Source organism: Gossypium hirsutum, chromosome D03 (assembly GCF_007990345.1).
Source record: "Gossypium hirsutum isolate 1008001.06 chromosome D03, Gossypium_hirsutum_v2.1, whole genome shotgun sequence".
Lineage (NCBI taxonomy): Eukaryota > Viridiplantae > Streptophyta > Magnoliopsida > Malvales > Malvaceae > Gossypium > Gossypium hirsutum.
In genome coordinates, this window is record NC_053439.1 from 46,658,924 (window position 1) to 46,803,102 (window position 144,179).

Below are 144,179 nucleotides of genomic sequence, written 5' to 3' on the forward strand. Positions count from 1 at the left end.
TCATAAATGGCATAGCTCAAAATATTCATCAAAATAAAAAATTCAAGCATGGGTCGGATAGTACTCGAAGCAACGATCTCAAAAACATAAAAATTATCAAAAACCGAACAAAATTCATACCTTAATCAAGCTTTATAAGTGCCGAATTTTCCAAAGCTTTAAACCCTTATTTTCTCTCTTAGTTTCGGTAGAAAAAGATGAAGAACATGTTTTAAATTTGTTATATTTAACATATATTAACCATAATAATTAATTTACTTAATTAACCTTTGTTAAAATATAATGTATAACACATATTATAAGGTCATTCTTGACCATTGCCATCCACTCACCTAATGGTGGGCTAATTGTTTCTTAAATCCTCCAAATTATAAAGACAACAACAAATAGACACTTTCATATTTAACCATTAAATTTTTATTTTACGCGATTTAATCTTTTTATTTAATCGAACACTCAAACAACAGAATTAAAACATGAAAATTTCACACAATCAAATGCACACAAAATAAACACACAAAATAATATTAAAATATTTTTTTGTCTCGGACTTGTGGTCCCGAAACCACTATGTCCGATTAGAGTCGAAATTGGGCTGTTACAAACAAATTCATATGAGAAACCATTGTGAACCCACTAACTATGCACACATCCACACATCAAACTACTGAATGAATTTAAAAGTTCCGCAACTGAAACATGTTAGATATAAATAAAGCATAATTTATTATGATATTCATACAAACATTAGTTGATCAGGTTAACAAAAATATAAATAAAGGACAATAAGTAGGAGAAAGCTCTTATATATGCACGACTCCTAAGCAATCTCCTCTCGCAATCATCTTCACTCGAAATAGAAAAGTTCCGATTAAACGAACATAAATAAAACTAAATAAAATCGAAGTAAAAAAATTTGTTTGTATAAGTCTAGCTAAGTCTAACGTCTAACTGTCAACATCAACCTCTAATGAAGTTATAAAAGTGTTTATATAGGCACAAATTAGGGCATACATTAGGGTAAAATATTTAATAAAATGTATTTTCAAAATCTGCTATTGTGGTTGCTGACATCATCTTTTAGTCACGCTTACATCACGACGTCACAACGCCAAGATCCCAACCTCGCGATGTCAACCCCATTTTCAGCCATTGATGCTTCGAAGTTCAGTGTCGTGATGTGACCGCCTCTCAACGTGCTAACGTTAAGAGTGTGTATACTACTAAAAAATCTAGGAAACTAGGCGATGTCCGCAAGTGTACGAGTCAAATTGTAATATAGTTTATTAGTACAACGAAGTATTGAGAGTACTCCGAGGGTCGTACCCAAGGGATTGCAGTTTGGAAAAAACTACTGTAACAGTCAGTTTTCAGTGAAATCGGAACAATAGTTTCGAGACCACAAATTCGAGTCCGAAAAGAAAATTTTGTTAATATTCTTTTATGGTTTGAATTATGATAGGAATATCGTATAAAAATTATGTTAAGAAAATTTTACTGATTACATGTTTAATTATAGAAAGGATCGAATTGCATAAAATGCAAAAGTTGAGTTCTAGTAGCTAAAAGGATTAAATAGCCATAGAATTCAAAATTTGATGTCCTTATATGGAAATTAGACCATTAAATGGAGTTAGTAGATATTTATTATGATACATCCATGGAAAATTAGAAAAAGAAAAGGACTAAATTGGAAATTTAATTAATTAAATATGGAAATAAGCTAATATCATCTTATTTCATCATCTTCCCCAAATTAAAGTACATGGAAACCCTAGCTAAGAGAAAGTGACTTCAAGCAAGTTATTTTGGCTCAATTAGATATGAATTTTTGTCCTGTTTTTAGTAATTTTTATATTCTCGAGATCGTAATAACCTAATCTATCTAGTTTGGAGATCAATTTGCAAAGTTATCAAAGTATAAAATTATTTCCATAGATGAGTATGCTGAAATTTTGAAATTCATGGTAGAAAATAAAAGGTTCTTCATAGATAAACAACTTTTGTAAAGTAAATTTTCATGAAATTGTGATTTTAGGAATTGAAAATATGTAAAATTCATGGAAAATTTTTGAATTTTTTGAAATACATGGACTGTAAATGTTATATGAAAATTTTGGTTAGGCTTGCAATAAGGATTAAATTGTATGAATTTTATTTTCCAAGCCTATGGACGAAATTAGAATTAATCAAAAATATAGGGGCAAAATGAAACTTTTGAATAAGATATAAATTGGATTGAAATGAGTATTAAATTGTATTAAATTGAGTTAATTTACTCGTATAGATCCGGAAAGACAAAATACGGAGCTAGATTATGGTAAAAAAAAGTAACAGATTAGTAGATTACAACTCACGAACATTGTTGAGGTAAGTTCATGTAACTTAATTGTGTATATTTATATTCTTATATTGAGTGTTGAATATGTAAATTGTGTAAATGTCATATATGTGTATGTAATTGATCTCATAACTGAAAATCCATAATAAATAAATAAGTCTCGTTTGGATAATGAGATTCGATGGATACAGGGTTCTGTTTCCCGAAATGGTAGTGTTTCTGCATATGTTGTGGATGTACTGTAGCTTGAAAGAGCGTCCCGTTACAAGTCCTCTGAAGCTTCCCGTTATAGTGTTCTTGCGATCTTCTCATTAAATGCTCTTCGGAGCATCCCGATCGGTTGTGACCCTACATGTGTTGCGGGCACACCGCAGCTCTTATGAGCGTCCCATTATATAACTCTTCATGAGCTTCTCGATTAAAAACTCTTTGTGAGCTTCCCACTAGTACTCACTTGAACTTCTCGTTATATGGTTATCCGATGCTTCCCGTTAATTACTCTTCGGAGCTACCCGTTATAAGCTCTTTGTGAGCTTCACGTTATATTGCCCGAATAAGTTTCCTGTACAAGGCTCAATGAGCTTCCCGTTATAGTGCTTGAGAGAGAGATTTCTGTTTAAGTTCTCATAAAAGCACTTTCGGATATGAATTGACGGATTTATAGTATTGTACACTTTAGGTCTACTACCCAAGTATCCATTAAGATTTCAAATGATTCAACAGGTGAAATTCTGACATGAGAACATGTGAAATCAAAATGAAACTATTATATGTATATGTATGAAATACTTGGAAACCTAATACCTGATAAGCTCACCATTGTTCTTGTTATTCACATGAAATACATGACTAACATATTTGTTTAGGTTATATGTGTTAGGCTAAATACCAAATTGCTTTGAATGTATTATGCATGTTTATTATATAAGTAAATGAATGGTAAGTTAATTTCCCGTTATACAAATTTACTAAGTATTAAGTGCTTATTCTGTCTTATTTCTTCTGTTTTATAGTACTCGGAGGCTCGTAAAGGTTGGATGCTAGTCGACGCTACATCACACTATCCCCTGAACTTTTCGGTATATATATAAATAGTAAACTAATTTTGGTAATAATGGCATGTATAGGTTAAATTTTACCATTGATGGCAATGTAATGTTGGTTGAAATTAGCCATTGGAATGACTATTAAATGGTATGTTTTGATATGTAAATAGTCTTAATATACTTGATGTATGTTTGAAATGGTCAAATGATGGTAAGCACATGGATGAATGAATTAAGATAGCATATTTGGTAAAATATGCATATATGTAAATTTGATCAATTTGGTAAGATTGAGTATATGAATACATGTGATGCAAATATCATGTATATGACTTGGTTTTGGCTTGGTTTAAATGGCTTGTATTAGATTGGGAATGTGTTTAAGTGTTAATGTAGGTGGAAGACAAGATTGGGTGAGAAATAAGGCTTAGAAATGATCTTATTTTGTCCAAACGGCTAGAGACGCAGGCGTGTGTCTCAGCCGTGTGTGACACATGGCCTAGTACATGAGCGTGTGACATGGTCGTGTGTCCCCTGCATCTTAAAATTTCAAACAGAATGCTCAGAGTTGATCACACGGCCTGGCACAAGGGCGTGTGGCTTGGTCGTGTGACTCATGCATTGAATTGCAAGTCAGAGAGTTACACGGGCTGGGGACACGACCATGTATTGTACTTCAAACACCATACGACCTGAGACATGGGTGTGTCACTTGGCCGTGTGACTTGGCCACACGGGCGTGTGTCCCTTGTACCTTAGAAAAATTTTGAGATTTTGCAAAAAATTCTCTATGTTTTCGATTTAGTCCCAACTTGTTTCTAATGTATGTTTTGGGCCTCGAGTGCTCATATAAGGGACGATATCATAAATTTATGACTAATTGCTGATATGAATGTGAAGTAATATGAAATATTTGAGTCTAATCGGTAAACCTTGGTAATGCTTCTAAACCCTGTTCTGGGGACGAATACGGGTTAGGGGTGTTACAACTACTATTAAGCCAATTACTGGAAATAATTACTAATCTACTTGAGTTACAAATTAGTAGTGTTAATTTGAAAGCAAGATGATAATAATAAACTAATTAAATTTAACTAAACCTATATCTACTCTTAGGTTAATGTATCAACTTTTCCTATTCCTTGTTTCAACTACACGAGCTCCTTCAGCCTAAATCCAATTGCTCTACGTAATTAACTATTGATGTAGGGCTCTATTCAACCAGCTAGTCATGAACCTAGTTGGGTCTCTTAGCATTCAACTAACCTAATAAGTCGATAAAAACTACCTATCTCTCGATGTCACATCCCAGACCAAATTGGGGTAAGGTTTTCATGGATAGGCAATACCGATTTCAAGTTCATTCACACCTATATGACTTCCTAAAGTCGTCAAGCCTAGGTTTTAGGTTATTCCTTTCCCAACCAACTGATCTACTAAGAAACTCTACATTCCAATCAATTAATTAGGTTAATATAATTGAAACATGTGAAATATGTATAAAGCATAAATTGGTTCTAATATTTATACAAGCATTCAATTAACAATGTTAAATAAAGAGATATAAAGAATAGAATAAAGGAAAGAGATGCTCATGGATTTCATCAATCTAAAAGTGCAGCTCCAACCCGCTTACGATCATCTAACATTGGAAAAAGATCTTCCGGTTACATGAACATAAAATAAACTAAGTAAAAACTAAGAACGAAATAAAAACCTAAGAATAATTTATGTCTCCCTAAAATTGTGTGTTTAATCTGATTACAATGGCCTATAGGCTAAAGTCGAAATATTAAAGTGCCTAAACTATCATTGAAGTATTTAAAGTTCAATTAGGAAAAATACTCTTAATTTTCCTAAAAAATGCAGTTGTCATGTGTAGGGATTTTCGGGCCGTGCAGAAGCCATGTTGCAATATAAGTTGGTGTCGTGACACAGCAGGGGGCGTGCTGTGACACAGCAGGCAGTTTTGCTCCAGGACTTGTTTTTGCTTTTGTCTTCAGTGTTGCAATATCGATGTCTTGGTAGTGTGACATAGGTAGCAGTTTTGGCCCAAATATGCATCTGTAGCTCCCGATTTGTCCTAAAAGACCATGTAACTTTTTTTAAGTATCTAAAGTATAATAAAAATGATTGAAAAGCATAAATTACGACTTCAAGCATGAAAACATAAATATATACTAAGATGTTTTGATTCAACTATCAAATAAGCTAAAGTTATGTGTAAAAAGAGATGTAAATAATAGTGTAATTCGTGACAGATCAAACTCCACCACAATTAACTTGTTGCTTGTCCTTAGGCAACCAAAACACTATATGGGAAAAAGAGAAGAAAAAATTAATAAAAAAATGACTTGATTTCTTTCTTTAAACAAGCTAGAGTTAGTGAATATGAATGCAAATAAGAATCTAGATCATGGCAGATCACCACTCCCACGCTTAACTTTTTGCTTGTCCTAAGCAAACCAAGTCTAGACACATAACATTCAATAAGAAGACATTCCTTAGATTTTATGACTACTACGAACATGATTGTCAAATATTAAAGGTATAACGATTCTTATCACACATGCAACTTAATCTTCATAGTTTGATGCCTGAAAACTTTTAAAGTAAATTAAGATTATTTTACAAAGTTACATTACTAACAACTTAGAAGTAATTCTCATTACCAAATGTTTAACAATATCACTATTAACATAAATCAAATAGATATGTAGCAGACACAATCATGTGAATAAAAAAAATATTCATTAAGTAGAATTGTTAGCAATTCCGGAAGATTATGCACAAAGAACGTTTAGTCACATTGGTCTTCTAGGCTTGTAACATAGGTTGGTGGCGTGTCGCGACGCAGCAGGTAGTTTCGCTCCAAGACTTATTTTTGCTTCTGTCTTTGGTGTTGCGACATCAGTGTCTTGGTGTCGCAACATAGGTAGCAGTTTCGACCCGAATATGCATCTTTTGCTCCCGATTTGTCCTACAAGACCATGTAACTTTATTTAAGTATCTAAAGTATAATAAAAACAACTGAAAAATATAAATTATGACTTCAAGCATGAAAACATAAATATATACTAAGATGCTTTGATTTAACTATTAAACAAGCTAAGGTTATGTGTAAAAATGAATGTAAATAATAGTGTAACTCGTGGTAAATCACGACGTCGAATGTTGATGTCATGACACAACCATTGTTCCTTGCATACTTAAGCCCAAATTGATACCCTACATACTCAAATAACCAATTAGTCATGCCCGAGGCCCGAGTTAGCCTTACAAGTCGTCAAAGCACTAAAAACTGCATAAAAACACTTATTTTACAATAAAATAAATCTAAGCTAATAAAATTAAAAATGCGATACATAAAAATAAAACGACTAAAAAAACAAACTTGTTAAGCACCAAAAAGATTTTAATTTGCCACAATAAATTGTGACAAATTACATATCTAACGTATATTAGTAATCGAGTTAGTATCATAAATCAACAGAATACCATTTAAAAATAACTAAAAACTTATTACTTCTATAAAATATCAAATCTTAATATAATTGAACAGAAGTGACTATCATCTTTGGAGTTTTAACCCAATTATTTTAACTAAATCCTTATGTAATTTTCATTTAATGTCTCATAAATATATTTGCACATATTTTTTTATCATAAATATTGTGTCATAATATAGTTTAATATTTAATTAATTGTGAGTGTCATTTCAGCTTCTAACCACAGCAAGCACAAGGGGGCACGTGTGAAGTACAAAGTGCATGGTACGGATGGGTCCACAGTGGAAGTTAGGGACACGCGCGGGAATGGTGGTGGGTGCAAAGCCCAAGGGGCCAGATAGAAACGTGAAAACAAAAATTACTATTTCCAGATGGAAGGTGATTGCGCTCAGGAGGCGGTAATGGGTGCGGAGACAAAGGTAACATGCGAGGGAGGCACTTTGGATATAGAAATTTGGGCAACGGCCGACGTGGTGTATAAACACTGGTGACACGCGCGGCGTCTTTCCCTTTACTCTCCTGTGCTTTTCATTCTTGATTTTCCTATCTTCTTTTAATATATGCATAAATAATATCTCTTTCTTTTCAAAACTATAATAAAATCCTTTTGCCGTCTGTCTGCCCATGCAATTTAAAATTTATTTCTTAAATCTTCTCTAATTTATAAAAAATTAAATTATTTTTAATGCTTTAATTTGAATATGAAAAATGAAATATAACTGAAGAAAATACTATAAAACGAGATTATGCTCTTCCCTATACTTTAAAAAATTAAATTAAATGAAATATAACTTGATTGATATCGGTACTATTATCAGTGTAGGAGGGCATGAATTTAAATACGCTGAAATGTATTATCCTCCTATTTAAGACTGGATAATTCTAAACATTGTATCAAGAAAAGTAAATATGGTAAAAAATATAATAAAACTAATATATAAAACAAATTAAATGTACCAAAATCACATCATACAAATCATTATTAGAGTTGGCAAACAGATGGGCTCGGGTGAGTATATTTCAGACTTGAATTTTTTCGAACTAGGTTGGAGCTGACGGATTCAAATAATTTTAAATTTTATAAGTTATAAATATTTTAATTTTGAATGTAATAATTCATTTTATTTTTATACAATGGCAACACAATTCGAATTTACTTTATAAAAAGCATAAATTATATATATAATAAAGTTATTTTTTATAATATAATTAAAGTGCTTATTATAGGTAAATTTTATTGTTTTGTGATATTATATGAATTAGTGAAAATATTTTTTTTATTGTTTGTTATTATATTATACTGACAATTGAATAACTTGTTAATAGAATTTGATGTATATTAAGGTAATAATTAAAATTCATGTACCCAAAATAATATTTGATATATTTTAATGTATAAGTTTATATACGAATAATAAATTAAAGATAGTAATATATTAATAGAATTTTAAAAATAAATACATAATTTTTTTATTTTTAATAAGATTATATTAAGGTTGTTTGAATTTGACCGGATCAATTGGTCGGACCGGTTAGATAGGGAATTGACTAGAGTACTAGTTTGGAGAAGGGCATTAAACCGATAGACTCAAAAATCGGTATGGACGGATTGAACTAGGTAAAAAAGATCGATTTTACCATATTTTTAATAATTTATTTAATCGAACCAAGTAAACTGATTAGAACGACAAATCGATAAACTGATTGATCAACCACCGATCCGATTACAAAAATCTCGAATTATATCATCAAATTTATTAATTATTTAAATTAATAATTTTCAATGCATCAAATAAATATAAACTTTGCATTGATTTCCATTAAATTATGAAACCAGTTTAATATCTTTACCTAGTTTTAATAATTTGAATATACTTTAGTTTTGAATAATTAACTAGATTTATTTTATAATATAAAATAATATTATGAATTAAAACTTTATGTTATTTATATAAATAAATTTTAGTCCAAAGTTTACCCCTATAAAAATTTAACTTTTTATTTATATTATATGATAATAGACTAATTCAAGGATTAATTTCACTGTTAAAATAAACATGTTTATAATTAATTAATATCCTTTAAAAGCACTCCAAAATTTTAAAATAAAAAAGAATTTAATTAGATTTGAAATAAATAAATTTAAAATCAAAAGTTATAAATTCATTTTAAAATTATAGAAGATAAACCAAAAATGATAAATTTAAAATTTTGATGAATTCGCATGATTGTTTGATACTTATCCCACTTCATTGCTCATAGCTTCACCATGTCACCGTTTGAGATGGATTTCAATTTTGAGATAGAATGCGTCAATTTTGAAGTGGTACTTTAATTTTCTCGCCGTCATATTGAAAATCCCAACGCCTTTTTGGAAACACATTTTATCATTAAACCACTTGCACGCCTTTTGATTTCATATTTCAGCTTTGGTCTTTTCATGCATATGTGATTTATAAAATGGGTTCATATATTTTACAGCACAAAAGTCTAGTAAAATCATTTAGTATTTTTTTTCATTTTTTCATTATTATTTAATATGTTTTAATTTTAAAATTATACTGTGTAATTTTACTTATATTTTATTATATCGTATCGTATAAATATCTAAAATTAATAAATTTACAATTTAAGTTGAGTTGAAAATTAAAATTTTATACATGTGGGTAATACAAAGTTTCAAAACTTAATTGGAAAAAAATTCAAATCATTGATTTTCTGAACATCAGAATTATATTCTTTTTACAATTTTTATGGGTTAACTTTGGATCAGAATTTTTACGCTTTCATCACTTTTTTAAATTAATTAATGATGTTAGAGTTGTGACCTAAATTTTTGTTAAAATAAAATATAGTCCTCGGCTTTCATCATCGTGGATCCCCATGTCAAATATTATACTGCAACAGAATTTCTCAATACCATAAAATTGTTGCATCATCAAAAGATCAACACGTGTGATTTTATCTCAACCAACTCAATGAGATGTCATCAGCACATTTCTTAACAACCTTTGTCAATGATTTGTTGACACGTATCATGGTTTCTCTCTACTATCTTCATGTATAAATCTATTACTGTTTGTAATGTTTGTGAGATGGAAAATGCACAAAAGAATCATATTATTAGTCATCATCTTTATTCTTATTATGTCATTCTAATTTTCTAACTTGGTATCTGAGCAGGTTTTCAATGCCTTCCTCTCCTCAGTCTGACCCACCATCGTTGGTGGTGGATGACGGTTCTTTCTCAACCTCTACTGATTCTTCTTTCGGCAGTAAGATGTTCTCCTCTAAGAAACTTACTCTCATTTTGGATGATACAAATTTTCTGCTTTGGAAACAACAGATTCTTCTTGCTATCAAATCTTTCAAACTCCAGCGGTATCTTGATGGTTCGATTGAGCCACCGCCTCGGGTTGTTATGGATTCATCTGGGAGTGTCAAGATCAACCATGCCTTTGAAGTGTATTAGCAGCAGGACAGCGCTCTTGCCTCTTGGCTGCTTTCTTCTGTTGGCCCCACTGTTCTTCCTCATCTAATTGGTCTTGATTCCGCCTCCCAAATCTGGAGTGCTCTCACAACTCCATTTGGAAGCAAAACTACATCACGGCTCATGTATTACCGTCGGTTATTACACTCTAAAAAAAGGGATCTAGCAATGAAGGACTACCTTATGAAATCAAAATTATTTGCCAGCAACTTGCAAGTTGTGGGGAGGCTATAAGTGAACCTGAACAAGTCACAACCATTCTCAATGGACTTCCCTCTGAATTTGACTTTATTATCACTATTATTTCTGCCACTCCCACACCGACCACAGTTTATGTTGTTTCTACAATGCTACTTGATGCCGAATCCCGTCAACAATCTATGGTAACTGAACTTCCTCCATTAGCTAATATTGTTGAGTCTAATACTGCTTTTACTGCCTCTTCGCCATCTGCTTTTCCAAGTTACAGACCGTCGTCTGGTGGAGGTTCTCGAGGTAGAGGGAAGGGTCGATCGTCATCTCGTCTTCAATGTCAACTTTGTGGTAAAATTGGCCACACTGTTGACCGATGTTACCATAGGTTTGATCCGTCCTTTAAAGGAAATACTTCTCGACCATTTCCATCACCACCATCTGTCGTATCAATGCCCACTTCATTGCCGGTTCAAGCTATGTACAGCATGTGTGCCCCTCCATTTCTTTTGGGTGGTAATGCTTCATATTGGGCTACTCCTGGTCTTTATCATACAACTGCCTTGATGCACACAGGATTAATTGGGTCCACCATGACACCTAGTCCAAATACACATTTGAATACGGGACTTCCTCCACAAACTGGTCAGAATCCATTTGTTTCATCTTGGCCTACTGGCGCTAATACCTTAGGACCAAGTGCTACTACTATTTTTGGGACTTCAAATGCTTCCACAGGATCAGTCTCTCAAACTCCTCAAACGCATATTGCAACTCCAGCTATCCTAGATGATAATGCTTGGTACCCTGACTCTAGTGCCACTCATCACTTGACCAGTTCCGAGACTTCTTTAACCTCTAGTGTTCCTTACCTCGGTTCAGGTAAAGTGTTTGTTAGTAATGGAAATTCTTTACCTATAGCTCATGTTGGTCAGTCATCACTCTTGTCTTCTATTCGTCCACTTTATATGAACTCTCTCCTTTATGTCCCCGGAATAACAAAAAATTTGTTATCAGTGTCAAAGTTTACAAGGGACAATAATGTTATTTTTGAATTTCATCCTAATTATTGTCTTGTTCGTGATTTAAAGACAAGTGATGTGTTTCTTCAAGGTTCTATTCACAATGGGCTGTATCGATTGCCATCTACACCGTCATTCGCTCTTTCATCTGAATTTTTTTCTCGCTGTTGCACTGCGGAGGCTCGTACTCCTTTGGACTTGTGGCATCAACGTTTGGGTCATCCATATAGCTCAATACTAAAGAAAGCTTTAAAGGATTGTAATGTTTCCATTCATGGCAATAAAGAACTTAGTAACTGTGTTGCGTGTCATCTTAGAAAAGAACATAATTTACCATTTTCTCTGTCTCATACGGTGTATAATTCTCCCCTTGAGCTTGTTGTTACGGATGTATGGGGGCCAGCTCCAATGATTTCAAATGGGTATCGTTATTATGTTGCCTTTACGGATGCTTATACTCGGTACACTTGGGTTTATTTTCTTAAAAATAAATCAGATGTCTTGGCTGCCTTTATGAGTTTTCATAGTCAGGCTGAAAGGCTTCTTGGTTGTCAGTTGAAAACCCTTCAATCTGATAATGGAAGAGAATTTAAGGCACTTAATTCTAGGGGTGTGCAAAATTCGGGTAAAACCGAAAAAATTCGGTTAACCGACCGAATTCGGTTAATCGGTCGGTTAACCGAATTTTTTCGGTCGGGGGTCGGTTAATTATTTTTTAATTTTTCAGTTAACGGTTAATTCGGTTCGAAACCGGTCGGTTAACCGAATTTTTTCGGTTAACCGAAAAAATTAATAAATAAAATTATAATATATAAATAAGCCCACTATTCATCTAAACCCAATCTAAACCCAAGTATTTAACCCAACCCAATTACCCAATCATAAAATTAAATTACAAATAATTTAATAAATAAAAATAAAATTTTAAAACTAAGACTAAAACTAAAGTCTAAAAGTCTAAAAATAATTTAATTATGTAGTGATTCAATTTGGTTAATTCGGTTAATTCGGGTAATTCGGTTAATTCGGTTAACTCGGGTAATTCGGGTAATTCGGTTAATTCGGTTAATTTGGTTAATTTTTAACCAAAAATAAAAAAAAAACATATAATTTTCGGTTAATTCGGTTAACCGACCGAATTAACCGAAAAAATTTCTGTTCGGTTAATTTTTTTGAAAACAATTTCGGTTCGGTTAACGATTAAAGATTTTAAAAGGTCGGTTAATTCGGTTAATGTTATTTCGGGTCGGTTAACTGGTCGATTAACCTAATGAACACCCCTACTTAATTCTTATAATCAGCAGCATGGCATTCTTCATCGGTTCTCTTGCTCTCATACATCGACTCAGAATGGATTGGTTGAACGCAAGCATAGACACATTGTTGACACTGGTTTGCTCTACTTGCTCATGCCTTTATGCCTCTATCGTATTGGTACGATGCCTTCAGTAGTGCTGTATTTTTTATTAATCGGTTGCCATCTACACCTCTCGGTAATATTTCACCTTATGAAAAACTATTTGTTCGAAAACCTGATTATACTTTTCTTCGTGTTTTTGGTTGTCTCTGTTTTCCAAACCTTAGACCATATAACTCCCATAAATTAGACTTTCGATCGACCTCCTGTACATTTCTTGGATACTTTCCCATTCACAAAGGCTATAAATGCTTAACCCCTGATGGTAAAACAATCATATCACGCAATGTAACCTTTTTAGAAAATGAATTTCCCTTTAAAAAAAATCTGCCACCTCTGTCAACTATATATTACTCTACACCCATGTTCCCTTTACCACCACCTACTATTAATCCCTTTCCCAATACCCCTTTACAACCCCCACACGTTATTCACCTTTCATTATCTCCTACACACAACCCTTCATCCCACATACATTCTCCTATCTCTACGGGTCACACCACAACACCACCTACCAATCTTCATACTCTTATGGACCCCATCACAACACCACCCACCAATCTTCCCACTCCTATAGATCCCACCACAACACTATCCACCAATTTAACGTCTCCTTTATGCCCCTTATCTTCACCTACACCATCTGCACCTATCACTAATCGCAAGTCTTGCTCATCTTTATTACCCTAACCCAGTATTAATCAACATCCCATGCTAACTCGTAGTAAAGCAAGTATCTTCAAATAAAAAACATACCTTACGGAGGCAATCAATTCTTCCATTGATATCCCTACTGACATACATATTGCCACGAGGTTTCCACACTGGCAGGCAGCAGTTCATGATGAGTTAAGTGCTTTGATGGCAAATGAGACCTGGACTTTATGTGTTCTACCACCTAACAGGCGAGCAGTGGGTTGTAAATGGTTATTTAAAACCAAAAAAAAGTCAGATAGCTCTATTGATCGGTATAAGGCTCAATTGGTGGCAAAAGGTTTCTCACAACAAATTGGATCGGATTTTGTCGAAACCTTTAGTCCAGTTGTTCGCCCGACTACCATTCGTACTGTTTTAACTTTAGCAGTGATGAATAATTGGCCCTTAAGACAAATAGATGTAAATAATGCTTTTCTTAAGGGTTTCCTTGATAAAGAGATTTATATAACTCAACCACCAGGTTTTGAAATTTTTGATGACAATGGTACTCAACTCGTTTGCAAATTAAAGAATGCCATATATGGGTTACGTCAAGCTCCTAGAGTATGGTTCAATACTCTTTGTAGTTTTCTTATTGGTAAACTTGGTTTTCAGCCCTCCAAGACTGATTCATCCTTGTTTGTTCGGCTCTCTTCTTGTTCAAAACTATATCTTATGGCCTATGTTGATGACATCGTTATTACGAGAAGTTCTCCTAGTAAAATTTCTAATGTTGTGCAACAGTTGCATGCTTAGTTCTTCTTAAAGGATCTTGGTAATCTCAATTTCTTTCTTGGCATCGAAGTTACTCGTAATTCTTCGGGTCTTGTCCTAACACAACACAAGTTCATCATTGATTTACTATCTACAGCTGGACTTCTTGGTGCTTCTCCTGCTCCAGCACCTATGGTTGAAAGTCCCTTGCTATCTTCCACTGATGGGTCACCATTTTCCGATGGACACCTTTACCGAAGTATTGTTGGCTCACTTCAGTATATCTGCCTCACTCGTCTTGATCTTTGTTATTGTGTCAACAAACTTAGCCAATATATGAACAATCCATTGGATACATATTGGAAAGCTGTAAAACGTGTTTTTCGATATCTCATTGGCACTCTTCATCATGGTCTATGTATCACATCGGTGACCCTGTTTTGGTTGCCTTTTCTGATGCCGATTGGGCTTCTTCGATTGAAGATAGACGTTCTACATTGGGTTTTTGCATTTTCTTTGGGTCAACCCCCGTGGCATGGTCTGCAAAGAAGCAATCAGTTGTATCTCGATCATCTTCTGAAGCAGAGTACTGTAGTCTTGCTAATTGTGTGTCTGAACTTATTGGCTTGCAACATCTTCTTGAAGAACTTGGAGTAAAGACTTCTCATACACCCATTGTTTGGTGTGATAACTCAACTGCGGTTTCAGTTACTGCTAATACTACACATCAAGCTAGAATGAAGCACGTAGATATTGATCTACACTTTGTTCGTGAAAAAGTTCTTGCTGGTCAATTAAGCGTAAATTATGTTCCCTCAGTAGATCAACTAGCTGATATCTTTACAAAGCCAATACCACCTCGCAATTTTTCTCATTTTAGCAATAGACTATGTCTTGTTGACTCCACAAAGTTTGCAACATAGAAAAGAAGAAGACGGGAGAATGTCAAATATTATACTGCAACAGAATTTCTCAATACCATGAAATTGCTGCATCATCAAAAGATCAACACGTGTGATTTTATCTCAACCAACTCAATGAGCTGTCATCAGTACATTTCTTAACAACCTTTGTCAATGATTTGTTGACACATATCATGGTTTCTCTCTACTATCTTCATGTATAAATCCATTACTGTTTGTAATGTTTGTGAGATGGAAAATGCACAAAAGAATCATATTATCAGTCATCATCTTTATTCTTATTATGTCATTCTAATTTTCTAACTCCCCAATAAGTAAGATGCTGGATTGGGGTTGGCCCCCGCGATACGGTATAGGCTGCACAAGAAGAATCCGTATAGAAGTTTACTTCCTCTGTTTGATATTGATTTGAATAAGTTGTTTCAATCTTACTGCATTACTTCTATTAGATGTTGATTAGAATAAAGTTTTCTAAACCTATAAATTCATGCAGTCTATACCCCTTATAATCATTCAAACTTGACATAGTAAATTTTCTTCTCCTTTTCTCGTGGTTTTTCCCCGAAAGGGTTTCCACGTAAAATCTGTGTGTTATATTTTTCTTTCTTTTCTTTGCGATACATTGCTATTATCGACATTCTATTTTAACAAATGAAAACGTATTCTTAATTAAATTTAAATTTATAAAATATTTTTTGTTGAATTATCTCAATATAGGTTATGATCATATATGTTTTTTTGATACAATACCTAGAATTATCCATAACTCTTCTCCAACTCATAAAGAGGAGGATAACTCAAACATGTCTTCCTGTATTAACAACAATACTCATACATTACTCGACAAATTTATAAAATATTTTTAAAAAGTCATATCTATGTAAATCATAACAAAATCAATTTATAAATTTATATTACATATTTAATAGATGGAGGCATCAAAATATAAAAAGCATCCCTCAAGTCGTATCGAACTTTTTGTCATATCAAACAAAAGATGGTAAAGTTATACATAGAAAACTAAAAAAGGGTGGTGTTAGGGAGAGATCCACTCAAAGATGGCATTCACCCAATGATTGATATATTTGAACAGCGATCCCATGGCTACACGTACAGGTTTGAGAAAAAAGGTGTGGGTTTTAGGCGCATGGAGCGCTACTGCAAAAAGAAAATTTTGGTATCATCTTCTTCATGCAACTTTCCCAAAGCAGCAAGCTAAGGTTAACCATCCACTTGTTGCCATTTCGACACTTACATAATAACCCCTGTTCCTTTCTTTTATTAAACACCGCCAATCATTAAAAAATGCCTATTTGTCGATATTAATTTATTATTTCTTTCGTGGCCAAAGTTGGGTAAAAGTGGTCGCTTAATTTGATTTTGCCTAAAATAGCAAAATTAAAGAGAGAAATGAGGAAGATGGGGTGGGGCCCACAAACTTCCTTTTTAAGTTGCCTGACAAAGTACGGAGATTACACGTAGTGAGCTAAGATGACGACACGTGTGAGGCCCAAGTCCCGTCTGCTTCCGCACCCTCGGCCTTAGCTTTGGGCCAAGCTCTGAAGACGCCCGCTGACGGAGTTTCAGGTTGTTTTTATTTTTTTTGTGGATTTCAATAAATCCACGTGGCTTCTTTAATCGAGTATTATCACATTTATATTGTTATAATTTCTTTCAAACTAAATAATGATAGTTGAGTCTCAACTCTACTGGTATGAATATTATTATTAATGTAGAAATATGTGAGTTTGAATGCGGTAAAGCGCATGATCCCTATATTTATAGTTTAAGGCATAGTTTAAGAATATTTCTCAAAAGTTTCTTTAGGAAAAAAAACTCTCAGCAGAAACTAAAATTTTCAATTTGTGTAAAAGATACTTTTGGGCCAATTTTTTTATTTTAGAGAAGCATTTTCTCTTTTAAAAAAAGTAACTTGTTTAGATATAATAATTTATCAATATAATACAAAAACATATAAGGATCTATCAATTATGCTCATAGAGTTTTTAGGGGGGGGCCCGACCAACATCTGCGATGCCGCCCTTGCTTTTGCTTTATTCTCTGTCCAATATATATTGTATTGATTAAATTCTACATTACAATTGATCCAGCATATATTTTTACCTATAACTTTTAGTTCTTATACTTATAATTGTATTGTTTTTATATTAGTCAAAACTTGCATTGATAAGCTTAAGAAAAACTCTTCAAGTGAGGTGAAAGTTTAATTGCTAAGCCTAAATATTGACCAAAAGTAGAGTAAACATACTTAGTTTAAAGTTTAATTAATACTATAGGATAATCAAGGTAGTTAATTTTTTTTTCTTTATTCTTCTTTTTCTTCTGTTTTCCCTCCTTCTCCATCTCTTTAATATGGTTTTTATATGTTTTTCATTTGTTAAAATTAAAGGGGAAGAAGAAAAGGAAAATAAAGAAATAAAAAAATTTAAATTGTTCAAAAAAATAAAACTATAGGGACTAGTTTAACAAATGGAAAACATAGAAAAACTAAGTTAAAAAAGATGGAGAAGGGAGGAAAACAACGGAAGAAGAAAAAATGGAAAATAAAGAAAAAAAAAGAAAGTTAAAAGAACATAAAAGAAAAAAATTAATTTGCTCAAAACGAAGAAATATTGGGACCAATTGTATAAATTAACTAAAAATATTTTTTTGAAATGATGATTTTGTTAGAAAAACGGGTTTGGAAAACGCAGCGGAAAGTAAATTTCGGGAAAAACCAAAATTTTAAAATTTTTTCCCAAAATAAGATCTTGGTTATGATATCTAAAATAATAAACATTTAATTAAAATTGTACTTTTTTTATTCGTCTAGGATGAACACTTCGACCGAGTAGTTTTCTCCGCTATCCTCAAGCTCATGTCTGTCGAGTGTGGGCTCGCTTTAAATTAGAAAAATTTTCACAAAAAATACCAGTGGGGTTGCAATTTTCTAAACTTTTGGGTCAAGTTATAAATAACAAAAATATCTCTATAAATTTTCTGGAATAACCTCTTCAAAGAATTTCTCTCTACACCTTTCTCTTGAATTCAAGTGTGTGTAAACAATGACCCAATGCTCTTTTTATATAAGGAGAGTTTAGAGAGTTCAACTATTATTAATCTTAATCACATTAATATTAAATTAATATAAATATTAGATTAAATTTAATATTAACTCTTATTAAAAAAATAGAATGTTTATCTACAAGATAAACACTAAATTTAATTTAATATTAAGATAATCACTTTAATATTAAATTAATAAAATACTATTAAGATAAGTATTAAATTTAATTTAATATTAAACTATTAAAATAATATTATTTTTATAATAATTAATTTAAAATCAAATTCTCTGGTAGAGTCTCAATAGGAGTGTAACTCTTCCACTACTCAACCATCGATGACCAACCGCCGCCGGCCACCGGGACATCGCTGTCGTAGCCATGGGCACCGCCGTGTTCGGTGATGCAGGTGCGACACCTTTACGGCACCTCGAGCCGGTTTGGCTGCTATCGATTTAGTCCAGGTCAACGACGACCCGACCGGTCCGGTCTAGCCACCGATTGGACTATCGACCTGGTTTTAAATATTGGGTCTAGTTCAACCAATTTCTGGGTCTTGGTCTATTTTAGTCTCCCAGGCCCAATTTACGATCTCAAATCCAATTTTCAAGTTCAATTACCCATTGGGCCAATTGTTTGACTTGAAAATTAATTAAAAAAGTATCATATTAATTTTAATTGATTTGATTAATTTAATTTTACTTGATCAAAATTAATCTTTCCAAAAATCACTTAGACTTTCCTATTTAATTTTTTAAGAAATTTTTTTAATCAAATTCTTTAGTTGAACAATTCTCACAACCACCTAATTTAATTCCACATCAAATAAATCGACTCAATTAAATTATTCCCAAAGGCGTAGAATTTTCTTCTAATTCAAATGCAGTCCGATCGAGCTTTTGTCAAGCTAGCGGAAGGACCAATCAGACATATACAATTGGGCTCTAGTGATTGCAATTATGTCTAGAAGCATCGTTTCGATAATTCGCAATTACTTAATCATGGAGTCAGTTCACAAGAAGTACCATAATTGAAAACTCCTTATTGTATACTCTTTACGAAAGCAATTCATCCAACTGTTTTGTCCAATGACCTCGTAATGTGTGCATTACCCTCATATGATATCATTGATTCTTTTGAGTTAAATCCGTTCACTCAATAAAATCATATTTTCTCTTATTATCAACATTGTGTCTTCTTAATGATTAATATGATCACTATCAACAAATGATTGTGATAAATTACTCGTTCGAAAACAAGCAACCTGTAGCCACGTTCCATATTTATCAATCCACACAATGCCAATGAGAGAATATCATTAACTCTTTAATTGAGCTATGAATACCACAGTTGCTAGTAAAGTCATACCATACACAAGTCATATACCCAACATACCGGCTATGGGCTCGATCATCTTTAGAGCATAAACCTCCACTTATATCAAAGCACATGAGTTGCATACGCATGGTCAGTGGCTAACTCAAGATTTAGGTAAATCACACTATGAACGTCACAAGTGAATTAATTCACAAACGGATTCAGAATTAATTCATCTTGGGTCCAGTCAAATGTATCATTCTACCATTGAATACATCTATGTCTCTACTCATGAAGTCAACTGCTCTGATAGCCAAGACTAGCCATCTCCCCAATTGGAATTGTAGACAACATAATAATCCTTCTCAGTATTTGAATCAAATGTTCATTTTAATTCTTTTACGGGATTACGGACTCATTTAGATTATCTACTGAAGTAAGTTATTTTTCTCGCAATGTAAATGTTCTTTACAATGTCACTTATCTTCAATTTGAACTTTAGACAATCAATAGGATAATATTTGCTTGTCACAATTTCGCTATGCATGCAAAATATAAAAGATATAAATACAAAAGACATAATAGTGAAATGTGAAATTAACTTTATTTATTTATTCATCATTCAAATAAATAGAAAATAGTTACATGTTTACTACAATATGGACACATTTCTCAATAGATTTAACGTGCCACGTCAGCTTACCATTATACCATTAACGACAATTAACGTCTCAGTGACTAAAATATTACAACACGTTAACTTGACTAAAACGTAACATTTCAAACATAAATAACTAAAATGTAATATGAAGTAAACAAAAGTAACTATTTTAATAATTTACCTTTATATAGAATACTGACTAATAAACATTAAAAATAAAAATTCATCATTCAACCGTTTCAAAATATTCAAAGAAAAAAAAAGTAAAATTATTCACAATAAAACCATACTCATGCTAAATATATAAGATGAAATTTCCATAAAAAAACATACACTTGAAGCTTTGTTTCTTTTATTATTTATTAAATTTTAAATTTTAAATTTTAAAATTTAAATTTTAAATTTTCAAGTATAAAGTTAAGAAGTTTAACAATGAAAGTTAATGTTTTTATTATTTATTATTAGAAATGGTAAAAATTTAGTAATTCTATATATTTTTTAATATTATTCATGTACTAACCAGTGCATAATATTTCAGCTAGTACGATCAAAATTGGATTGAACGAGACGGTACAAGCGACACATGCCAAAATTTTCACTTGTGCGAAACAAAGAATTGGTTATTTTAGTCTTCTATTGGAATGGAATGCATTGACCAATAGGTCAAAACTGGTGCGGAACCTACTACATTGAAGATAATTTTCTTGTCCAATGTTAGTTAGAAGACTATGGCTTTATTCACAATTTGTCATTGAATTATACGCGTTTTCTCTTTGATACTTATTCTTTTTTTTCTACATTGGTACCTTAACTACCATTTTCATCTCATTTTACCCCAAAACTTACTTGAGTCCAATAAGAATATTATTCTTATTGGAAACTTTTTATTGTTGGGGTAAATTGGGACAAAATCGATAATTCAGGTGTCAAAGTGGAAAAAAATTAGATACCAAAGTGAAAAGACGAATATGGTTAAATAGTTTGTAGATATTCAATTTTGGCTACTAACATTTTATCTCTTCCTCGAGATAAATAATATTATATTTCAAGAAATTATGCTACCAAGCGTGGAGCAACTATATCGTCATTTCACTTAATATTTCTTTCGGAGCAACAACTCTTGTTTAGAATAATTTTTGTTTAGAACAATTGTTGTTCAAGAATAGTTATGTCCAGAACAGGGCTTTAGTTAGAACAACTTTCATCCAGTGTAGTTGTTACTTGAGAACAGCTTCTGTTGAGAACAACTCTTGTTTAGAATAATGACATTTCAAGAATAACCATGTTTAGAACAACCATTGTTTGGAACAGCTTGTATTTAGAACAATTGTGTTTTTCTGGAAGAGTCATTATTCAGAACAAGCTTTACCAAGAAAGAAATCATCGCATAACAACCCTTGTTTGGAACAACCTCTACATTGAAAACAACTATGTTAAGAATAATTCATGCTTGGAACAAGTCAAAATAATCATTATTCAGAAATAACTCTAATTCAAGAAACAACTATTATTTTGCGTTTCAAAAGATGTTCCATGAAAAATATTTCACATGGTACTGCTTCACCAAAGTAGAAGTGGAAGTAATACTCTTGGGATGTTCCGGAGAGCTTGGCTTGGTGGATCAGATATGGAAGTAGTTAAGAGTTTTCCTCTTAACCTTTTCTTATAACGTTGAGTGCTTCTCTTTTGTTCCAAAAACATATTGAACTCTTGTTCACTACTTATCATCAGCATCACTAACAAAATCCTTTTATAACAAAAAAAAAAGAACCATTAATGCCTTTGTAACTGAAAAATACCAGTTATTATTATCATGAATCGCTAGCTTTGTAACTCCTATTCTTGAAACGCTATAAATATGAGCTTTCCACAACTAGTGAAAGAACTTTTGACACTTCGAAATTTTTAACTCTCAAAGCTCTTTTTAAAATTCTCTTAACTTATTTCTTTGTTTAGCCTTATCGTTAGTCACATCTTCTTTTCTCCACCTTATCAACCACCACCTATCGTTGTCGTTGTGCTTAGTGTTATCGAATATAGTCCAATCTTCACATCCTATTTATTTGTTTGCAACGCTTCCTCTCTCCTCAGAGGAAGATAAATTTTACAATAAATTTTATGCATAAAGATGGGTGTAGATTATTACATGATTTTTAAGTTGAAAAAGGCTTGTAGGAAACTTTTTCGTTTTTATTTTTAGCTGTTAATTATTTGTTAGATTTCATAGAGAAATTTGGGTTCCTCTATTGAGAATGCTATTAGTATAATCATTAATGAAGTTTATAAAAAAAAAATCATAAATTTACTGAGTTTTGGGAGTTCCGAGTTTTTGGTTTATCAAAATCACAATTTTACATATAAGTTTATCAAGATTTAATTATATCTGTTTAAATATAATAATTATATTTAATTATATGCATTTGAGAATCAAATTGATAGAATTTGTAAATGTAGATGGTTAAATTTATTGAATTATTTAAAATTAAGATAAAATTGATAGAATGTATAAGTATTGAGGACTAAATGAATTATTATACTAGTTAGAAAAATGCCATATATTACTTTGGTTAACCATTTAACAAAGAGTGACCAAAATATAAACGATCTAAAATATAAATGACCAAAATAAAAATAATCTAAAATGTTTTTATTTAAAATTTAATAACTAAATTGAAAATTTTTATGGTTGGTAGCCAAAATAGAAACACGCTAATTGACTAAATCTATACTTTACCCTGAATCTCAAAATAAAACATCTATTTTTTGTTGTTTTGATTTGTATAGAGTAATAATTAAAGTTTTTATTAAATGGGTAACACGAATTCAATCTATATAATTTTAATCTCTACCTCTAATATTGTAAAAAAAAAAAACCTTTCCCTTTCTCGTCCACATAAAAAAATTATAAATTCATAGTAACAAATTTAACCTAACTAAAAAAAATAATAGAAACTCAAAGAATAAACAGAAGTGGAGGGCCAGATGATTAATGACCAGGAAAATACAGTATAAGGTAGGAAAGATCTACCTAGGAAAAAAAAATAAAGAACCAAAATAAAAATGAAAGACCTTCAAGCAAGGTGTTCCCAAAAACATGGTGACGCCTGTCATCAATCAAGCCCCCCCACCCCTTCCCCTTTCAATGCTATATATATCCCTCCATTCATCCCATTCTTCAAAGTAATTTACCCCTCTGTTCCCCATTTCTCTCTTTGAATCCTCCTTACAGTACTTGAATTGTCACCATGCAACTCCTTTTCTCCTCATTGCCACTACCACCCCACACTTTTCTACCAACTTTCACAGCTTTCTATGGTTGTCACCTTCCCTTTCTCATTACACCAATTGTTTTGTTTTATTTGATGGTGGTTTTGGTGGTGGTGATGCTGCTGCTGTTGTTGTCAGTTCATCAATGGCGGCACCCCAAGGACAAACCCCTGCCACCTGGTTCCATGGGTTGGCCTTATATTGGTGAAACTCTCAAGCTTTACAAAGAGAATCCCAATTCTTTCTTTGCCAACCGCCGAAAAAGGTGTACAAGTTGTACCTAAAAAGGTCAAAGCTAATGATGTAATATTACAAATTGTAACTAAATTTAGGTTGTTGCTTTTTTTTTTTTGATTGTTTAGGTATGGAGATATATTCAAAAGCCACATATTAGGATGCCCCTGTGTGATGATTTCAAGCCCTGATGCAGCTAAGATTGTCTTGGTCACAAAGGCTCATCTTTTCAAACCAACTTATCCACCAAGCAAGGAGAAGATGATAGGGCCTGAGGCCATATTCTTCCATCAAGGTCCTTACCATTCAAGGCTGAAGAAGCTGGTCCAGGCCTCTTTTTTACCCTCTGCAATTCGAGGTTCAGTTTCTGAGATTGAGCAGATTGTTCTTAAATTCCTACCAGCTTGGGACAACACCACTCTTAACACCTTGCAAGAAATGAAGAGAGTATGTGTCAGTTTTTGTTAACCATTTTTACCCTTTACTGCACACACATCAATAACCTTAAACAAGGTTTCTTTCATTTGTGTTTTGTTTTTAGTATGCTTTTGATGTGGCAATGATTTCTGCCTTTGGCCATAAACAAGACAAGGAAATCAACGGAATCAAGCAGCTCTATCAATGCCTGGAAAAGGGTTACAATTCCATGCCTTTAGATCTTCCAGGAACTCCTTTCAATAAAGCAATGAAGGTACATACATATACACATACATATATAGACACACTTAGACCCTTTTGTTTGAGTGAATAATGGGTTCATATTGTTTCACTTTTGAAAAGGCTAGGAAGCTGTTGAATGAGACCCTGAGAAGATTGATAAAAGAAAGAAGAGAAAATGAGAAACAAGGTGGTGGAGGAGGGTTGCTGGGTGTTCTATTGGGTGACAAAAACCAAAAGGTTGATCAACTCAGTGATTCCCAGATTGCAGATAATGTAATTGGTGTAATCTTTGCTGCTCATGATACCACTGCAAGTGTCCTAACATGGCTGTTAAAATACTTGCATGACAATGGAAATTTACTAGAAGCTGTCACTGTAAGTAAACTATTTTTGATGATCATCATCTTTGAATGAAAATCAATCAAATCTTTTTCAGTCTCATTTATAAATCATATGTTTGCAGAGAGAACAAGAAGGTGTTCGACGAGAAATAATCGAAGCAAATCGCAGGCTTATGTGGGATGATACAAGGCACATGCCATTGACTACCAGGGTACATTAAATCATACCAACTTTATTCTTCATATGTTGGTAATCACAGTGGCATATAAGCATATTAATTGAAGTGTGTTGCAGGTGATTCAAGAGACACTAAGAACAGCAAGTATTCTGTCATTCACCTTCAGGGAAGCAGTGGAAGATGTTGAGTTTGAAGGCTATTACATCCCCAAAGGTTGGAAGGTTCTTCCTCTCTTTAGAACCATTCATCATTGCGCGGATTTCTTCCCTAAACCCGAGAAATTTGACCCTTCGAGATTCGAGGTGAGGCTTTGTAATCGATTCGAATTATAGGACATGGAATAAGCTAAATCTTTTATTGTTTTAGATTAGATTCGACCCCATTTTACACATCTAAGCAGATTTACTTCATTTCTTTTTGTCATTGGGAATATGTGAATCATATATATGTTTTGTTTTGGTACCATTGGCATTATTTAATAGTATAAATGGAGTCCCCGACCAAGTGGTGGGTCAGGCACTATCCAGTTTTAGCAGAAATATAAGGTTATCAATGGTTCATCTCATGCTGCTGTCTTTTTCATTTGTTTACTGTGAATCTTCCCTCTAATCTAAACCATCAATCAAATCTTGCAAAGTATCACACCACGTGACTTGATTTTGTAGATAGTAACACTGCAGTTTTAGTCTCGTTGACGTGCCTCTGCGCCTACGGGTCTAAGGGATACATCAACAAATTCGATATTTGATCTTATCGTTTGCGTGGCGATGTTATTGCAGGTACCGCCGAAACCCAACACGTTTATGCCCTTTGGGAATGGAGTACACTCTTGTCCAGGCAGTGAACTGGCCAAGCTTGAGATTTTGGTGCTCCTCCACCATCTCACCACAAAATACAGGTAAACTTGTATTTTAGTTGCCCAATTGCAGAACATAATGATTATTTAGTTTTTGAAAACGTAAGAAGAACATAAAGCCACGTTGATTGGTACAAAACAAGATTATGTTTTTAAAGTGGTTTTGTCTGCTCATTGTTGACTAATTGGTGTATGAAAAACAAAAAGTGGTCCTCTTGGAGTATTGTTCCTTGGGCTGTGGAAGTGGTCCTAATTAGTACCAACACTATTAAACTTCAAATTTTCAGGTTTATCTTTAGAGATGGTAGATTTCTAAGCCAATATTTAATTTAGTTTCTTTTAGTCATATTAAAAAAAAAAACTTGAAATATGTCAGTATTTTGAGTGAAAGGCAAGTTTGAAGTTGAAGAAACGTAGACATAAATTTTGCAGTTTAAATATCGGTGTTGACCTGCCATTTTCATTGGGATTTTTGGGGTTGAATGTTTGGATGCAGGTGGCAAGTTGTGGGAGATGAGGATGGAATCCAGTATGGTCCCTTTCCAGTGCCCAAAAAGGGCTTACCTGTAAAGGTCACCCCAAGAAATATATAGGCATCATGAGCACAACAATACACCATTTCTGGATTTGGACTCAAATGAAGATTTAACTTTTTTTGGGGGGCTAAAAAGCCTATTGAGTTTTTCTTTATTCTCATTTTGGTTGTTAAATTTGTCGTTGGGAATCTTTTGTAATTGTTCAAAAGCTTTCTTGAGGAGTAGGGTTTTTTTTTTTTTGGTCCTTGGTTTGTTCAAGGTAAAGTAAATCTGTTGTATAAAAACAAAAAGTAAAAAAATAAAAGGAAATGTACTTGCTTCAATGTATTTGAAAGCAATTTCTTTTTATGAAAAGCATTAAATTAGATAATTAAATTTAAAATTAATTAATTTAGGTTAATAAACTCAAATTAACTAATTAAAATAAATTTGCAAAAAAATTCACACCCAATGAAATTCAAACATGGAATATCAAATTTCATTCGTTCTTAAGGATCAAATTCAAACATGTCAGGGTGGGTGTTCCACATGCTCCAATTCTGCCTTATCAGCTTGGAAGATATTTTCATCACAAACTGCATTGAACTAACTATGAACTTTAGCAAGTTACTTGCTTCATCTCCAACATCCCATGTTCCTCATATTGATTTCCTTTCAACAATGAATCATTAGTGAAAACATTACACCAAATTTTGTCCCAACCAAAAGGCACTTGGTTGATACCCTCACTCAGTACCATTGAGACTGATATTGTTATACCACGATATTATTACAACCAACTGTCAAGTCCTATTAATCTTTAACTCAGTACAATGGTACAATGTGAGATCGCCTTGCAAGCAGTTCTCGATTGAACTGAATTAAGTATCAAAGAGTGTTTTGGAACATAAGGTGTAGCGCTCATAGCTTATCTTCGTCTTGCAGGGACCCAATATAATCCAAATCTACCTCCAAACCCAATCCATTACCAAATATATGTTGTGTGTTTTGCTGATTAGTGTTCCATCCTTACAAGGTGTTTGATATGGTAGCCTTCTCTCAATAGCTGGTTTAAGCATTCATTTTGGTTTTCATCTCATATACAGGAAGAATGATTAAAGCAGCTTAAAGAGGGCCAGGATAGAGTCCACCGCAATCAACGCAAATAGCAACAAATACGAGGCAGACCGGACAACCCACTAGCTGAGCATAGCTTGAGGACATGTCCCTCCAATGTAATACCAATAGAGCAATTGCAGATTGGTACTCATTTCAAATCAAACCCCACAAATAATGGAACCAATTTTAATCCATCTGCGGATTTGGCTGCTATGCAAGCAGAGCATTAAACTCGAACAACATTTTGAACCACCATTAATGGTTAAGATATAAAGACAGAGGCAGAAGAATACCCTAAAAATTGCTTGTTCGGTCAAGCCCTTCCAATGTTCTAGCAGATCTTACTCATCATGTGGAGTTCAATATGCATGTACATACCATACAGAAAAATATGACATCTATGTATAAGAACGTATAAGAATCACATAAATATCTCAACAATCATGGATTTTGCTCTTTCACTTAAATCAGAATGGTACCGCAGAAACTGGATTTTCATATGTAAAATGTGGTGAACGCATGCAAGCTTTGACAGACATAAGAATCCAAAAGGGTCCTATTATTATTGACTTCAAGTGCATGAAAGGGCACAAAAGAAAGTGAGTTGTGGCTTCACCATTTGTGGAAGAAAGAAGCTCTGAGTACCTTTAAAGCAAAAATTATTGCAGCAATCTTGTGTTTGGCTGTGCATATGGAGAAATATATGCTGCATAACATGGATAAGCTAATGTATTTCACATCTTAATGAGTTGGCCCGCATGCTAGAATAAGGTGGCTTGTACAATCTCTTGAGTTTTTTTCCCTGTCTAGAAATCGAGTCCCATAGTGTTTGTCCAAAGGCCTCATCAATCATGGGAATGTTGCTCACCAGTCATTAATATAGAGGGGTCTAAGCAAGTAGGCTCACACTGCAATTATATGCTGGGTTCTGTTTAACAAGAGGCAAACACATCTCACATGAATGCAAAATGGCTTTGTTTGGTTAATAAGGATAGATTTTTTTTCACCCTTTTCTTTACCCTATATGAATCAATGTGTGTATTTCTATGGAAGATAAAGATGGGAGTTCTTTTGACTTCAAACATGATCTGAGAACAACATTCTTATAAGGAAATAAGTGTAAACCAACAGCCAGCTAGTCAACAATCATGGAAAGGAGGCATCAATGTCTATCGTCAAACATTAACGGATAAAATTTGTTTAGAATTCCATTATGGTTAGAATGAACCTTTTTCCCCATTGTAATAAACTGGAAAGTAAGAAAGGGATCTAAATTGATGATATGTGGGAATGAGTGTAAGCCTAGCACTTACATAGAGTGACATCCTAGATGTAGGGAACTAAAACTACACATTTCTAGAAACTGTAGTGCAACATTCAGGAAACTACATTTCTATACAGACATACAGCCATTTATCATAACTCATTATAAATAATTTTCTGGACCTTTACTGCCATAACTCATTAGCAGCGCCTTTACCTCACAAGAATGCCATCACTGTTATTTTGATCTTTTCTAGTGTTTCCAGTTGCCACTTGTCCATGCCTACATCTTTATTTTGGTTGTGTTCAATGCTCAAAATTGTGGTAGCTCAGGAAAGAAAGATCCTATCAGCCAATACTTCAGCACTTTACAAATTAAAGCACTTTTCAAACTTGTTAACTATATATTCCATGTTCTTGTAATTTTAAAGCTGCAAAAGTTAGTTCATCCAGTTCCATGAATAATGAACAAAAGTTTTAGATATCCTTCGATGATAATTCTCTAGTCTTAAATATGAACAACTCCATCAAATATGGGCATGGCTCCAATCTCTACATCAAAAGGATCTAGCCAAAACCCAAATCCTTGTTTATGGATACACCTATGTGGTGATGGCTTTCCTTCTTAGGCACCAAGCTAGACATCACTATATTTGTTTAAAACTTGGAAAAAGATATAAAATGAAAGTCATGAGGCCCAATGCGGTTTGTCTAGAATGAATACAAATCAGAGAGCTCGCAACCTTGGGAAAAGACACGAGCATTTGTCAGTAATGATGATAGTCCATATGTATATTTCAATAAACAAAGAGATCTTCAACCTATATGAAAATCAACGAGGCAGAGTAAAAATTTAAGTAGAAGCACTGCCTAGCACTTCCTCAATGCCAAAGCTCAAATGGTCTAAACAATTTCATTACATTGCATAATTAACAATTGCATACATGTTTGCAACTAGTACACAAAAGGTAAGAATTTGTACCTAACTTTACTTGCATACTCTGGATAACTCTCCCCGAATGTCTCTACCATTAAAACCTCCTCCAATTTCGCTTTTTGATCATAATATATTGAACAAACTACTACAACAAATATCAAGCTAAGAGGTACTCTAAGTGCAATACAATAAGTTGCAAACAAAAGCATCGTAGATGCATATATTGGATGCCAAATCCATCTATAAGGCCCAAATCGTACAACGACAGTTGGCACCACAACCTTCTCTGAATACTTTGCAAGATACACTGTTGAACTATATTGAATCAACAGGGTTGCCACAATCAATATCCAAACTCCAACATTGCTCCAACTGCCCGGGATACGATGCAACTCCAGTGCTTCAAATACAGCAAACCAATGGCCAACCATAACCTCAACACAGCATAAAAGGCGATACCATTTTGGTGGGTTAACACCCCATTTAGGATCATGTGGATGAGCATAATAATCTCCATAGAGTCGTTTTCTTACACTAACATTGAAGAAAGAGAAATAATGGTATACAAAGAAGAAGACAAAGGGCCAACCTTCGAGATAGCCACTGAAATAAACAGGGGGCACAAGAGTTAGCCAAGTGAACACTGAAAGTAACAACAAGAAGTTGCTCAGTAATGCCTACTTCACCAATCGAATGCTTGTGGAAACAATATAAACCATAAAAAGCTAAAATACATTAAAAAAAGGGTTGAAAACCAAATTCACAGTCCATTTAGTAGCTGCAATTGCAATGGAGAGTATACGAGCCCATTTGACAATATTTAAAGGCGTCAAATCACAAAGGGTTGTTTTAAGTGAATCAAAGGAAAAGTTTTTGAAGGGTTTAAGTAAAGGTGTTAGAATTAAGTGACCCAAATCCTTATTTAAATACAATACATTGGTAAAATAAAATAAAAGTAAAATTCATATAGAACTACACTTCTTTTATTTTATTTTAGAATAATATTTTTTTAAACCTTATTAAGCTCCATATATTTGATATTGATTAGAATAAGGTGTTTTAATCTTACTACACTCCTATTAGACTATGGTTTTACAAGCCTATAAATAGACATAATCTACTCTTCTTGTAAAAATTCGAATTCGACATAGTGAACTATCTTCTCCTCTGCCCGTGGTTTTTTTCCCCAAAAAGGTTTCCACGTAAAATCTGTGTTCTTTATTTTTCTCTCTTTTTCTTTGCGATAAATTGTCATTACCGACATTCTATTTTTAACAAATTGGTACCAGAGCTTTCGGGTTGTTCATTTCAATCACGATAATGACGTATTTGAAGTAAAAATTCTGCTATTGGATCGTAACACCAGTTTCACGTTGTGACAGATAAAGATGCAGGTAGTTCTTGCACAGATGAACTTAGAGGAAGCCTTGCTAGGGGTAGATAAGATGCATTCAACATTGACGGAGGAAGAGAATAAGCGAAAAGATCGAAAGACGTTAACAGAGTTACATCTATATTTGTCTAACGAAATTTTGCAAGATGTGATGAAGGAAAAGACCGTCGCTAGATTATGGAAGAGGTTGGAACAAATATGTATGTCGAAAACTCTAACTAGAAGCTGCATATGAAGCAGCGTCTTTATGCTCATCGTTTGGAGGAAGGTGCGTCTGTGCACGAACACTTAACAGTGTTTAAATAAATTCTCTCAAACTTGGAGGCCATGGAGGTTCAGTATGATAAGGAAGATCTAGGGTTGATTCTACTTTGTTTGTTGACCCCGTCTTATTCAACCTTTAGAGATACGATTTTATATAGCCGTGAGTCTTCCACAGTTGATGAGGTTTATGATTATTTGACCTCGTATGATAAGATGAAACATCTTGAGGTTAAAACTGACTCTCAGGGAGAGGGTCTCATTGCTCGTGGAAGACAAGATCAGAATGCTAATGATGATCGTGAAAGGACACAGGAACAGAATCCTTACAGTAAACCTAAAGGTAGATCAAAGTCTTCAAACAGAGGTAAAACTTATAACTTCTGCAAGAAGAAAGGGCACATTAAATCTGAGTGATGTAGGCTACAGAACAATATCAAAAAGGAGGCTGTGAATCAAAATGGAAAACAACTAGAAAATTATGATAAAACTGATGTTGTAGAAGACTACAGCGATGGTGAACTTCTAGTCGCTTCTGTCAATAATTTTAAAGTGAGCGAGGAGTGGATCCTTGATTCGGGCTACACCTTCCACATGAGTCCTAATCGGGATTGATTTACAGCTTACGAAACAGTGTCTGAAGGTGTTATTTTGATGGGAAATAATGCTTAATGTAGAATTACAGGTGTTGGAACAATTAAAGTTAAGATGTTTGATGGAGTTATCAGAACACTTAGTGACGTACGACATGTTCCAAAATTGAAGAGAAATTTAATTTCGTTGAGTACTATTGATTCAAAAGGGTACAAATACACAGCTGAAAGTGGGGTTTTGAAAATTTTCAAATGTTCTCTCGTTGTGATGAAAGGGCAGAGAAAGACTGTAAAGTTATATATTTTGCAGGGTTCTACTATTATTGGTGATGCAGTTGTCGCATCCTCTTCTTTGTTAGATGATGATATTACTAAACTTTGGCATATGTGCTTAGGGTATATGAGTGAGAATGGCATGGTAGAATTGAGCAAAAGAGGACTTCTTAATGAGTAAGGAATTTACAAACTGAAGTTAGGTGACCACTGCGTTTTTGGGAAGCAAAAGAGAGTTCGATTCACCAGAGGAATCCATAACATGAAGGGAACGTTGGAGTATATTCATTTTGATCTGTAGGGTCCATCCAGAGTGCCTTCGAAAGGTGGAGCTAATTATATGCTAACTTTTATTGATGATTTTTCTAGAAAAGTTTGGGTGTTCTTCCTGAAGCAGAAAAGTAATGTGTTTTCCACATTTAAGTCTTAGAAAACTATGATTGAAAAATAGAAGAGAAAACAAATAAAATACCTCCGTACAGACAATGGCTTAGAGTTCTGTTCTGATGAGTTTAATAAACTGTGCAAGTTAGAAGGGATCGTGAGACATTTGACAGTTCGTCATACTCCACAACAAAACGGCGTTGCAAAACGAATTAACATAACGATCATAGAGAATATTCGATGTATGTTGTCAAATGCCAACTTACCAAATTCATTTTGGGCCGAAGTAGCCTCTATTGCATGTTTTTTTATCAATCAATTTCCATCCGTTGCCATTGAGAAAAAGACTCCACAAGAGGTATGGTTTGGTAATCTTGCTGACTATTCTGATTTAAAGATATTTGGGTGTCCTGCGTATGCTCATGTTGATAATAGAAAATTAGAACCGAAATCTATTAAAAATGTGTTTTTCTTGGTTATAAAGCTGGTATAAAAGGGTATAAATTATGGTGTCCTGAAAATAGAAAAATTGTGATTAGCAGAGATGTTTTTTATGAAACTGTTATGCTACCTAACTTATCTCTTAAAGACTCTTCCAATAAAGAAAATCAAAAGTAGGTAGAGCATCAGATTAATCCGGAATCTACAAGAGTCGACTCCTCAAGCCAATACAAAAATTCAAAATAGAGTTACTTTTTCACCACAATACTCTATCGCCAAAAACAGATCTAGAAGAGAAATTAAACCTCCAAAGAAGTATGTCGAGGCTGATCTAGTTGCTTATGCTTTAAATATGGCTGAAGATATAGATGCAAACCAAGAGCTATCTAATTATTCTGATGCAGTTAGCTGTGAAGACTCTAAAAAGTGGATATTTGCTATGCAAGAGGAGATGGAATCACTCCACAAAAACAAAACATGGGTTTTTGTGAAACTTCCTCAAGGTAAAAAGGTTGTTCGTTGTAAATGGGTGTTTAAAAAGAAAGAAAGGACTCTAGGAGTTGAAGAACTCAGATATAAAGCAAGGCTTGTTGCAATGGGTTATAGTTAAATTCCAGGAGTGGACTTCATAGATGTGTTCTCCCCAGTTGCGAAGCATAGTTCGATTCGAGCTTTGCTTGATATTGTGGCCATGCATAATTTGGAGCTTGAGCAGTTAGATGTAAAAACTGTATTTTTACATGGAGAACTTGAGGAGAATGTTTACATGCAACAACTAGAGGGTTTTACAGTCTCAGAAAAAAAGGACTATATTTGCTTGCTGAAAAAGTCCCTTTACGGTTTGAAACAGTCACCAAGGCAGTAGTACAAGAGGTTTGATTCATTTATGACTTCTCATGATTTTAAAAGAAGTAGCTTTGACAGTTGTGTTTACTTTAAGAAAAACAGTTATGGTTCTTTTGTGTATCTACTCCTTTATGTTGATGACATGTTGATAGTAGCAAAAGATAAATGAGAGATAAGAAAGGTCAAAGCCCAACTAAGTGAAGAATTCGAGATGAAAGATTTGGGACCAGCAAAGAAGATACTTGGTATGGAGATTCTTAAAGATAGAAAAGCAAGTAAATTGTATATAAGTCAGAAGGGGTACATTGAGAAAGTTCTTTGCAGATTCAATATGCAGAATGTTAAGCCTGTTAGTACTCCGTTAGCAACCCATTTCAGGCTTTCATCGGCTTTGTCTCCATAATCAAATGATGGGACTAAGTACATGTCACATGTTCCATACTCTAGTGCAGTGGGATCTCTCATATATGCTATGGTTAATTTGTTCACGTCCAGATTTATCATATGTAATCAGTGCAGTTAGCAGATACATGGTGAATCCCGATAAAAAACATTGGAAAGTAGTTCAGTGGATTTTAAGATACTTACGATGTACTATTGATGTTTGCTTACAGTTTGGAAAAACTAGAGATGGAGTCATTGGGTATGTTGATGTTGATTTTATTGGAGACCTTGATAGAAGAAGATCTCTCACAGGTTATGTATTTACAATTAGAGGTTGTGCTATCAGTTGGAAAGCCACTTTGCAAACTACAGTTGCTTTGTCTACCACTGAAGCTGAGTACATAGCGATTACTGAGGCTTGTAAAGAAGCCATTTGGTTGAAGGAACTCTTCATTAAACTCAATGAAGACCTTCAAATCAATACAGTATTTTGTGACAGTTAGAGTGTCACCTTTCTTACAAAAGATCAAATGTTTCATGAGAGAATAAAACACGTTGATGTTCGATATCATTTTGTTCATAATATTATTGCTCATAGTGATAATGTTGTAAGAAAAATTGGTACTCATGAAAATCCTACATAAATGATGACTAAGTCACTTCCTATAACCAAGTTTGAGCATTGCTTAGTCTTGGTTGGTTTTCATTGTTGAAGTTAAACCCTTAAGGGATTTTATGGAAGAGGTGGAGAACTTGTTCGTCGAGAGTTCGCGATGAAGAACTTGTTCATTGAGAATTCGTGTCAATGTGGAGATTGCTAGAATTAAGTGACCCGAATCCTTATTTAAATAAAATACATTGGTAAAATAAAATAAAAGTAAAATCCATATAGAACTACACTTCTTTTATTTTATTTTAGAATAAGGTTTTTAAAACCTTATTAAGCTCCATATATTTGATATTGATTAGAATAAAGTGTTTCAATCTTACTACACTCTTATTAGAATATGGTTTTACAAGACTATAAATAGACATAGTCTACTCCTCTTGTAAAAATTCGAATTCGACATAGTGAATTATCTTCTCCTCTGCCCGTGGCTTTTTTCCCGAAAAGGTTTCCACATAAAATCTGTGTGTTCTTTATTTTTCTCTCTCTTTTTCTTTGCGATAAATTTTCATTATCGACGTTTTATTTTTAACAAAAGGGTTATGAGAATCTGAGCTAGTAGTGGTGGAAAACAAGCATTTGAGAGGATACAAAAAGTGGGTTATTGTTTGCTCAAGTGGCGATGGTGAAAGACGAAAACCTGAAGGGTTTTTAACGTGTTTAAGGCTCTGCTGAGAATTAAAGCCCTTGCTTCAAAAATGTTAGTTGAAATGCCTGCAAGAATCTATTTGGTTGCCTTCCAATTCAAAGGCAAAAGGGACTGTATTAAAGTGAAGCAGCACCGATGCAGTTTCCTTGGATGGTTTTCAACAAGATTAAAAGGATATGGAGAAGCCAATTTTCTTTCAAGCTTCTACATAGCAGCCATTGACAAGTCACAGATTAAAAGCAACGATGGATCCTCGGCTCAATTTCATATCTCTTCACAATGGCCCAATTTACTTTCGAGGAAAAATCAAAGGCCTAATCTTTTATCAAATTGATTTAAACAATTGATAAATTATCATAACATTTACTAATATTTGAGTATTTAAAAGGTATAATAGCTTGAGTTTAATCCCAAGTGAATTACAACTTAAAATTATGATTTTTATCTCAAATTCTGTAAACTATGACAGATTTTAAACAAGGGTTTGAAGAGAAAGATAGGAAGAAGAGCAGGGAAACTCCAGAGGGTGGAAAGGACAATGAAAGATGACTTCATCAATAAGGTTAATGCTTTTTTTATACTGTTAGCTGAAGATGAGTGAATGTTAGAAAGCTGTTAACCAATGGGAAAAACAATCAATACATATTGATGTAGATTTGTGAACACTAACTACCATAAAAAGATAGCACATCAATATCTTTTTAACAATTCCTCAACTAAATACAAATCATCTTAAACTACCATTTTGTTCTTTTTTTTAATACTATGAAACAATTGCATATGATCAGATAGAGAAGATAATAGCAAAAATTAGCTTTCTCATGTGAAATTGTTCCCCTGCCTGGAAAAAAACAAAAAATTAGATGTTTTTGGGTTTATTTTTTTAGTCTCATATAAATTAGTCCTATTTTAATTTGTTAGAATTGTATTTTATTAAAGTAACCACATTAAGTTGAATAATTACTTTTGCTAATTTATTGTACATAAATCGTTGAATTGTTAATTTACACTAATTTATTACATAAAAATTTTGGAATTACTTTGTGTAATTAGATTAACTTTTTCAATTTTTGTAAAATAAAAACAACAACCATTAATCCAAAACATCAAATGTTTAAAAAACATCAGAAGAGATTTCGAAAGGTGAGTTTACTCATTCCACCAAAAAAATGAAATTAATTATACTAATAAATCATGATGTTACCAATCTTTTAGCATTAAAATAAATAATATGGATATCAAAGACTGCCCTCATAATTTTATTTATTTATGGCACAAAGTAGAGAATGTGTCAAAAAGTCTTTTCTTATTTTTTTTATTTTCTTTTATTGACCATAATGAGTAAACTTTAAATAATTTGGTCATTTCATATACCTTGCATCTTTTTCCAAAATAAAATTTAGAAAAAAAATAGTGAATCTGGTGATAAGGTCAGAAACTAACCTTTAGAATAGAAAAGGGATTGGGGGAGTTTTTTTTTTTCTGAATTACAAGAGGAGGGCAAAGTCTTAACAGTCACTGACTAGCACAACTCGAGTCCAGACCACACCCAGAACAGTGAACACCCTGACCATCAGGCCAACACATGAGATTCCTTCTATACTCAATTATGATATGGAATAATCAACTTCAACAGCTAATTAATGACCTATTAATTACAATTTTGTTAATGTTAGTTATTGTAGCAAAACGATGTGTTTTGGTTAAGTCTTTAATGAAAACAACAGGCATAAGGGAGGTTATATTAGCGCTTAAATGAGTTGTTTAGTGTAAACAATTGTAAGTGATATGGTGCATATTGGCTTATGTTAGGTTGTCCTCTTTGTTGCCGTTATTCACCTTTTTAATGGCCAATTCGTTGGAGGGAAAATAGTTAAGGAAATACACAATAATTTTTTCTTCTTCAACTTTCTCTCTTACTCTACTCTTTTCTCCATTCTTATCTTATTATTCTTCTTTTTGAAACTCTCATTCTCTCAAACTTTCGATCCTCATCAAAGGTATCAGAACTCGACGACCCTTATAGCCAATGATAGAGTAATGACCCGTTTACAGAAAGAGTTGGGGTTGCTGCAACATGAGTTGTCCCAGCTTGATAGCAAGTTCGATGCTAAGTTGGACACAAAATTGGACTCTTGCTTTAAGGAGTTCCACAATGAAATCAAAGGAGAAATTCGAGGAGAAATAAGATCTGAGATGTACTCATTTTTTGAGCAAAATTTTAGTCCGCCTTCAACTAATGTCCAGGAAATGGGTAAGGGAATTCTAGGAACACCTCCACTTGGATTTTCACCCAATGAAGGCTTCATTGTATCACCAGATGTAGATTTGGGACACTCGATCATTCACTTTTAAGCTAGTTTAGGGGATATCATGGGACAGACGTTCCAACTAACATGTCCTCGATGTGATGGAACAGACTTCCGAGGTTGGTGGTCTAAGCTCGAGCAGTTCTTTGAGGCTGAAAATGTGGAGGATCTAACTAAGGTCAGAATGGTGATGCTACATTTAGAAGGGAGAGCCCTTGATTGACATCATTTCTTTGCCCAATGACATGGTGGTCTCCAAAAACTTACTTGGAAGGTGTATGTTCGAGTCATACAAGAGAGGTTTGGATCTAGAAAATATTTGGATCCCATCACTGAGTTGGTGGCTCTTAAAAAAACAGATACAATAGATCAGTACCACGATCATTTTGTAAGCCTTTTGAACCAATTGCATTTACTAGAGAATTATGCCCTAAGCATTTTTGTGTATAATCTCAAACCATATATCGGTCAGTATTTGAGACTATTTAAGCTTACCACTCCCTTAGAAGGTTTTATTATTGCTCGACAAGTTGAAGACATTGTAGGTATTGTTTCCAAGAAAAGTACTTTTAAAGAAGGAAATTTTCACTACCCTAAACCCTTATTCCTATTGCTAAATAGCACTATCAAACAAGTCCTCATACTGATCTGGGAGGTCACTCTCCTACCATTACCATTACCATTACCAAAACTCCTGTGAAGGATCTTTCTCAAGTTGAAATGGAGGACAGAAGAAAGAAATGATTATGTTTCTTGTACACATCAAAGTACACACCAAGACATAAATGTGCCAAGTTTCAACTCTACCAGCTAGTGATTGAGGCATAGGTTGAGCTAGACACTGAACTTAAAAGCTATACTTCTGATGAGTTTTAGGACTGTCCTAAAAAGTTAGATCCTGCTAAAGGTGAAGTTGATTCAATAGCTCTAGTTTTATCACTACATGCTTTTAATGGATTGCAGGGTTACAATATAATGTATTTATCAGCTAAAATTGGTCATTGTGAAGCCATTATTCTGGTTGACTCGGGTAGTGCTCACAATTTTGTGGATTGCAAATTGATGAAGAAGTTACATCTACTAGTGGACCCATCATGTAGGCTCAAGGTGATGGTTGCTAATAGAGTGTAGTTAGCCACTAAGGGAGTGTGTGGTTTAGTGTTGTGGGAAGCCCAAGGGTGCTAATTTTATACTAATTTTATGGTGCTTCCAGTCAAGGGATGTGACCTAGTTCTTGGTATTCAATGGTTCCTTTCACTGGGATCAATTGTTTGGAATTTCTCTTTTCTTACCATGCAGTTTGAGTATTTAGGTAAATTATATACCTTAAAGGTCTTCTTCCCGGGGGTCTACACGTTTCCACTAGTGCACAATTGTCTTAGTGTTTCAGTGTGTTAGGGTAGGGTCTGAGTCTTTATATTTGTTCACCACTTCTGCCCAAACAATCTTGACATTACGTACTCAACCCTTGCATAGAGATATTAAGTTGCTTTTGACTAAATTTGAGGATGTGTTTCAACTTTCTATTGGACTTCTTCTTGTTAGATTGTAGGACCATTGGATGCCCCTCTAGGATAAGGCTCAGGTGGTCAAGGTTCAATTATATAGATACCCTACTATTCAAAAGAATAAAATAGAAAGACTCATCAAGGAAATGCTTGATGTTGGAATTGTAAGGGACAACAACAATTTATTTGCATCACCAATTGTCATGGTGAAAAAAAATGGTAGTTGAAGATTATGTTTAGACTATAGGTAGCTTACCCAACTGACTATCAAAGAAAAATTCCCTATTCCTGTGATTGAGAAGCTGTTGGATGAGTTGGGGCAAGCAGTCTACTTCTCCAAGCTAGATCTAATATTTGGTTACTACCATATTAGAATGTGGGAAGGTGATATCCATAAAACAACATTTAGAACTCATGAAGGGCACTATGAATTTTTGGTCATGCCTTTTGGCTTGACCAACGCACCTTCTAGTTTTCAATCTCTAATGAATAGCATTTTCAAACAGTTGGTCAAGAAGTCGGTGCTAGTTTTTTTTATGACATCTTAGTACATTCTATTGACTGGTAAAAACATTTGAAACACTTGAGGAAAGTTTTCACCATTCTCAAGCAGCATCAATTGTATGCTAAAAAAGGGAAATGTAGTTTTGGTACTACACATGTGGAACATTTGGGACATATTATATCGAACGGGTTTGTTTTCATAGACCCATCTAAAGTTGAAAAGGTCCTTTATTGGCTCACACCTACTTCAGTTAAGGAGTTGAGAGGGTTTTGGGGGCTCTCGTGTTATTATAGGAGGTTTATAAGGCAATACGGAGTTATTTCAAGCCTTTAATAACCTTGCTTAAGAAAGAAACACCTTGGAGCTGGTCTGACAATAAACATGAGGCTTTTAACCAACTTAAAACAGCAATTACCGAGGCACTAGTATTGGTCCTTCCTAACTTCAAAGAAGAATATTGTGTTGAAACTGATACCTATGGTCAAAGTGTAAGGGTAGTCTTACAACAGAAATCAAGACCTATTGTTTTCTTCAGTAAAGGGCTTGGGATCAAACATCAAACCTTGTCCATTTATGACAAAGAGATGTTAGTAGTGTTGTTAGCTACCAAAAAGTGGCACCCCTATTTAGTTGGCAGACACTTCCTTATCAAGATTGACTATAAGAGTCTGCGGTTTCTATCTAACAAACAAGCCATCACACTTTATCAGCAAAAATAGGTTGCAAAAATGCTTGGTTATGATTACACTATCACCTACCAAAAAATGAGGCCAAAACACAGTAGCTGATGCATTATCTTATAGAGGCCACTCACAGGAAATGCAACTTTTGCAGTGTGTTGAGAGCATTTTTTGGTCTGAGGTATGGGGACAAATCCTTAATTCCTATTTCATTGATCCTACCTTGCAGCAAATTTGTCTTGATCTTCAAAAAGACCCTTAGTTTCATTCGAAGTACTCATGGGATGGCAAAGTTTTAAGGAGAAAAGGAAAAGTGGTAGTTGGTCAGGATTTAGAACTGAGAATGAAACTTTTTGACTTATTCCACAGTGAAGTTGATGGGACACTCTGGGGTACATGTGACTAGGTACATAATCTCAGGCCTTTTGTATTGGAAGGAACTTTCTAAATATATGAAGAAATGGGTTAAAGAATGTGCTATCTATCAAAAGTGAAAATATGACAACTCAGCTTATCCAGACTTGTTACAACCTTTCCAAGTTCCTGATCGTGCCTGGGCAGCTGTGAGTTTAGATTTTGTGGAAGGGCTTCCATTATCAAAAGGGAAGGACACCATCCTTGTTATGGTTGACAAACTCACTAAGTATAATCACTTCTTAGCCTTATCACATCCATTTATTACACTTACTGTGGCTTAGTAGTATTTAGAGCACATCTACAAGTTGCATGGCATTCCAAAATGTATCATCTCTAATAGGGATAAGGTATTCATCAGCTCTTTTTGGTAGGCTATGTTTAAACATTTAGGAGTTAAGCTTCATTTGTCCACTGCTATAGTGGACAAGAACCTATGAAGCTTTATATGGACAAGAACCTCTTCATCTGTTGATTTATAGTGGATAGGAGTATCCAATAGAGGGATGTAACTTAAAGTATACTAAAGTTTCATTTAAAGAGATCTCAAAAGCGGATGAAACAAATGACTAATAAGAGGAGATCAGAGAGAGAATTTCAAGTGGGAGACCTAGTTTATTTGAAGCCCTACAGACAACACTCTATCAAGAAGAGAGGGAATCTGAAGCTAGCTCCTCGTTATTTTGGCCCTCACCATGTGGCAGCTAGGAGGGGGCATGTTGCCTACCCTTTGAAGTTACCAAATGATGCTCATACTCACCCGACCTTCCATGTTTCTCAACTCAAGAAATACATTGGGTCAGCTCCTAGTTCCACTACACTTCCTCCTATGGATTCAGATGGTGCTCTTATCAAAACACCAGTTAGAATACCTGATTGACGAATGAAAGAGGTAATCAAGCAGCTACAGAGGTGTTGGTTGAATGGGACAATACTTTCCCTAAAGATTCGACTTGGGAACATTTGACTGAGTTCTAGCAGCAGTATCCACTGTTCGATCTTTAAGGACAATGATCATGTTCGAGGGGGGAGTATTTGATATGGAATAATCAACTTCAACGGCTAATTAATGACCTATAAATCACAATTCTGTTAATGTTAGTTATTGTAGCAAAACGATGTATTTTGGTTAAGTCTTTAATGAAAATAGTGCGTATAAGGAGGGTTATATTAGTGCTTAAACGAGTTGTTTAATGTAAACAGTTGTGAGTGATACAGTACGTATTGGCTTATGCCAGGTTGTCCTCTTTGTTGTTGTTATTCACCTTTTTAATAGCCAACCTGTTAGAAGGGAGGCAGTTAAGGAAATACACATCAATTTCTTCTACTTTAACTTTCTCTCTTCCTTTGCTCCTCTCTATTCTTATTAATGGTCTCTAAACTAACTATAAATACAAAAAAGACAAGTGCACCTATTGAACAATAGCATAGCTATGGTGAGTAGGGAATATCATATCCACGAGGACTAAAAGTACTAGTAATTACTGTTTTTCTATTATTTAGCTGACAAATTAGAGTGATTGTATTTTAATCTAAAATTACTAAACTAATTTATCTAAGAACACAACAAAGAATGAATCAAGGAAATAATCGAATATTAACCAATGAGATAGACAATACCCAGGAAAAAATCCACTTAGGCTTCACCTATTATTATGAATCTGAGTTAGACGATTTATTTACTTGTGTCTTGATCCGTAGAAATCCCTAAATTATGTTAATATCTCTTTCGAGAGTAAGAACAACTGACTCTAGGTTGATTAATTGAAATCTCTTTCTAATTAAAACCCCCATCATTGCATTAACTCGATCTATGGATTCCCCTATTAGATTTAACTCTAATCTGGTAGATTTATGTCGTCCTATTTCTAGGATTGCATGCAACTCCACTCAACTATGCTAGATCTATTCTTAAATAGGGTATTTTGCTCCATTGAATTAAGCACATTACACATGAATTAATATCTAGGAAATATTAAAACAAGAAATAAGCATACATAATTGAGAACAAGAATAAAGTATTTATCGTGTAAAAACAAAAATTAAATAAAAAGATTCATCATAGGTTTCATCCTTCTTAGTTATCTAGGGAATTAGTTCATAATCCTGAACGAAAACATTTCAAAGTCAGAATAACCACAAGACATAAAGAAACTCAATAAAACTTCGAAAGAAATTAAAAGGAGATCTTCGATCTTGATGGAGATCCATTTCCGAGTTGATTCTGATGGTGTTTTTCGAGTGTTTTCTTCGATATTCTTTTCTTGCCCCATTATGTCTTCTTCTAATGGGTATTTATAGAGTTTAGAATGCTCAGAAATCTTAAAAATTAGGTTTTTCCTCGTATTTGGAAAGTAGGGTGCGAAATCGACACGGGCTATGTGCCAGCCTGTGTGGAAATGCCCAACCCATGTGGATATTGAAAATAGCTCTTTTTGTCCGATTTTGGCTCGTTTTTCGCTCATTTCGCTCTCAAATGCTCTCTAAGTATAGAAACATAAATTTAAAAGATTATGAGCATTAAATTCACTAATTTACATAATTAATCATCCAAAAATGCATTAAAAATAGAATTAAAATATATTACTTTTATAAAGTATGACTTATCTTCTTATTCTTCTTCTTTGAAACTCTCCTTCTCAAAAACTTTCAATGTCAAATTATTACTTAAAATTGGAACCTCCTTTTAAGCATAGATAATATTTTTATTCAAAATTCTATAACGAAGAAAAAAAAATGTGAGTTCATATTTGGATATTGATATTATTGTAAATTAATCTTATAATTTCAAAGCCAAACAAAAGCACGTGCAACGTAAATCACGCGTTATTATGGTTGGAAAGATATGTTTAGGTCTAATCATTCTTGTGGTCCCTCTACTATATTAAAATTTATAATTTAATTATTTTACTTTAATTCCACTTAGTTTAATCTCTATGCTTTTTTATAATGTATTTGTATGTCTAAATATATAAGACTGTTAGTTGTCGCGGTTTAAATTGATGGCTTGAAATTTTGGTTATGAAAATCTAATTAATTATATTTAATCAATAATAAATTTATATGTTAATCAAAAACTCAAGAATGTTTTAAGATAAATAATCCACATCATCACTTTAATAAAAATAAATGATGTTATCAGTTTAGATTAGTTGATAGCATCATAAAAGGTTGAGGATCAAACTATGTAAATTAAGATTGAGTTCGATTTAGTTGATTTATTTATTTTTCTAATTTTTTAAACTGTCTGTGATAATTTGATTTGGTTTGGTTCGATCTTCAAGTTTTCATACTAACTTTAGGTTTTAGATTTTCGAACTTTATTTTGACAAATAGTGTTTTTTGACTTTTGGATATTATATGATAAAGTTTTCAATTATTTTTTAAAACATAATTTTTTAAATCAATAAATAAAAAAATATTTTTTTATATTTTATTTTACTATTTTAAGTTTTTCCACTAGCTATTTTAAATATAAAACATTTAATTTTGCATCATAAAAAATTAAAATTAATTATAAATTAAATAAAAATAGAATTTAGTAACCTATGAAAACTAAAAACCGTCTGAAGAGAATTAAAATAAAGAGATTAAATTGAAATTTTTAACATAATAGAGGGACTAAAACTATAACATATATATATACCTCCTAATTTCTTTCAAAGGTGAGGGGTTATGAGCTTGGGAAACGGTTGTACCTAACCTAAAGCAAACTAAAGAATCTTAATTTGGAGGGGGGGGGGGGGAGGGGGCTCTTTCAACTGTCGTCGTCCTCAAAAAGTTGGTCATGGCAGGCTTGTTGGTCAAATTGATGTTGCCAGTCACTGCTCTCTCTTTTGTTTTCAGACCCTACGAAAACACCATTATTTACACCATTTTCCTATCCCTTTCCTTAACCATCGATGCTTCTATTTCCATGCCCCTATTCCCTATATAAACCCCCATCTTCACCCCTTTTCATATATCTTTCTCCTACAGCTTACCTTTACCCTTTTCATATATACATCTTTCAAGGCTTATTTACATTCCATTGTTCATATAGTTGCTCTCTTGCTGAAATAATGGAGAATGAAAACCAGTATCAGCATGTTGCAGCACCAAAATATGACTGTCTTCTCTTTGGTAAGTGTGTCTTCCTGCAGTATATCAGATCCTTTGGAATTCCCTTAAACCCAGTAACATTTCTGATTAATATATGTTTTATTTTCAGATGTGGATGATACCCTTTATCCTCTGAGTTCTGGTTTATCCAAAGCTTGCACCACCAACATCCAAGGTACTGCATATGTTCGCAAATTTTACATCCTTTTTTCACATATCATGTGTTCTTAACTTCTGCATTAATCTGTGCAGAATTTATGGTTGAAAAGCTTGGGATAGAAGGGGACAAAGTCTCGGAGATAAATCGTGTGTTATACAGAAACTATGGGACATCAATGGCTGGTCTCAGGGTAAATTCTTGACTATTCTTTTGGTTGATTATCGTGGTTCCAGAAAAGGGTGATGATTGAATATGAATTTTGTTGTGTTTTTCAATGATTATATTCAGGCTATTGGCTACAACTTTGATTATGATGAATACCACAGTTTTGTTCATGGGCGGCTACCTTATGAGAACCTGAAACCTGACTATGTCTTGAGGAATCTTTTGCTTAGCTTACCAATTCGCAAAGTTGTAAGTCTTTTCTATCTATAAACATGGTGTTCTTTTTTGGTTGGGCTAGAAATGGTATTTACAGATCACCCATCGAATCAAATCTTGGTGATCTTGGTGCTTGCTAAGGTGTTAATGAGTACCCTACTAAGCAACCCATGTTGGCTATCTATTACCTTTGAAACTTTCTTTGTGATATTTTATTACCATTGATTTTTTTTTGGCCACCACTTTTGAAACAGATATTCTCAAATGGGGATGAGGTCCATGTGGCTAAAGTTCTAAAGAAACTAGGGTTGGAGGGTTGCTTTGAAAGGGTTATAAGCTTTGATACCCTTAATTCTACCAATGGAAGCCATAGTTCAGATGATGAAGAGAGCTCCAAGTTGAGAGACACAAGTGCTGAAATCCTTGATGCTAACAGTGGCCCTTCCACGCCAATCATCTGCAAACCCTTCAAAAATGCATTTGAACAAGCCCTCAAGATAGCTAACATCAACCCTCAAAAAACAGTAAGTCTATCAAATCTCTTCTCCAAGCACTTTAATGGCAGCAGTTAACGGTATTATCTATTTGTACCTACTAATTACACTATAAAAATACGTATTCAAATTATGTCAAGTAAAAGGACCAAACCCCGAATTTCAACACAGTAGAGGGATTAAAACCATAATTAGGCCCTTATATATTGACCCTTTTGGCTTTAGTATTTTATTTGTTTTGACAAGTCTTTCTTGTTCACCGCAGCTTTTCTTTGACGATAGCATCCGTAACATACAATCTGGAAAAGAAATAGGGCTCCATACTGTGTTGGTACGAACTGGCAAATTTCAGAAAAAAGGATTTGTAATTTGTTGATTTTTTGCACAATTGGGTTTGATCCTTTCCTTTAAACCAATGTAGGTGGGCACTTCCCATAGAACAACTGGTGCAGACTATGCATTGGAGAGCATACACAACATCAGGGAAGCACTGCCAGAGCTGTGGGAATCAGATGCTAAGAAACCAGAAAGTGTGAAGCTTGCAATTCAGACATCAGTTATGGCTTAAGCTGATTTATAGATCACCCTAAACCCAGATTTTACAATTTCAGGATCCCGTCTAACATATTTGTGCTCTTTTGATCTGTATCTAAATCTTGCTCTCTCTTTTTTCATGTTCCAATGGGGAATTTGTATATTTTCAGTTTAATCATCTATCAATAATAATAATAATAATAAAAGAATATCATTGTTTCTTTTTATTATTATTAATTTTTAATAAAAGATCTGGCATGTTTTTATTACTTTTCCAAAGCAATTGAAAATAAACAGTCAAAATCAAAGAGTGCCTCTCTGGCATCCACACAAACAAAAACAAGAAAGAATCATCTTCATCCCTCACAACTCCCACGCATACTAGACAAACCCTTCATTTCTCACCATAGTTTCGATGATAAGCTCCGATTAGAAGCGGTTCAAAAAAAACGCTAGTTATCCTCTTCTGTTCTAGCACTCTTACCAATACCTCCAGGTCTGTTAGGTGGTTCTGCACAAATCCGGTTCTTCAGCCACCACAGCCCTTTGTATCACCGTTGGTCCCTCTTCCACCCACCTAACATCACGCTTTCGAATGAAGCCCTCCTTCGCCAGCAGGTGAGCCACCAGAATACCTCCTCTTTTAATATGTTAGAATTTGAAGCTCTCAAAACCCATTAAAATCTATTTAGCTTCCCAAATGTAATTACTAAACTCTGATCTGTCTATGAATGGCATTCTGAGCTTTGAAATAATTACCAATGAGTCACCTTCAACCTCAACTTTCCGAACACTCATCTCTTAGGGGAATCAAACGACCTGTACTGCTGTCATGGCTTCCGTCGCCTCCACAAACGCTATATTCCGGTTCCAACTACATGTCGCACCCATTATCAAGCCTTTGTTGTTTCTAGTAATTATGCTTGAACTTGATGCCTCCAAATCTTTGTAAAAAAACCCCATCGAAGTTCACTTTGACTCATGAATCAGATGGAGATTGCCACATCTCTGTTTCGGTAGTTCTGGGTTGAGTGTCCTCCAGTGCTTCCAATTCTCTAATATACCCCCACAACAAAGGTACATAGCTCACTAGTGGAATGTCTTTTGCCTTCGTGCAACAATTTATTTCTCGATAGCCATAATGCCCAAATTGCAATAATAATAAGTACCTGTTATTGGGTATTATTTGTAAACAGATGTTTAAGCCATTGAAGTAAAGATTCCCCTGTTTGACTTGGATTCCAATTGATACCCAACTGTTACCACACTTGTATGGCATAGGGACAGCCTCGACAAGCATGTTTTTGCCTATTGGATCTTAAGGCCCGACAACAACAGTTTGCTTTTTGGTTATTCTCTTTGAGGGTTTTGCCTTTTAAGGTTTGGGAAGAATCCTCAATAAGTATGTTATTTTCGAAGGTTGTTAAATTAGTGAATGTGAAAAAATCTTTAGTTTGTGGAAAATTAAGGTAGTGGACTAGATAATTTGAGTCGAACCATTATATGTTATTGTGTTCTTTGTCTCAATCTATTTTCTTGGCAACCACAAATTTTTAAATGGCCAATTCATTCTCTTCTTGACAATTTCGAGTTGATTAATCGAGCTAAAATAAACAAGGCTGATATATTATATGTTACATGAGTTTGGTTTCAATGTTTTTTTTAATTTGACACTTGAATTTTTTTTAGTTAAATACTTGAGTTTATTACAGGTTCGACTCATTTCATATTTGGGTCATTTTGAATATGTATCCTTTCAAGTTGTTTTTTAAGTCATTTTAAATTTAGATTAGATCAATGAGTTAATTCAATTTGGTAAAAACTCATTTCATATTTGGGTCATTTTGAATTTGTATCCTTTCAAGTTGTTTTTTAAGTCATTTTAAATTTAGATTAGATCAATGAGTTAATTCAATTTGGTAAAAAAAAGACCAGTTAAAAATTTTTAAAAAAGGAAGTTTTTGTTTTATTATTTTTTGAAGAAATTTGAAAAACTTTTATTAGGTTTTGGTTCATTTTGAACTTTTATTTCAGTAAATAAATTTTTCTACATTTTGGAATTTTAAAAAAATTTAAATTATTAAAACAAAATATAACCAGAATTATTATGTTGAAGTTATTAAAGTATGAACAAGAAAGTTCACTCATGGTCATCGAAGAACCTCCGCTCTATATTCGAGGTATGTCTAAGGTTTATGTTATGTGTTAATTGCAAAGTATGAGACTTGAATCTCGCTAGGGAAATAAGGTATTTATTAACAAGATTTATATGAACCTAGGCTTTCTATTCTCAATAATTAATTTTTGGGGCATGATTCTCAGAAGTTCATATTAATTGGTATCAAAGTCAACCATTATGCTTCTCAATTGCAATCGTGCGACTCGAGTGATAATGTCGACATTGCAATGTTCGCTCGGGGCTAGATTAAGCTAGCACAGAGCCAACTTGCATGGACATCAGGATCTAATTTTCTTGGTAGCAGATAAAAGGGTATAATCTTGCTGTTTCTTTAAGCTTGTCCTTTTTCTAAAAAAAATAATTGACTTCATATTTAAATTGAATTGATTAAGTTTTCAAATAGAGTAAAGAAGGGTGATCAAGTACGTGATGGTGGTGTTGATTTATGTGGCTAAACGAAACGCGTTCACTTGTTGAATTAAGGTGTCCCCATCACCGCATCTTCATTTCCCCCTTATTCAGACGCCATTGATTCAAAGTCTAAAGTCTTGTGTTTTCTCTTTTCCACCTTCACGTTCTTCTAGATTCTCTCATTTCTCTCCCTTCTCTACTCTATTCAATACCCTCTGTTAAACATCCCTCTCCCCCTTCGTTTCCTTCCTCTTTCTCTCCTTTTATCTTGGCTTTTCATTTATAACTTACCAAGTTTTTGCTTTTGTTTTTCTTCCAGTGTTTGATTACTTGGAATCTGGTAATGTTCCTTTCTTTTACATGTTTTCTTCTTCGTTTTCTGTTTGTTACTTAATGTCTAACTTGAAAGTTTTATTTTTCTGGGTTTATGTTTATATTTCATGTTTCAATGCATTTTCTCTTCACACAATAAACTGGAATCTCTCTGAATCTGGGTCTCTTTCAATTTTCATCACTGCAAAACCCTTTTCTTTTGGGGGTATTTCTAAGATTTTGTGAATCTCTCTGCTTTTTTGAACTGATAGAAGAATTTGATAACCCTTTTTTGAAGATAAAAAATGGAATATGAAGATCAGATCAACCAGGCCATGGACCCCAAATACGAATGTCTTTTATTTGGTAAATTTCTCATCTTTCCCCTTTAGGATTTTTTTCCTGATCGAGTTGGTGTGAACTATATTTAAAAAACTTACAGATCTAGATGACACTCTTTATCCTCTGACTTCTGGTATATCAAGTGAAGTTACCAAGAACATTCAAGGTATTGTCATGGTTTCATTGAAGGGACACCTAGTTTGGCAAAATTGTTAGCTTCCTCTTCAATTTCATAACCTTTTATTTATACCCTTTTTTCTAGAATATATGATTAAGAAGCTTGGAATCAAGGACAATGTTCCTGAATTATGTGTTTCACTGTATAAGCATTATGGCACAACAATGGCTGGTTTAAAGGTAAAGCCTATCATTACTTTCTTTTTAATATAAAAACTCCTTTAAGAAACCTTACAATTTTTTTTTCTTTACAGGCTATTGGTTATAACTTTGAGTATGATGATTTTCATAGGTACTGTTTTTCATCTTTGTGCTTTTGATGAAATTTGAGATTTAGTTTATGCATTTACAAGTTAAAAATGAAATCTTCTTACTTTTTTTCATTTAATAATTTAGTATGTTAGTATTTTCAGTCAAATTTTATTAACTCCTATTTGGTTCACTGGAATATAGAATTGTAATGGATTGCTATACTGTGAGAATAGAATACACCTGTAATAGTATTACATTGTTTGGTTGGTAAATAGGAATGGAATAAATTGAAAATGATGATTTTACCCTTGCATTAAACCCAAGATCCTAGATCCATGAGTTATTAATATCTATTCATAATTAATTATTATTTAATTATATTTAAATAAAATTATTAGTATTTATTTCTAAGTTTTCCACTATTTTTTTGTTTTATTTAATGATATTTCATGTTATTATTCAACGATGGTGCATGAGATTTATGCACTGACGGGTGCATCAAATATTATTCTTTTTTATATTATTAATAATATTTCAATAAACTTTTAAATACATTATATTTATCAATAAAATAAAAAATATTATGATAAAATATTTGTAAATTATTCAATATAATTTATTAAATATTTTTTATAAGTGTAATATAAGTTGTATAAAATATAATAATTTTTAATATGAAATTTATTTATTTAATAATTCTAAAATATTTTTAAATATACTTTTAAAAAATAATATATTAAACTATATAATTATTTCACAATAAAATTATATAATAATAAAAAATATTCCAAACTCAATATTTAAAAATAAAAAAAATTCAAGATATAACATATATAAAAATTATTATTTTATAATATTTTAATGTATACAATCTATTATTTAATATATAATAAAACAGACTATGTTGGTAAGAAAAATAATTTTGGGCTATTCAATAGCTATTACATGGGGGAGGCAATGAATTCCAATTCAGTGTTTTTGATGAATAGGACGGGAATGAAGATCAACTATTCAGAAGCTAAAATTAAAACAAACAACGAAATGAGTGTCCTCGGAATTAATCCGGACCCGCATTCTAATTCCATCGAAGCAAACATGGCATAAGTTCATAATGATTTGATTTTGAAGTTAATATGATAGTGTAAGACGATATAGTTTTGAATTAAGTACAAGATTTTAGATATGGAGCATACATATGGTTCTAATATATTTATTTACTTGACAGTTTCGTTCATGGGAGACTGCCCTATGCAATGCTAAAACCTGACCCTGTTTTAAGGAATCTCTTGCTTAGCATACCAATTCGGAAAATAGTAAGATTGTTCTTATTGTGAATATTGCTATTTATGCTCATTTAGAACCCTGTTCCTTTCTAATTATGTTCTGGTTTTGCATTCAGATTTTCACCAATGCAGATAAGAACCATGCTGCCAGGGTGCTCAACAGGTTGGGATTGGAGGACTGCTTCGAAGGGATTATATGTTTCGAGACTCTGAATCCCATAAACAAAGAAAACCCTTCAGCTGCTGATGATATCAAACCAGACACTGCCATTGTTGACATCAATGGATACTGCAGTGCTGTTCTTGATTCTGAGCTTAAGCTTCCAAGTACTCCTGTTGTCTGCAAACCATTTGAGAACGCATTCGAACAAGTTTTTAAGATCGCCAAAATCAACCCTCAGAAAACGGTAACTTAATCAATCCTTTTGTACTTCTAAAAAGCACAATATCCATTGAATCTGTCCAACTTCCAGATGATATCATATTTTTGTTATTGGTGGCTTTGCAGTTGTTTTTTGATGACAGCATCCGCAATCTACAAACTGGTAAAAAGATGGGCCTTCACGCTGTGTGGGTAAGTTACTAAGTATATATCGTGCTGATAATTTGTGTTTGGTTTTGCCTTTTATTAGTTCGAGAATGCTTGGCTCACTAGTTTCCTCCCATAATATGCATACATATACAGGTGGGAACTTCTCACTGGACCGACGGTGTGGATTATGCCTTAGAGAGCATCCACAATATCCGGGAAGCATTGCCTGAGCTCTGGGAAGCTGCAGATGAGAAGACCAAAAACATTCGGTATTCCGGCAAGATCTCCATTGAGACAACTGTTAGAGCTTAGCTCTTTTGAATTTTGTTTAAGCAAAGCTTTCTAGCCTGTTGACGTAAAGTATAGCTTCCGCAAGCAACAGTTTCATTACCAACATTTGAATTTTGTTTAAGCAAAGGAGAGACAGGCATTGCAGCCAGTTCGCCATCCAAGCGCCTTGCTGAACCGCTGAAAGGGACGAACTTGATTTTTCTTGGCAGCTCTTCTTCAACTGAAATGTGCACGGAGAGGTAATTTGTTGCATGGAATCATTTGTATATTCAAAAATCAAAGTTCAACCATGGCATTGGTTATTACCTTCAAGTGGCCTCTTGTTTGAGTGTAGAGAGGGAGCTGGCTTTTCAAATTCTTTATAATCAAGAGGAGGTGCAAAGTCCACTTCACAATCAGTTTCAATTACACTGACTGCAGGGGAAGGTTCGCTTCAACTATATCAATATAATACTTCTTATCGTTATAGGGGACCATGATAGTGTCACCGACGGTTAAGCAAGAGTAACTCCTCAGCGTAATTTCCAAGCTGCATGCAAACAAACACAAGAAAAAGAATTTAAGAAACAAATGCGGATCGTAGAATTTGATGTATTCCATAAGTCGGTGCCAATAAAATCACTAACATTGCTTTGGGGTTGGAGATGTCCAAAAAGTCCATAGTGTGTGGTTGCAGCTTCACATAGGTTGCCTTTGCTAAGCTAGCACTCTTCACCAGTACAATATCTCCCTCTTCAAGGAGCAAGTTCTCCATCATCTGAAAACAAAAAATGTAGGAAAAGCAAGCAGCACGAAATCAACAAAACACAGTCTTCGAATCACAGTATCGAAAGAATCAAAGAAAATTCAAAACCATACCCAGTGTGGTAAGTACATCAGGCCCTCATCTGCAACAAACTCTAGAACCCCGCAATGAGAAACTCGCCCCACAGGAGCATTTGTCAACTCGAATAGCAATGGGAAATCAACATGCAAAGATGCTGGATAACAATCGTTGTCGATATTAGGATTATACATTCATTAACAGAGATACAAAAGAAGGAAAAGTTGAGTTAAATACTTACCAAGGCGATCAAGAGCTGAGGGAGGCATAATAACTGGAAATAACAAGCAATCGTGATAGCTAGTCAATTGCCATGAAAACTAAACTTACAAACTGATCTTAGAGGCATATTATCATATAAATTGGTGAAGAAGATCAACAAACCTTTATCTCCTTTCTCTAGATGTGCCTGTAAAGGCTTAACAGAATTAGAATCAAAGTGGAGTTAAAAAAAGCTCATAGAACAATAAAGAACACTTCAGTTGCATATATAACACATTGTAGCCAAGAAAACTAAGTGTAACCCTCTAACCTTATTAATGAAAGAGACAGAGTAACATCGATAACATTGTTCAAATCTCTCATTGCCACGGTCCTGCAATAAACAAATAATATTAAGCAAACAAGAGAGAACAATTGCCCTAAGCTATATAGGCGGTGATCAAATAAGCTAAATCATCAATACCAGTCATAGAAACAATTTTACAAAAAGCTTATGATCAATCAAATAAACTGAAATTAAAATTAAAACGAGAAGGAAGAACTACAAAATCATTAAACGTACCATGTCTATGATCACAAAGTTTTGAACTAAAAAATCTGCTAAAAAGAAAAGAAGTCAATAAATCTAAAAGATAAGTGATAATAATGAAGCAATAAACAAAACCCAGTACCCAAAACAACTAACTGACATGAATGAATTAATATTTTAACATGCAACAACAATCCCATTAAAAACAACTTCTAGTACAAAGATAACAAAAAAAAAAAACCCAGTTTTCTTTATGACAAAAGAAAGAATATTGTGAACCGATAATTGAAAATAAAAGTGGAAACCTTTTGAGTTAAGCGAATTGCTAAGTTTTGGGGTATAGTGAAAGCTCTCTGCTTTTCTTGACAAGTACGGCACTTTATATAGGTTTATGAGAGTTGGGAAATCTTACAAGGTTTATTAATTAAAATCTTTAATGAAAATTTTGATTTCTACCGGTTGTATTAATGTGTTTCTCCTTACTTCGACCGGTTCAAATTATCCCAATAAATACATAAGAATATGATATTTTTATTTACTTTAATTATAAGTATTTTATGTTTAATTTCATTTATTAGATATTTATAAAATATCATTAAATTTAAAGTGATATATCAAAATAATCTCATACCAAATCAAAATAATCCATGAGTATTAATAAAGAAATTATACGTTCACCCTCTTTATTTTGAACCCCTAATTGGCTCATTTAGATTGGGTTAAAGACCTAAATTTAAATTCGTCGGCCAAAATAAGGACCTGTTGGATGCCCTAAATAAAGAAACACAACGAATCCAAATAAAATTGTGTTTCCCCCTAATTTCTTTTTGGTGTTAGTGTTTTCCCCTAATTAAGTGTTAAGAAATATAACCAGAAAATTGACTCAATTCAGTATTTTTAACAGTGTATTTTTCGGGAGGAAAGTTTCGTTGTTAAAATGGCGAAACGAGAGCTCTCGAGTACTTTGAGGGGCTTGAAGGTAAGCTTGCAGTACAAAAAATGTTCTTGCTTTCTTCCTTGAGTTTATACCGACTTGAGGTTTGAGCTGGTTTTCGCTTTAATTTTATATGGGTATTCATTATTTTGTTTATTTTCCTTTGAATTTATATTGAAAAAAAGTTTCTTGAGCTCCTTATATGGATTATGGCCTTATATTAATTTTGTTCATTTTAGTTTCCTTTATTTTGTTTTTTTTTTCAATTTGAAAAATAAACTGGGAACCGTAACTTATATGAATTTTGTTTCTATTTTATTTAATGCATTTAATAGTTCATGCAAAGGGCTGCTCAGAGAGAGGATAAAGTTAAGAAAGAAGAGGTTAAACCTGAAGAGAGTAGTGCTATTACTAGAAAATGGTACAATTTTCCAACTCTGTTTTTGAATGATCTTTTAATATATGAAGTGTATTTAGCAATTATTTTTCTTCAGTGCTTGTTAGATTTCAGTTATGGTAAGCTATGAACCTTTTGACATTATGCTGCTGCCTATTTTGTAACATGTACTTATATTATAAGGTTAGAGAGAAGTAACAGACCATATGCTTTTTGGTTTACTAGGAGTTGAATCATTGAAATAGAGCAATGGTGGTTTTGGTTTTTCTTTAGTTTTCAAATAGTAATTTAGAGGGCTAAGAGCATTTTGTCAATTGTTGCCTTCAGTATATTGGTCAAGCTTGATTGCCCTTAACCTGCAGAAAGCCGAATTGTTTACTTGTAGTATGAAAAATATAAGAGGGATACTTGATAGATAAATTTGCTAGGATGTAACTACTTGTGAGATCTAGTTATTTGCTTCAAATTTTTTCCATATTTCAAGTTGTTTAATTCCTGTTTGCATTTGCATGCATTCAGTGTGGTCATTATGGAAGGGGATCCCCATCCAGGAGCAGTTGTCGGACGGATGTCATTTCTTAGTTTCAATCCTTCTATTGATGTGAGTATAAACTATAAAGGTCAAGCGATTCTCTTTCTGTGATCTTGAGTTGCTTCTGCTCTCATAAGAAAGCCTTGTCTTCATAGAAACTAAATGAAGAAGCATCAAATGCGTGCCGGCCAAAGGCCTCTGGTGGAAGAACTTTATCTAGGTGGGTTTTTTTTTTTTAGTTGAGCAGATCTTGTTTTATTGTTCTGGTTTTGTCCTGAAAGCTTTTGAAAATTATTATGTAATTTGTGTTGGAACTACAAAATGGTATTAAGAAATGAAAGATTTTAATCGGAAAGATAAATTTTGAAAGGAAAATCCGATGTTTCGCAATACCAAGGGACATTGAATGTAAGAAATATGGGGATGTTGAGATGGGAATGCTATAAGACTTGCGTGCAACTTTGCTTCAGATTGTAGGGTAAGTTGAATTGAACACGTGTTTGCACAAGATGCATGTTTTTTATCTGACCTTTTGTCCTTGAATTGGGGGACAGTGAAAATGGATCTGTATCCGAAGCGGCTAACTGCTCGAAGGTCGGCACAGAATCCACAGATAGTGGAGACCTTAAGAGAAAACAATCTGAAATGGATTCTGAACCACATAAATCACGAAAAAGAGATCATGGAGTTCAATCGTCACCAAGCACTAGTAAAGCCTCCAAGAAGCAGTCAAAGCGTGAGAAGCTGGATTGAAATGTTCTCAGGCGACCAAAGTCTCCTAGGTGATCATAGTTGGGAAATGTTCTTCACCATTATCAGTCCGTTAACATAAGCTTTCAGGTTCCTGCAGTTGAATATGTAGCCTTATTATGAAATTATGGAAGCTCAGCCTTTATAACTTCCAATTTTTGTTCCTTTAAGTTAATTTTCTCTTTCTTTACCCCTATCCTCCGATGTGCATGTCAGCTCTTATGGATAGCTGAAGTAGTTGCCTGGAATGTAAATTTATTATGACAAACAACTTGAATGAACTTCCAGTTGCATTCTGCATGTGTTGAATTTGCTCTCTTGTGAATGCCTGTATACTTCTTCAGAACACTAAATGGTGAGTAAATGTGATTCTAGTAGAATTTGTCTTCAGTCTAATATGTGTTTTACATTGAAGTTTTTCAGTTTCCGTCTATTAAATTCTTTCTAACAGCTGAATAACTGCAATAGCGAGTATCCTATATCATCTCTCCATCCCTTTCTCTTGGCTGGGAGCTGGATATCAGACCGCTGTATCAAAGTATACTATTATTCTATACCTGCATCTGATAATGAACAATGTTATGAGAGAAATGATGAAGCTATTGTGAATCCAGGTTGCTGTTAGATATGCTAAGTGTTTCCTTGAAATGACTTTGCATTTGCAGCCCCAGGAACCTTTCGGTGTGTGCTTATATGAAACACTGCCTCTGGAGACGGCTTTCCATTTCCAGGAGACCAAGAAAAGCAAAGGGTTAGTCATTTACATGCTTATTCTGAATGCAATTGAATTCATTCGAAGTAGTATATTGGTAATGATGAGCTTCAACAATCAACACACATGAAATCTTTACTTCTAGGACTCTATATTTACATCAAATAGGATAGTGAGTCTCAGTCTACTGAATAATCTAAACTAATCTGCAATTTGCTCCCTATAGTTCCTCATGACCTTTAATTCTTCATAGGTTTCCAACATGAAAGGGCAAAAATAACTCTCCCCTTCCATCCCTGCAGCATCCAGCGGCCATCCACATCTATGATAAAATCCCTATGATAATTGGATTGGACCATATTTGTCACTTTCTTCACAAGCTCCTGATCCAATGGAATCTGCTTGAACCCTGCCCTCAGTGTCCTAGCCTGCCATTGCTTGTATGTCTCTGGCCTTTCAACCCTCTCGATTCCCTCACATGCAACAACATTCATTATGTCCCTCCCAAGTATTTCCCTCTCAAACATCATCCTTTGTGGATCATCCCGAGGCACATTTGCCTCAAATATATCAAAAATAGCTGAGAAATGGAAGAGTGCCTCCCGGAACCTTGTGACAAAGAAGGGAGCATTATAAGTCCCATTTGAAATCCCATGGATGAAAAACTCTGGGTTGATGCTTCTGATCAGTTTCAGAACAATGTCCCTCGCACTGGTTGGTGACAGTGTGTCATCGGGGAGGTTCTTTAGCCGATACATGCAGTTCACGATGACAACTTCATCTTTCTTGATCTTTAGTTCTTCCAGTTGGATGGTTTCCCATTTCTTTGCTATCACATTGTACTCAAATGGGACTTTGAATCTCTCACAATATCTTTTCAAGCGACGTCCGGTCTCTTCAACCCTTTCAGCTGGTCGGAATCCCGGTTGTGGGAACTCGATGCCGGTAATACGAAGCTTGGGAGGTCCACCAGCTCTTGCTGAGAGACGCTGTATGAGGCAAGGCCATTGAAAACCATAACAAATGCCAAAATCAACGATGTGGAGTGTGGTTGCCTTTTCTGCAACCTTCATTATCTTCTTATTCGCGTAGAAATGCATCATTTTCTTAAAAGGGCAAGCTAAAACAAGAACTCTGTAAGCTTTTAAGATATCAGCAGCTGACGTCCTATTGCTTACCAATGGTGAATACGATGGTGCCCCCATCCCAGCCAAACGTGTCGTAAGTGCATCTGCAAAGTAATGAGCAAATCTTTGGGTTCCGTCTCCAGTTGTAGAAGAGTTTTGACTTATTTGTTTCAACAGCTCATTTGCGGTCCTTTGGTCATTAATGGCGACAGCTTGTGCACATTGAGTGAGGAGACTCCACAGATCGACCACCTCACTTTTCTTGCCGTTCTTCCTGCGTGCTGTTCCACCTTTGGATGTCCCTTTCTGCGGCCAAACATGTTGCGAACTCTTATTAAGAGAACACCTTGGATCATCCTCGTTTTCACCTTTGCAAAGCAGTACATCATCAAACATATCTGTTTGCTCTGAATCTTCAAGGGAAACAGCAAATTGCTTGTTGCTCCTACCTTGTTCCAAGTCATCAACATCTCCTCGTTCATAATTTTTCCTTCCCTTTGACCCTAATAAGCTGCTGCCAGAAGGCTCTATTGATGGGGGGATCCCTCTTTGTAAATCTGGGAACAAAGAGGTCCTTTCAAGAGTATCAACAAGAGATGTTTGGATCAAAGAGGAGTTGAAATCACCTGGACTACCACCATTTTGATCTGTATATGCAGGGATGGGATCCGTTGAAAGTGGATATTCATGGCCAAGGACTTCATAGAATGATTTTTCAGCGGCTTGGAGAGCTAAGCAATCCTGCAACATACAGGTCTTTTCTTCCATGTCTTCTTCCATTAACATCTCATTTATGTACTTGAGCATCTCATTGGCAAAAGGGATGCTGTCAAGGGGATGTGCCTCTGAATTCGTTGTTGTCCCTGACTCAACAGGTGAGTCTGGACTCGGAACAACCTGTGGAGGACTATCTTTAATAAACCCATTATTATTACTGACGAAGTCGTGAATTGAATATACTGGTACTGCTCCATGATCGAGTTTGAACCCATACATGGAACTGGGAAAATCTTGGAAAAGGGTAGTATCCATGGAAACTTAATTGGCTGAGAAAGGGGTTATTGAAAGAGTGATAAAAATGAAGGAATTGAAGGACACCCAGAAATGATATATGAAACAAAGAAGAAAGGAAACCCAGAAGGTGGTGAAGAAGAGTAGTCAAAGGAGGTAAGCAGAAAACCTGGATTGTTCCATAGTTAGAAGAATCTGCCCTTCACTTTATAAAGGTCAAGCTTATTCAAGTGTTGCGCTGTCCTCATTGAAACTTCCCAGAAACTACAGTTAATGACAGAGCAGCCGCCACTACAACTCGCCCTTTTATTAACAGATTTTTAACTGGACCCGGAGTCTAGAAGTAAACTTTTTTAATTAAAACCTATTTTTGAGATTTGAGGTTCGAGCCTCGTTTGGTGTAAGCATATCTTGTTCAGATTTCACTTTGATTGTGTGCTTTTGTTGTTGTTGATTTTGATTATAATTATTTATACGAATATTATTTGTGATTATATTTGTACTTATATTGAAAATTTTACTTTTTGGATACAGGATAAGCTCATTCATATAAAAGACTAATTCTATGTTGCAATTAAAATTTTAATCTAATTTTTCACTTGTTTAATCAAATAATAAATTGATATGTTAGTCAGAATGCTAAAAAGAATCTTCACTTCAACAGTAGAAACCAAGGGTGTTGTCATAGAGATTAAAATGATGTATTAAATCCCAAATTTCAGAGACTAAAAACCTAGTTAAAAAGTTGCTTAACGCGCAAGACAATTTGACTTCAGCTTTCACCCAAGTGGGAACGCAAAGTTGTCCAGAACGTGGGGCTGACTGAATTTTATGGTGTCTCCTCCCCCCTTCATCTGAATGCCCCGACCCTACCATTTAACGTTGTCTTTTTGTGTTCTTTTTTTCGATTGAAAAATCTACGAAATTTACGTTTGCCCCACTTTGTGAATAAAACTCCCGTGAATTTCTCAACAATACCTGTTTGATTTTTCTGATATTTTTCTCGAGAAAATTATTTGTTTAATCATTCATTTGTTTACCTAGTACTTTTTGCTGACCAATCATCTGAAACCACTGGTTCCCTGTCTGTCTTTCTTGTTTGGAATCTTGGTTGGGATCCTTTACAATTTTATGTTTGAAAATGGGATTTTTCTTTTTTTCTTTTAGATCTTTTTAAATTTAGAGTTAAAAGTGAGATTCTTAAAATGGGTCAAAGTTTTTTAATGCTTTATTTATTTATTTACAAGATTTGAAATCGAAATTTTATTGAAGTCACTTTGATTGAATAGAGGTGGATAACAATATAATATTATGATGAACAAATAAAATTCATCCTATCAGGACTTTAACAACAGGGATCAATGATAACAATGAAGGCACAATGGCTGGTTTACAACTACACTACGCGCTTAGCATAATCACCCATAGTTTTCAATAGCGAATGGCGAAATAAGCATAGATTTTTGTTGCTCAAGTTGAATAGCTATCCCTTTTGTTTCATACTTAAAATTAGTCCCTTAAATTATGATTTGAATTCTGAATAACTCGGATTTGAATTTGATCCATCTTGATTGATAGAATCAAAATCAATTTGAGCTTGAAACAATTCAAAATCGAAATGAATCGAATTAGTAACCTCAAAATAATTCGAACTTAAAGTGACTAAAACTTAAAATGATTTAAACCTATAAAAGTTAGATCTTCAGATCTAATTTATTTAAACTCGAAATAAACTTAAATTTAAAATTAATTGAAGTGAAACTAAACCGAAAATTTTAAAACCCAAATTAATTCCAAAAAGGAACAATCATGTACATTGATAAGTTGAGTAAATGACTAAAGAATAATAGTGAGGGAGCTATTTTAGGATTCAACCGTGTTGGGTGTAGCTCATTAATCTGGTTTGAATCAAAGTTTAAAAATGAGAAAAGAAGAAAAATCAATTCCAAGGGTCAATGCAGTGAATCTGATCCACTTTTATTAAAGTTTGAAAAAGATCACAATTATTATAATTTATTAACCAACAAAACACTGATGTCTTTCAAATAATGGGCAATTTTTAATTTTTGTTTGTAGCCTCCAAGCATTTGACAATTTTTTTGGGGTCACAGCTAAATCGCTGAAAAGACCAACAAACAATCCTAAACCAATTATTATATTCAAATAAATCAAATTTAATCCAAATATAATAACCATGTAAATTATCTATTATGTAGGCCACATGCATCATCTAGACGTGCTCATCCTCTGTTCGGGCTGAGTTCGGATTGGATCGGATCCATGTAAAGTATTTAGATTAATTTTTTAAACTTAAGTTGAGTTCAATCTAAAAAATGAATTTACTTTTTTTTTCAAATTTGACTTAATTTAATAAAGGTAAGCTTAGGCACCTTATCTATTCATATTTGATTTTTTTTAAATTAATTTTTATTTAAAAATATTTTTTTAAAATATAACACACTAAATGCACTAAAAATGCTAAAATAAAAACATTAAAAATGCATTAAAAAGTATTTATATTAAAAAAACATTACCATAAGTATAATAAATGTTTTATTATATTAAAAACACAAATAAATATAATAAATATTTTATTGTGTTAAATAAAATTTTTAAAATTTTATATTTTGGGTTGGGTTATTTAGTTGGGTAATTCTTTTAGGTTTTAGGTAATGGGTTTAATTGTTATTGGGTTAGTGATTTAATATAAATATAAATATAAATATAAATAATTTAATATATATAATTAATATAATTTTTTATAAAATAATATATTTGGACTGAATTGGGCTTGAGCCAAAAAATCTTGCCTAAGGCCTGACCCATATAAAAAACAAGCCTTAAATTTTACCCAAGCCCATTTTTCGGGCCTCGTATTTTGTCCAAATCCTCTCATTTTTCGGGCGGGCCTTCGAACCTGACCAAGTAGCCCAACTCATAAGCAGTTTAATCTCATCCCACCTGAAGAGGAAGTTTCTCTTGCATTACTTTTCCTTATTATTATAATATAATCTATATTATTGTTTTAACATTTTACTAAGTTAATGTCACAAATTATCTAAGCACCAATTTGATTAAAGAAATTACGAAAATGTTCTTCTATAATTAAAATATGTTATTTCATTCGAGGGTACTTTAGTTTTTTTATTTTAAAAGTCAATAAAAAAGTTGGATGTCGTGAGATTTGAACTAATACCATTTGCATTGATAAAATTTTAGTTTTACCACTTAACCAAAATTTTATTTTAATTTCTTTTGTACATTTTAATTGATTGATTTAATGGGCAAAATCCTGATATGAAATAATCTGAACTTGAGACGAACTATTATGAAAATGCACTTGAAATACATGGATATGATTTGTATATGTTATATGAATTCATGATGTGGAAAGTATATGTATATGAAAATTTTGTTATTGTTGAGCCCATACATATTTCTTGCTATTTGAATGAAATATATGACTAACAAGAGTGATGAGGATATGTGTTAGGGCTTGTGACCAAATTGGTTGATTGTGTCTTGCATGTTTATCTTGAACATGAATGAATGGTAAGTTAATTACCATGTTATACGAACTTACTAAGCATTTCATGCTTACTCTGTTTTATTTTCCCCAGTCCTATAGTAATTTGGAAGCTCGTTGGATTGGAAGCTTGGCGGAGATCACTCACACTATCCATCAGCCCATTTCGATATATATGGTAAATCAATTATGGTTATAATGGCATATATAGGTTAATTGGTCAATATTGGCATTTATTTTGGTTATAATTAGCCATTGGTATGCCTTGTGATGAACATGTTTTGATTTATATAAAAGAATATGTCTTGTTTGATATGTGTTTGAAATGATTCATTTAAGCTAGTATATTTGATAAAATATGCATAAAGGTGAACTTGATATCTAGGTAAGTAAGAGTATAAGATTAACATGATAATAAATTATCATTTGATATGCCTAAAGGCACATTGGTTGAATGTTTGTATTACATTATGAATATGTAAAAAATGTTGGTGTAGGTGGAAGACAAATTGGGTGAGAAATGTGGCTTAGAAAATAGCCTATTTTCGTCCACACGGCCAGAGACGGTGTGACACACGACCTAGCACATGGACATGTGATTTGGCCATGTGTCCCCTACATCTTAAAAATTGAGAAACAAAATACTCAGAAATTGATCACACTGCTTAGCACACGGGCGTGTGACTTGGCTATGTGACCCAAGTCAGAGAGTTACACGGCCTGAGATACAGGCATGGCCCTTGGCAATGTGAACCACACGACCTAACCACAAGGGCGTGTGTCCCTTGCACCTAGGCAAATTTTTGATATTTTCTGAAAAATTTTCTGAGTACCTGGTTTAGTCCCGATTTGATTTTAATGTATATTTTGGGCCTCGATGGCTCATATAAGGGACATTATGATTGATTTCTGATATGAATACTATAAGACATGAATGTATATGTTTATTTGATCTGTAAATTTTGGTAATGCTCTGTAACCCTATTCTGACGACAGATATGGGTTAGGGGTGTTACAAGACACACGCATGTGTGAGCCACACAGGCTAGACAAATGCCCATGTGCACCCTACTTCCCAAATACGCAAAAAAATCTAAATTTTAGGGTTTCTGAGCATTTTAAAGTCTATAAATACCTATTAGAAGAGGACATAAGGGGGCAATCAAATAAAATCGAAGAAAACACTCGAAGAACACCATCAGAACCAACTCAAAAATGGATCTCTATTAAGATTGAAGATCTTCCTTTAATTTCTTTCGAAGTTTTATTGAGTTTCTTTATGTCTTGTGGTTATTCTGACTAATTGTCAGCTAAATAATAGAAAAACAGTAATTATTAATACTTTTAATCCTCGTGGATACGATATTCCCTACTCACCATAGCTATACTATTGTTCGATAGGTGCGCTTGCCTTTGTCGTATTTATAGTTAGTTTAGTGACCATCAAGTCGTGTCAGATGTCAGGCATGTAGCTGATTTAGAGAAGAATCTCATCCCTTTTTGGTCTTTAAGACTCGAATGGTTTGCAGAGTGTTTGAGGCAAAGTTGGTCGCAGAGGGTTACAATCAGGTGGAGAGAGTTGTTGTTTTCTCTCCTGTTTGGGTATACAATTTTAATTTAAAGATTAGGAGTCTTTTAGTTTCCAAGTTTGAGCACAATTTAGACTGGGTTCACATTCTGCAAAATTCGAGTTAGGCCCGTGATGGAGCATGAAAAATGAGGCATGATAAATACGAGTCAAGGTAGAGGTTTGTGGGGTTTGCCTTGAATTTATCGGGCATGTTGTAGACACTTTAGACGAGAATTGATTAGCAACCGAAAAATGGCCAAAATAGGCCTGACATCAAGACAATGAGGTCCCTTACGTCAGGACGACATGACGGTTTTTGGAAATGGATGTGGCGACGAGGAGAGTCGGCACGTCACGACGATTCATGATGTTATGTAGCCACATTTTGTATAGCTCAACAAGACTTCTTCTCCCAGTTGGACTCTGATTAGTTCAGGGTTATTTTAGTTGTTTTAGCCCTCAGTATTGAGCCATTTAAAGGGCCTTTGTAACACTGATTTAGACACGCCAATCAACAAAGGCTTTTCTTTAAGGGCAACAAGATGTAGTCGCATATGGAGTTTTGGTGAGAGTTTGAGATAATTTTGTGAAACCCCTATTGTGAGAGCGTTGGGTGTGAGCTTTGTATTTGGGGCTTGGGTTTTGTATTCTCATTGTGCTCTCGTTTTGTTTACTCCATTAATGTTAAGCAGATGCCTTCTTTGCCCGTGGTTTTTATCCTCTTCGGATGAGTTTTTCACGCAAAATTTGTGTTCTTTCTTCTACACTTTTTCTATTTCATTGTTTATACAGGTCGATCCCCAACATATATATTGATAAAATTGTTAATTAAGTTGGTGTCACAAGTAGAGGTGATCACGAGTCGGGCCGGGTTTGGGTCAGGCCCAGACAAAATTTTAGGCCCACTTTTTAGGCTCGGGCCCCGGCCCGACTCGAAATATGGGCCTAAAAAGTTGTCCAAACCTGGCCCGAAAGAAAATTGCTAAGCCCGAGCCTGGCGCGGCTCGACCCATATTAAATATATATATTTAATTTGTATAAAATATATATTTGATTAAAAATAAAAATATATATTTGATTAAAAATAATATATATTTAATATATAATTCGGGCTAGGCCAAAATAGTTTTACTTGAGGCCCAACCCATTTTCTAAATGAGTCTCGTTTTTTTCCCAAACCCATATAATAGAATTTCTAAGTATATAGTTTCCACACACATTAACGTATAATAGAATTTCTAATTCTATTTGGAATTGTCCATAAATCAATTCACTCGTCCAAGTTTAAAGATTCATTTGAAGTTCAAAAAAAATTGAGTAAAATATTAAGCTTGGAAAAAATATTAACAAAGTAAAAAAAAAATTCAATTATATATTTATTAAAAAAAAAATTCAATTATATATTTATTAACAATTAGATTAATTTTCTAATTTTTGTAAAGCCCCCAATTCTTTTATTTTATCCTCTTAAAATTTGTAATCATGATATTTGTCATTTTTAATACGTTTTTTTTATTCTATCAAAAAATTCAAATGGTTCTAAAAATTGTCCATTTTTATCAATTTGTTTGGTATTTAAAGAAAATTTAAGGGTAAACTATCTAGTGATCACCCAACTCTTAGGATGATTTTATTTTAGTCACTTAATTGTTAAATCTCTAACGACGGTTAACTGTACATGCCACATCATGTTTACACTTTCATTTTGGTAACCTGAAAAAATATCTTTTCTTTTTAAATATTGATTGGGGTAAAAAAGAATAAAGATTAAAGTGAAAGTTGTAGAAACTAAAATAATACATTTAAAAATAATGTCAAATTATATTTGTTTACCACATTGCCAAATTTTTAAATTTTTTTATTTTTCAATATTAAAATTTTAAATTTCAAAGCATCAAAATCAATTAAAATAAATTTTTTTAAAAAAATTATCCGTTGATAATGTTAACCGATTTGTTATTGTAATGTAACAGTTCGTTTTCAATGGTGTCGAAAATTGTGGTTTAGGGACCACAATTCTGATGTGTGAGTTCGTAAATATTATTTATTTAATATTTATGATGTCATTATCGTGTCATATTGAAATTTAGTCCGGTAATTTTGATGTTTAGTTAGTTAATTAAAGAAAAAGAACTAAATCGTAAAAACTGTAAAAATTAATCGCTATAAATTTTTAAGGGTTAATTGAGTATAGAAACATAATGAATGGATTTAAATGATAATTAAGTCATTCTTGAAGTTAGTGGTTGGCTATATGCTCAATTAATTAAGTTTTATGATTAAAAAATGTATATTAAAATAACGTTCATGTATTAATAATAAAACATAAAGAAACCAATATCATCTTTCCCATTTCTTTCTATTTCCAACCGAAAACTCCATTGTTGTTAGCTAAGGAAGCTTTGGCCTTGCATAAACTCATGCATGTAAGTCAATTTCACACTTATTTTGTATGAATTTTATGTTTTTGAAATTGTTGTAGCTTAATTTAGCTAGTCTAGAAACTATTTTGAAATATTGTCAAAGTTTTGAAAACTTTCCATTAATGTTCTTGAAGCTTTTTAGATGTTAATGCTTGAGTTTGAAGTTTGATGATGAAATAGGACAATTTTGTAAAGTGATTTTGAATAGGTTTTAAGTTTAGGGATTAAATCAAAGTATGTTAAATTTGTCATGGGTTTCTTGCGAAATTTCAATACTTGAGGGTTGTATAGGGATGGATATGAATTCAACATGTTAGCCTAGGGCTTAATTGTGAAAAATAAGCTTGTTTTGGTTTTAGGGATTAAATTGAACAAAATGCAAAAATTTAGAAAAATTGTGAAAATATTAATAGGAAGGGAAGCCTACAAGTTTGGCACTCGGTGTCCAGGCGTGTTTTGGAGGGATGTTAGCCTTCGGGCTAGGCACTCAATACTCAGACGTGTTCTTGGTTGGATTATCTCGATTAAGCATTCTAGCGTGTCTTGGATGGATAACCGCATATCTGTATCTGTTCATATTGGTTCATCGGGCTGAATAGTGATTTTTAATTGGTATAATGGCTTATATTGATGTGTGGTAATAATGCCTTGATGAATGAATTGTAAATGTGCTCAAACTTATCGATATTATATTATGACTTGGTATTGAATGAACTTGTATAGCTTGAATGATATATTACTTGCATAAAATGAACTCACCCATTGGAAATGGTTGTGTTGACAGGACTAAGTGCTTGTTCATTTTGTTAATTTTAAATTGTGACATTAAGGTATGTTATATTGTTTTTTTCGATATATGAACTTACTAAGCTCAATTAAGTTTTCTCTATTTGGTTTTCCTGTAGTGGAATTAAGCGATCGGATCACCTAAAAGATCACACTATCCAACTATCTTTTGATAGACTTTGAAAACATTATATTTTGGTTTTGTGGCATGTAGTAGGAGTATTTGGTATAGGTACTTAAGTGTTCATCAAAATATATATGTTGTGTTAGTACAAATTATATATTATACTTATGATATTGAATGTTTGTTGTTTAATTGCATATTTAAGATGAATTTGTGTATGGTAAATGTTGTTAATTGTCATAGCATCTTATAGCTCAGATCTGGCGATCGAACCGGGTATAGGGTGTTACATGTAATATCAAAATTAACTAAATTAATCTTTTCTAAATTTTAAAATTTTATTTTATGTTTTTAAATTACTATTAATAAAATCAACTCAATAAACCATATTTAATAATTGCCAACAAAACTAAAATTTCTTTTGATTATATAATCTCAAATCTTCCATAGTAATATAAAAGTAAAGAAAATCATTGCAGTTAAATAATTAATTGCTTGTTCTTCATTTCGGCAAAGATGTGATGAAAAAATTATGGATTTTGTTTGGTATAAAATTAATTAATTGCAAAAAAAAAAATTATTTGCTTTTAGCTTAGTATAAAAGACTCAAAATTATATAATCAAAAGAAATTTAGGTTTCGTAGGTAATTATTAAAGATAGTTATTTGAGTTGATTTTAATTTGGAAACATAAAATAAAATTTTAAAAATGTAGAAGGAGATTAAATTAATTAAGGTATTGTTTGATAAACTGAAAAATTAAGTGTCGAAAAAAAATAAGTGTTGAAAAATTAAATATTGAAAATTTAAGTATTGAATTTAAGTTATAAAATTGTTTGATATATTACTTAAAATTAATTATGGAATATAATTAGGTTGTTTGATAAATATATATTTTAAATTATAAAAATTATTCTATATTTTATCCTTAATTTTTAAATATTTTTCCTTATTCTAAAGAAAAATCAAATTTTAAACCTAAAGTTTTTATAAGAAACTATAATATAATATTAAATTAAACTAATTAATTAAAAACATTCTCCATTAAAAGTCAAGTATATGTTATCTATTTATTATTTAAACTGTTTTTGATAGAAAAAAAAATCTATTAGATAGTTTCATTTTAATAATCAAACATGTGTAAAAAAAATTAAATAATTAAAAATAATAATTTTCAGCTGATTTAATTTTTTTCAATGGTCAATCAAACAAGGCTTAATCTAATTAATTTTAATACTATAGTAACAAATCGGTTGATATTGATGATTTAATAAACTTTTCAATAATTTATTTAATTAATTTTGATGATTTGAAATTTAAAATTTCAATATTGAAAGAAAAAAATTATATATTTAGAATTCGGAAAGGGGGTAAATGAATACAAAATTTTAAAATATTAATTTAGTTTCTATTGCCTTTTTACTTTAATCATTAGTTTTTTTTACCCCGGCCAATACTTAAAAAATGATATTTTTTGGGTGACCATAATGAAAGTGTGAACATGATATGGCGTGGACAGTTAATCGCCGTTAAAGATTTAATTATTGGGTGACTAAAATAAAAACACCCTAGAGGTTGAGTGATGAAATTGTAAAAATTTCATTTTAGTTACCCAAAATAAAAATGCCCTAAAAGTTAAGTGAGCAACTAAATAGTTTACTCAAAATTCAGCCTCAGCTAATTAATTAATGCACTTTACGTGATACCAAGGAAAGCGCCATGTGATTTGATGTAAAATAATTCAAAAAAATTGAAAAGTAAGAATTCCTAAAAATAATTTTAAAAAAAAAGTAAATAACCTTTTTAAAATAAAAAAAAAATCCAACAAAATTCTCAAACTTTTTAAAAAATTATGATAATGAAATTGTTAAAAATTCATAAAATTATGTTTATGAAATTGATAGGATTGCATGAGTGGATAAATTTTGACCAAAAATGTTAATAATGTAAACAATTAGAGGAATATTTTAAATAGAAAATTAAGGTAAGAAGATTCAAATTTTGAAATTGAATTAGGTGCAAAATTCTAACATCATATTTTAGAAATATATATTTAGAAAGAATTTATATGTTAGATGATATATATTAGCCTCCCAAGAAAATGAAAAGGAAATCAGTGATCACATTATTGTTATTGTTTTGACGTACCATTCATCTCTCTCTCTATATATATATTAAGAAATGACTTTTTATGGTAGGCCATTATTTAATTTTTTGGGTAAATGATCTTTATATTTTGTTTTCTAAATAAAAAACATTATAATTTGATCATTATCGTTATAATACTTTATCATTTTGATTACTCAATTGTTAAATCCTTAACCACATTTGGAGATTGAATATGTTGAAGAAACAGAGCCAAAGCACATATATTACGTAATGTTCTTATCTCCCATACAAGCATCAACTGACAGATTCATTATGTGCTGTTTTTACTTACAACAAGCTCCTCTCAAGCACATAGAAGAATCATACAACAATGGTGAACTTGTAGATAAGGTTGCAAAAACTTGTCTTCAAAATTTCAATTTCATGGGCTAATATTTGGAACAAATGCAGTACACTGTACAACAAACATAAATATGTACAGACAAGATGCCGAGATGCCTCCCCATGGATGAAAATAAAGTCAGATCCTTACTTATGTCCTAGCCTACTGAAAAATAATAAACGAACTGACCCCTAACACACTGCATTAATCCTACTGCAATGTCTATCAACGCATGCGAGTATTACGTTTATTGTCTTTCCAGAAAGAATATCTTGGTCAGGTTCTCGGTTCTAGCTGAGATGAGATTCCAGGCAAGACTCCTATGCAGGTACCCAACAGGAGGAACCATAAAGAATCCTGCCCTTCCATCCCTGCAACATCCAGTGGTTGTCTTCATCGATTACGAAATCTTTGTGGTACCATGCCTTCAACTTATCAATAATTATCTTCATCAGTTCCTGGTCTAATGGAAGCGGCTTGAATCCTTCCCTTAATGTACGAATCTGCCATTGCTTGTATGTTTCCGGCCTCTGGACCCTTGCTGATCCCTCACATGCTATGACATTCATTGCTTCGCGACCATAAAACTCCCTCTCGAACATCAACCTTGCCGGTTCTTCACGAGGTAATGTGTTCTCGAATACATCAAATACTGCAGAGATATGGAACAGAACCTCTTTGAACCTTGTAACAAAGAAGGGAGCATTGTAAGCTCCATTAACTATGGAGTGAACGAAAATATCAGGTTTCATTTTCCTGATCAATTTTAACATAGCATTCCTCGGACAGTCCACATCGGCAGTCTCATCGAGTAGATTGTGAAACCGGAAAAGAGAATTCACGGCAAGCATCTCATTGCTATCTATCTTGATGTCCTCGATCTGGATGGTTTCCCAATGTTCGACTACTATAGGATTGTACTCGAACGGAACATTAAAACGCTCACAATACTTTGCCAAGCGACGACCTGTCTCCTCAATTCTTTCAGCCGGGCGGAAACCGCGTTGGGGAATCTCTATTCCAGTGATGCGTAGCTTAGGAGGCCCACCGGGTCTTGTTGAGAGATGTTGGATAAGAATGGGCCATTGGAAACCATATAGGATACCAAAATCTACAATATGAAGAACACTCGCTTTCTCAGCCATGTGGTAAATCGATTTGTTTGCAAACAGAATGGCTAGCTTCGTAAACGGACAAGAACAAAGGTAAGCTTTGTAAGCTTTCAAGATATCAGCAGCTGTTGTCATCTTGGAAGCCAGGGAAGCATAAAAAACGTGAATTAGGGCTCCGCTTCCATCCAAGCGAGCCTCAAGGCCATCTGCGAAGATATAGGCCAACCTCTGATTTGCATCACCATGAGGAGAAGAGTGCTCTTTAATCTGCTTTAGCAGTTCACTTGCAGTCCTACGATCATCAGCAGAAACAGCCTGTGCACAGAGAATCAGAAGAGTCCTCAAATCCACCACTTCTTTCTTCTTCCCCCGTCTTTTAGAACGATTTCTTCCAACAATGGACCCATCCAACTGTTCTTTATGCTGCGAGCTATCGGTTTCCCCATGCTGCACAGTTTGATCAATACCACACATAGTTTTCCCTTCAGTACAAAGTAACACCTTATCAAATACTTCAGATAAATCACTCTCTTCTGTATAAGTTGCCGATTGCTTGTTACTCCTCTCGTCTTCCAATTCCCAATCATCCCGTTCATGGTTTTTCCTACCCGTCAACCCATTGGACGAAATCTCCCTCTCGTCCTTCTCCACCTTGACTACAACTTTTGGAACGTCTACCTTTTTCCCCACAGCAAACGTGCTGCTCTCTAGGTCAACTACCAGCTCACCACTAGGGATGAACTTACTGGCTTCCTCAAACCCTCTCTGGAACTGCAACACAGATTCCTTATCACTGAAGATGTTCTTAACCAGAAGCTCGCTAACAGAAGATTCCATCAACCCATTACCAATGTTACTCAAGCTATTAACCGAGTCAACAGAAAACTGTGAACTGGACTGTTGCAAATCGGGCTGCAAAGAGTAAGGAGCTTGTAACAAGGAAGGATCGGGCCCTCCGCCTTCCCCGATACCACGAGGATCGATATGATCACTAGTCCCACTACGAGAGCTAATACTAGCATCTGAATGGCCATTAGTACCAAAAAGATTACTATCAGGACTCTCCACTTTGACTGGTTGGATGATATTGCTCACCAAGGCATCATATAATGATTTCTCAGTGTCTTCGAGAGCCAAATAATCATTAAACATATAGGGCTTATCCTCCATGTTCTCTTCCATAAGCATCTGGCTTATGTATTTGAGGACTGGATCTGTGGAGTCACTGTCACTTGGAGGTGAATAAGACTCCCCCAATGGACTCCACCCCGTGGAAGCTGAAAATGAGCTACCATCTGAACTTGCAGTAATGGATGGAACATTAATACCCGGGTCCGAGTCAGGTGGTATAATGGGAACTTTCATGTTCATAAAGTTAAGATCTGGGGAGGGGACATTGAACTCAAATCCATTGTGGACTCTATGATCTTCAACTTTGAAACAGTTCAGGTAATCAGAGATTTCAATGGAATTTGGATCCATGGTCATCTAAAAAAATCCCAATTCTACAACCCAAAAGAACAAAAAAACAAGTCAAACACTTACCATGCATCAAAGGAGAAAGCTTTATGGTGATCACTAGACTAATACCCTTTAAAGATTCAAACTTTCTGAGATTTAAAACAAATAAGATCACAAATTCACCAACAAATAACACAAAGAAAGGCCGCAATTCAACAAAAGTGGAGAAGTAGAACCAAGAAACAAAGTTAAACGTACCTTAAAGAGAGAGAGAGAGCCAGAGAAGAAGAGAAGACTTTCGAGATAGCCGCGGGGGATTGAAAGTTTTAAACTTTGGGTTTTAATCCGAAAACAAATAGGACCTTTCCTGGAAGAGACTGACACTCTAATATATATATATAGGAGGAGAACATGAAATGAGATACATTGGGACCCTGTTATTTCAGCGGCTATTGGTCGGTCAACATGATATCTGCAGCATCATATTTATTTACTTTTCTTTCTTTTTCCCTTTTTTGACACATTCATTGTATGTATTCCATATCTGGTTTAATCCTATCCAAGCAAACACTTGCTGTAAAATATTTGCTAGAAGTAACTTTCTCACGAAACAAACAGTATATTACAGTATATTGCTGTATTAACGAAGATTATATTAGTTTCAACCTCACATAGAAAATTTGCATGTAAACATAACTAACTTCAACATAAGCCCGTCCAAAGGGTATATTTTTTCCTTGCAGAATTTGACCGAAAAGAGTGCTGTGGTTTAGTTATACGAATTCTTCTCGAGTGCCTATCTATATTATTACCAATATGTACATATATACACATAAAGGATTGCGGGGCCCACTCCTACATATCTGAGGTTGAAGTTGAATAAACAAGTGAAAGGAGCAGCAGCAAGATGTCAAGCTTCAATGGGGCCAAAATCACACGCGTTGAGCTTTCTGTTAGCTCATATATGACAACATATGTATATATTATATTATATTTAGTTATTTACCATCACAAGAATTTATTTATTTCCTAGTCTAACAGCCACCACCAATTTCACCATGAGATTGCTTGGAAATCAAGGCTTTTCCTTTGTTTCCAATCACTCACTTTGGATTTTGCAATGGTTTTCAGAAAGTCAAAGCTTTATTTTCTAATTTTCTATATTCTGGTCTATTAAACTTGAAAAACAAGAATCTCCAACTAGGGAGATTAGACAAGAACTAAGCCAAGAAAAAAAAATGTTAGAGAGTGTTTTTTTTTTTCAATTGCATACAAACTAATTGTATTTTCTACATTATGCTACAAAAATAATCGCAATGGCAGTAATTGCATTTGCCAAACGATTTATCATTTATTTAGAAATGGTTATTTTGCAATAGCAGTTTGGTTGGTTTTGCTTATTATTTAGGAGGATTATTGAAATATAAGATTTATTATTGAGTATGTTATATTATCTTTTTAGTTCATTTATATAGAATGTAAGATTTTATTATTTAGTTGACAAAATATAAAATTATCTAAAAACACGTTTTACCTCTATTTTATTACCATACAAAAGTTGAAACTTATAGCATTTTATTTTAGAGTAAATTACCTCGTTAGTATAAGAGTCGTTCCTATTTTACTCACTCCATTTTTTTTGTTTTGTTAATTTGGTCACCCAAAACTAAAAATTGATCAATTTTTCACTCCACTGTTAAATGGTAATAGAATGTTGACTATGTAATTCCGCGTTAGTCACTCTAAAATTAGGGCAAATGCCCATTAGTCACTCTAGCTAGGGGTTGTTCCTATTTTGGACACCCTAAAACTATACGTGAGAATGCATCATTAATATTTTCGTTACCATTTAATGGTGGAGTGATCAATTTTTTTTGAGTGATCAAATTAACAAAAAAAAAATAGGATGACCGAAATAGGAATGACCACTATTTAGAGTGACTAACGGGATAGTTTACCCTTTATTTTACTAATAAATAAATGCATTTATATAGTAAATTAGTTTCATATTTATTTTCTCAAGTAAATAAATCGAAGCTTGGGAGGAGCAATAAGCACTTAAAGTCTCTTTTGATCAAAGTGACAGATGGTTATACCCCCATTCGCGTCAAGACACGTGGCAAGTTAGAAAGACACCCAAATGGTAAGTCTGCCACCAATGAATCGAGAGGTCACCTACGAATTTTCCCTTTCAGGATGACAATTCGGACAATGCATGCCATTCGTTGTCCAGGTCTTAGAGCCTTCATTGGGAACGTGAAGTTATTGGTTACCAAATATCATGTGGGCTCAACTGCTCCATACCATCAAGTTAGAAAAAAATGATGAAATATGTCCCATCACAAACGCCTTTATCCGATCGAAGACAATCACCCCACACGTTCAATAATGATGATTTAATGGCAAGTCCAATGTGTTAATATGACCTTACATGGAATCTCTACCTATAAATACCTCCAAGAACGGGGAAGAAAGGGTCAACTCTCCAAGATGCCAAGCCTACACTTTATTAACTCATATTTAGCCCTCAACCTTCATACTCTTCTTATTTTCACTTTTTATAACCTTCAGCTCACCGCCCCAACTGGGTGAACCAGCCACCATAGCAACCACCACTCTCTTCCATATTCTCTTCTTGTTGTATCAATAATTGGTGTTGTGAACTTGGAAAACATGGCTTCACAATCTCAAAGTGGTAACCCTACTAACCTGTAGCAGCTAATTTTCGGTAAAATCGAAACAGTGGTTTTGGGACCACAAATCTGATTCCGGAACGGAAATTCATTTTAATATTATTTTATGATCTACATTACGATAATAATGTTTTATGAAAATTTCGTAAAGAAATTCTACAAATTACATGTTTAATTTGATAAAGGACCAATTTGCACAAAGTGAAAAAGTTGAGTTTTAATAGCTAAAAGGATTAAATAGTTATAGAACTTTAAAGTGGAGGTCCTTATATGAAAAATAGACCATTAAAAATGCTTAGTGGTTAAGGATGATGATTCATCCATGAAAAATAAAATAAAGAAAAGGATGAAATTGGAAAGTGAAAAAAATAAAAGATGATAATTAATTAAATAATAAAAATATCATATTTTTCATCATCTTTCCCAAATTATTTCCATGGAAACCCTAGCTAAAAGAAAGTAGCTCAAGCAAGCTTACTTTGATCAATTAGGTATGTTTTCTTGTCTCGTTTCTAATGATTTTTATATTTCTGAGATCGTAATAGCTTAATTTAGCTACCTCAGGAATTACTTTGTAAAGATATAAAATTCATAGGGTTTTTCCATGGATGAGCATAGTTGAATTATGAAGTTTTATGGTAGAAAATGAAAGGTTATTGAAAGATAAACAACTTTTGCAAAGTGAATTTTGATGAAATTGAGATTTAGGGACTAAATTGTAAAGATGTGAAATCTATGGAAAAATTTTGAATTTTATGAAATAAATGGGCTGGAAATGTTACTTTTAAAATTTGACTAGGCTTGGAATAAGGATTAAATTGCATGAATTTTATTTTCCGAGCATAGAGACAAAATCGTCATTTATTAAAAGTTTAAGGGCAAAACGGTAATTTTTTCTAAGATATGAGTATGAATTGTATTAAATTGATGTTAAATTTACTCGTATAGATCTGGATAGACCAAATTTAGAGTTAGAACGAGGAAAAGAGAAAATGTCGGATTAGTAGATTTTATGTACACGAATATTTGTCGAGGTAAGTTCGTGTAACTAAATTGTGTATATTATATTCTTGAATTGAATGTGTTTATTTGAATTGTATAAATGTCATAAATATATGAAATGATCACCTATCCGACAATGCCCGAAAAATGTCAAGTCCCGTTTGAATAGATGAAAGTCGATGGATACAAGATTTCTCGTATTAGTTGTGATCCTACATTTGTTGTGGGCACACCTTAGCTCTTATGAGCATCTCGATTACAGACTCTTCGTGAGCTTCCTGTTAAATTGGCTCTTTGTGAGCTTCATGTTAAATTGGCTCTTTGTGAGCTTCCCGATAGTGTTCGCTTGAACTTCCCGATGTATGGCTATCCGGAGCTCCCGTTATATGGCTCTTCGTGAGCTTCTCGATATGGTTCTTTATGAACTTACTTATTATGGCTCTTATGAGCTTCTCTATTTATATATCTTGGATAAGCTTCCCGATAGGCTCTTTGTGAGCTTCATGTTATATGGCTCGAGAGAGGGTTTCCCGATTATGTGCTTTAATGAGCACTCCTGAATATAAATTGACGAAATTATAATTTGTACACTTCGAGTATACTACTTGTGTATCCATCGATGTTTTCAATGATTCAACGGGAAAAATCCTAACATGAGAAAATATGAACACGAAATGAATTATTATACGTATATGCCTGAAATACATGAAAATGATGATACATGATATATGAAAATACGAATGATGATATATGAACATGGTATTTGTTTGATGAATAGGTTCATCTATGATTATAGATTTGTACACCTCGAGTGTACTTCCCGTGTTTCCATCGATATTTTAATTGATTTAATGGGCAAAATCTTGATATGAAATTATTCTGAACTTGAGACGAATTATTATGAAATGTACTTGAAATACATGGATATGATTTGTATATGTTATATGAATTCATGATGTGGAAAGTATATGTACATAGAAATCTAATTATTGTTGAGCCCATACATGTTTCTTAATATTTATATGAAATATATGACTAACAAGGGTGATGAGGATATGTGTCAGGGCTCGTGATCAAATAGATTAAATGTGTCTTGCATGTTTATCTTGAATTTAAATGAGTGGTAAGTTAATTACCATGTTATACGAACTTACTAAGCATTTCACGCTTACTCTGTTTTATTTTCTCTTGTTCTATAGTAATTTGGAAGCTCGTTGGATTGGAAGCTTGGCGGAGATCACTTACACTATCCATTGGCTCATTTTGATATATATGGCAATTCAATTATGGTTATAATAACATGTATAGGTTAATTAGCCAATGTTGGCATGTAAATGTTTTGGTTATAACTAGCCATTGGAATGGCTTGTGATGAACATGTATTGATATGTAAAGGAGGCTATAACATGTTTGGTGTGTGCTTAAATGGTTGATTGATAGAAAGCATGTTGGCATATTGATGGTTAATTTTAGCATATTTGGTAAAATATGCATATAGGTGAATTTGATAAGCTAAGTAAGTTTGTATATTTGGTTACATGATGGTAAAGTGTCATCTGAGGTGCTAAGAGCACGTTGGTTGTATGTGATGATATGTCATGCATGAGACTCGATTTTGACTTGAATTAATTGTTTTAAAATGGTTTGTGAATATGTTAAAGTATTTGTGTAGGAGGAAGACAAAATGGGTGAGAAATGTGGCTTGGAAAATAGTCTATTTTGTCCACACGGGCAGAGACATGGGCGTGTGTCTCGGCCATATGTGACACATGGCCTAGCACATAGGCATGTGATCTGGCCGTGTGTCCCCTGCATCTTTAAAATGTCAAAACAAAATGCTCATAATTGATCACACGTCCTAGCACACTGGCATATGGATTGGCCGTGTGACCCCTGCACCCAAACACGGCCTAGCACATGGGCGTGTGGATTGGCAGTGTGCCCTAAGTCAGAGAATTACACGGTCCGAGGTTCACACGGCCTGACCATACAGGATGTGACCCCTGCACCTAAAAGAAAATTTTGAGATTTCGCGAAAAATTCTCTGAGTACCCGGTTTAGTCCCGACTTGTTTCTAATGCATGTTTTGGACCTCAAGGGTTCATATAAGGGACTTTATGTTTTATTTTCGACATGAATATTATATAAAATGAAATGTCTGTTTACTTGATCTGTATATTTCGGTAATGCTTCGTAACCTTGTTCCGATGACAGATACGGGTTAGGAGTGTTACATAACCAAACCAACCAGACCAACAACCCCGCCAACCAGATCAACTCCTCTACTCCACTCATCACCCCTATTTCACCTACCTGAAGAACTCCCATTGGTTTGAACTCTACCTAAACTCTTTCTCCTTTCACACCACAAGAACCTTTCTATAGTATGTATCATTCTCCCCACCCTAGAACAATTGATAAAAGCTCCGAAGGACCCTTTAGTTTCCAATCTTGTCACTCCTATTGCACCAACAGGAACCATTTCCTCAACTCCTCTAACTCCACCAGTTATCGCGGTGCCTCAACCGCAACCTGGTGTGTCCTTTCTTGGACTCTTGGACCAGATAACTTATTGTTTGCAAAGGGCCATAACTTGTCTCACAACCACGCTTGCTCCACCAATTGTGACCCTTACTTCCTTGGACTAGGGTTTTTACCAACACGTGTTAAGTCCTCAACCTCATGTCTCAAAAAATTAAGAAAAGTTGTGACATCTGAAAGAGCAATTTTCCTAGCAATAACGTCTCTTTAAAGAACATGAAGAAAAACAACACCTTCTCGATCAAAGGAACACTCAGAATGAGGAGCTTATTACTGAGCTGAGAGCTACACGAGAGGCTCCTAGGTGAGAAAACCTGGATTGTCAAAAAGATGAAGCTCAGCTCGTACTCTATGGAGAACGTGAGCATAATAATTTGAATGACCTCAATAGGAACAATGCTGACCTCCCAACGGTATCCCAACATTTCTAGGGCAACAACAACAACATTTCTGTAGAAGAATAGCTCAAAGTCTTCAGCACGAAGCTAATGCAGGAGCCAGGAAGTAAATAGAGCAAAAACAAATGAATATGTTTGGAATTACTCCAACGAATTGTTAGCTTCGAAGGTCCTCGATGATCATATCTTGGCATCCTTGAAGTTTCCAAAGTTCTTCTATTATGGATCAAGTACCATTTATCCCTATAAAATAATCATATGAACATACTAAGAGCATCCGATGAAGTTAAATGTAAAGCCTTCTCTATGACCTTCTTTCCAATAGCTCGACAGCGGTACCTATTGTTGCCTCGAGGCTCTGCTTACTCTTTCAAGCAATTAGTTGGAAAATTCATGAGTCATTTTTTGGCCAACAAAATGCTCCAATAGTCTCCAACTTATTTGATGACCATTAGTCAAGGGGTAGATGAGTCCCTTTGCGATTATGTCAAAAGATTTAGTGTCGCCACTATGATCATGAAGATAGTCACCGATTTAATTTACCATCAAGCATACATATACATAATTCAAATTCATACAAACCAAGTTATAATACCATATGAACTTACCTTGTCAAAATAGCAAACAAGTTCATCTGCAAGGACTAATCAACAATTTTGGCTTTTCCTCGATTACCTCTAGTTTGATCCAATTCTTAATCTATTCAATTATTCCATTCAATCCATCAATATTAAACATATATGCATTATACTATGACATGTATGAACCTATGAAATCTCAATTTTGATACCCCTAAAATCTTACATTTTATTCAATTTAGTATCTGAAACCGAAATAACTATAGCTTTCAATTTTGAGCCTCGATTTGAAAACCGATTTCAATTCCATCCCTTAGGGACCCTATATTATCTATTTATACCAAAATTTTATGTCAAATTTTCATTTTATTCACTTTAGTCCCTATGTACAAAACTATCAATTAAACATTACATTTTAGTCATTTTTCATAATCTAAGCTTAAAATCTATCAATTTAACACCAATTTCTTTAAGAAATCAATAATGGAAACTATAAAAAACTTTAACAATTTTGCAAATAGGTACATGGACTAGCTAAATCAAGCTCTCATGACCTCAAAAACATGAAAATTACATGAAAAGAACTAAGATTTACTTACTAATTTGTGATCGAATGCACACTAGCTTCCAAAGGTTTCTTTCTTTCAATTACATCAAAATCAAGAAGATGATATAATGGTTTTTCAAGCTTTCCTACTAACTTTAATATATATAGTGTAATTAGGACTTCATTAACCTTAGTTTATTAACTTAATTAATCACTAATCATCTTTTTAGTGCATAACCCATCATCATCCACTATCACATATTAGAACATGATTATTTCTTTATATGAACAAAGTCAATAAAAGAATTAACATTTATCAATTCAATTATTTAAACTCTATAATTTAGGTACAACAAGCACATCTTTCAAAAAACAACTACAATTTATTGTTAAATAATCATGTCTTTCATGTATCATATTAACTAGTTTTTTTTTTATCTTCTACCATGTACAGATTTAATTACATATATCAATTAAAATGTATTACATTTATTTATTAAAAATTTGTTGCAAAATTTATAAAATTTTAGAAATATTATGATTGAAAAAGTATAAAATAAAATAAAATAAAAGTTTAATTTTTAAAATCTTGATAGTTTATGTGGAGTTATGCTCGTATTTAGTTAAACTCTTGATAGTTTAAAATCTTGATACTTTTCTTCTCCTAGTTAAACTCTGTTTTTAGTTGATTGATTAGTGTCAGTTGTTTTAATATTATTTGACTTACGGATTTAACTTATAAATAGGCATTTTTCCACCCTAGAAATATAATATATTATACATTTAGGTATTAGCTTTTACAAGCTTTTAGAAAATTTTGTGTTTACGTTTTAAGGGTTCTGATTTTGGGTTTTGGGTTTAGTTCTATCTCCATCTTTTGTACTATTCATTATTGTCGTTTTAGTGAAATTATCTTTACCCGTGATTTTTTATCATATTCGAAGAGGTTTTTTCACGTAAAATATTTGTGTTCGTTACTTGACCAAGTTTTCCCCCTACAATTTACATTATGATAAATTTGGATCAATTTTTAATTTATTTTAAAAAAGTTTTGTAAGGTAAAGAATAAAATAAAATAAAATTGTTTGTAAACCATATGTAAGTTCACTATTTATAAGGTGAATAATGTGAAATTATTCAAAACAAGTTTAAAAAGTACTGAATATCCTTAAATTATTTTTATTCGAATTTCTCTTAATTTTTTTATTTTTAAATTATCAAATATGTGAAGTTATATTTGATATTACTTGCATATATTTGCAATTATTTCAAAAGTTTCAAAAAATTTAGTCTAATCCTGTCACTAAATAAAAAATAAAAAATTAATTTAATGCATTTAAAAATTATTTCATTACTTTTCACTAATTTCTAACATACAAAAAAATTAAGGTAATTTAAAGGGATTGTTATATATATATATATATTTGTTGTCATAATATGTATATAATATTCAAACATTTTGAGGTACAAAATATTGTTTTTATTTTTACACTAAACATTACACTTAATATGATCCATAAAAAATATTCATATATTAAATATATATATATCGTATGAATATAATCGCACTTGTCAAACATAGAAGTTTATCACATAAGTTTTTTTTTTGTTTAAATCATTAACTTAGTGTGTGTATATATTAGATTTATTTCAATATTTTTAACAAAAATAATTAAAAATTAAAATTCAATCCCTTAAATTACGTTTTAAAATATTATAATTAATAAAAATATGGATTCAAAATATTTACGTTTATGTTAATTATGAAAATATGAAATTATGATTTAAATTGTATATTTGATCATATGTAAATACTTACCTAGTATTTTAAAAAACTATTTTTATTTATATTTATAGAAAGTTGACTTAAATAATTTTTATTTGTATATTAAAGCACCAATATTTATGCCAATTTATATATATTTTTTCATTAATATGCCTTAAACTATGCCACCTAAGCCTACTTGTCAATTTTGAGTATACACTGTTGACAATATTTCATATTGATCATTTATTATGTTCAGCAAATTCTAAATTAAATACATTTAGCAAATTGGTAAAGGATTTCCATTACATGTGTCATCTTTTTACTATGACAAATGGCAAGAAGAGAACTATGCCAATATTTTTTGTGTCCTACCATTACTCTTATATATATATATTAGATTCCTTTATACCATTTAGTAAAAAGATCCCACTAAAACTTTGATTGTTCTAAGGCCTAGGGTTACATCACCACCTATTTGTGTGTGTACATATATATATATATTTCAATTAACTTAACCTAAAATGCTTGCTTTTTCTTCTTGATATTGGTAGGATCAACAATGAATCTGATGCTACCTTTTGTATACAACTTTAATCATCACCATAATGCTTTGATTCCCATTAAACCACATCAACCTATTTGTATGTGTACGATTGTATATTGCCTGAAAGAAAACCATGAACCCGTCCTCTTCACAGCTAGATCCTCTTTTTAACTTTCAAAAGAAACTTTCTTTGCATTAAAATATATGCCAATGACCCTTATTTCTGCCTCATACATTGAACACTATCCCCACTGCTTAAATTATTCATACCAGTTCCATTAATCCCATTCATTTTACTCGATTGCATTTGCTTATGTCTCACACCGAGAGACCAAATCCTCTCAGCTCTTCAACCATGTGTCTAGTTGATTCTACTTTGCTTATAGTTCAATTCTAGCAGAAATTGTGACATGAATTTTTTTTATTTAAAAAAAAAGAAGCTAGCAGGAACAGCCACTGCTACCATTTCTATGCTGTAAGAACCCTGGCCATGGATTATAAATAAATTATAGTACTGTATCATCTTCATCTTTGGAGTTATACTAACTACTTTAGGGTACAACAATAGGTCAAAGGCGCCAAAGAGCCCATGTACGTAGTCCTAAGAGCTCGATGTCACTTCCCGGCATAATGATGATGGCAGTAAGCTGTCTCTAAAGTGGACAGACCTCCATTAGTTGGCCCTCTGCTAGTAGTTATTATCTTATGCAGGTATCCAAGCAGAAGATGCATAGATGATTCGACCCTTCCATCCCTGCAACATCCACCGGCCATCCACGTCAACCATAAAATCACTGTGGTAGCGTGCCTTCACCCTCTCTTTCACTCTCTTCATAAGTTCAGGGTTTAACGGAAGCTGCACAAACCCAGCCCTCATGTTACGAACCTGCCACTGTTTATATGATTCAGGTCTCTCTACTCTTTCTGTGCCTTCACATGCTATGATATTCATAATTTCCCGCCCATAAAACTTCTGTTCAAGCATCGACCTCATGTTATCTTCATGAGAGACATTTGTCTCACACATATCAAACAGTGCAGAAAAATGAAAGAGTGCCTCCCGGAATCTTGTGACAAAAAAGGGGGCATTGTAGGATCCATTAACAACACTATGAACAAAAACATCTGGATTTATCTTCCGAATCAAGTTCAGAACAGTATCCCTCGGACTATTTAACACTACTGTCTCATCAAGTAGGTTCCTAAATCGACAGAGACAATTGACAGCAATAACTTCATCAGAATTAATCTTGAGGTCCTCAGTTCGGATAGTCTCCCATTTCTGAGCTATAGCATGGTACTCAAACGGAACATTGTAATGTTCACAATACTTTACCAATCGACGCCCTGTCTCCTGCACAGCTTCAGCAGGCCTGAAGCCAGGTTGGGGAAACTCTATTCCCGTAATGCGTAACTTTGGAGGACCACCAGGTCTGTTTGCGAGGCGGTGAATTAAAGCAGGCCAATGAAAACCATAAAAAATACCAAAGTCTATGATATGGAGCTTTGTTGCTTTCTCTGCTGCCTTCGAAATGTAGTTGTTTGCAAAAATAATAGGCACCTTCACGAATGGGCAGACTGAAATATAAACTTGGTAAGCTTTCAACATATCAGCGGCTGACGTTCTTTTAGCAATCAGAGAGGTATAAATTTGAGTTCCAGTGCCAGCTAAGCGTGCTTCAAGGGCATCAACAAAGTAATGAGCTAATCTCTGAGACCCGTCACCATAGGGTGAAGAATGCTGCCTAATCTGCTTTATCAGTTCCTTAGCAGTCACATTGTCATTGGAAGTGATAGCTTGCGCGCATAAGATCAGGAGAGTCCTCAAATCCACTACTTTCTTCTTACCCTGTTTCTTGCCACGCGCCTTCCCACTATTGGATCCATTTGTTTGCTCATTCGGCAGCAGCGTCTTGCTCGGTCCATTCGGCAAAGTCTCATCAGCAGTGGAAGAGGAAGACTGCCCTCTTCTCCCAGCACAAATCAACACCTTATCGAACATGTCTGATAGCTCGCTCTCGTCCCCCAAAACTGCCGACTGTTTGTTATTCCTCTCTTCTAAATCTTCATCTTCTCGCTCATGACTCTTCTTTCTGATCAAACGAGGTGGTGAGTACTCCTTCCTGTCACTCTCCACTTTAACTACCGTGTTTGAAGCCTTCTGCTTCAACTCTGAAGTCAATGCATTGCTCTTGAAACCGACATTCAGTTGATTACCTTTTGGTAGGAACTTACTAGCTTCTTCAAACCCCCTCTTGAAGTGCAAGGCCAATTCACTTTGACTAAAATAATTTGGAACCAAAAACTCACTCGCAGGAGATCCCATGAATCCATTCCCATTATTAGCACTACCATTTTGAGAATGAGATGAAAACCGTGAACCCGGATCCACAGTAGACTGGAAAACAAAGTTTTCAGGAATGCTTGTTTGTAACAAAGACGGTCTGTTGTTGTTTTCGCTAAAATCACCATTCCACTGAGACTCAATCGAATAGCTAGTACAGGAACTAGAACCACTATGAATGCTATGATCACTGGAAGTACCAAAAGAACAGTTATCCGGGCTCTCAACACTTGGATCGACACAAACAGGAGCTTGATCTCGAGGAGGATAGCTTTCACCAAGAACTTCATATAGAGACTTCTCTGCAGCTTGCAGAGCCAAGGAGTCATGGAACATGCAGGGCTTCTCTTCCATGTCCTCTTCCAAAAGCACCTGACTTATGTACTTAAGAACGGTGTCCGAGACATCAGTGTCATCGGTCGGAGAAAAAGTATCTCCGTCTTTACCCATGCTACCCATGCTCAAAATTGAAGCAAAGCTAGAATCACCCAAACCTAAAGAAGGTAAAAATGGGACACCTAGAGAGCTGAAATTTAAAGATTGGTCATTTGATCCAACCCCATCAGAAATTTCAAATTTTGGGTATACGTTTGGATTAGGCAAAAGATACCCATCATTAATCTTGAAACCATTAACTGTGTGAGGGAATCCAGTGAGATGAGAATCCATAATTACAGGCCAAACTTACAACCACAACAAAACAGGGTTTTCTCTCTAATTTCTATGAAGAACCCAGCCTTGGAAAAAAAAACCCATATAGAGAAACCTATCAAAATTTGGAGACTAACAATAAAAAATCAGATCTTTCCCCATAAACTAACACAAAGAAGCTTACAACAAGAAACCTTGTAAAAAAGAAAACAATAACCAACTAAAATTCCAACACAAAAGGAGAAAAAACTTAGTTCATACCAGAGTGAAAACAGAGAAGAAAAACCTCGGATCTAGAGAGGAGCTGCAATAAAGGAGGTAGCTTTTTATTTATTTATTGTTTTGAAGAAAGTGTCTTTATCTTGAAAGTTCCCCGGCATAAAAAGACAAAGCAACTTTTTTATTTGTAAGATAAATAAAATGCATTTATGTGAAAAATACTAGGACGCAAGTGGCAATGTCACCGCACGGTCCAGGCATGAAGCTGACATTGGTGGCCTCTTTTATTGGGAATTGGCTTGTAATTTGGTGTCATCCAATGGAGGTTGTTGCGACTGTTTACTCTCAGACCACGAGTCAACAAGGTGGGACAGCCGAGCTTTATGTGCGGAACACGGCTTGTGTCTTAAAACCAGTAATTCTTAGGAACTCAAACTTCAACAGTTAAACCATGTTCTGAGACAATCATTAAAAGTTACTGGAATTCCACCACTTTATATATGTACTTCAAACCTTTTCACCTTTTTTTTTCTTCTTTATTTTGATTCTTTTTACTTCAATACTTAAACTTGATATATTTTTTCTTATTTAACATTAAAGTTTTTTTTTAATTCCATACTTGTGCTTATTAAATTATATGATTCAACTTTGAATTCGATTTGAATTAATAATTCATTTTCGTTATTAATTAATATTATTATTTATATGATTAAATTGATATTACGATTGACTCAATTAATAAAAATATCAACAATCCAAACTTTATACAATTAATAAATATTATTAAAAGATATTTTTTATATTTTCACACTTTTATATAAAATTTATAACAAAATAATTTAAAATGAAAAATAGAACTTTAACCTAAAACCTTAAGCATGTTATGTATTAACTTTTTTCTTTTTACAACCAAAGTTTCATTTGTTATCGTTATTCTCATTTATTGCATGTTGTTTTTAAATACATGTATATGTTTAAATATGTAATATTTATATGTATATACGTGTGATAGAATTATTAACATATTATAAAGGGTAAATTACATCATAGGTCACTTTAATATAGTATTGTCCCTATTTTAGTCTCTCTAAAATTTTCTTTATCAATTTAGTCATTCTAATTAAGATAATTGTTCAAATTGGTCACTACTATTAAAAATCTCATTAAGCCGACGTAGAATATTAGCCAATTGAATAACACTTTTCTTTTACTTTTGACTAAAGCTTAGTGACCTCTCTGTAATTACTTTAAAATAGATTTTTTTTTCTCCTCTCTGTATCTAGAAATGAAGAAACCATAACTCCTCTATTTTCTCAACAATGGATCAATGGCAACTATCAACAATAATGGTGGCCGTGAAAGTTTTTCCTTCCTCATGGGTGCTTCTCATAATTGTGTTATTCTCATTGTAACTATTATATCTTCATGTCCATAAATGAGTTTAGAATCTATTCTACTTGGATCTTGCTCAACTATCAATCCAATCAATCACAATTTATATCTTCTAAGAGTCATCTACTTCGATACCCAAAATAATTTATTTTCCCAATTTGACTTGATAGACAACATATTAATCTTTTAATTGGTTCGCTCATTTTTTATTAGACTAAAGACATGTTTAGATTATCTACTAATATAATTTGTCTTTCTATATTAATATCTGTTCACATAATACCGCTTAGTATTAGTTAAACGTAATATGATCTCATATGCTATGAATAACCTAATGAGGGACCGATCAGTTGAGCTGTGCTTCTTCCAAAACCCGCCTCCTATGGTGGCAGCATTGATCGAGCAAGACAAGGACGGTGCCACTGCTGGTGGTTGTTAGTTAATCTGACTAAGTCTTATGTCCCGACTTCCACATTTATACAAAAGAAAAAAAAAAATTAAACCATTACAACATCTAATACAAATTTTGCATTTGCCTTTTAATTAAGGTATTGTGTTTTTCTTTTGTAATGTAAAATAATCTTTATCAAATTTAATTTTTTTAATTTTGATCATTTTACTTAATATATATTTTTAACACTTTACCTTTTTTTAACAAATTCATGTAGTGTTTCCATAATCCCTTTCGACCCTTAAATAAAAGAATAAATATGTTAGAGTATGTTCAAACCTATGTCCTCCTGTATTAGTAATAATGTCGATACCAACCGAACTAAAACTAAAATCAATATAGATTAATGTTTTTATACTCAAATCATTTACCTTAAAAAAATAATCTATACTAATCGAACTAGGACGGAAGAAAATTTTATAAATTAATGTTTTTATACTCAAATCATTTACCATCAAATCAAACCAAGCTTGGATGACAAAAATTTTCTTGTCTAATAACACTTTTGGAATTGCTTTAGTATTAACAAAATATTTTTTTAACTTTAAATACAACTTAGAATTAAAATTATATAAAATATATTTTATAAAATTTTCATAATAAATTTAATTTTACTTTAAATAATTTTTTATATTTGTTAAAAATACTTTTCTGACTTTTTATATTTGCTTCAATCCTTGCGACTGCTTTAAGATACTGAAAAAAAAAAAAGCAAACTAGTTTAAGATTATAATTAATTAGGATGTGTTTGACACTGATACTGAAGTGTTATAGCCGAAGCCTCGTCCTCTTTCTTTTTACTACTCGTAGATGTCTATATGACAAAGAGACCTTTCAAGACCTTGCATTTGTTGGCTAAAACGTGAATCATGTCTTCTGTTTTGTTAATTTGGCATGTTTTGTTGTTATGTTATACTAATTAATTTTAAGATTTATCAACTTTTATTACTTTTTTTATTGATTTTATTACTTGATAGAATTAGCAATGTAATTTAGCAAAGCTCTTATTCCATCAATAGCAATTTACAAAAGGGCCATCCATGCCTCTACATTGTAAGAGAAGAATCAGTGCTAGAGCACATAAAATATTACATATTTCTTGTCATAATTTTTTTTCCTTTTTTCTTTTAAATAATCACAAGAAAATACAAGAAAAATGATAAAATAATAATTAGACAAATCCTTCCCTAAAAACCCATCATCATCATCAACCAAAGTTTTTTTCACCACCATCACTTCTGCTACTAGCTCTTACTGTTGAGTTATAAAGGAGAAGGCAGCTCTCAGGCTGCTGTTGCTGCTTCAGTTGTTGCTTGGCTTGCTGCTGTGACCAGTAGGCATGCGCAGTTAGGACCCTGTCCAGGAGCTCCTGAGGCACCGGTTCTCCCCGCCTTTGCTGCGGCGATATTCTCGCTGTATGAACAAGTGTTTTCCACTTATCCTGCACGATTCCAAAATAGATACCATCACATTCATGCAATAATGCTGATAAAAGACCATACATTGCGTTTGTTTTCGTTCCAGCTGAAATATCAAAAGCAGCAGAAAGCTCTAACCAGTCGTATAACTAATACACGAATGTATTAAAGCTAAAACCTAAAGGGGGGAAAGTGCCATTGGGGTCACAGTTGGAAAAAGGATAAATGAATAAATCAGGAGAAAATACCTCATTGAAGAGTAGGATTCGAATGATTTGTTCTAGGGTAGTTATTTTACAGATAAAGCTACAAAAGTTGAAAGCTTGTAAAAGATTTTCTAATCATTTTACCTGTTGCACAAGCAACTATGTGCCTGAAACAGATTTAAACTATGTGCTCTGGTTGGTCCAAGACATAAAGTGGACCTTTTGAATTTTAAAACAAAGGGTTTAAGACAAAAAAAAAGGTTAGGAAACAGACAATAACATAATAAAAGGTTAGAAATACGAAATACAACGAAAGATGCAGTTTTATCAGCAGGTGTAGAGTTTTAACTTACCTTTAAATCTACGTAAGTTCGGTGCTTCGCGTTATCAAAAGCTCTTAATTTAACATCACGCCACCTGCAGATTAGTAAAGCCATTCAAACCACGACCATCACAGCATAAAGGGGATGTCACGTTATCAAAAAATAGGAATGGCAAAGATGAAAGATCCTTGTTGCTTCTTGAGTAAGGTTTGAAACATACCTTCCAGTTCCAAGTTTCTCAACAGCTTGAACCAGGGCTTCAACTTCAGCAACAGAGAAAGGTCGACGAATTCTACGTTGCACAACTTCAGATCGCTTTGATTTCCTATGAGCTGGAACCACATCTAGCGCCTCCACACTCATCGCTGGTACAGCTACCAGGGCTTTAGAATCCGTTGTGCTTTTGTCAAGTGACATGTCTGTAGGCGAGGGTGCAGAATCATGATCGCTTTCAACAAAGTTGCCCAAATTATGCATGTGAGGCTCATGTGAAGGATCATGTGTAACCCGAGTAACTAAACCAGGAGTTGCTGGATACCTGGCAACAAGGTATTACACTCATAAACTGAATCTACAGAATAACAATGTATCATTTAAGCGTTAACAAAATGGGACCATGGGAAACTATCACTACAACTTTATGAGACTAACAAGCTTCGTATCTCGAATCCATGCAGACTCATGAAAAAGAATGTAGTTTCCAACAAAAACTCAGCCTCTTCTTGAAGGCTGCATTTACGAGAACAATGTAGATCCTAGATGATCATCGTTCCGGTAATTGCTAGCACTTGCACCATTTTCATTTTCTCCAACAAAAGAAAAAAATGAGAAATGATAGAAACAATAAAAAAAGATCATATTTTAAACCATCAGATGTGTGTAGATAGATATCTGCCAAATTTGTAAAACTATTTTTGTTACCTAGCTAAAGGTAGAGGTGTGTCACAGGGAAACTTCAAGGGAGAACCTCCAGGACAGTGCGATGGAAAGGTTTGCGAAGGGTTCGGCTCCAGGCTAAAACCCAGTGCATCCATCTGGTTATCACGAGAAATTCCCGTTTGCAACAGAGTTTTATTGTCATCTCTAACCTTTTTTCCTTGAAGAAGTACACCAATGCGTAATCCACCTCCGAGTATCGCTGTCACTGCCTCCATAACAGTCCTCTACAAAAAAAAAACAATTTAACATCATTAGAAGGAACTCTAATAACCATGCATCTATATGAGACCAATCACTAGATTACATTTTACATGAGATACTATCAAAGTATTCATCATTGTCTGAAGCAAGATGTTATGCCTGGAAAAGACATAAATAAACATTCACACGGTGAAACAAATAGACCAGACAAAAATCTTCAAGATCCAAATGTAGCAAAATGTAGCAAGTGTAATTGGTAGTCAAATACCAACCTTTGAATACGATGAACAGCAACCAAACAATTTTACCAAAATGATCAGAATCATAGATCGTTAGTCATTACCTTCAATGAACCAATAGTTGCAGATTCTGGAATTTCAATAAACAATTCTGGCACCCTGAAAGATTTGATCCTAAACTTCACTGAGTAAAAGGAAAGATATTTTGATATAAGAACCTCTTTGAATGTCAATAAGTGAAAACAGTACATATGAATCACTCCATCAAAGGCTCTCATACCGTGAGAATCCCTAGAGTGGAATGATATGCGTTGGTCTGCTAGCGAAGGTGATTCTCCAGTGACTAAATAAAGATTTAGAAACAGTTAGCAAAGCTTCTGTTGTTTGCTAAAACACCAAGAAAGTAACGGTGAAAAAGTATGGAAATCACCTCCACGCATCTTTGGATATATGCCTGAAGCATTTCCATTGATGCTCTGCTCAGGTGAATTGGAAATACCCTCACTGCTGATTCCTCCATCTGAATTTGATACTGAGCTATAGTGTAAAAACTTCCTTTTTTTGAAAGGGTAGTTCCTTTCGGATCTTATGCGCTTGTAAGCACTCCTATCGCAGTAAGCAGATTTCAAATTCTCATCTGAAGGATATTACATAGTTGTCAATATCCCCATTCAACTGTGCCAAACAATTTACTCAAAGTTAAGATGATTTTAACTTTAAGAAGCCGCGTACCAGAATTGGATAGTGTCACATCATTCAATCTTGGAGCAACTTTCAAGTATTTAGAAGTCATTGTCTTCCTTATTCTTCGGTCTCCAATAAGTGGTGTTGGCCTAAATGGTTTCTTTATGGGGCCAAGGTAAGTACACCCTGAAGATTTTTCATCATCATCTCTACTAACTATCTTTAAATCATCTCGCTTACCAGGAAAAGAGCCAAGGTGATTATTGAACCCATATGAATGTGTCTTGCCACTACTATCTGAACTAACTAGAAGAGGAGGTTTACCATCCACAACTACCGGATCCTCTAAGGGGCATGTATCAGCCACTTCTCTAAAAGATAACTTATCAGTTCGATCCAGCTCCTCATGTATAGGCCCTTTATTTTCAAACTCTAGTTTAATACGACCACCAGAAGCCCGGCACAGAAAGGGACCAGTCTCTACCTTACAAGGCAAACTTCCCATTTCATTCTTGATTTTGCCATTCATTAACTTCAGAACACCAGATCTTTCTGAGCAATCAGAAGTTGTTACGACAGAGGTAAGTCCAAAATGGGTGTCATTTTTAAGGCTCGGTGATTTTCTAAAACTACAGCTTCTTAGGTCATTAGTTTGTGAGACAAGTTGAGAAATTATGAATTCCCTATCATTGCTGTATTGATCACATGTTTCTAGCTTCGATGACTGGTTTCCATCCCGCCTTTCTTCTTTAACAGTATTCTTTTCAACTTTAGACTGATCTTCAGCACTTGACGTATTACTAGAGACAGGAGTACTTTCTTTATCTAGCAATAACTTCCCAGCTACGGTGGCCAGTAAGTCGAAAGCACTTATTCGCTTGTCTTCAACTCTCTTTTTAAATGGAACCCTTTTCTACAAATAAGTTGACAACAATAATTTAAAAGAGATCAGTGCTTTTGCAACAGGAAATAAAGGTAAATATGAAATAGAATACCATCATAGTAATATATATATATTACCCTGGCTGATCTGGTTGCTCGTGGAGTAGCAGGCACCTGATAGCCATTGAATCCATAATCTAACCTCTTCTGCAACTCCATGCTTCAAAGATCATAAAATTAAGAACACATCACATGCAATTCACCAACACCCTTGAATCAGTTCCAAGAGACACAAGTATTTCATCTCAGCTCAGCTTAGACCCTAAAAGGAGATGAATAGGAGAGTTAATCCTAAATGAACATATACTTAATGTATAATCAATTATAAAGATTACTTTCATTTAAGGAATAAAATTCAAAGAACATAAAATTTCATTCTCAAAACAAAAGGCAATCCTTTAACCAATAAAAAGTAATTACAAGATGGGAACATGTATATGCCAAAAGCCACTACATTTGGATCCACAACAAGTCATCAAAATTAAATCTAAACCACAAGCTATGCTTATGATTTTCAAGCTTTCACTGGTTATCTTCAAATTTTACATAGAAATTCAGGCCTCCAACTCCATTCATTCACCCCCCCCCAAAAAAAAATTGAAAAAGAAAATAAAAACAATATAGAGACTTTGTTACAATTGTGAGTAAAATCAGAAGCAAAGGGCTTTGTCCTAGAATTATAACTATAAAAAAAAATCCACATGATCTAATGAGAAATGAATAATCCATTAAAATGGGCTTTCTATGAAACTTTAACATTCAAGGAATGATGTGACATTTTAAAAAAAAAAGTTTTCTTTTTTTTGAATTCTCAGTTCAAAACATCAAATTTTTACAAATTCAAAAGAAAGAACTGGAGAAGAAATCAAAGAGGTAATCAGCAAATTAAACTAAAAAAAGAACCCTTAAACCACAAGAAAAACCTTGACAAAAAGATCCCCAATCCCAAATAACCAATTCAGGCGTCTATATGAGTAATTCAACATAATTTAGATTTGTTTTTCTTCTTATATGAAGATCTAAAACCCTGAAAAAAGATTCATCTTGAAAAAACCCAAAAATGAAAATTTTAGAAATAACTGATAAATAAGAAAGAATATGAGATCATCTCTTCGGCTTTTCCAACAAATTGCCTCCAAAATCCCAGATCGAATACGTTATAACCCACAGAAAAAAGAATTCAACGTTAAAAGGTGACAAATTTTAAGAATTTTCCAAAGAAAAATAAAAAGAGAGAGGGAGAAAAAAGTACATGCATTTGATTGCATAGAAACTACAAAAGATTAAAAAGAATATAACGTCGGTGCCATTGATCAACTTCCTCCTCAAATTAGAAATTACCACTCAAATCGGATATTTCCTTCCACTTTCTAACCATTTCTCGGCAACCAAACACACACACGCCAAAGAAAACCCGTGAAAAAGATCAAAACCTTGGGCGAATTCGCAAAAGAAAATGAACAAAAGCTCGTTTTTCTCACCTCTTAAACAATGAAATGTTGGATCAATATACGAAATTCTCAGCCAAACATAAGATCACATAAAGAAAATAACAGATTCGAAAAAGTTGTCTTCATAGCAGAAAAAAATAAAACAATACTTTCTTTTATCCCATTATCTTCCCGACAAAACAAAAAGGAAAATCCTAATGTGCTTTCCAAACAAAACCCATTTGAGATTTTCTCACACAAACACAATTCTAAATTTCATTTTTTAAAAATTTTTCTTGTCCAAAAAAATTATAAATCTCTTTTTTTAATTCTCTCTCAGATAGCCGAAAACCCTCTGAAAACCACCCAACTTTTTGCTTAAACCCCAGCGCCTTATAACATTGACCTTGTTTACCGGACGTATTGGTAGTTACCATAAACTTCACCGGTTATAGCCGGTAAGAAGGAAACCCCACCTAAGACTAGTTCTTCGTTGATGGGTGACCCACACCAGTGTTTTCAGTCCCCCTCTGATCTTGTAACAGGTGGATCCATATTCAATCCTACGATTATGAGAGAGTTGCAGGATCGATAAAAACGTTGGGTCACAAAGAGAGTGACTTTATTTTAGTCTTTTTTTGGATTGGGTTTTTAATTATTAATAATTTTGTTGAAGGTAAGGTAAACCGTTCACACCTCCACTTACATTTTCATTCTTTTTTTAATATATTCGTATTTTTTAGTTTTTCTGAAATCTTTTGCCTCAAACTTACCTCTCACCAATCTTTTACTCATTTGTACAAAGGGTGTAATTTCATTTCATCACTCTGCTTTTTTTCCTGAAATTTGGGAAATTTAATCATTTTTATACAACAAATTCAGGTCTTCATCAATAATTGAATTAACTTTTCCATTTTTCATAAAATACAATAATGATGAATTAAAAATTAATTTTTTAAACATTAAAAATTACTACAGATTAATATAATTTGCGTGATTAAATACTTTAAGGTATTTTGTATGTTTGTTTTATTATTTATAAATATTAATTCTTTAGAATAATGTCATATTTAAAATGATAAAAATAAAATTTTATACAACTATATCAAAGCATTTTTCAAATTAATTATTAAAAAAATGATAAAATCTTCACCACAGCAACCACACCGTGGAAGGAAGGAAGCGAGCTGAAGGGTGGAGCAGATGAGTACATTACGTACTCTTTTTTTTTTTTTTTTTTTGAAATTTGTGGTTGGATTTATTTATAAAGAAATACGGGTGCCACGTAGGAAAAAGCCCAATGGTCCTACGTGGCAAAAAGAAAGGCTTCCATTGGTCTGTTTTTGGTGCGTGTTATCGACAACTTGTGTGTGGTCTGCTTTTTATTTTTTTTAATTATGGGTTAATTTCATTAGAAGTCTTAAATTATGACTCAAATTCTATATTAGTCTGAACTTTCAAAACTGTGTAATTAAGTCCTTTTGTCAGTCTAGTCTTTAATTTGAATATTAAATAGTACAATTAAAAACACTTTAATAAAATTATAAACATATGTGTACCTACTAAATTATTAACTTAAAATTAATGTATTAAAAAATAGCTTTCATAAATTTTATTGACAATATCCGAACTCACATTTAATGTGATATTTTAAAATTCATATTTGAGGATGTCTCTTGAAATTAACCTTTTTATTATTAAAAAAAACTTAAAACTAAAATGGGCCCGCCGGACTAACGGCGATATGGAATATCCGTTATATTTAACGTTGACGGCTTGGGTACGTGGATAATTCGAAGCCAAGACGGGGAACAAAAACAATTGTCGAAGTATGAGGATAAGGGGTGTGGGGTCCGTGGCGGGTCCAACACCAATGGTGGCCCCACATTCTTAAAATATGATAAGTTAGGTGACACGTGTGTAGCGTGCGAGAAGAGCGGTTTTAATTAAATTAGGGAATGTGATGAATTTCTCCTACAGTGCAAGGTTTTGAAGATTACACGTGGTGAGAAGGGAGTGAGTGAGCAGTACAAAGATTCTATTCGCTCGGCGTGAGTTTAGAATGATTATGGTAGTTACATGCACTAGGCGAAGAATGGCAGAGAGAAGAGTTAGTTTAATGACGAAATCAGGACCGCTTATCTCACATACAAGAAAATGAAAATCATGTGTCTCCAATTAAATGTATAATAATTAGTTTTTTCTTTAATAACAAAAATTATCATACTTTTAACTTTTTTTCCTTTTGATCCTTAGATGTTAATGTATTTTCGGACACAACCCTGTTAATTAATTAATTAAAATATTTATATGAATACATAAAATAATTTCTTTTTAAAAAAATCAAGAAATTATTAAAATTTACTTACTAAATATCATTAAAAATATTTACAAAATAATTATCAACAAACTTGGATTAATGTAAATAATTATTAAGATAAAAAATAAGTAATTATAGCAATAATATAAATATTATGATACTTATTATTATTTTATTACTAAATTTATAATGTGACACATTTATTGTAACACCCCTAACCTATATCCGTCGCTGGAACAGGGTTACATAGCATTACCAAAATTTACAGATCGAATAACAAACATTTCATATTATGTAGCAAACATATCTTAAATTATTCATAAAGTCCGTTATATGAGCCCTTGAGGCCTAAAATACACATTAGAAATAAGTCGGGACTAAACCAGGTACTCAAAAAAAAATTTTAGAAAACATCAAAAAAATTTCAAAGGTGCAGGGAACACACGCCCGTGTAGCGAGGTCGTGTGGTTCACACGGTCAAGAGACACACCGGTGTCTCAGACCGTGTGGGCATTCGAAATTGGGGCACACGGTCGTGTCCTAACCCATGTCCAAATTAGGGTGCTTACTGACTTGGGTCATACGGCCAAGCCACACGCCCATGTGCTAGGCCGTGTGAGCATACTGACTTGTAAAATTGAAGTGCGGGGTCACATGGCCAAGCCACACTCCTGTGTGCTAGCCCGTATGAATATTTTGAGCATTCTGTTTCTCAATGGTAAATATGTAAGAGACACACGGCCAATCCACACGCTCGTGTGCTAGGCCGTGTGTGAGATACATGCCCGTGTCTCTGCCCGTATGGATGAAAATAGGTCATTTCAAGGCTACATTTCTCACCCATTTTGATTTCAACCTAAACACAACACTTTAACACATCAATAAATCCCAAACCAGCAATCAAAACAAGCTAAAATCATGTTTTAAACATAACATAACATCATGTATACCCAAATACCTAAACTTACCTATTTAATCCACCTAACTTGTCTACTAAAGCTAACCACAAATTGAATACAATAAACATATATCATTCACACAAACATCACCAATATGTCTCATTTCCAACCTAACATCTATATATAAGTAAAATTATAATTATTAACATTTACACCAGACAAACTTAGATTAAATCCACACAAACCGTATTGAACGTACAAAAACTACTGGAATAGGCTAGATAGTGTGACTTGATGTGTTGATCCGATCTTCCGACCTCACGAAAAATCTACAAGACATTAAACCACACAAGTAAGCTTAATGAAGCTTAGTAAGTTTGATGGGTTAAACATAATTCTTACCGAGCCTACTATAACACATCAATTAAATAAATTCATTCAATGTAAACCCCCTACCAATCACAACTTCATTCAATGAATACACTTATTTCAAATCTTCCTAAATTGGAGAACGACTTACGGATAAGAGTACATCGTTTAAATGTAACACCCCTTACCCGAGACCGTTGCCGGAGTCGAGCACGAGGCATTACCTAACTTAACTTACTAGTTCGGAGCATAAAAAATTTCTTTTAAAATCAATTCACTCACGTTTATTCAATATGTCCCTAAAAAGGAATCTCGAGACCCTAAATCATGCAATAGAAACAGTTCGGGTCCAAACCGGGAACATTAATAATTTTTCGAATACTAAAACAAATCAAAGCAATTCATTTCACTATTCATAATAAAACTGTCCACCTACACAACAGTCACTAATTTAATTATAACTCAAGTTATGAAACTCGAAATTTAGATCTGTAAATTTTCCCTAAAACTAGACTCATATATCTTCTTACTATAAAATTTTCAGAATTTTTGGTTTAGCCAATTAGTACAGTTTATTCTTTAAAGTCTCCCCTGTTTCATTATTCGATAGCTCTGACCTCTCTTCACTAAAAATTAATTATCCCATTGTACAGAATTCGGATAACATTTTTGTTTATTTATATTGAAAATAAACTCACTAAGGAATCTAGAAATATAAATTATAACTTCCAATTATTTCTGTACAATTTTTAATGATTTTCTAAAGTTAGAACAGAGGATTTCAAAAACTATTCTGACCCTGTCTCACTAAAATTCAAATATCTAAAAATATACAACTCTTTTGCTTACTCTATTTCTTTCATGTGAAAATAGAGTGAAAATAGACTCATTAGGCTTTAATTTCATATCTCACTCAGATTATAATTAAATTTCCACCATTTTTGGTGATTTTTCAAAATCATGTCAATACTGCTGTCCAAAAACTGTTTTAGTAGAAAATGTTGATAACTAAGTTTATAACACCTTCACTTTCTTTCAGTTAAACCCTATACATGCCATATAAACCTTAAGATGCACAATAAAATTTACCGAAGTAATCTGGATAGTGTACCCTGATGTGTTGATCCGATCCACCGATTTTTCACATCAATCTACAAAGAACATTAATGACACAGGAGTAAGCTTATGTAAGCTTAGTAAGTTCATAGGCATAGAAAATAATTCTTACCGAACATCTTATAACAATTATACAATATATAATTTCACTAATTCTTCCTTTTCTTAATCAATTTAGGAAACGGTTACGGAATTGAGCACTTCATTTTAAAAATGCCATAGTATAACTATGGTATTGCACATAATCTCATATCACACACCGAAGCCATAGCCCAACCATGGTCTTACATGGAAGCATATATCACACCGATGCCATATCCCGGATATGGTCTTATACGGAAATCACACATCACATATCACATATTGCCATGGTCCAACCATGGTCTTTTCTGTCAATGCGTATGAGTCACTGAACGAAAGTACTCAATCCAATGTTCCACTAAATTAGAATTTTTATTCAAACATTTATATTTTCACAATTATCTCAGTTTAATAACATTCATATAAAATAACATACCATAGCATTCATGAAATTTCAAAGTATAATACAACATTTCCTGCCAACCACAATCTCAAACAATGAATTTACTCAATTGAGCTCAATATCAAATATCAACTTATACTCCAACATTTAGCTTCCATTGCACTTACAAATACTTGTCAAATTAAGGATCGTCTTACGGATTTGAGTACATCGTTTGCCCGGTGCCACGATTTGCTTGAATATTTTACAATGCTATAACTCAGTATGGTTTCCTTCATTGAAATACCATACCTACTTTTCACAACTCAGTATGGTTTTCTTCACTGAAACACCATACCTACTTTTCACAATTTTCCATGGATTCACCATGGGCTTATTGGTCAATTCATCATTGATTACAGAACGTATGTACTCAATCCTGCGTATCCCTTAATTTAAACTAACAATCTCATTTTTTTCTCATTTTTACCATAATCATAATTCAACAACAATATACGAATTGATACAATATATCATTCCCACATTAACAATTAATCATAAAAATTCAGCTGTATGAACTTACCTGGGCCAATTTGTAGGATTTGTAAAAGTTCAAAGACTATTTTGATACTTTCTTTTTTTCCGCGTTTATTTTCAGATTCCCGATATGATGAAAAATATGAAAAACCAGCTTGAAAACTCTCTCCTAAGGCGTTTTGGCTGAAGAAAAATGATGATATCTCTAGATTTTTCAATTTTGTCTTTATTTTATATGTTTAATTTGCAAAATTTCCAATTTTGCCCTTATTTCTCCTTATTTTCTTGCTGATTTTCTTGCCCAAACCATCCAGCCCATATACTTTAGGCCTAATTGCCTTTTAAATCCCTCCTTATTAGTCACTTAAACTATTTAATCACAATTTAACAAATTTTGTACTATTTTCAATTTAGCCCTTTTTAATTAATTGACTATCCAAACATTAAAATTTTCTAACGAAACTTTTATACTAACTCAATGACACTCCATAAATATTTATAAAAATATTTATGGCTCGACTTATGAATTTAAGGTCTCGATACCTCGTTTTAGACCCAATTTACCAATTAAATTCTTTTTAAATCACAAAATTCACTAAATCACAGAATTCACTAATTTAAAAATTCTTCTAAATTCACACTTGACCCATAATTATTAATTTATTAAATTTTCAAGCTTACTTGTCGGATTTAGTGATCCCAAATCACTGTTTTCGATACCACTAAAATTGGGCTGTTACATTTTCAGAAGCTCGAAAGCTGAACAGAAGCTCATGAGAGCTAAACAAAAACCTATAAGGGTTGAACGTAAGCTCGTAAGAGTTGAAAAAAACTCATAAGGGTTAAACAGAAGCTCGATAGAGCTGAACGGAAACTCATATGAGTTAAACAGAAGCTCGTGAGAGCTAAACGAAAAGTAAAAGTTCACAACAAATGCTAAACCTCGGTTACTTGGGTAATTTGCCAACATCTTCCTCCAATGTTGTCAATTCATCAAATGCTGAATGTACTCAAATCCCGCGTTCCATTTTATCCAAATATTAAATTCAAATTTATAACTTTAACAATAAATTATTTTCAACAATAGAATAAATACATAATACCATTTATCACATCAATTTAAGTATTAAAGTTTAATCGTTCGAACTCACCTGGGTTAAATTGTAATAATTGTAGAAGTTCAGGAACTATTCCGCTAATTTTTCTTTTTCACGAGTATCTACGAAATCTTGATATGAAGCAAAAAAATATGGAAACCAGCTCAAAGAGCTCCCCTATGGAGTTTTTGATAGAAAAATTGATGAAGAATTGCCTAGAAACCTTTTAATTTTCTAATTTATATGTTTAATTTCACTAAATTTACCATTTTGCCATTAATTCTCATTATTTTATTATTTTTTTCACACTTATGTCGCCTCAGCCATCTCTTTTAGGCTTATTTACTCTTTAAGTCCTCCCTTATTTACCATTTAAGCCATTTAATCACTATTTCTTATAACTCACAAGTTTTGCACCTTTTTCAATTTAGTCCTTTTTAATTAATTAGCTATCAAAACGTTAAAATTTTCTAACAGAACTTTAATACTACCTTAATAACACTCCGTAAATATTTATAAAAATATGTACAACTCGGTTTATAGAATCGAGGTCTTGATACCTTATTTTCTAAACCACTTGACCTAATAAATCCTTATAAAATACAAATTACTAGTTCAAAAATCTTTCTAAAACCACATTTGACTCGTAAATACTTAATAATAAAATTTACGAGCTTACTCACCGGATTTGGTGGCCTCAAACCACTATTTCCGACACCACTAAAATTAGGTTGTTACATTTATAGCACTTATAAAATTAAACTAATTTAAAACTTTAATTATATACTATTTTTAGTCTAATAGCTTTAATATTTATTTTTTATTCTCATTTCACTGTTATAATTACATTTAAATCCAACACATAATTAATCATAGACTTTAATCTCATCACTACAATAATCATCTTCATCATTACAGTGATTAATCATAGACTAAAGTTTTAGCTCTCTTAATTCTTTTTATCTTTCAATTGGTAACAAAATTAACATTGATTTTTTATCTTTCAATATGTCTATTAATGGGTTTTAAATTCATCAATCTCCATCTCATGCATGAAAACTACTTCATCATCTTTATCTCATTTGCAACAACATAATTTTCAAGTTTGAGATCAATACTGTCTAGAGAACCCAACAAACAATGGTTTGCAATGACTATAAGGTGGGTTGCATCGAGTGCATTTTAGATGTCCCTTTGCTGGTGATTTATTATTATACTTGAAAAAAAATAGATCTCAAATTAGAAGGTCTCTTTAAACAAACCCAGAAAAAAGTGGTTGGTAAGGTAAGATTAGCAATGGGTTTACTAATATCATCTACAAATCTAAAGTAAAGCTAGCCCCAAGGTCGTTATTCTTGTCTTCATCTCTAACCAGTGTAAGAAACAAGAAAAATAAAAGTATGATTGTGGGTTCTAATGGATGAAAAGAAAATTTTATAAGAGTTGGAGAGCTGCAAAGGGAAATCAAAGAGCTAGGCTAGATGAAGGGGATAGAAACCCAAAAAATTCTTTGATTTTTTGGGTTTTTCTTTCACTCATTTTTCTTTGTAATAATCAACACCGACAAACTCAAAAGGAAAAGATCAAATTTCGGAGATGGAATCATGGGCGTCATTGAACGCTTATTGGTTGGAGAAGATGCCGGTGAGCAATGGCATCAACAGTGGGAAAATACGACTAGGGCTTTTTTATTTTAGAGAAGAAGATTGAAGAGGATGAAGATATTTGTCTTTTTCTTTATTAATTATTAATTTTTTTATATTTTAAGAAATAATAAATATTGGGTAAATTAGCTTTTAGTCCCTATAGGTTAGACCTGATATGGGTTGGGCCACTTGTCCAAGCTTGAAGGTCCGTCTGAAAAATAGGAGGATCTAGGTAAAAATATAGGCTTAAAAAATGGACTTGTATAAAAAATAATACCTGTTTTCTAAACAAGTTGGGCCTTGAGTAAGGTTTTTTTGGCCCAAGCTTGGCCCGAACCAAATTTGCCTAAAAAAGTTTTTTGTTATTGATTATGAGTGATTAGCTTACTTCGGTAATCCCCAGCAACTATCGTTTCGGGTTCCTCGTCAATTAATTAGTCGTTACCCTAGCAGGATCTTTCGATCTTCCACTAATATAATGAGTAAACAAGAATTACTTATCTTCCGACCTCACAGTCCAGACTGGCTTGGGGTGAAGGTGTTCACATATAGACATTACCATTTTTGGGTTAATTCCCACATTGATGACTTTCCGAGGTTGTTAAGCCTGGGGTTTGTTTCACATTCTTCTTTTCCCAAACACTTGATCCATTGAGTAACCCTACAAAATTGTTAATAGATCATACCACCACTTGCCAATTCCCCTTAAAGGGATTAGTTCATTATGGTTTTCATAAACAATATAGAATCAATATAAAGAGAAAGCATGTTAATTAAATCGACAGTATAGAGTATATGAAAGAGCCTGATTGTATTGAGATTAATCACGAATCCACAAATTTTGAATACTTTCCACAATTCAGATATCTTGAGAACAACGAAAAACAACTGAAATAAATTTTAAAACCTAAAAATGAAAGAAAAACTAAACTAAATTTGCTAAAGAAAACCTAGGCTAAGTGAATAATGTCCATAACATGTGCCAAAGGAGCCTAATTATAGATTTTAGGTGGTTGTCGTCCTTAACCCTAAGTTAAATGATGTCCTTGAGCTTTAAGTTTAATTGTGCAGACCAAAACGCCCTTGCTTTGTATTTAGTTCTCGTCACAGAGTCGATGTCGTGACACACCAGGACCTGTGTCGCAACATGGCAGTCAATATACTTCTCTCAGGATATCTTTAAAGGTATGTCACGACACTCTCAGTATGTATTGTGACATCGAAGGCAATCTTGAGCTTTTTCTATTCTGCTCCCTATGTTACGACATCGAACATCCTGTGTGGTGACATAGCGGCCAATATAGATTTAGTATGTCATTTAAAGGTCTCCTGCATGTTCATAAAGTGCGTTAGCTCTCTTTTAGGCCTTATTTGGCCCCTAAGGTCAATAAAAGACTTAATTTGCACATTTTATTGAATATAAATAAAACTAAGAAAAATTAACTAAAATATAATGAAAATTCCTGTATTCAAGATCCTTAAATATGAAAACTAGTTTAATCTGGTACACCAAATTACGACATATCAAACTCCCCCACACTTAAGTCATTGCTTGTCCTCAAGCAACATAAAAAAAACAAGAAATAAAAGCGACAACCCTTGAGCAAATATCATACAAGTATTGACTTCAGAGCATATGACTTAGGCATTTCATGCTTCCTAACAACTTTAACATGATGAGTAGTTGACTTACTACTTTTGATCATAAACATTTAAGTTTAGTATGTTATAAAATATACAAGTATTAAGGGTCTCGCTTGTAGGAATTCATCAACAAATCATACAAGTACTTTGACTATCCGAGTAGAATACAAATAGTCCTTTATGTGATTGTTTAATGTAATCTCTATTCATGCATAAGGATATTTAAGTCATATAGGACTTTTCAGTTTGTAATATTCTAAAGCTTAGGACAGGTGTGAAACTCAAAAATAGTATGCATTAAAAGGATTACAAACACGAAAATAATTTGGCACATCGTATTGATCCCTATTCTTCTCCCTTAATGACCCTTACTCGCTCACAACCTTATTTCTCATTCTCTCACCTTCCTTGTCTCTCTCTATATAGGAAATCATAGCATGACATAGTAACTACGGCTAGCCTACAAGTTTGTGTGCACTAATGAATTAGTTTCTCTTTCTTTTGTGACTTTGTAACTTTCTTTTTCAGCTTATCTCACTCATGAATGCTTTGTATTTTTCGAGAACTTTTTCTACTTGTATTACTTTTGCTTTTTGGATTTTTCTTTTGTTTTTCACTTTCAGGTTAACCTATAGTTTCCCATATTATACTAAACTTTCCTATTTCACTATGTTTTTATAAACTCCATCGTGATGTATCTACTTAGCCTTCAATACGTATGGCCAGACATCTATAAAAAGTTTATAATGTTATCCATATATATGTCCCGAAAATATTCTAAATTAGTTTCATAAATAAAATCATTCTCATAGTATGGAGCATTATAAAAGTCGCAAATAATTTAAGGGGTTACTCTTATCTCTTTCCCTCGCACAAGTACCGATTCACACATATGACCTTCAGTGTTCCTTGAATTTTGGTCCTGTAATGATGCATAAAATTCTTGAACAACGTGGACCACAACACTATCTTTAGGGATTTTCTAGAAACGTTCTCACATATGATATCTGACTAAAGACTATATTTCCTTACACAAAATCATAGACAGATCAAATCCCCTCTCTTGGATAAAGGTTTTTCCTTGAAGTTTAATACAATATTTTTTAATTTTTGGGTTTGAAAATTTAGAGGGATTTAGAGCTGTCGACGGTTCTGGTTCATTAGTTTGTCTAACTTTTGTAGGTGGCATGATATCGAACGTCACAAACTAATGAACTAATCAAGCAGTTTATTTCAAGAGAACGATAAAAATTAAGATAGGAACCTTTAACCTTGTATGAGCCATTAGATTTCTTGTCACATTTTTGTTTTCTCGTCCTTCCTTGGAGTGGTTTCGTTCTTGCCCTAAGTAAGATTGAAAGAAATAAATTTTCCAAACAAATTAAAAAGAAAAAAGAGAAGAATGAATGTTAGGGTTTAAGGTATTTGGGAATATTTAAAAGATTAAAGGAGGTAAAGAGTATTTAAATAAGAGTTAATATGGTTTTAGGTTAAGAAATAAATGTTTTGGGAGTTTAAAATTGGGTAAATTAAGGGTTAGGTCACCGGGTTGCACGAATGGGTCAGGTTAACCCTACAGAAAAATTACAGCAATGTCTCGAGAACCCCTATGTCGCGACATCCCTAGCAGCTTATCGTTGTCTCGAAACAGCGGTTCTGTGTCACGACACATTTTTCAGTTTGGGAATTTGGGGAGACTATCATCCATGTCGCGACATAGGAGTGTGGTGTCACAACGTTGAGTTGGTTTCTTCAGTTGCTGCATTCTGCATAAAGTGTTGTAACACGAGGTTATCGTGTTGCGACACTACTCTGTGTCAGCCTAAATTTCATCTTTGAGGATGTCTCGTCTTTAATGAACATCTATCAAATAAAAGTTAACATCTAAACTCTACGGTTAGTTAAATATACAATAATTTACAACAATTAGACAATTGAAATATTTTAAAGTTTTACTGTCGGATTCATCCGTCAGTATCATCAGTTCATCGATAGATGATTCTTCTGTTCTGTCAGTATTAGTCTATCATCCATTGTGCCATTCCACCTGTGCCTGCTTGTCCATTTGCTTAAACCTGTTTATTCTTTTTGCATGCATAAAAGTAATCATGTCCTTTGACTCGAGAATGTTAGAAATAAATAATTTTTTGCATTGCTCCCCTAACTTCCTCCTATATTCCTTGCTTGTTTGATTACCACATTTAAACGTTTCAGTCTCACACAATTAATTTTCATAGTTAATTCATTTTTCTCAAAATTAATGGTAGATCTAGAAGTGACCAGGAAAGGTTTACCTAATGAGATCGATATCTTACGATCTTCTTTAAAGTAAAGCACCACAAAATCTGCTGGAATAATGAAACCGCGCACTTTGACTAACACATCCTCTAATACCCCTCTTGGATGAATTGAAGATTTGTCAACCAATTATAGTATTATATGCCTATTTTTAATATCCCCTAACCCGAGTTTTTCAAAAACATAAAGACATCAAATTAATATTAACTCCTAAGTCACATAGAGCTCTATTAAAATAAATACTCTCTACCTCTATGGAAATAGTAAAACTTCCCAAGTCTTTTAATTTTTGGGGGACCTGTCTTGATATAATAGCACTACATGAAGTGCTTATACTAACTTGTTCACCTACCTTAATTTTCCTACTCCTAGACATAATTTCCTTTAAAACTTGGCGTACTTAGAAACTTTCTCTATTAATTTAATTCGATTAAGGGCAGATTAACATTTAATGCTTTGAACAAGTTCAAGAAACTTACAAATTCTTCCTCATCCCGCTTTTGTTTTTCCTTTAATCTTGAAGGGAATGGGATTTTTACACCGGTAGAGTATTTAGTTACTTCTTTTCTGTTTTCGCTGCCGGTGTGGTTACCTCCTCTGGCTCTATTTCATCTTCAGCCTTTAGGGATATCTCTTAAGGATCGTCATTTTTCTTCACAATTATTTCATAAGTAGTGGCTTCTAAGCTACTCAGTACTTAGCCTGATCAAAGTACAATCCTTTTCACATGCTCTTTACCTTTCCTACATGGATTGTCTTCTGTATTGATGAGAATACCTGTGTTAATTTGTCTTTTGATTTCACCCATCATATCATCAATTGACTCATTTGATCCTCGAGTTTAGTTAATATTCTTATTGAATTGGTGTACTCAAACTACACCTGATTGACATTTATTCACATTTACCACATTTCTCCATCGATTCTATCCAGACGTTGACCATATGTAGTATGGTTACTTCAGTTGACCCTATCCTGAGGTTTTTGCAAATAAGGAGGTTAATAATTAGTATTTTTAGCTTGATTTAAATTTTTACCTCCTTATTGATTTCCTTCCTATCTCAGGTTTAGGTTATCCCTCCAGTCGGGATTATATGTATAGGAATAAGGGTTTCTACCCCTATTTTCGATGTAATTTTCATCCTCAGTAGGATTATTGAGATAGTGAAAGAGTGGTTTGTCTCCTTTATGCATAGATGGTGTAGAAGCAGATTTGATACGACTAAGTTTATCCACTATCTGTTGATACTCATCATCCTCTTGGATAGTTTTGACCATAGTAGGTTTCTGGCCATATGTGAAGCATTTAATCGGCCACTGATAGGAGTTTAATGTCATATTTTGAATAATTCTTATGCATCCTTATACATCATGTTCATAAGGGCTCCTAATTTTGCTCTGTCTAATCCAAATCGTGCGTTCTCATCCAACCTATTATAGAATACTTGCAGTCGCATCCACTTAGGAAATTTGTGGTGCGAGTATTTTGAATAACCACTTTGAAATATTCTTATACCTCATGAAAACTTTCTCCCTCCATCTGTCTAAAAATATTAATCTCTTTTCTTAGTTGAACTGCTTTGCTAATCGAGAAGAACTTCTATAAAAACTTTCCAGCAAGTTCATCCAATGTCATGATAGACCTTGGTGCTTACAAGTCTAACCAAGAAAATACATTATTAATCAAAGAGAAGGGAAACAATCGAAGATGAATAGCATCATCAGTGACCACGTTATAATTAAAAGTATCACAGAATTGGAAGAATCGTTTTAAATCTTGGGGTCCTCTGTCATCATGCCCCTAAATTGTAGGTTATTCTGGATCATCTAAATTATTGTTGGTTTGATCTCAAAATTATTAACTGTAATTGTCAGCCTTGCTTTACTTTCCTGAACCATGTCCAAACTTGGTAAGGTATGATCCTTTAAGGTTCTTTTGTTTCAAGCCATCTGTACGTTTGTGGGTAGTTTTGATGCTGGTGGGTTTCCTAAGGCTTTATCGTTAACGTCATTGAACTGTGGATTTTTACGTGGTACGTTAGTTGCAGCAAGTGGTGGTGGATCTTGCATTTACTTTTGTTACTACTACTGTAGATGATTTTTCGGATTATTCTTTCTGGATCTGTAATTGGTACAACAGGGGTGCCCTTACTACGAGTCATACACTAAACCCAGAAAAAGACAATTAGTAACGATAAATAAAATAAAATCGTATCTACAACTTAAAAATTTCCTAATTATTCTTTTACGTGCAAAAATTAAATTTAAACTAGTAACGTTGCCTCCCCGGCAACGACGTCAACAACTTGACCGCCTCCGGACATACTAACGTCCATAGTGTGAATACTGCAATAAAATAAAGACTACGAGGCAGTATCCGCAAGTATACGGGTCGAGTTGTAATATAGTTTTTACAACGGAGTAGTAAGTACTCTGAGGATTGTACCCAAGGGAGGTGAGTGTTAGATCAATTCTAACTTAAACACTAAAAGATCTAATTAGCAATTTAAATCAATTATAGTATAAAAACATGATAACATGGTTTTTAAGGTTTTATAATAATAACATAAAAGAAATGAACATTCAAGAGATAGAAAAGTAGAATGAATCAAATATTCATTATGGGTGATTAGCTTGCTTCGGTAATCTCTATCAACTGTCATTTTAGGTTCCTTGTCAATCAACTAGTCGTTACCTTAGCAGGATCTTCCGATCTTCCACTAACATAACGAGTCAGCAAGAAGTACTTATCTTCCGACTGCACAATCCAGACTAGCTTGGGGTGAAGGTGTTCACAGATAGACAATACCAATTTTAGGTTAATTCCCACATTGATGACTTCCCGTGTTACAGCATAGAGGCCAATATCAGTTAAGTATGCATTTTAAAGGTCTCCTACATGCTCACAAGGTGCGTTAGCTCTTCTTTAGGCCTCATTCGACCCCTAAGGTCAATAAAAGACTCAATTTGCACATTTTATTGAATATAAATATAACTAAGAAAACTTAACTAAAATATAATGGAAATGCTTGTATTCAAGCTCCTTAAATGCGAAAACTAGTTTAATCCGCTACACCAAATTACAACAAATCAAATACTTTCACTAATGAAATTCATTTGTTCTTCGGCTCTTTTACCTATCTTGCCAAGACACGAACAAACTCTTCTTCATAAGACAAATTCGATTCAACCTCTAATTCTTCAATCTGTACAACATGATCTAGATTTGATCTATATCTTCTCAACATAGATTCATGAAACACGTTATCAATCTTTGATAACTCAAGAGGTAGAGCCAACTTGTAAGCTACATGTCCTACTTTCTCTATAACTTCATAAGGTTCTACAAATCTTGGACTCAATTTCCCTTCTAGCCAAACCTGATGATCTTCTTCCAATGAGAGACTTTTAGAAATACTTTATCACCAATTTCAAAATAAATTTCTTTTCTTTTCTTTTCAAATCTACATATGCTTTGTGACGATCCCGAGCAGCATTTAAATGACTAAGAATAACAGAGACTTTTTCTTTAGTTTCACATACCAATTCAAAATCCATTAACTTTCTTTCACTGAGCTCTATCCAACAAGTAGGCGTTCTACACTTTCTATCATATAAAGCTTCAAACTGATACATTTTCAAACTAGTGAAAACTTTAGTTGTAAGCAAACTCAACCAAAAGCATATACCTTTCCCAATTCATTCCAAAATCAATTACACAATATCTCAACATATCCTCTAAGGATTACAGATGTCATCACTGAATTTTGCCCGGTTAGGGTTTTTGGGCCGGTTTGGTCTTGTATAGGCCCAATGATTGGGCCCATTAGGATTTAATTTTGGACTTATTTTAGCCTATTTTTAATTTTTGTTTTAAATATTAATAAAATAGTAATAATAAATTTTTTTTAAAAAAATAAAAATTACATTTTAGCCCCTAAACTTTTCAAAAATTACATTTTGACCCCTAATTTTTTTTCTAAATTTACATCTTAACCCCTAATATTTTGTAAATTACATTTGGGCCCCTAAACTTTCTAGAAATTACATTTTGACCCCATATTTTCCTATAATTGCACTTTACCCTAGAAATTTCGCATCTTCTGTAGTTTGGTCCTTCTAGACTTGTCAAATCGCGCAACCAGCAGGCCAGCTCCAGCAGCCTCCCTAGGCCATGATTGCTCCACTGCCACCTGAAAACAAAAAAGAAGAAGAAGACAAAATTGAAGGATTTAAAAGAAGAAAATGAGAGAAAGAGAGGGGGATTCGGTTTTGGGCAGCAAAGAAAAGAAAAAGAAAAATTTTTTAAGCAAAAATAGCAGCAAAAAGCCCACCGCCTTCGTCGATCTCGCGCCACCGTACCACCGCTGCATCACTACCATCCCAACACCTATCAAAGCAAGCAAGAAGTAAAAAAAAGAAAAAACAGCAAGGAAAAAAAGAAAAAAAAAATAAAAGAAAAAAAGAGAAGAAATGGGAGAAGGAGGAGCACCATTATGGCCGTCACACTGCTAGGAAGCAAGGTGTCGGCGATGGAAGCAATGGAAGGGGGCTGAACGGGGAAGAAAGACAGAAAGAAAAAAAAGAAAGAAAGAAGGGAAAAAAGAAAAAAAGAAAGGGGGAAGAAAGGGAAAAAAAGAGAAAAAAAACTAACAACCGGGTCAAACTGACCTGACCCGATCTAGCAACCCGACCCGCAACACCCAGCAGACCCACAACACCCAACAGGCCCAGTAGATTAGGCCCAAACAGCAGGCCTTTTAAAAAAAACTGCAACAAAAAAAGCAAGCAGCGGGCCATTCCAGCAAAAGCCTAGCAGGTCTCCAGGCCCAACAGCAGCTCCAGCAGGCTAGCTACAGCAGCCCCAGGCCCATTCCAGCAGCAGGCCAGCATCCGGCCCAGCGCCCAGCGGCCCAATCTGAAAAAAAAAGAAAAAACAAAAAAAGAGAAAACAAAAACAAAAACAAAAAGGCCCGAATTGTGTAACCCGTTGGATCAAGCCCATAACTTTGGGCTTTTGGTAATCTTTTTATCCTCGTTTTAAATTAGTCCGTATATTTAATTGTTGTTTCATTTCAATTTAATTAGTACTTTTAAATAGCATATTTAAAAATATTACCACATTTATTTTACTTGCATTTTTTAAATTAGAAAAAAAATATTTTAATGCATAAGGCAACGAATCGATTTAACATTAAATCGTTGATTTCATCGCTATATTGGGTGAATATTACCGGTTTGTGTTAAACACGATAAGCCCTTTTAAAAAAAAATTCTCATGTTTTAATAGAATCACGATTAAATATTAAATTGAAACGATTTAACACTAATTCGATGATTTCATCGCTATGTTGAGTGAATATCACCGGTTTTTATTAAATACAATACGTCCTTAAGAAAAAATCAAAAAATTCTCGTGTTTAAAAATTTTCGTGTTTTCAAAAAATGTTCGTGTTTAAAAATTTTTGTGTTTCAAAAATCCAAGTGTTTTCCAAAAAAATTTCCGTGATTAAAAATAATTCTCGTGTTTTCCAAAATTTCTGTGTTTAAAAAATTTTCATGTTTTCAAAAATTGTCGTGTTTTCAAAAATTTTCGTGTTTTCAACAATTCTCGCGTTTCACAAATTTTCGTATTTTAATTTTTTTTGTTTTTTAAAAAAATTCTCGTGTTTCAAAAATTGTCATGTTTTAAAAAAATTTCGTGTTTCTAAAATTTTCGTGTTTTAACAATTCTAGTGTTTTCAAAAATTCTCGTGTTTAAAAAACTTTCATTTTTTTTAAAAATTCCGTGCTTCAAAATTCTCGTGTTTTAAAAAAAATCCTCGTGTTTGAATCGGATCACGACTAAATATTAAATTAAACTCATATTTTTGAAAAATGAGACAATATGCGTTTCACGAGATACTAATTTTGGGCGTTGCAAGGGTGCTAATACCTTCCTTGCGCGTAACTGACACCCGAACTCTAATTTTCTCTAGATTTTAACGTAGACCTAAAATTACCTTTTTTTTAGAAAGTTTAAAAAATAAATTTTTCTTCTAAAAAGAGAATTTTGAAGGTGTCCGATTACACCTAGAAAAAGGATGGGTGGCGACTCCCTTTTTAAATAAAATTGAAACTCTGTTTTCAAATTCTCAATAATTACTTCGACTAGCGCCAGTGCCAAAAATTTTTAGGTCGCTACAGCTGGCGACTCCACTGGGGAGTTTTTCTTCGAGAGTCGAGTCTGATGTTAAACGCATGTTGTCAAAATTTTCAAAATTTCTTGTTCAAATTAATTTTTAATCGTGATAATTTAATTTTATTTTTTTAAAAAAATCATGCATTTGCATTCAGTTTTTAAATTAATAATTTTCTAATGTGTTTTATTTTTCTTTTTTTTTCAGCTCTAAGTTTTACGTTTTTTAGTTTGTTTTTTTAGTAAAAAATAAAAAAGAAAAAGGTTTGTGAGTTTCTCCCCACACACTGTGCACTTGCATTCTTGCATAACATGAGCTCTCTACCCAGGCTCCGTCTGTTTAAGTGGAAGTAAACACTACGCCTTCGTGAGTTAACTCGTCCCTCCGCACATGCTAGTAAATTACTTTCGAGTTACATATGACTTATGCTTTCGTGAGTTAACTTGTCCCTTTGCATAAGCATAAGTAAATGTAATCTCTCAAATTGAGCTCGTGAGCCTGTGATGGGTGATGACCGAGGCTCCATACTAACCTTAGTAGGTGACAGTATGGACAATTCGAGTACCTTTCTAAAACCAAAACCACATATAGTGAACCGTACGAGCCACCCAATTAGAGCCATGCCGAACCTCTGTCCGTTTGATAGTTACCAAAATAAGAACACGGGAGAAACGTCTCTTACCTTTTATTTCTTTTACATTTACACTCATTTGCAAATGAATTGAGTCTGTTTAATAAATTGGGCCGGATAGATTGTCTGATGGTATGTGGGGTAGGTTTCTTGTAAAACATGTTGGGGCAAAAAAAAAGAATGTGTGGTCTGTTCCTTCAAATTGCATGATTGAATAGTTTAATTTGTTAAATTTTCCATAGTCTTTATTGTTCTTTTTATATCTGTTGTGATCTCTAACCAAGGTTATTTGTTCTTCATTTTATTTTTTCATCATGCATCGTAGACATATCATTAGGAAGGTGTTGGTTAAAGATTGGTTGCCAAAAACGGGTTTCTGATGGAGGAGTCAATTACACGAGTAACCGAAAAAAATACTGTAGTCTGAGATTGGTCTTTGAGGACTCAAAAAGCGAAAGGGGACAGTTTAAAGGAAGGATACACCTCTGATCTTCCCAAGCGTGTGACTTCGAATGCTCGTCAGAACAATCTCAAAGACTTGACTGGGATTTGGAAGAAGTGGGACTCAGATACTAGAGGCATCTTCACTGAAAAGTACAGGGATATAGCTCACTTAATAGCAATCAATGTGAACGAGCAGTTGATTCAAGTCATGGTTCGATTCTGGGACCCAACCTATCAGTGTTTTACTTTCAATCAGGAAGAAATTATTTCGACCATAGAAGAGTATGCCACTTTGCTTCGCATTGACAATGTACAATTCAACAAGATATATGTGAAGGAGCCTAAACCAATGACCTTCAAGAAAAAGCTAATGAAGTTGACGGGTATGACTAATACATGGGCTGAAAAACCAGATGTTTTGAAAAGAGTAGATTTGTTTGCCTTGGCCGTTTACGGACTGGTCGTCTTCCCGAAGTTTCTTGGGCATATTGAAGTTGCGGTTGTGGATTTCTTCGAAAAGTTGAGGCAAAGAATCAACTCGGTCCCAACCATCCTGGCTGAGACTTTTAGATCTCTAAATGCTTGTAGGAGAAAAGGGGAAGGACGTTTTATCGGATGCGCTTAGTTACTGAATGTTTGGATCTTTAGCCACTTTTGGAAGGTGGAGCGCACGCCTTTCCACATGTTTTCAAAGACATTCGCTCCGTTGGAAGCACACCTTGAAAAAGATTGACAAAAGGATGTCACTGAACAACATTGGGTCTTAGTTTTTCAGAACCTCCGTGCCGAAGATATAACTTGGAGAGTACCTTGGATTCGTCCCTCTGTCTTGTTATACAAGTGTAGGAACCAAAACTGGGTGCCTTTACTAGGATTATGGGGAGGAGTTGGATATGGTCCATTGATGGTTCAAAGACAGTTCACTTCGCGACAGTTTGTACCAGTTACCGATGGATTGGCACGATCAGAGTTTTCCTTTATGTGTGAGGGTTACATGAAAAAGGTTCGAGATACTGCTAATTCTTGGAGGCAAATCTACCTAATGGAATTGGCTCTCTATGATGATACTATCACTGTAGACTATGATATATGGAGGCAACGACGAGTGAAGAGTCAAATAACCCCACCGATTGATGAAGCTTGCCGGAATCCGTTCTCAGAGAAAATCCTATCCGAGCTAGAAATTGCAAGACATGAATTTGAACGTGAAAAAGCCAAACTGTTGCGAGATATTAGTTCTCTCCAGGAGGAAAACTACCAGCTAAAGATTGATGTCCAAATTGAAAGTCCAAAAAGAAGTTGAAGTTACGAGAAAGGATTTAAGGGACCTTCATTTGGAAAATAAGAAATTAAGAGGCACTATAAGGAATAGTGGATTGGGCAAATCATCAGCAGAATAGAAGGAGAAACTAAGTAATATCAAAGGTGGGATGGAGTTTTGGAAAGCAAAAGCAAAGAAGGAGGAGGAAAGAGCTGCACGTGCTATGATAAAGTTAAGGAAGAAGAATGTTGAATACGAAATAGTGTCTGCAGAATTAATAGCTAGTCAGTCTGAGTGTGAAGAGCTAAAAAGAAGAATCTAAAATCTAAAAGTACACTGCAAACTCATCAGCAGCATTTGGATGACCTCTTGAGAGCTCTAGAAGAGAAAAATGGTCAGTATGATAGAGACATTCGTGCCTATGAAAGAGCCCTCCAAGAAAAGGACATGCATCTCAGCAATTTGATCAATGAAATTCGCAAGGCGGCTGCGCAGGTAGTGCAATTATCAGATGAAGCAGAAGTTCTCAGTTGCCAATACCCTCCTAGCCAAAGGTCAAGCATATCGGAGTTCCTAGAACGTATAAAGAAACAAGGCGATGTGGCTAAGAAGTTTGTGTAACTGTTAAAACTAAGATGGCAAAACTTTTTATAATGGACTCTTTTGATAAATAAAACGCCCAAATATGGGGCCATTTTGGAATCAACACCTATTTTTGCATATTTACGCATGATTAACATTCATTAGTTACTCATTCATTTATTCATTGCATGCTCATATCACCCTAATCATTTGCTAAAGTTAAAACCGTCTAATCCACAGTTGCTACATTACGAGTCTGGAATCACGTCACTCTTATAGGATGCGCTTAAGAGCTAGAGCTATGGATGCCGAACTCAATGAAAGGATAGAAAGGATGGAAAGGACCCAAAAAGAGTTGCAGGAGCAACGGGCCAAGTCGCAGCAAGAGGTAAGAGATTTAATGGTGAGGTCTCGAGAAGAATCACTCGAGCAAAGGGATCAAATGACCAAAATGATGGAAATGATGACGGCCTTGGTCAAAGGAAAGGGACCTATGCAGAGTCCTGATATCGTAAAGGCACCTCAGGCAAGAGCTATTCAACATTCGCTTTATCCCTCGAGATTCACTCCACCTCATGTCCATGCAATGCAAAGATTATATCCCCAAAGGGAACCTATAGTCCTGGAACAACATCCTACTCCATCTGCTTATCTAGGACAATGAATGTTTGTATCGAACTCTGGGGCTAATCCCTCGGATCCAATTGTTCTAGACCTAGATGATCCAGTAGAAATAGTAAGGCTAAAAATTGATGACAATAACGCTCAGGATAAGTATAGGATCCTGGAAGAGAGGATCAATGCGGTAGAAGGTGCCGAAGTTTTCTCTGCTTTGAGTGCCAAAGAACTCAGTTTGGTACCCGATCTGGTTCTACCCCCAAAATTTAAGGCACCAGATTTTAAGAAATATGACGGAAAAAGATGTCCAAATGCGCATCTGATCATGTTTTGCCGAAAAATGACTTGTTATGTGAACGATGACAAATTGTTGGTACATTACTTTCAAGATAGTTTGGTTGGCTCAGCTCTTCGATGGTATAATTAGCTCAGTAGAGAGAGAATTCGATCATGGAAAGATTTGGCATCAGCATTCTGTGAGCAATATAGGCATGTATCGGATACGGTGCCTGATCGACTAACTTTACAAATGATGGAAAAGAAACTAACAGAGACTTTTCGATAATATGCAGAAAGATGGAGGGATATCTCTGCTCAGGTGGAGCCCCCGTTAACTAAGACAGAGATAATGGTTCTCTTCATCAATACTCTGAAAGCGCCGTTTTACGATAAGTTGGTAGGAAGCGCCATAAAGGACTTTACGGATATTGTAATATCCAGGGAACTTATTGAAAACGCCGTCAAGAGTGGGAGAATGGAAAGCCCCGAGAGTTCGAAGAGGTTAGTACCAGCAAAGAAAAAGGAGGCAGAGGTCCATATGGTTGGAACTGATAGTCAATGTACCCTCAATCTGTATCACGCCCAATCACGACCTCATTATCACCCACCTTCAAACTTCTACTTTCCTCCTCAAAGTCTTTACTATCAAGCACCTCCGTCTTACCCCGTGTATGCCATAAACAACCAAAGACCATTCACCATGTTCCCACCAAATACCATGCCTACACAAAGCCAACCCAAAACTGAACAAAAATCAGTGAGACCTAATTCTGAAAGACCTCAGCTCACACCAATTCCTGTATCATATGGGGAATTATACCCGAAGCTGTTTGAAAAACAATTAATATCTCCACATTATATGGCACCCCTGAAACCCTCGTACCCAAAGTGGTATGATCCTAACGCGAGCTGCGTATATCACGCTGGGAATCAGGGACACTTTATAGAAAACTACCTTGCTTTTAAAATGAGGGTTCAAGGTCTTATTGATGCCGGCATTCTGCGGTTCGATGATGTTAGCAATGTGACTAGAAATCCTCTTCCTAACCATACTAGTGGGAAGGTAAATGCAGTGGCAAGTGAAGACGGTTGGCGAGCCAAATGTTATGTTGCCGAAGTAAGGACACCTTTGCGGAAGGTATGGGAGATGATGGTTGAAAATGGCTTGCTCTACCCGTCTAGTAGAATTCTCAAAGAAGAAAGTACAAAAGACCAAGGTTTCTGTGATTTCAATGGCGTCGAAGGGCATGACATTCAATCTTGCAAGGAATTTAGAAAATTACTTCAGGACATGATGGATAACAAGGAGGTCAAAGTCTTTGATAGGGTGAAAGGGGCCGAGGAAGGAGAAATATGTGCCTCTGATAATCAATCGATGGCTTTCCCTTATAGCGTCGATAGACCTTTGGTGATTTATTATGAGGCAAAGAAGGAAGAAGTTAGTCGAGAAGTTAAATCAAGTTTGATACTCGAAGTACCTGCTCCTTTTTCTTACAAGGGCAACAAGGCAGTGTTGTGGAAGAACGATGTCAATATCGTTGTGCTTGAAGGTGAAAAGTCCAAATTTATGAATGAAGATGTCAGCGGAGTAGGACATTTTACTTACAGCGAAAGGTGTTATTCTCCCAAGACGGTTGAGCCAAAGAAGAAGGTTGCTGGTTCAAGCCAAAAAGGAAAAGCACCAATGTATGAGGTTGAGGACGATGTTGAAATACCACCTGAGCAAGAAGTTAAAAAGGCTGTGAATGAGGAGTAAGCACGTGAGTTTTTAAAGTTCATTAAGTACATCGAATATAACGTTGTAGAACAATTAAACAAGCAGCCGGCCCGAATCTCGGTACTATCTCTATTGTTGAACTCGGAGCCACATCGAAACGCCTTGCTAAAAGTGTTAAATCAAGCTTAAGTGGGGAACAATGTATCTGTGGAAAAGCTTGATAGGTGGGTAAATAATCTGAATGCAGATAATTTCATCTCTTTTAGTGATGACGAAATACCGCCAAATGGTAGGGGCTCCGTAAAAGCATTGCCCATCACAACCAATTGCAAGGGCTACATTGTACTAAATGTGATCATTGACAATGGATCTGCACTCAATGTTCTGCCTTTGGCCACGCTTTCTAGGATGCCGGTTGATATGTCCTATCTGAGGTCTTGTCATTCTATAGTAAGGGCATTTGATGGGACATGACGAGAGGTCATGGGAAAGATCCAAATTCCTCTAAAAGTGGGGTCATGTACATATGATATCGAGTTCCAGGTCATGGACATCACGCCTTCATACAATTGCCTCTTAGGAAGACTTTGGATCCATTCTGCTGGGGCAGTTCCTTCATCTCTCCATCAAAAAGTAAAGTTCATCATGGATAGCCGCTTGATTACTGTCACTGGTGAGGAAGACATCGTCGCATCTATCTCTGCTGATGCACCCTACATCGGAATAAGCGAAGATTTTGTAGAATGTTCTCTTCGCTCCTTGGAATTTATTAATGCTGTATTTGTTGCTGAAGGGAATAAGATCCCCATTCCCAAACTGTCAAGGAATACCAAGATGGGAATTAAGCTCACTGTGGGAAAAGGAGCTCGAGCGAGGAAAGGCTTGGGAAAATATCAACAATGGATGGTTAGAGCTTTGAAAGCAATGCACCACAAGGGTCGATACGATTTGGGGTTCAAACCAGATATACATCAAAGAAGAAAAAAATTGCAAAATGATCGAGAAAGAAGAATCGCGAGAGTTTCAGGCCGGGAATTAGAATGGGAGCTGTTGGCGTATCCTCCTTTGTCAAGAACATTTACATCAGCAGGAGTGATGTACCTAGGGCAGGACAATCCGCAAGTCACATTATTGATTGAAAAAGGTCATCAGAATATCAGCCTAAATGTTATTGACAATGAGAATGATGAAATTAAGAATGCTTCAATGCTACGCCCTTGTCCTCCTGGATTTGCTTTGAACAACTGGACTGCTGTGGACCTCATTGTAGTTTTTAAGTCCCCTTCAGAGTAATGCCTAATGTTAACCCTTCATTTTGTGTGTCCTTAAACAGTAGGGTTCCTTTTGTAAGAGCTTATGCTTATTTTTTATCATTTCAATGAACATTAATGAAGATGTATTTTGTTTTATATTGTCATGTTCTTTTTAGTTCCATTAACTTCGCGACTACTCCTTCTATTCATATCCTTTTCTGACTTATGTCTCATATCATCTCATATCATTGTGTGTTGATTCCAATACCTCAATGCTCTTTTATAGATTTTTCCATTAACCTTTCAGGTGCTCAGATATCAATGGCATTAATAATCCCGTTATGAATCCTGAAATCAATTTTGAGAAGGCTGTTTGTTTAGGAGAATTTGAAGCTGACGAAAATGTTGAAGATTGTGTCTCGTCCCCTTAATTACTGAGAATGGTAGAACAAGAAGAGAAACAGATCCTACCCCATCAAGAATCTGTTGAGGTAGTGAGCTTGGGGAATGAAGAAAAGAAATAAGAAGTGAAGATTGAGACTTCTATTTCAGAAAACAGTAGGCGGGATTTGATCGCCTTGCTCCATGAGTACAAGGGTGTGTTTGCCTAATCTTATCAGGATATGCCAGGTTTGAACACAAATATTGTGGTCCATCAACTCCCACTGAAACCAGAATGCAAACCTGTTCAACAAAAGCTAAGAAGGATGAGACCTGAAATGCTGTTGAAGATAAAAGAAGAAGTCAAGAAACAAAATGATGCTGGCTTCCTATAAGTCTCTAAGTATCCAGAATGGGTAGCTAACATAGTCCCGGTACCAAAGAAAGATGGAAAGGTGCGAATGTGTGTGGATTATCGTGATCTGAATCAAGCAAACCCTAAGGATAAGTTTCCTTTACCACACATCGATACTTTGGTGGATAATACGGCAAATCATTCTCTGTTTTCTTTCATGATGGTTTCTCAGAATATAATCAGATAAAGATGGCTCCCGAGAACATGGAGAAAACTACATTCATAACAATGTGGGGGACCTTTTGCTACAAGGTAATGCCGTTTGGATTAAAGACTGCTGAGGCAACATATCAGAGAGCCATGGTGATGTTATTCCATGATATGATTCACAAAGAAATAGAAGTTTATGTCGATGATATGATTGCCAATCTCGGGAAGAAAGAGAGCATGTTGGGAGAAGAGAGCATGTTGGGAGTCTGAGGAAACTGTTTGAAAGATTAAGAAAGTTCCAGTTGAAGCTTAACCCGGTCAAATGTACGTTTGGGGCTACCTCAGGAAAACTCTTAGGGTTCATTGTCAGTGAAAGAGGTATCAAAGTTGATCTAGATAAGATAAAAACTATACAAGAACTGCCTCCCCTGCACACACAAAAGGAAGTCAGAGGATTTTTAGGAAGGTTGAATTACATTGCTCGATTCATTGCTCAACTTGCCAATCAGTGCGACCCAATTTTTTGACTCCTTCGAAAACGTAACCCAGGAGGATAGAACGAGGAGTGCCAAGTGGCCTTCGATAAGATAAAACAGTATCTATCTAATCCTCCGGTACTAGTACCGCTGACCCCTGGAAAACCATTAATATTGTACCTGACCGTGTTTGAGAACTCAATGGGTTGCGTACTGGGACAGCATGATAAGTCGGGGAAAAGAGAAAAGGCAATTTACTACCTCAACAAGAAGTTCACAGAGTATGAAGCAAAATACCCTTCAATTGAAAAATTTTATTGTGCATTAATTTAGACGGTTCGAAGACTCAGACAATATATGCTGTATCATACGACATGGTTAATTTCAAAACTGGACCCAATAAAGTACATGATTGAGTCACCTGCACTCTCAGGGAGAATGGCACGATGGCAGATCCTATTAACTAAGTATGACATTATATATGTGAGCCAAAAGTCGATAAAGGGAAGCGAAATAGCTGACTTCTTGCCAAGTCGAACAACGGAGGAATACGAGCCTTTAAGATTTGATTTCCCAGATGAAGATTTGATGTGTATTTCAGAAAAAGAGAGCGAGTCATCAAAAGAGAAGTCATGGAAGATGAGCTTTGATGGTGCATCAAATGTATTAGGGCATAGGATTGGAGCAGTCTTAGTGTCACTTGAAGGGGACCATTACCCGCTTAGTGCCAGATTGAATTTCTTCTGTACCAATAATATAGCAGAGTATGAAGCTTGCATCATGGGACTCCGTGCAGCTATCAGGAGGAAAATTGAAATTTTAGAGGTACATGGGGACTCAGCATTAGTCATATATCAAATTCGTGTAGATTGGGAAGTGAGAGATCCAAAATTAGTTAGGTATCACGATCTCATTGCGAAATTGGTCAAAGAATTCAAAGAAGTGACTTTTAACTACTTTCCCTGGGAGGAAAACCAATTGGCTGATGCCCTAGCCACCTTGGCTTCGATGTTCAAAGAAAACAGAGAAACTGAGATAATGCCCATCCAAATGAGTATATATGAGACCCCCGTACATTGTTTTAGTATTGAGGAGGAGTCAGATGGACGACCATGGTTCCATGATATCTTGGAGTATATCAAGAATCAAAGGTACCCCGAGCAAGCAAATGAGAATGACAAAAGAACAATCAGGAAATTGGCGATTGGATTTGTTCTTGAAGGGATATCCTATACAAAAGGGGAAAAGATCAAGTGCTCATGAGATGTGTGGATGCTGTTGAAGCTAGAAAGATACTTGAAGAGGTTCATGAAGGAATTTGTGGAACGCATGCCAGTGGTTTCACTATGGCCAGACAGATTATGAGATTTGGTTATTACTGGCTGACGATGGAAACGGATTGCATTAGCTACGCACGAAAGTGCCACAAATGTCAAATTTATGGCGATAAAATTCATGCAGCTCCATCACCCTTTCATGTCACGACTTCTCTGTGACCTTTTTCTATGTGTGGCATGGATGTTATAGGGCCAATTTCCCCGAAAGCTTCCAATGGACATCGATTCATCTTTGTGGTTATAGACTACTTCACAAAATGGGTAAAAGCCACTTCGTTTGTTAATGTGATGAAGGCTGCAATCTTAGGTTCTTAAAAAAGGAGATCATATGTCGATACGGTCTGCCTGAAAGAATCATTTCAGATAATGCTTTAAATTTGAACAACAAGATGATGAAAGAAGTATGCGAGCAATTTCAGATAAAGTATCATAATTCTTCACCTTATTGTCCGAAGATGAACGGAGCAGTAGAAGCGAGTAATAAGAACATTAAGAGGATTATTGGGAAGATGACTGAGACATATAAAGATTGGCACGATAAGCTACCATTCGCTTTGTACGCATATCGCACCTCTGTACGGACGTCTACGGGGGCAACTCTTTTTTTTCTGGTTTAAGGGATGGAGGCCATTCTGCTTATCGAAGTAGAGATCCCATCCCTGTGCGTTTTGATGGAGACAAAGTTAGAAGAATCAGAATGGGTTCGAGCTCAGTATGATCAACTAAACCTTATTGAAGGGAAACGCTTAAAGGTAATTTGTCATGGATAGATATATCAAAAAAGAATGATCGCGGCCCATGATAAAAGGGTGCTGCCAAGAGAATTCCGCGAAGAGGAACTGGTACAAAGAAAGATCCTACTGATACAAAAAGACTTTCGAGGAAAATGGTCGCCAAATTGGGGAGGGCCATACGTTGTAAAAAATGCATTCTCAGGAGGGGCTCTGATTCTCACTGAGATGGATAGGAAAGAATTGCCTAATCCAGTGAACTCAGATGCTGTGAAGAAATATTATGCCTAAAAAAACAAAACAAAAAAAAACAAGAAACAAAAATGAAAACAAAAAAGAAAGAAAAGAAAAAGAAAAATCAAGATGAAAACCCGAAAAGGGCGTCTTGATAAACAAAAAGGATTAGGATGAAAACCCAAAGGGCGTCCTAATGAAGTGGGCTTGAGCTTAAGGAGCAAGATGACTTGAATGAGGAGTCGAATGGCTAAGATACAATATTTGAAGCATTCTCAGAATCTCAAAATCTTCTGCACAAGAAGCTGTGCTCGGAAAGATCCAGGATGAAGAAATGTGGAGGAGTTCATGCATTAGATATTTAGAGCATTTGTGGCCATTGAATTCGCTTTCTTTTCTTTATGACGATTTATTTTAGTAAAATTTCCTTGTCAATTTCCTTTATTTGTTGCTTTTGAAAAAATATGAATGTGAGGTATTTCTTTCAAGTCTACTTTGTCTTTTTATGCATCCCGTGTTTGATTCATTTAAATGATAAATAGTAAGATGACATACTCTAAACAAAAGAAATGTTGAGCATTACCTGGGTGAGAATTTAATAAGTATGAGAGCCCCAAAGCAAGAAAAAAGTTCAACAGGGGGCAAGAGAGTGATATATGAAGAAATGTGGATTATTCGCGAAATTTGAAGATGAATACAAAACCTGAGAGAAAAGTCAATGATTGAAGCAATGAATGCAGTCCCTCACGAAAAGAGGGGGCATGTGACAAACAGCCTAGGATGCATGGCATGATCATTTAGGCATAAAAGCATTTAGGGCAAACACGTGCATATCATGATAACATTGTACATGACATATACAGGTATCCCAGTAGAGCAAGGAATATTGAGAGAAAGCTGCACAGAATCAATGAAGAAGAAGGCTTTTAGTTTCACTTGATGTTTTTTGAAACCCTGTTTTTTCAAGAAATATTTTTCAATTTCTGTTTTAAAAAAAAATCAACTCATAATGCAAGAGGTGAGTTGAGCCTTGGGCAAATGCCAAGGTATTTCTCAATTTCTGTTTTTCAAAAATTAACTCATAATGCGAGAAGTGAGTTGAGCCTCGGGCCACGCTGAGGTATTTTCAATTTCTGCTTTTCAAAAATATCAACTCATATTGCGAGAGGTGAGTTGAGCCTCGGGTCACGCTGAGGTATTTCAATTTCAATTTTTCAAAAAAATCAACTCATATTGCGAGAAGTGAGTTGAGCCTCAGGTCTCATGCTGAGGTATATTTTAATTTCTATTTTCCAAAAAATCAACTCATATTGTGAGAGGTGAGTTGACTCTTGGATCACACACTGAGGTTTTTTTTTCTTCAATTTATGTTTTTCAAAAAATCAACTCATATTGCGAGAGGTGAGTTGAGCCTCGGGCTGCACACCGAGGTATCTTTAATTTCTTTTTTTTTAAATCAACTCATAATGCGAGAGGTGAGTTGAGCCTTGGGCTATACACTGAGGTATTTTTAATTTATGTTTTTCAAAAATCAACTTATATTGCGAGAGGTGAGTTGAGTCTTGGGTCATATGCTGAGGTATTTTTCAATTTATATTTTTCAAAGCTCAACTCATAATTTGAGAAGTGAGTTGAACTTTGGATTGCACACCAAGCTATTTTCAGTTTCAGGCTTTCAAAAAAATATAAACAAAAAATATAATAATTTTGGACAATCGAACAAAATTCAGTGCTTTTAAGTCTTTGCTTTATCCCTGTTTCAAAGCGATGAGCAAAGAGGGGCAGCTGTCATCACTGAATTTTGCCCGGTTAGGGTTTTTGGGCTGGTTTGGTCTCGTATGGGCCCAATGATTGGGTTCATTAGGATTTAATTTTGGACTTATTTTAGCCTATTTTTAATTTTTGTTGTAAATATTAATAAAATAGTAATAATAAATTTTAAAAAAAAAACAAAAAATACAAATTACATTTTAGCCCCTAAACTTTTTAAAAATTACATTTTAACCCCTAATTAATTGAATTGATTTAGTATAATTGGTAAGATATGCACGTATGTGAATAGGGTCAATTAGGGGAAATTGAATACTTAGACATATGGGATGTTATAACATGTACTAAACATGGTTTTAGCTCGATTTGAATGGTTGATATTGCCTTGTGAATGTGTTAAAGTGTTGATGTAGGTGGAAGATAATTTGGGTGAGAAAAGTGACCTTGGAAATAACCTACTTTCGTCCACACGGGTAGAGACACAGGCGTGTGTCTAAGCCGTGTGTCACATAGGCGTGTGATATGGCCGTGTGTCCCCTGCATCTTAAAAATTGAGAAACAGAATGCTCAAAATTATCCACACGGCCTAGCACACGGGCATGTGACTTGGCCGTGTAACCCCTGCACCTAATTAATGCAAGTCAAATTGCTCACACGGCCTAGCACACGGGCGTGTGGCTTGGCCGTGTGACCCAAGTTAGAGAGTTACACGGGTATAGACACAGGCTAGGACACGACTATGTGTCCCTATTTCGAATACCTACACGGCCTGAGACACGGACGTGTCTCTTGACCATTTGAACCACACGGCCTGGCCACACGGGCGTTTGTCCCCTGCACCTAGGAAAAATTTTGACATTTTGCAAAAAATTCTTTGAGTACCCGGTTTAGTCCCGACTTATTTCCAATGCATATTTTGGGCCTAGAGGACTCTTATAAGGGACATTATGATTGATTATGATTAGTTTCTGATATGAATTAGAAATGGTATGAAATGTCTGTATTTGATCTATAAATTTTGGTAATACTCCGTAACCCTATTCTGGAGACGAATATGGGTTAGGGGTGTATACTTATTGGTATCAGGGCTACGGTTTAGCCAATTCTCAGACTAATGTAGCGTATACGAGTCTAGCTATACAAGTCATTATATAACCTTTGATAGTGTGATATCTCCTGACCATTTTAAATATGTTTTTCATATAGTAATGTCATCCAACCGAGCTGAATCTGGAGAAGCTGAGAGTAATGCTCAAGCTTCAGTTCAAAGAATAGCTTCTAGTAGTAGAAGGCCCATATCTGAGGGTAGAGGAGGAGAGGCTAAATAAGTTTTCTTCCAAATGATGAACGAATGGTTTACAGAATTTCTAAGAACAAATTTGGCTATACAACAACCTCCCCACCCTGTCTCTCAACTGATTTCTGATATGCCACAAGATACAAAACTTGTTAGAACTAGTAAGCCTCCGGTAGATAAAATTCGTAAATATGGGTAGAAGAATTTAGAGCTACCGCTGAAGACGATCCAGAAATGGATGAATTCTGGTTGGAAAACATTATCAGAGTTCTTAACAAACTATCTTGTACACTAGCTGAATGCCTGAAATGTGTTGTATCTCTGCTAAAAGACTCAACATACCAATGATGGAATACACTGATTTCTGCTGTACTGAAAGAAAGGGTTACATGGGAATTTTTCCAAACTGAATTCAAAAAGAAGTATATCATTCAGAGGTTCTTGGATCAAAAAAGGAAGAAATTTTTAGAGCTTAAACAGAGGTATATGACGGTATCTGAATATGAAAGACAATTTGTCCGGCTAAGTAAGTATGCCGGAGAATTATCCCAACTGAAATCGCCATGTGTAAGTGGTTTGAAGAGGGTTTAAATGAAGACATCAAGTTGTTAGTTGAGATTCTGGAATTAAAAGAATTTGTTGTACTGGTTTACCGGGCACATAAAGCTGAATAACTAAGTAGAGAAAAGAGACAGACAAAGATGAAAAGCTGAACTTCAAGTAAATTTTTTTTGAAAAAGTTACAACAATCGTTTTTAAAGAAATCAAAGAAATATCATGACCGTTTTACCACCTCTATAGGGTATTCTGAAAAAGACAGAAGTATTCAACGCTCTAATCTGAGATCTTAGGCTACATCTGTAAGAAGTACAGGCAGTGTTGGAAATCCCAAACCCAGATGCAAACATTGTAATAAACTGCATTTTGGTGAGTGCTCCATGAGAAGCGGAGCATATTTTAGATGTGGTTCCTTTGACCATTATCTCAGAGATTGCCTGAAAAAGTTTGAAAAAAATACTGTTCAAACTTCAAGGCCGAGCAGTCCCGCCACAGAGGTAGACCCCCTCGTAATCCTAACAATGTAAGTAGTAGTCAAGGTAAGACAAAAGATTCAACTGTCAAATCTGAAATACGAGCACTAGCCAGAACATATGCTATTTATACACGTGAAGATGCTTCTGTACCCGATGTTATTACTAGTACTTTTTCTCTATTTGATACTGATATAATTGCTTTAATTGAACTCGGTTTAACTCATTCGTATATCTGCACGAATTTAGTTTCTAATAAAAAATTTATTTGTCGAGTCCACTGAATTCGTGGTTAAAGTATCAAACCCCTAGGCCAGTATGTGATGCTCGATAAAATTTGCAAGAATTGTCCATTAATGATACTGGGTATCTGTTTTTCGGCTGATTTGATGTTATTACTGTTTGATAAATTTGATGTGATTCTAGGTATGGATTGGCTAACTTAGTATCCTGCCGTGGTAAATTATAAATAAAAGTATATTGTGTTGAAATGTCAGAATGGTGAAATGTTCTGTGTTGAATCTGATAAAGTGAACTGGTTATCTAATGTGATATCAGCTGTGTCAGCATAGAAATATGTCAGAAAATAATATGATGCTTATCTTGCTTATATGTTGGACACTAAAGTATCTAAGTCAAAGATTAAGTCAGTGCCAATAGTCTGTGAGTATTCTGATGTATTTCCAAAGGAGTTACCCAGATTATCACTAGTCAGAGAGGTTGAATTTTCTATAGATCTTATTCCGGGAACAACACCGATATCTATAGCACCATACAAAATGACCTCTACAGAATTAAAAAAGTTGAAAGCACAATTGCAAGAACTGACTGACAGGGGTTTTACTCGACCTAGTTCATCACCTTGAGGTGCACCAGTTCTGTTTGTTAAGAAGAAATATGGATCTTTGAGATTATGTATTGATTATCGGCAGCTCAACAAAGTTACAATCAAGAAAAAGTATCCAATGCCTCGTATTGATGACTTGTTTGATCAGTTAAAAGGTGTCATAGTGTTTTCAAATATTGATCTCCGATCTGGCTACTATCAGTTACTGGTGAAAGACTCAGATGTACTGAAAATAAATTTCAGAACTAGGTACGGGCATTATGAATTTCTTGTAATGCCATTTGATTTAACAAATGCACCTGCAATATTTATGGATTTAATGAATAGAATTTTCAGACCATATCTGGATAGATTTGTTATTTTATTCATTGATGATATTTTGGTATATTCCTGAGATGAAAAGGAACATGTTGATCATTTGAGAATTGTTCTACAAAATTTACGTGAGCAATAGTTGTATGCTAAATTTAGCAAATGTGAATTTTGGCTTTGGGAAGTTGGTTTTCTTGGACATATACTATTTGCTGAAGGTATCAGAGTGGATCTGAATAAAATTTCAGCAATTTTTAACTAGAAACCACCGAAAAATGTGTCTGAAGTCAAAAGTTTTCTGGAATTAGTTGGTTACTATCGGAGATTTGTAAAAGGGTTTTCGATGATAGCTTCTCCGATGACACGGTTGTTGCAGAAAGATGTGAAATTTGAATGGACTAATAAATGTCAGTAGAGTTTTGACATATTGAAAGCCTTGTTGACTGAAGCACTAGTTCTAGTTCAGCTTGAATCGGGTAAGGAATTTGTAATTTATAGTGATGCATCATTAAATAGTTTAGGCTGTGTTTTGATGCAAGAAGGTAGAGTAATAGCCTATGCTTCTAGACAACTAAAACCATATGAAAAGAATTACCCAATACATGACTTAGAATTGGCAGCTATTGAAGTTGCCCCGAAAATTTGGCGACACTATCTGTTTGGTGAAAAATGTCATATATTCACTAATCATAAAAGTTTAAAGTATCTGATGTCGCAAAAAGATTTGAATCTAGGAAAACGTAAGTGGCTTGAATTGTTGAAAGATTATGATTTGATTATCGATTATCATCCGGGAAAAGTAAATTTGGTTGCTAATGCTCTGAGTAGAAAGTCTCTGTTTGTCTTACGAGCAATGAATACACGATTGTCATTGCCTGATGATGGTTCAATCTTAGTTGAGCTAACAGCTAAACCGATGTTTCTGTAGTAGATCTGCAAAGCTAAAAAAGGTGATGATGAGATGCAAGCTAAACGGGTACAGTTTGAATCGACTTTTGATTCAAAATTTCAAATAGGACTTGATGATTGCCTGTTATTCAAAGGCAGAGTATGTGTACCGAAAAATTCAGAGCTTGTACAAAAAATTTTGCATGAAGCCCATAATGGTATTATGTCTATTCATCCGGGAAGTAATAAAATGTATAATGATTTAAAAAAGATATACTGGTGGCCAAGAATGAAACATGAGATTTCTGAATTTGTATCTAAATGTTTAGTATGTCAGCAAGTTGAAGCTGAACATTAGGTACCTTCAGGGTTATTATAGCCAGTGTCGATACCAGAATGGAAATGGGATAGAGTTACATAGATTTTGTATTGGGATTACCTCTATCTCTGAAAAAGAAAGATGCCATATGGGTTATTGTCGATCGGTTGATGAAGTCTACATATTTTATTCTGGTACGTTAGAATATGCTTCGATATGCTTCGATTCTTAACGTGTGATTCAGATTCTTAACGATATGCTTCGATGCTATATTTTAGAATTCGGAGGCAATTGAGAAAAATATTTGTCATTAGTCGAATTTGCATACAATAATAGTTATCAGTCAAGCATAAAAATGGCACCGCTTGAAGCTCTATATGGTCATAAATGTAAAAATCTGTTGTATTGGGCCAAGCTCAGCGAGAAAAAGATATACATAGTTGATTTGATTCATGTAACGAAAGAAAAAGTAAAAGTGATCAGAGATAGTTTGAAAGCAGCTTCTAATCGTCAGAAATCCTATGCGGATCTTAAACAAAAAGAAATAGAATTCCAAATTGAAAACATGGTATTCTTGAAAGTATCGTCTTTGAAGAAAGTTCTTCGATTTGGTCATAAAGGAAAACTGAGTCCACGATTTATGGGGTCATATGAGATTATTGAAAGAATCGGACCTATTGCGTACCGATTGGTATTACCGCTAGAGCTTGACAAAATTCACAATGTTTTCCACGTTTCTATGTTGCGACGGTATCGATCAAATCCTTCACATGTTATCTCCATAACAGAGGTTAAGATTCAGCCTGACATGACTTACAGTGAGGAACCAATCAAAATCCTGGCATGTGAGACGAAATAATTGAAAAATAAAAAGGTAGCTTTAGTAAAAGTCCTCTAGCAACGACACAGAATAGAAGAAGCTACCTGATAACTAGAGGAAACTATGAAAAAGCAATATCCAAGCCTCTTTACTGGTAATATTTTCGAGGATGAAATTATTTAAGGGGGAGAATTGTAACAGCTCGTATTCAGTGAAACCGAAACAGTGGTTTTGGGACCACAAATTCGAGTCTGTAAGAAAAATTATTTTTATGTTATTGCATGGTCTGCATAATAACAGAAATGTCATATAAAAATTTCGTAAAGAAATTTTTACTGATTACATGTTTAATTAGATAAAAAGGACCAAATTGCATAAATTACAAAAGTTGAGTTCTAGTAGCTATAGGTATCAAATAGTTATAAAATTCAAAATTTGAGGTCCTTATATGATAAATAGACCATTAAGAGGAGTTAGTAGATAATTATGATGATTCATCAATGGAAAATTAAATTTACGAGATCGTAATAACTTAATCTAGCTATCTCGGGGATTAATTTGTAAAGTTATTAAGGTGTTAAAGTTTTTCCATGGATGAGTATGCATGAATTATGAAGTTTTATGGTAGAAAAGTAATTTTTTTTGTTAGATAAACAACTTTTGTAAAGTGAACTTTGATGAAATTGTGATTTAAGGACTAAATTGTAAAGATGAAAAATTTATGGAAAATTTTTGAATTTTGTGAAATACATGGGCTAATAATGTTATATATAAAAATCGGTTAAACTTGGAATAAGGATTAAATTGCATGAATTTCATTTTTTGAGCCTAGGGACAAAATTAGAATTAATTAAAAGTATAGGGGTAAAATGGTAATTTTACCTAAGATGTGAATTGGATTGAATTGAATGTAAATTGTAATAAATTGATGTTAAATTCATTCTTATAGATCTGGATAGATCAAATACGAAGTTAAATCGAGGAAAAGATAAAGTAGTGGATTAGTAACTTTTGTGTGAACGAACATTGTCGAGGTAAGTTCGTGTAACTAAATTGTATATTTATATGTTTGAATTGAATGTTGTGTATGTGAATTGTGTAATTACCATGTATGAAATTAATTACATATCTGACGATAATCGACAAATATTAAGTCTCGTTTGAATAAATGAAATTCGATGGATATAGGGTTCCCGAATTGGTTGTGGTCCTGCATGTGTTGCAGACACACCACAGCTCGAAAGAGCGTCTGTTATTAGATCTCATGAGCTTCCTGTTATATGGTTCTTGTGAGCTTCCCGTTAATAGCTCTTCAGAGCATCCCGTTTGGTTGTGATCATGCATGTGTTGTGGGCACACCATAGCTCTTATGAGCGTCCCGATATATGGCTCTTTGGAGCTTTTCGATTAAAGGCTTTTTCATGAGCTTCCCGATTAATGGCTCTTTTGAGCTTCCTAATATTTGGCTCGTAAGAGCTTCCTGTTATGTAGCTCACATGAGCTTTTCGCTATATGGCTCGAAAGAGCTGACGAATTACAAATTTTTACACTTTGTGTGTACCACCTGTGCATCCATTGATATTATAAATGATTCAATGGGCAAAGTTATGACATGAGAAATTATGAAATTGAGGCGTATTGTTACGAGTATATACTTGAACTACAAAGATATGATATGTATATGTTTCATGGACACTTGATGTGATAAATATATGTATTTGAATATTGAATATTGATGAGCTCATACATGTTTCTTGTTATACATGTAAATTACACGACTAACATGCTTGATGAGGATATGTGTTTAGGCAATTGGCCAAATTGGTTTGAGCATATTTATTTGTTTACCTTAAACGTGAATTAAATGGTAAGTTAATTTTCGTTATACGAACATACTAAGCATTAAATGCTTACTCTGTTTTAATTCCTCTGTCTTATAATACTCGGAGGCTTGTAAAGGTTGGAAGCTGGTAGGAGCTACATCACACTATCCCTCAGACTCTTCGGTATATATAGCAAACTAATTTTGGTTATAATGACATGTATAGGCTAAATATGACCAATTATAGCAATGTAAATGTTTGGTTGCAATTAGCCATTGGAACGACTTGTGAATGACATATTTTGATGTGTTTATATATGGTCTTAATGTGTTTGATGAGTCTTTGAATTGGTTAAATGAGGGAGATTATATAGGCTCATAATTAATTGAATTAAGTTAGTATAATTGGTAAGATATGCATGTATGTGAATTGGGTTAATTAGGGAAAATTGAATACTTAGACATATGAGATGTTATAACATGTACTAAACATGGTTTTAGCTTGATTTGAATGATTGGTATTGCCTTGTGAATGTGTTAAAGTGTTGATGTAGGTGGAAGATAATTTGGGTGAGAAAAGTGGCCTTGGAAATGACTTATTTTCGTCCACACGGGTAGAGACACGGGCGTGTGTCTCAGTCGTGTGTCACACACGACCTAGCACATGGGCGTGTGATCTGGCCGTGTGTCCTCTACATCTTAAAAATTAAGAAATAGAATGCTCAAAATTATCCACACGTTCAAGTACGCATCACCCAAATGAAAAAAAAACGACACATACTTGAACAAATTACTTTTGTTGGGTCGATTTTTGAAATCCAGATTTTTAACATAAACAGTTTTCTTCTTATGCAAATCTCCTTACGAAAACAATCTGCACTAAATTTCAATGTGGAACCTCTACAGAATGTATTCATTATATAGGTAATAATACGCCCAGATATCAAACATAACTTCAAATTATTGAAGAAGATTGGATAAGGCAAGTCTAAAAAAATGCTTCTAAGTAAAAATATTTTCCTGAAAAGTTTAAATAATTTTTAGAAAAGCGCGTCTTGTTAGAAGTGTTTTTCGCAACAAATATGGGATGAGATGTTGTCTGGGATTCCCGGGATTTTATGTCTGAAAATTATCCCGGGATTCTCGGCTTTTGAAATAAACAATTAGGTTTAGGGTTGAAAATAGGGGGGAAATGCCTCCTGTTTATTTTAGAACCTAAGAATCTGAGACGATTATGTTTAAAACATATTCCCCTCCCCCCATGTTGCCTATATAAAGGGGACTTTCGCTCCCCCTACTCCATCAAATCTCTCACCCACCATCTCTTAGAAAAAAAAATGTTTACTCTATTTTAAATTGTTTTTTTTTCTTTTGGTTGCATGTTAAAGTTTTCAAGTTTAAAGATTTATTTGTCTTTCTCTTTGAGAGAGACATAATTATAGTTTTAAGGTGTGTTTGAGTTCATGGTGCTGTGGTGACGCTCAAAGACCCACACATTTCATCTGCTGTGTGGGGATAAAACCATTACCTTAGAAGCCTATCGCATTGCAACTCAGACTCCCAATTCATGGTGATTCTACGGTCACAAGTTGAAGTGTAAGTAGGGTTTCAAGTTGACGAAGTTTATATTGTCAAGGGTTTGAGTGTAACTTAGACCCCCCAGTTAATAGTGGTTATGCAGTCACGTGTCCAAGTTTCACCCCACCAGAAGAAGATGTTTTATAAACCCCATACATAATTATAATATCATAATTATTGAGAAAAACATAGGGGTTTCTAGTATAATCAATTTATTCTTTTTCTCCATCTCCACCAAAGGCAGTGATCCTGTTATTATCAACTGTGACAGAGTTAGGGGTAACAAGACTTTCAGGGGGTAGAGTTATTGTGACGGTGGAGAAAAGTTGAAATGCGACTCGAGATGACAACGATTGATGTGATTAATAACTATAACCGTTGCTGCCTCGACTCGCGTTTCAGGTTTTCTTCAGCATCATTGTAACTCCTCCCTCTTTGTTACAGGTTATAGTAATAGGGTCCCTGCCTTTGGTAGAGATGGAGAAAAAGAAGTTGATTATATTAGAAACCCTTGTGTTTTCCCCTATGATTAGGATCTTAAACTTATGTATGCAATTTTTAAAACATCCTCTTCTAGTGAAGTGAAACTTGAAACCGTCACCGTATAACCACTGTCAATTGGAGGCCCGAATTATACTCTAACCCTTCATAGCATAATTTTTATCAACTTGAAGCCCTATTTACACTTCAACCTGTGACTGTATAATCACTATCAACTGAAAGCCTAAGTTGCAATACGATTCGCTTAAGTAATGGTTCCATCGCCACACAAAAGATGAAATATGTGGATTTTCGATCACATGACCATAACTACTCAAAGATACTTTAAAACAACCAAAATGTTTATCTGGAAAAAAACACCCAACCCAATTTTGCAAACACCAAACCAGAAAAAAAAAATCCTCACCAGGTGAAAAGGCGTCCAAAACCCTAACCCAAAATAAATCCTTTTTGGCATATTTGCCTAATTTTGCCAAATAATTCCACTGCCTTTTGATCTAAAATCAAAGCATTTTTGAACCATTTTTTATGTTCTTCCCTATCCAAAACCCTAACCCAAATTTAGCATCTGACCAAAATTCCATCCTTTTTACTGTCATTTTCAATTGAATCCTTAACAAATTCGCATCAAAGTCAACTATGAAAGAAACGAAATCAGTTAAATTGAATGCACAGCAACATCAGCAACACGGAAACGGTCACTTTTCCCCGTTCAAGTTCGCCAAGTTATTAGATCCGGAAGCTTCTTGGGATAAAGTAAGTCTTTATCCTTTTTTATCAGTAATTAAGGGGCATGGTGCCTTTTTATTGAACTTATTCAGTTCTAGAAGTAATCTGATTTAATGGGTTTTCTTTTTTTTCCTATTAAATGAAATTTAAATAGGATGATCATGACTGTAACTGAATTGGGTAAATTCAGGAAAGGAAAATTGATGATGGGTTTTGATTGATTTTTGGAGCAGGATCAATTAGGAGATGTATTGCATTGGATTCGACAAGTTGTGGCGCTTTTATGTGGATTATTATGGGGAGCAATCCCTGTGGTTGGAGGCGTTTGGATCTTCATGTAAGTTCTCATATTTGCTTGCACTTGTGAATTGCAGTGTTTCATATTCATATTGGATTTGTTTAATCTGTTGCAAATTTGGTGATTCACTAGATTTTTAGAGGCCTTTTTGTGAGCTGAGTTGTATGATATGCATTTATGCTTGTTCTAAACGGAAGGATTTCTTGACTTTACACTGCTGTAATGGGATGGAACTGCGATGTCAACATGAGGTGATCGGGCTTGATAAAATTGTAGATTGGCTGACCAGTGGTCTCTGATAATTCTTAGCAATTGGATTCTAGCATTTTCTTAGCCTAGGATGTAGGCATTTTGAATTTATGCACAAAAACTTTACGAAAGTGTGTGTCGAGGTAGGGTTGTCCGGGTCGTATGCCACTATACCAATGGTTAATTGACATACCAGAGTGTGTTAGTACTATATAGTTCTCGGGTTTCTGGAACCATATTTAATATATAAGACATGGGGGCCATTTTGCTGCATTGATAGTACCTTTAATCAGTGGAGTTAGGCTGCACATGTCCATCTGCATACATGCCCCTGGTTCTTTTCATGTAATTTTCTAGGCTCTATCCACAATTTTGTTTGTATCATCTATTTGCTGGTCCTCAATAAGATTTTTTACTTGCATTTTTCAAGCATGAATGTTCATGTCACTATACCATTTCTTTGAAAGGATGATTACCTTTGGTGTTCTCTTATTGATTGTGAAGAATTCAGTCAATAAGCAAGTAATTGTAGTATTTTTTTGGTTTTTTGTATTTCTTTACTCTTTCATTACTTTTCTTTGAGAAACTTTTAGTCAATCGTTTGATGTTGATATTCGTTTGCAGTTTTCTGGCCATATCCACTTCAATCATATATGGTTATTATGCTATGATACTAAAGATCGATGAAGAAGAATTTGGTGGTCATGCAGCCCTTCTCCAAGAAGGCCTTTTTGCTTCAATAACTCTCTTTCTGGTACTGAAACAACTTTTGATTATTTCTTTCAGATTCAAATGCCGATGATGTACAACTTTCCTATGTTTATAGCTAACGAAACCCTCTTCTTTTTTCATTCAGTTGGCGTGGGTTCTGGTATACAGCTTGGCCCACTTTTGATATACTTTTGTATCATCAACCTGCTGTCCTGTGTTTCAAGAACACATTTCAAGGATTCGATTCCATAAGGCAAGAGGAACCATTCATTATTCCCAGAAAACAATTAGAAACTTTCTTACTTGGGAAAATGCCAATAGGTATTGCCTTTTTACATTTCATTTTGCAAAAGATTCTGATTTTGCAGATCATAAACCTTTTTAAATGGTTTATATATGTTTGATTTCAGTGTTACCTTATTGAGCCCACAGAATGAAGCAGTTTGTGGTACTTGATGCTAATCTAAAACACTGTTTTTCATTGCTTCGAATAATCCATTTTCAGCGAACTTTCTTGTTGATACCATAGCAATGCTAAATCTGTTTGTGGTTTTGGCAGCTTGAATGTTCTTTTACATGAAAAAAAGGGGTGGATTTCTAGTAGATGTGCCGATTTTTTCTGGAGGATGGTAGTGGGTTGGGTATCTGCAATATTCTTGTAAAATCTGAATTCCAATATGCTAAATCCGCTTTAAAATCTAAATTTGTATATTACCTGCATTACTATCCGAATCTAAATTAATTAAATTATTTACTAGATATCTGAATCTGCTAAAGTTCTTTATTTAAGTTAAAAAGGATTTTACAAATAAAAATCTAAAAAGTAGAGTGGATAATGGATTTGGATGTTCGAATTTGAAATTCACATATTAGATTATTTGTTGAAAATGTAGGATATTGGACTATTTATTCTCATCCTTACTCCAAAATCAAGTCCATTCAACTTCAACAATTTGGTCGTAAAATTTCAATACTTAACATTATTTTAACTTGACCTTAAATTTAAAAGGTTTTTAATAAGTAATTGAAAGTCACTTCAAATGCCTAATTTTTAGGGCCCCCATCCATTCCTCGTTTTGTGCAGTATCTCATGGCCACACAAATTCTAAGTCATCTCAACAAGTGAAACGGATTTGATTAGAGCAGAAAACAAAGAGGATTCTGCCCAATTCAAAGCTAAAAAGCTACTTCAATTAAAACTTTCTTACATGTTTAGCTTGCAAGTCATCATGAAATTACGTCATTACCTATTTAGGAACTCCATGAAAAGAAAATGAATTCTCTAATCATTTAATCACATCCAAATACACATGAAAGATGTCACTCAGCTATTAATTCCCCTAAACAACATACTTGTCCAGGGGATGCACATCAACCTTACCATTTCTCTCCAAGCCACAGATACAACCTTGAAACATTTACTAACACTCTTATGTGCCATATCTAACAGTACTGACTGGTTGGCAGCATTGAACAAAACGTAGACAACCACACAGCAATGACATGCAAACAAATATAATACTACTCTAAAAGGAATTACCTCTGAATGAGGCCTTGTATTCTACAACAACAACACGGATTTCGAACCATACCAGCGTAGCTTTAACTGTTTCAAATATATCATTCAAAAAGAAAGTGAAAGAATAAAGATCTAGTTGGAAATTAGATACCTCTGCTCTATCAAACATGTCAATCTCATCAGCTATGACCAAAACTGGAAAACGACAAATGCTTGATCATGTCCATAAACAAAATTTTGTAGATGTTTGTCAACTCTCTAATGAAGTCCGAAAATTCGGTCGAAACCATTTTTTTGAAAAAACAAAAAAAGTTTATTGTCGACTAAAAAATGAAAATAAAATGGGAGTCGTCACCGATCCTTTAAAGAAGTGTGATCGGATCACCTTGAAAACAATTTTAGGTCTACGAATTTTGAGAAAACAGGTTCAGGAGTCGGTTACGCACGAGGAAGGGTTAGCACCCCCGTGACGCCCAAAATTAGTACCGAATTGATTGTTTAATGTCTTAGTGTCGAAACTTTGAAAAGATTTTAAAATACGATCATTCGAAAAGAAAATTTGAGTAAAATGAATTGGACGGTGAGATTTATTTATTTCAAAAAAATAAATCGTTACACTCAGTAAGTTAGAGTGCAATATTTTAAATCCTCGAAATTAAATTTATCTTTTGACTTTTAAAATCTATGCATTTGAGAAGGATATCCAACTATTTGGGTCAAATGAGAAAATCAAAACCCAGTAAGTTATGGCACGATTTCACAAAATTCCTAAATATCGAATATTGTCTTTATTTTCATTTATTAGAAAAATCATCGTCTCGAGAGAACAATATGTCATATCCAATGCGTTAGGACACCACATATCGAATTCTCGAGAATGAGCTTTTTATTTATGTTTTAATTAAAAGGGATATTCGGTTTCTTAAATCTCGAGAAAGATTGGAATCCTGTAAGTTAGGACACAATCTTTTCGAGGATATTCCAAATTCCGAGTGTTGCGTTATTTTGAAAGACTTGTATAAAATAATTTTGATATTTAAATCTTTTGAATGAATAAAAAAAACGATTGTATAATAATGTACAATGTGCAATGATAAATCGTAAACTAAAGCATACACTAAGGAATAATGAATAATCAATAAATACAAACAAACAAACATAACAACAATAATCTCTATTGTACATCATGCTAATATCACTATCAACATTCAAAAACTAATAAAAAACGAGCCAATTAATGCAAATACGAATCAAATGTACAAGTTTTGAAATAGCTAAAAACAAATGACATGAAAGAAATGGAAATTGTAAATCAATAAAGTATATGTACAAAAATTTAAAATAAATAATATACTAGAAATTAAAATAACCAAAATAAATAACATTATATATATGATATAGTAGGTGTAAAATGTTGAGATAAGTAGAAATAAAAAATAAAGAATTTGAAAGAAATAATATATATATAGAAAAATAAAAAAATATAAAACTTGGAGTCCATAGAATATTATATAAGTATGTATGTATAATGAAATAATTTAATATAAACATTGAATATGTATAAAAATAACGTTGTATAAAAATATTATTATGTGATATTTACATGCAGAATATATAAAAAATGGATTTTAAAAGAATATTATAAAATAAAAGTTGCTAAAGATATATACTATATTGGACTGGTATGAAGAAAATGAAACAATATTCATTGTAAAGCTAAATGAAGATATGAGATATAAAAAAATAGTTTGAAATAATGATAAATAATAAGGTAATAATTATATATAGAAAAAGTAAGTAGAAATATAATCAAATATAATAATATTAATAATACAAAGCGGTAATAGTAATAATAATAACAATAGTAATAATAATAATAGTAATAATAATAATACTAATAATAATAAAATTTAAATATAATGGTAATAATAATAGTAACAAAACAATCAAAAGGACTAATTTGCAATCAAGACTAAAATTTAAGAGCAAATTCGAAAATAAATACAAGAGGTGCGAACCACATTGAACGCGCGAATAACAAAAGGGAAATATTCCCAACCCTTCTCAAAACGCAGCGTTGCATGTGGACTAAGATGAAACTCGTAGAAAAATAGACGGCCTAATTTAAAGAAACAACAGAAACTAGATTGAACCAAAGCGCAAAAGTGGAGGACCTGGAACACAAATAGGCCATTGAAAGAAAACGCGCGGATCCTTCCCTCGAGTCGGGTCATCGAGTGGATGCTAGCGTCATACGATGCCGTTTTGAGACCACCGGTCCCGGCCTCAAACTACGCCGTTTCTTAAGGTGCTTATAAATTAAAAAAACTCTAAACTATTAGCAGCCTCCTTTCATTTTTTTAAAAACAACCTAAAGCTACAGCACCCTCAGCGCTGCTTCGTAGACCAGTCCTTCGAAGACTCTCCAATCCCTCGCCCGACTTCCGATTACGACGGAGAAGATGAGGATTTGACTCCGCAACAAAGGTAAACTCCTCACCCTTCCTCTATTTCTTTTTCTTCAACAATAAACAAAAGGAAAAAATAAATCAAAGAATCTGGAAAATTAAAAAAACGAGAGAAGAAAAAAAAACTCAAAATCACCTTCAAAGACTGTTTTTTATTGCTTTTTCTTTCAATCGTTTTTCAATACAATATTCGTAGCCCCCCCCACTTTTACAGATTCTGTTTAATGGCTTATATAGCCGAAAAGAAAAAAATGAAAAAGAAAATCAAAATCCCCCTCAAATTTCTTTTACATCTGCTATTTTTTGTTTCCTTTTTGGTGCTGTGCTGTTTGTTGCTATTGTTGTGCAGGTGCGATGCCAGCCTGGAGAAGGTATGTGTGGTCCAGGCGCAGAGGTACGGAGATGTGCGTAGCTCGTGGGGGCCCGTGAGTGAAGAGGCACGTGCGGGGGGGCTCGAAGGCGCGGTTCGTGCGAGGGCAAAGCCTGGTGGTGGCGCTGGGGTGTCTGAGTGCTGCTTAGTGTAGTTGGGCTAGTCGTATTCAGGCTAGGGTTTAGGCTTAATGGGCTGGGGATATTGGGCTAGGCTAGTGGGTTAAAACGATTTGGGCCTATGTATTTGGATTTGGTTTGTATTTTGGGTCTGATGAGTTTTTGTAATTTTGGACATTAATTTACAGGACTTTTATATTTTTATTTATTTGGTTTTTTCATTTGTGCTTTTGGGTCCGGGCAAATTGGGCCTATTACAGCTACCCCTCTTTGCTCGTTGTCGTGTAACGGGAACGGAGCAAAGACTCTAAAAAAGGGCCAATTTTGCCTGGTCGTACCGGACCTCAGTGCTCCTCTTCTTCAAGTAGCCACATTCCAACCTACTGCATCTTCAGAGGTATAGGAATTTGTGCTTCGATCCAATCCACCGCGATGTCGGGGAGATAAGATTCGTAGTTTGTAGCTTCTAAAAAGAACAAAATTTGCTATCTCTAGTCGGCAAAACTTGATGCGATCTGCTCTACTGCAACTTCAGAGAGATAAGATCCGCTCCAACACAACCTCAGGGAGATAGGATTATCGACTTCAATCTGCTCCACTGCAACCTCAAGGAGATAAGATTTGTTATATTCGATCTGCCCCACTGCAACTTCAGGGGGATAAGACCTGCTTACTCAGCCTGCTCCGCTGCAACTTCAAGGAGATAAGACCTATTACTTTAATCCGCTCTACTACAACTTTAGGGAGATAGGATTATCGGCTTTAATCTGCTCCATTGCAACTTCAGGGAGATAAGATTTTCCCTCTTCGATCTGCTCCGCTACTGCTTAGGGAGACAATATCTGCAATTTCCAACCTATTCCACTGCTGGTCAGGGACATAGGACTTGTGGCTTAAATCTGTTTCCCTACTCCTAGGGAAGATAAGATTCGTCGTCTTCGATCTGCTCCACTATTGCTTAGGGAGATAAGATCTGCAATTTCCAACCTATTCCACTACTGGTCAGGAACATAGGACTTGTGGCTTAAATCTGTTTCCCTCTTCCTGGGGAAGATAAGATTCGCCGTCTTCGATCTGCTCCACTATTGCTCAGGGAGATAAGATCTGCAATTTCCAACCTATTCCACTGCTGGTCAGGGACATAGGACTTGTGGCTTAAATCTGTTTCCCTACTCTTGGGGAAGATAAGATTCACCGTCTTTGATCTGCTCCACTACTGCCTAAGGAGATAAGATCTACAATATTCACTGATCTGTTCTCTGGGGAACATGACCTGTATAATGAACCTAAATATGCCTAATGATTAAGATGGCAAGATCAAAATGAATCAAATGCTCCTAACTAGACATGTGTGAATGGTGCTCGCATGAATGCAGAATTTTATTTTTCTGAGAACGATCCCGCTTAGGTTGTCATTACTCGAAGTTTATTAAGGCTTTAACGCTGACGTGCTACAACGTCTTCTTGCTTGACCGGCTTCTTCAAAGAATCACTTAGTCAGATTGCCCCCACTGTAAACTTCAAAGTTTAATCTATTGGGGCCAAAACTTGTACCATTTTTCTCTTGCTGTAACCCTAGGGTAGAAAAATCTGGCCTTTTCTCAATCCCTCTGTCACAATTCAAGGATACATGATCTAAATCATTCTAGTTCCTTACACCATTCACAAGGTGTCGTACCAAAGACTTTTGCACAGATGAAGGCTCTTTTCTCCGAGGTAACCTCTTCCTCTTACCTGGTGATCATTGCTTGCTTGTTTACTTAAGCTTTGTCACCAACATGGCATCTTGTCAATCAATGCATTTGACAACAAAATCCAAAGAAAAAGTCCAAATTTAGACTCTTCCTTCTCAAATTTCCAACCTTTAAATTTGGTGTGCTCTAAACAATAGTCCTGTTTTAGGCTCCTATATTATTTAGAAACTTTTCAGAGTAATATGCAAAACTTCTTTTGTGAAAGTTTTATTAGTCCATTAATAATTATTCCAATGCAACATGTTTGCAAAAAAGGTCATAACAATGGATAAGAATAAAGTTGGTTCTGAGCATAGCTCGAAAGAACAAATTATCGAAAATAGTAAAGAAGGATGACAAAGAAATTAATTGGGAATGTATATCTTGGAAAAGAAAAAAGTATTCCAAGAACAACAAATAATATGAGAATTGGGTGCCCCAGATATCGCAGCTTGAACTTCTCTGTACAAACTTTTTGAAGACCATTTTGAGTTGGACATGTGTTTAGGAGATCTACAGTGCTTTGTCGATGCCCCAAGATGTCGCTCATCCTTTCCTGTTGATTTAGGCATAGCAAGATCACCACATGCCCAATCTGGTCAAGATTCGAGTTGCTTTGATTACCTCATGTCCCACTTTAATCAATATTTGAGCCGCCATTTTAAGGTTTTCAACTCAAATCCCATTTGGCCTAAGGTGCCCTTTGCGGGTTTTCCCCTTAGCCTCTCCGTCATTACTTTTCATTTTTCATTTTCATTTTTCATTTTTCATCCCTTTTTTTTTAGTTTGAAGAATCAAGGCATCCTTTGCAGGCTTTCATCTTGGTCCCTTCTCCTTCTTAAGGTGAAGTAATGCTAGACCGAATATGAGTTTGCAGGATTTGGCGAGTTTTTACCATCTATCCTACTCAAGATCAGAACTCCTTTGGAAAAGGCCTTTGGTGTCCATTTTCCTCTAAAATCCTTTTGTGTAAGAAGGATCTTTCTCAACATTAGGTTTCCCTTATAGAATTCTCTGAACCGAATCTTTTGGTTGTAGGCTCGCGTCATTTGCCTTTGACACATTTGACTGTGCTGCATAGCTTTTAGCCTTGTCATTCTGATCAGATTGAATTCATTCTGCCTCATCCAACTCTTAGCTCAACTAACACATAGAGAGAAAA

General features: G+C 34.3%; 10 protein-coding genes, 1 non-coding gene and 2 pseudogenes across 20 annotated transcripts; 7 read left to right on the forward strand and 6 right to left on the reverse strand.

The window, feature by feature from the left end:
• Positions 1–23,477: 23,477 nt before the first annotated feature.
• LOC107950138 (abscisic acid 8'-hydroxylase 2) lies at positions 23,478–26,782 on the forward strand. Its single transcript, XM_016884921.2, has 8 exons — positions 23,478–23,925; positions 24,023–24,341; positions 24,436–24,585; positions 24,675–24,929; positions 25,018–25,107; positions 25,191–25,376; positions 25,854–25,972; positions 26,427–26,782. Exons 1-8 carry the CDS (start codon positions 23,639–23,641, stop codon positions 26,521–26,523), a joined length of 1,503 nt encoding a protein of 500 aa, XP_016740410.2. The 5' UTR covers positions 23,478–23,638; the 3' UTR covers positions 26,524–26,782.
• A 2,999-nt stretch (positions 26,783–29,781) lies between these two features.
• On the reverse strand, positions 29,782–37,036 carry LOC107949933 (uncharacterized; annotated as a pseudogene).
• A 7,813-nt stretch (positions 37,037–44,849) lies between these two features.
• On the forward strand, positions 44,850–47,359 carry LOC107950139 (suppressor of disruption of TFIIS). The gene is made up of 7 exons (XM_016884922.2): positions 44,850–45,193; positions 45,282–45,347; positions 45,425–45,522; positions 45,621–45,746; positions 45,968–46,237; positions 46,473–46,538; positions 46,629–47,359. Exons 1-7 carry the CDS (start codon positions 44,974–44,976, stop codon positions 46,773–46,775), a joined length of 993 nt encoding a protein of 330 aa, XP_016740411.1. The 5' UTR covers positions 44,850–44,973; the 3' UTR covers positions 46,776–47,359.
• Positions 47,225–53,160, forward strand: LOC107950140 (uncharacterized protein C24B11.05). Of its 3 annotated transcripts, XR_005911455.1 has the most exons (10): positions 49,259–49,671; positions 49,942–50,009; positions 50,086–50,151; positions 50,248–50,342; positions 50,417–50,454; positions 51,640–51,727; positions 51,814–52,104; positions 52,206–52,271; positions 52,383–52,759; positions 52,855–53,160. XR_005911455.1 is itself a non-coding variant. In XM_016884925.2 (9 exons), exons 2-9 carry the CDS (start codon positions 49,949–49,951, stop codon positions 52,539–52,541), a joined length of 864 nt encoding a protein of 287 aa, XP_016740414.2. In that variant the 5' UTR covers positions 47,225–47,359; positions 49,942–49,948; the 3' UTR covers positions 52,542–52,829. The 3 variants fall into 3 exon arrangements, 2 of the variants coding, with proteins under 2 accessions (XP_016740414.2, XP_040946216.1); XM_016884925.2 differs by lacking the exons at positions 49,259–49,671; positions 52,855–53,160 and adding an exon at positions 47,225–47,359 and having other exon boundaries at positions 52,383–52,829; XM_041090282.1 differs by having other exon boundaries at positions 52,383–53,160.
• On the reverse strand, positions 52,565–54,495 carry LOC107950141 (ubiquitin recognition factor in ER-associated degradation protein 1-like; annotated as a pseudogene).
• A 236-nt stretch (positions 54,496–54,731) lies between these two features.
• LOC107950143 (uncharacterized) lies at positions 54,732–60,051 on the forward strand. 2 transcript variants are annotated; one of them, XM_016884927.2, is made up of 8 exons: positions 54,732–55,073; positions 55,364–55,449; positions 55,945–56,026; positions 56,113–56,177; positions 56,512–57,245; positions 57,373–57,458; positions 57,673–59,300; positions 59,422–60,051. In XM_016884927.2, the coding sequence occupies exons 1-5, from the start codon at positions 55,032–55,034 to the stop codon at positions 56,708–56,710; spliced, it is 474 nt and encodes a 157-aa protein (XP_016740416.1). In that variant the 5' UTR covers positions 54,732–55,031; the 3' UTR covers positions 56,711–57,245; positions 57,373–57,458; positions 57,673–59,300; positions 59,422–60,051. The 2 variants fall into 2 exon arrangements, with proteins under 2 accessions (XP_016740416.1, XP_040946218.1); XM_041090284.1 differs by lacking the exons at positions 54,732–55,073; positions 57,373–57,458; positions 57,673–59,300; positions 59,422–60,051 and adding an exon at positions 55,077–55,165 and having other exon boundaries at positions 56,512–57,103.
• Positions 57,496–59,578, reverse strand: LOC107950142 (scarecrow-like protein 30). Its single transcript, XM_016884926.2, has one exon. It carries the CDS (start codon positions 59,576–59,578, stop codon positions 57,659–57,661), a length of 1,920 nt encoding a protein of 639 aa, XP_016740415.2. The 3' UTR covers positions 57,496–57,658.
• Positions 60,052–70,485: 10,434 nt separating the features above from the next.
• Positions 70,486–73,437, reverse strand: LOC107950144 (scarecrow-like protein 33). 2 transcript variants are annotated; one of them, XM_016884928.2, is made up of 2 exons: positions 73,308–73,437; positions 70,486–73,093 (listed from the first exon to the last, which is right to left on the reverse strand). In XM_016884928.2, the coding sequence occupies exon 2, from the start codon at positions 73,074–73,076 to the stop codon at positions 70,797–70,799; it is 2,280 nt and encodes a 759-aa protein (XP_016740417.2). In that variant the 5' UTR covers positions 73,077–73,093; positions 73,308–73,437; the 3' UTR covers positions 70,486–70,796. The 2 variants fall into 2 exon arrangements, with proteins under 2 accessions (XP_016740417.2, XP_016740418.2); XM_016884929.2 differs by having other exon boundaries at positions 70,486–73,198; positions 73,308–73,411.
• Positions 73,438–83,594: 10,157 nt separating this feature from the next.
• On the reverse strand, positions 83,595–86,488 carry LOC107950145 (scarecrow-like protein 33). The gene has a single exon (XM_016884930.2). The coding sequence runs from the start codon at positions 86,131–86,133 to the stop codon at positions 83,824–83,826; it is 2,310 nt and encodes a 769-aa protein (XP_016740419.1). The 5' UTR covers positions 86,134–86,488; the 3' UTR covers positions 83,595–83,823.
• A 2,668-nt stretch (positions 86,489–89,156) lies between these two features.
• LOC107950148 (telomere repeat-binding protein 5) lies at positions 89,157–94,931 on the reverse strand. Of its 2 annotated transcripts, none has more exons than XM_016884931.2 (10): positions 94,611–94,931; positions 93,208–93,391; positions 92,236–93,100; positions 91,934–92,140; positions 91,784–91,846; positions 91,608–91,687; positions 91,046–91,287; positions 90,345–90,662; positions 90,155–90,218; positions 89,157–89,618 (listed from the first exon to the last, which is right to left on the reverse strand). In XM_016884931.2, exons 2-10 carry the CDS (start codon positions 93,286–93,288, stop codon positions 89,385–89,387), a joined length of 2,154 nt encoding a protein of 717 aa, XP_016740420.1. In that variant the 5' UTR covers positions 93,289–93,391; positions 94,611–94,931; the 3' UTR covers positions 89,157–89,384. The 2 variants fall into 2 exon arrangements, with proteins under 2 accessions (XP_016740420.1, XP_016740421.1); XM_016884932.2 differs by having other exon boundaries at positions 94,471–94,931.
• Positions 94,932–108,415: 13,484 nt separating this feature from the next.
• Positions 108,416–108,520, forward strand: LOC121215828 (small nucleolar RNA R71). Its single transcript, XR_005911799.1, has one exon. It is a non-coding gene; the product is annotated as a small nucleolar RNA R71 (small nucleolar RNA).
• Positions 108,521–116,709: 8,189 nt separating this feature from the next.
• Positions 116,710–119,133, forward strand: LOC107949934 (uncharacterized). The gene is made up of 4 exons (XM_016884692.1): positions 116,710–116,901; positions 117,053–117,152; positions 117,236–118,694; positions 118,884–119,133. Exons 1-4 carry the CDS (start codon positions 116,710–116,712, stop codon positions 119,131–119,133), a joined length of 2,001 nt encoding a protein of 666 aa, XP_016740181.1.
• Positions 119,134–135,145: 16,012 nt separating this feature from the next.
• Positions 135,146–137,528, forward strand: LOC107950149 (respirasome Complex Assembly Factor 1). 5 transcript variants are annotated; one of them, XR_001697957.2, is made up of 6 exons: positions 135,146–135,577; positions 135,784–135,887; positions 136,722–136,851; positions 136,954–137,129; positions 137,219–137,256; positions 137,368–137,528. XR_001697957.2 is itself a non-coding variant. In XM_016884933.2 (4 exons), the coding sequence occupies exons 1-4, from the start codon at positions 135,461–135,463 to the stop codon at positions 136,990–136,992; spliced, it is 390 nt and encodes a 129-aa protein (XP_016740422.1). In that variant the 5' UTR covers positions 135,146–135,460; the 3' UTR covers positions 136,993–137,327. The 5 variants fall into 5 exon arrangements, 1 of the variants encoding a protein (XP_016740422.1); XR_001697954.2 differs by having other exon boundaries at positions 136,954–137,256; XR_005911456.1 differs by lacking the exon at positions 137,219–137,256.
• Positions 137,529–144,179: the final 6,651 nt, after the last annotated feature.

Coding starts and splice junctions, on each gene's coding strand:
- LOC107950148 (XM_016884931.2), bottom strand. CDS start 93,288: ATGGAGTTGCAGAAGAGGTTAGATTATGGATTCAATGGCTATCAGGTG. Junction 92,141..92,235: donor TGTGACACTATCCAATTCTG/GTACGCGGCTTC, acceptor AATATCCTTCAG/ATGAGAATTTGAAATCTGCT. Junction 89,619..90,154: donor GAACTTACGTAGATTTAAAG/GTAAGTTAAAAC, acceptor GGAATCGTGCAG/GATAAGTGGAAAACACTTGT.
- LOC107950145 (XM_016884930.2), bottom strand. CDS start 86,133: ATGGATTCTCATCTCACTGGATTCCCTCACACAGTTAATGGTTTCAAG.
- LOC107950144 (XM_016884928.2), bottom strand. CDS start 73,076: ATGACCATGGATCCAAATTCCATTGAAATCTCTGATTACCTGAACTGT.
- LOC107949934 (XM_016884692.1), top strand. CDS start 116,710: ATGTTTGTATCGAACTCTGGGGCTAATCCCTCGGATCCAATTGTTCTA. Junction 116,902..117,052: donor GTGCCAAAGAACTCAGTTTG/GTACCCGATCTG, acceptor ATTACTTTCAAG/ATAGTTTGGTTGGCTCAGCT. Junction 117,153..117,235: donor GCATTCTGTGAGCAATATAG/GCATGTATCGGA, acceptor GATAATATGCAG/AAAGATGGAGGGATATCTCT.
- LOC107950139 (XM_016884922.2), top strand. CDS start 44,974: ATGCTTCTATTTCCATGCCCCTATTCCCTATATAAACCCCCATCTTCA. Junction 46,238..46,472: donor ACATCAACCCTCAAAAAACA/GTAAGTCTATCA, acceptor TGTTCACCGCAG/CTTTTCTTTGACGATAGCAT. Junction 46,539..46,628: donor TAGGGCTCCATACTGTGTTG/GTACGAACTGGC, acceptor AAACCAATGTAG/GTGGGCACTTCCCATAGAAC.
- LOC107950138 (XM_016884921.2), top strand. CDS start 23,639: ATGCAACTCCTTTTCTCCTCATTGCCACTACCACCCCACACTTTTCTA. Junction 24,342..24,435: donor CCTTGCAAGAAATGAAGAGA/GTATGTGTCAGT, acceptor TTTTGTTTTTAG/TATGCTTTTGATGTGGCAAT. Junction 25,973..26,426: donor CATCTCACCACAAAATACAG/GTAAACTTGTAT, acceptor GTTTGGATGCAG/GTGGCAAGTTGTGGGAGATG.
- LOC107950149 (XM_016884933.2), top strand. CDS start 135,461: ATGAAAGAAACGAAATCAGTTAAATTGAATGCACAGCAACATCAGCAA. Junction 135,578..135,783: donor CGGAAGCTTCTTGGGATAAA/GTAAGTCTTTAT, acceptor TTTTTGGAGCAG/GATCAATTAGGAGATGTATT. Junction 136,852..136,953: donor CTTCAATAACTCTCTTTCTG/GTACTGAAACAA, acceptor TTTTTCATTCAG/TTGGCGTGGGTTCTGGTATA.
- LOC107950140 (XM_016884925.2), top strand. CDS start 49,949: ATGGAATATGAAGATCAGATCAACCAGGCCATGGACCCCAAATACGAA. Junction 50,455..51,639: donor GAGTATGATGATTTTCATAG/GTACTGTTTTTC, acceptor TTTACTTGACAG/TTTCGTTCATGGGAGACTGC. Junction 51,728..51,813: donor GCATACCAATTCGGAAAATA/GTAAGATTGTTC, acceptor TTTTGCATTCAG/ATTTTCACCAATGCAGATAA.
- LOC107950143 (XM_016884927.2), top strand. CDS start 55,032: ATGGCGAAACGAGAGCTCTCGAGTACTTTGAGGGGCTTGAAG. Junction 55,074..55,363: donor GTACTTTGAGGGGCTTGAAG/GTAAGCTTGCAG, acceptor TGCATTTAATAG/TTCATGCAAAGGGCTGCTCA. Junction 56,178..56,511: donor GGTGGAAGAACTTTATCTAG/GTGGGTTTTTTT, acceptor ATTGGGGGACAG/TGAAAATGGATCTGTATCCG.
- LOC107950142 (XM_016884926.2), bottom strand. CDS start 59,578: ATGGATACTACCCTTTTCCAAGATTTTCCCAGTTCCATGTATGGGTTC.